At 25.4% G+C, this 114,890-nt stretch overlaps 4 protein-coding genes across 4 annotated transcripts in view; 1 reads left to right on the top strand and 3 right to left on the bottom strand.

The window, feature by feature from the left end:
* Positions 1–18,640: 18,640 nt before the first annotated feature.
* Positions 18,641–26,347, bottom strand: LOC145829794 (co-chaperone protein HGH1 homolog). Its single transcript, XM_082937661.1, has 7 exons — positions 26,134–26,347; positions 24,861–25,031; positions 23,712–23,867; positions 23,363–23,491; positions 22,599–22,807; positions 20,523–20,660; positions 18,641–18,975 (listed from the first exon to the last, which is right to left on the bottom strand). Exons 1-7 carry the CDS (start codon positions 26,330–26,332, stop codon positions 18,886–18,888), a joined length of 1,092 nt encoding a protein of 363 aa, XP_082793787.1. The 5' UTR covers positions 26,333–26,347; the 3' UTR covers positions 18,641–18,885.
* Positions 26,348–27,079: 732 nt separating this feature from the next.
* LOC145829667 (integrator complex subunit 13-like) lies at positions 27,080–50,482 on the bottom strand. Its single transcript, XM_082937521.1, has 14 exons — positions 50,335–50,482; positions 44,867–45,067; positions 43,413–43,588; positions 41,993–42,070; positions 36,196–36,430; positions 35,560–35,719; positions 35,044–35,133; positions 33,647–33,870; positions 33,235–33,423; positions 32,550–32,674; positions 32,253–32,441; positions 28,343–28,437; positions 27,829–27,994; positions 27,080–27,611 (listed from the first exon to the last, which is right to left on the bottom strand). The coding sequence occupies exons 1-14, from the start codon at positions 50,419–50,421 to the stop codon at positions 27,365–27,367; spliced, it is 2,262 nt and encodes a 753-aa protein (XP_082793647.1). The 5' UTR covers positions 50,422–50,482; the 3' UTR covers positions 27,080–27,364.
* Positions 50,483–69,222: 18,740 nt separating this feature from the next.
* Positions 69,223–87,789, top strand: LOC145829398 (dnaJ homolog subfamily C member 16-like). The gene is made up of 14 exons (XM_082937176.1): positions 69,223–69,459; positions 70,333–70,405; positions 73,974–74,147; positions 77,584–77,771; positions 79,561–79,696; positions 81,069–81,154; positions 81,468–81,595; positions 82,789–82,981; positions 83,254–83,439; positions 83,649–83,758; positions 85,234–85,290; positions 85,385–85,537; positions 86,602–86,711; positions 86,950–87,789. The coding sequence occupies exons 1-14, from the start codon at positions 69,244–69,246 to the stop codon at positions 87,123–87,125; spliced, it is 1,986 nt and encodes a 661-aa protein (XP_082793302.1). The 5' UTR covers positions 69,223–69,243; the 3' UTR covers positions 87,126–87,789.
* Positions 87,790–114,512: 26,723 nt separating this feature from the next.
* Positions 114,513–114,890, bottom strand: part of LOC145849702 (cleavage and polyadenylation specificity factor subunit 5-like) — a 1,296-nt gene continuing 918 nt past the window's right edge. Inside the window, exon 1 of the mRNA XM_082954729.1 lies at positions 114,513–114,890. This exon is cut by the window's right edge and continues 918 nt beyond it. The gene's annotated coding sequence lies outside the window, so the exon portion shown is untranslated.

Below are 114,890 nucleotides of genomic sequence, written 5' to 3'. Positions count from 1 at the left end.
AATAAGCTTGTTAATAACTTTAAAAAAATGCTTTTAAGTTAGTTTGTAAGCAGTTTAATTAAAGGTAGTTTTTTGATTAAGTAACACAGTCTATCCTAAAAAATCAATAAGAATTAGACTCAACAAAGTATGGTTAACAAACCCAAGGTAAAGAAAAACCTTTCGGTCAACGACAGGGTACACGACCGGTAAGATAAGTTTTTTTTTGGCAATGTTGGTAAAATTCTAGTTAAAATGCTTGAAATTTATAAGTCATTGAACGAAGTTTTTATTATTTTTCTTTAAACACACTATTGCATTTTAAATTTTCATTTTGTTTAAGGGAACATTGGCAAATATAACTTTCATTACAAATGCTTGAAAATTTCTGGGATTCTTAAAGAAAGTTAAGAGTAATTTGTTTTTTGAAAAGGCTAAAAAATTGTAAGTTTCTTTCTTTATAAGCAGATTAGTTTTATTTTATAGCACTCTTTCAGAATTTTAATTTGGTATTTAAATATGTTTTTTGGCGATTACTGAAGATCGGGAAATTTAAACTTTTATGAACAATAATGTTAATGCTATAAACTCTATAAAATTTCTAATATTGTTATGTACAGACAATGTTAGTTTTTTTCTAAGTTTAGACTAAATTGACTTTTTTTAAGCTTATTTTACTCAAACGTAATGAATAAGTAATAGTTATTAGTTTGAGATTTAATAGAAATAATAATTAAATTAATATTTAACTAGTCACATTTTTTTTAAATCATATTGTTGTAAACATGGGAAAAAATTCAATAATTTTTACACTATTTACTTATTTAAATATATTAGTTTTCTTATATTTTACCAAAACTGTAAGGTTTAAAATTAGTTAGTCATATTTTATTTCAGTATATTTTTTTACTTATTTATGTCAGCTTTTAACAATTAATAAAAAAATTTATTTTAAAAATTCTGTAAGTTTGTTTTCATCTTTAAAGTTTATAGTACTTTCGAGAATGTTACTCTCATTGTAACTAAACTTGGAATCTGTTTTAAAAGTTATTAAGAGTTTAACAATTTGTTAAAAAAACAAAATTTATTAATAGATGTAAACTAAATGTATATTTTAATCTTAATAATAATTAGCTTTGTAATAAAAAAATGGAAAAGTAGTAGTTTAAAATAAGTAAATCATGAATACATGTTACTAAGCAAAAGTTTAAAAACAATTCTTAATTAAAGACTTTAACATATTCAAAAACTATCTAAAAAAATTATATATATAGAACTTCTATAAAAAGTTATGTTTGGAAATTCAACCTTAATAGTTAGCTGTAAACTTTCAAAAACAAAAAATATCTAAAGTAGTAAGTTAACTATTCTGATTGTCGGAAGGGGTTTTGTTGTATTTAAGTACCATTCTATACTTAAAATCACTATATTTTTCGTTTTTATAAGTATATTTATTACTTAAAACTTTTGAATTATACTAAAATATTTTTTTTTAATTTAAATGAAATGTAGTACTGATTTGAAAAATGCTAACATTTATATTGATTATAATCTAATTATACAACTATATTTAAAGCAATCTATTTAAACTAAAGTCATAAATAGAATTAAGTTGAAACATTGTCAATATAGCTATCTTATTTCGATTAGCATCGATTCTAAGCTGTATGTTCACCTAAAGCACACGTTTTTAGAACTTTGAAGTTATTCTCAATGTTTGAGTTTTGACACGGTATATTTTCATGCAAGTGATCGAAAATACCACTGTTTTGTGTCAACTTGAAAGGGGAATAAATTTGAAAGATACCTTGGACTAAGTTCGGACTTAAGAATTAAGATTAATCCTTGCATAACCCACTTTGAAAGTTTAGAAAGTTTTATTGCTTTTAAAATGTTAAATTTCGACGCAAAATCAGTAACAGATCTAGGCAACAACTAACTAGCACTCTTTTATACTCACATTAGATATGTAATCTCAGCTATTTTTTGACGATTTCGAGTTTAGAGTTTTAGCACCAGTTGCCTGTTCTTTTCTACCGAAGAGCTTTCATTTTAAGTTTCAAACAGTTTATCCAATCAACAAAGTCTACACCTGAAATTGATTCAACGTTTTAAACTTTAACTGTAAGTGAAGTCTATTGTTTTGTTCAGTTACGCACAAAGTAAGTTGCTTCTTAGGTTTTTTTCCCTTTTTTAAAGTTAGATAATCGTTTTTCACAATTTTAATAAGATAATAAGCCTCACGTTTTTGGTAAGTATGTATTTAGATTAATGTGTTGTTTTATCGTCATTTGTAAATAGTTAATATTACATATTAGGGTTTGTTGTATTATTAGGTATATACTTAAGTAGCAATATTTAAATGGCGACTACTAGAAAAAAAAACTGTAACTGGATTAACAGACGATATATCACGTAAGTTCATAGGTAAAAAATTACTATAACACTCAAATAACTATAGTTACTTTTTATAATTACTTCACCTATATTGAAATCATTTAAACAAGAATAACTTTTTAATTTACTATTTACTGTTTTCAAATTTTAGCCTATTTTACATTATTGAAATTTAAACTGTACTAAACAAAAGATTATACGTCAAGCGTTGTCAATATTTAGTTTAAGTTTGTTGTCTACAAGCAACTGTTTAAAGTTCTAAATTAAGATTAGTAATTTTAGGTAAACTTTTTTTTTCTAGCTTGAACGAAATAGTGAGACTTCTATAAAACTTTGAACTATAATAATTTTGAAAATCAATTATACGTATTTATCAATAAATATCTGAAAATTGAAGCTTTGTGGCACACTAAAATCTACGTTTTATCAGGTTGGGATACAACCTAACAAATTTTTAAACTATTTTTAATCTAGAAATGATTTAAATACGAACGAAATTATACTCTTTTACCAAGCAACCTATTTTGTTAAGCAAAAAACCCTTTGTCTATAATATTAAAAGCTATACTAGTACTATATATATAAAAACCATACATATCATTTAATTTTAAAATTACAGATAAGTATTTTTAATTTTTTTATTAGTTTTATTTTGGCTATCTTCAGCAAATCTAAGATGTTACGAAACCATATAATAAGCATTAGACTGCACCGCTCGACCATCAACAACGATCCATGTGACAATCTGCGACCTAGTTCCGTCTTTTAAAAACAAAATCTCTAAATATATATTCTTATAGACTGGTACTATTTCATTTGTTTTACATTAGAATTTTTTTTTTTGTAAATAAGTAGGTTTTTATAATTATACATTTAGAAACTTTAGACAGTCTCTTATTGTTTATTAAACAATAAAAAAAGCGCTCAAAAAGTTTGGTCTAAGAACCTGGTGTACAAAGGAACCTTTCGGTTATCGAGTCGTACGGCACAGTTTAAAAGTTGATTAAAAATTGATTGTAAGTCTTAAATTAAATTCTATAGTCAAGTTTCTTTTTTATTTTCTTAGATACTATTTTGTAACTTATCAGAATTTTTTATGAAAATAGGTAATTTATAAAATATTTGCTAGCTTCAAAACGCTTATAAAACATGCAACAACTGCAAATACAGATTTGCGATTTTGTAATTGTTTAACAATTTATTACAATAAAAAATGTTTATTAATTCTGTTTAGGTGAAATTCATACAAAGCAAATATAAAGTAGCACAAAAATAAACTTCTCTTGAAACAACTGTTTCTTCGTTCAACACGCGTCCATTTTATTCAATTAAAGGCAAGCTTCTAAGTACAGTAATGAAATTATAAAAATTATATATTACGTTATAATAGAATAATTAACTAGTGCATTTTCAACAACATTAATAACACAGTCTTTATATACATTGTTTTCGGTAATGTAAACAACCAGTTTGCACTTCATTTCTTTTGTTTAGAGATTCTGATTTTTTAATGTTTAAAATTTATATTTTTTCCGCTTTGCATAATTTACATCCATTTTTTAAACAAAAGGGTTGATCATGCCAATTCGATCATCAGACCACAAGTTTCGGTAGACTGATTTTTTTTTAAACTGTATTTGATTTTCGTTTTGTTAATATTTCCTAGTAAATTTTAAAGTCAACTCTGCTATTTTTGAGTTTCCAAATATACTGTGATAAACTTGTCGCATTTCCATGTTTTTCATGTTTAAAGCTGTGCCTGTGTTTTGTGTAGCGATATTTGATCGTTAGTCCAGTACAGCCAATATAAAACTTTTTTTGTTTTCAGTTTTCATTGTCGCTATATAAATCAGATTTTACGTTAGACATTTACCATTAACCAGACATTATTCCTTTCTTCAGTCACACATTCGCTTCTCTTTTTCTTGCTAGTCTAACATCTTTCGATTGTGTGCCGTTATTAGTTGCCTCATGTTTTGCATACAGAAAATAAGACACTTTTAGTGTCTTCCTGTCAAAAACTTAACGATATGGATAGTCTTCAGTAAAGTTTTTATCCACAATCTCTAGGAAGCGTTTCCCTACCCGTGTTGCTACACTTTTGCAGAATTGAGCATTAAAGTATAGTATATTTCCTCTCCCTCTTTTTTAGGTTATTACTCTTCTCGTATTTTTGGCCATAGGCTAACTCCTGATCATATCCACTTGCTCTTATAGCTTTCTGGCAGTCTTAAGTTGTTTCCTTAAATATACTTTGATTGCTAGAAATCTTTTGAAGGCGGTTATTTACCGCGACCATAATATGTATTAACACACACTCTGGATGGTTTGACTTGCTATTCACATAAACCGAATGCATATTTCGTTTTCTATACGGCTTAAGCTTTCGTTTTGTAGATCTAAAGTTATATCTAGGAAGTCTGTTACAAACAAATTGGCTTTAATGGTAATATCAAAGCCAATATTCAAAAAACTTTTCTTAGTTGTTTAAACCAACCTAAGTTTATTAAAAGTTTAAAAAGTCAAAAACTTGATTTAAAGAAATAAAAGCTTAAATACCTAGCTAAAATATTAACATAATAAAAAAGTACATGTATATATATATATATATATATATATTGTTTTGTTTTAGAAACAAATTTAAAACAATTATCTTTAAAAAAATAAAACGTAAATGTGCAAATGAATTCCAAAAATCACTGTGACTAAAAATATAAACTAACTTTAAGTTTCTAAACTAGAGTTTTAAAGGCTAAAATTGAATGAATCAATAAAGTTGGCCTATTTTTTCAAAAATAATAGCACTTTATTATAAATATTCATTTTTAAAATTATTTAAGTTTTTATTTAATTTCTTTAGCACGTTTAAGGTTGAAATATTTAGAAAACTATAAAATGTAAAGTTTCTTTGGAAGTGCAAAAAAGTAGTAGTATTAAATAAAAAGATTTTAAATTATGAACTTGTTGTTTTGAAAACTTCAAAAGTTATTTATTTTTTATCAAATATTTTTAAAAACAAATTAAATTAAAATTATTCCCAATTTGTCTTTTTTAGTATTTAGCAGCCTCTTATTGCTAATATTTTAATGACAAACATTAATACATATATAATACTTATCAGTTGCTTGTTTTTAATGACATTCGTAAAAAATTAATTTAATGTCATCTGTATCTATTGGCTAAGTTCTTCAGACAAGTTGGCTAGTAGTTTATGTTAAAAATCGAGCAATTTAACAAGCTACAATCAATATGATTAAAAATAATATTTATAGTCCTCCAAAAGTAAAATGCTCTACAAAAATATTACTCAATTCATAAGAAAATATACCAATAAAAAGTATAATAACTTTTTTGATAAACTTCATTATAATACTGAATATCAATAAGTGTTAACTTCATTCTTTTTAGAAACATAACTATCACTTAATTTAAAGAGTGGTTAGTTGCTGAAATATTATAAGTTTTATTTGATTTTTTTGTTTATTTATTATTTTTTGATTGATATATAGGTTAATAGTTATTAAAGAGGTAAGTTAAAATACTTTAAAAAAATTTTTACATACTTGACTCGGGCATAATGTTTATATTTGAAGATGTGGTGATAGTTTTAACTTAAGATATTTTCTATAATTTTAAAATTATCAATGTGTACTATTTAAACTTAATTTTGCAGTACACGTTTAAAAAAAAAGAGTTTAGGCTATGGAAATTGATTAGCCAACAACTTGTTAACTGAACTTCTTTAAAATTTAATAAAAAAGTATTTTTTTATTTCTTGAATTTTTTTTTGCAAAAAATATTTACACAAACTTCTTGCTTAACTATCCATTTCAAAAAAGTACAAAACTTCATTTTTGTTGCCAACTACTTAACTGATACTGCGTAACATTAAAAAGTAGCTTTCATAAATATCGAAATGGGTAGGTGTCACTTTTGCACGGCGATATTTTTGCACGAACGTCACTTTAGGACCAAGGGGATCTTTTGCATTTTTATTTTCCCGTTTTTTTTGATCAATAAATTTTGTTAGATATTTTTTTTTAACTATCACTGTTACCTCTTACCCTCGCTCGGTAACTTTTTTTTTATTGTTTTCTCATTAGTTATTTTTTATTTTTTTTCTAGATTTTTATATGTTTTTGTTCTTTTCTCATTTTGTTTTTTCTATCACTGTTACCACTAACCCTTACCCTCGGTCGGTAATTTTTTTTTTATTAATCTTTTGTATTTTTTTCTTGTTTTTTTTACCATTTATTTTTTTTGCTTTATGTATTTTTTTACTCTCGAACAAAAATGATTCTTCGTGCACAAGTGACGCTCTTGCAAAATCGATTGCAAAATGTTCCCATCGAAATAGCCTAAAATTCAAAAAATCTTTAGATTTACTATAAAAGAAACAATAGAGTAAAAAAAAAAAACTTTTGTAGCTTTTTAACTTACGAATATGCAATATGGGAACTGTTCAGTTCCAACCCGCGTACAATTCCCACCCGATCAATTGCCATTCGATCAGTTCCCATCCGAACAATTCCCAACCAAACCAATTCCCACCCGATCAGTTCCCACCCGAATCAATTCCCACCCAATAAATTATGCACGTCAATTTTACACAACATCACTTTTGCACGAAGAGTTATTTTTGTAGAGTGTCAGTTTTGCATAGGTGTCACTTTTTCTCGAGTTATCACTTTTTTATGACTGCACTTAACACGATACGAGGCAAACAGCTATAAACTGCAATTTAAAACTATTTTTTAGACTAAACTTTACTTTTATGCTAAAATACTAACGTACACTAATAGTTTAAGATTAATTCTAAAAAAGTTGTAAAGTGATTAACATACAAGTATAGGCAAATTTTGAAAATGTAATGATAAGTTTAACACTTAAAAATAAGATTATTAAAACTTCTATACTGTTATGCTTTCAACCTCTTGTTTTACTTTACCAAAAAAAAAATCAATTAAAAAAGTTTTTTAAAGACTCTTGACATTTGTACAATTAAACTTTAAAGAATATAATTTAACATCATTGTAAATTCTCGTTCTTGTTTTTGTGCGTCTATGTATTTTATGCTGTATTTTTGACTTTAAACCAAGTCAAAGTCATTTTTAAGTTTATTTCTTTTACAATAATTTAAAAATAAACAAGTAAAGTTTTTTCGTGTATACGTCCAAATACTTTGAGCCTTTTTTTGTCGTTCAATAAACAATGTTAATACATAGAACTTCATAAAGTATTTAATGAAATTAGCAAAAATAATAAACATTTAGCTGTGGTACTTTATTTACGATAATTTTTTAGAATTTAGTAGATAAACAACATAAAACCTTTTATTAAGGTATAAGCTTGAATACAGAGTTGCAACTAGCTTTTGAGAAAATTCTTCTAGGTTTTTAAAATCATACGTTTTTGAGTCTATTATTACTAGTTTAAATACTGTGTAAAGTAGTATAACAACATTGGAATTTATCAAAAATAATTACTGCTTAACATATAAAAACTGTTTAAAATTGTAAGTTTTTGAAGTAGTTTTTCAAAAATTCTTGAATGCCAGGTTTCTTTAGCCTAGGTTGTAAAGTTTCAGATTTTTCCAGGTTTAGTGGCCACTGAAAAAATTGGAAAACATATTATTTTCTGTAAAGATAAATTTCTAATTGATCCAGTACCTTTTGAAAAAAAAATCAATGTTTGGTTTGCCGACTAAAGAATTTGTGCTTCTTCTTCCAGGGTGGCCACTGAACTTTAAGCAACTTCTTCCAGGTTTTATAAAACTTCAATTTTTATTTTTCTTTGTTGTATAAAAAACTTAAGGTAAAACTAAGTCTTTAATATTGTAAAATTAAAAGAATATACTTTTTTATATATTGTATATAATACATATTTTTATCTATCAAAAAAATTTATTTCATATTTAAAAACCATCAAAGTTCTAGGTATTTTCAAAGAGTATAAGTTAGAAGTTTTTTTTTTGCTTAGATTTTCAAATTCAATGTGTAATAGCCGGGAGCCGATCATTTCTAACCCGCTATCATTTCTAACCTGATCATTTCTAACCTAATCGTTTCTAACGCGATCATTTCTAACCCGATCACTTCTAACCCGATCGTTTCTAACGCGATCATTTCTAACCCGATCATTTCTAACCCGATCCTTTCTAACCCGACCACTTCTAACACGATCGTTTCTAACTCGATCACTTCAAACCCGATCATTTCTAACCCGATCACTTCTAACTTGATCACTTCTAACTCGATCACTTCTAACCCAATCACTTCTAACCCGATCATTTCTAACCCGATCATTTCTAACCCGATCATTTCTAACCCGATTTAACCCAATCATTTCTAACCCGATAATTTCTAACCCGATCATTTCTAACCCGATAATTTCTAACCCGATCATTTCTAACCCGATCGTTTCTAACCCATTCTATTTGTTTATTTTATTTTTATTTTTTAATCTGGATTTTATGCAAAAACAAACTAGTCTTAATAAAGTTATTAAAATATTTTTTTCTAATTTTTATTTACTTTAGTTTCTTTAAAACATAATGATTTTAATGTGCTATTAGTATAAATTTTAATTTTAGCATTAACTTAACATAAGTTTAATCTACTTTTGTTACCTCATTTTTTGATATTTCATACTACACATAAATTCAATTTTTTTTCATTATTTCATATTTTTTGTTCTTTCAACCTACTTTAACAGACGTTTTTCGTTAATCATATACAATTCACTAAATCGTTTACTTTACAGTATTTTAAACAATTCTTTGTAGAATTTTAAAGTAAGCAGATATAACTATATTTAAGTTGGACCTTATATTAATTCACGTGACTAAATAATTTTAACATAAGTTAATTTTAAAAAGTAAACCTTTACAATTGTAATATTCAGATACAAAAACCTTTATATTACAATCTAAAACTACATTGTAAGTCTTTTGTAAATGTTGTATTATTGCTGACTAATGTATTAACGTTTTATAGTAGGTTAGTTTTAAGTTTCATTTTAATAACTTTTACAAGTTGTTATACAACTTGCATAGGCTTAATAAGATAATGGAACTCAAACAAACACTAAGAGAAATTAAATACTTTTGTTATATTAAGTGAAAAAGCATGATTTTTAGGTATAAACAGATATAAACATTAAACAGATATTAAAACAGCTATGTCATATAACAAACCGGAAAAGTATGTTACGTCGAGTGACCGTCTTGATTTCACATAAATAATAAATTCCTACTTAGCCCTAGAGCAAAAAAAGTTAGTAATAATTGAACAGACATGTTTATTTGTAAAACAAGTCCGAGGTTAATCAAATCTCGCCCAGGTAATCTTTTTTAATACCTTCACTTAAGTCTATATAATATACAAAATGTTTTAACTAACGACTTAAGTTACTTTAGTTGACAAAAAATTATTTAACATTACTTTATTAGGAACAGTTGAAATAACGTAAGTAAAAACGAAATAAGTACTGAACAAACATTTTGAAATAGAATAGTAAATTAATTAAAGTTAAATTAAGTATAAATATATTGAATAAGGTTATATTTAAGTAAATTAATATGTCTGAATTGGAAATAAAAAGTATCATTGAAAACTGCAAAGTTAGTAAAGCAACAAAGGAAAGTTTGCTACAACTAGGAAGAAAAAATGATGCCAAATTTCAGTCAATGAAAAAAGAAATCCATAACTTGAAAAGTCAGTATGAAACTAAAATCAAGGAACTTGAAATCAGTATCCAGAATACACAAAAAACTCATGAGTAGGTCTACAAGAAACAAACTACAGAAAAGTCTCTTGATCACAAAATCAGTTCACTAAATAAAAGTTTTATGAAATTTAAAACAGAGTTCTGCAAAAAGTTTGATAATTTTGAAAAGAAACTTTCAATGTATGCAGAAGCATCAACAAACTCCTTTCAAAAACAACCAGACTTTATCAGTAACATTGACAGTAAATTGTCACTAGTAACACATCAAATAAATGCTGAAACTGAAAAGAAATTGAAAGAAAAAAAAACTTTAAATGTCATAGTATTTACTATTCCCGAAAACATTAGCAATACATCAGTTTATACGGTAGAAAATGCAAAAAATGACCTCAATAAAATACAAAGTTCTCTAGGTTCCAACAAGATAGCTGAAACTGAATTAAATACATTATACCGTATTGGTAAATACAGCTGCAATAAAACGAGACCAATAATTTTGAAGCTACTGACAAAATCTAGCAGAAAACGATTATTGAGTCTAAGAAACTTTAAAATATAGCATCTGGGAAAACAAATTAGTATCTACATTAATATTGATCGAACAAAATCAGAGATGGAACATTTTAGAAAATTGAGATTTGAACTAAAACAAAAACAAGCAGAAGCTGAAAGTAAAAACTTGAACATAAGATACGTTATAAAACAAAACAAAATAGTTGAAAGTACTCAACTGCCCTTTCGATTTAACGCCAAGGATCTCTGGGCCTAAAAAGTCAAGCTTCAACACTGACATGCACCTTAAATCATCTAGTTTAATCTTTAATGGATCTAATACTAAGGCCTCAGGCACTGATTTTTCTAATAGTTTAACCTCTAGTAGAGATTTATTTTTAAATGTTTCATATACTAATATAAGATCTATTTTAAACAAGATAAGCTTCATTGAATGTTATATGTCTACACAAAATTTAGATTTATTTGTTTTAACTGAAACATGGTTAAATTCAAATGTTATTGATTCAAATTTTTGTCCTCTTGGGTATAATATAATCCGTAATGACAGAATAGGCAGGGGAGGAGGCGTTGCTGTTATATTTAAAAACTTTTTAAAATTAATTGAAGTAAAAACTAATTTTGTTTCATCTGATGGTTTTGAATTTTTATGTTTTGATTTGATTCTTAAAGGACTCAAATTGAGATTTTTATGTGTCTACATCCCTCCAAGTTCCTTTAAATCTCTAGCTGTTGTTTCAAACATGATTGACTTAATCAGAAACCTTATTCCAAAACAGTCTCCTTTTTACATCTTAGGTGACTTTAATTTACCAAATATAGACTAGAATATCCCAAGCACAACCTACAATGACTGTCACAAATGTTTTATAAAATTTTGTTTAGATAATCTCCTTACACAACTTATTGACTCACCTACCCATAAGAACGGTAATATCCTCGATTTACTGCTTTGTAATTATATGGCATTAGATAGAGTTAAGTTTCATTTGGTTGATTCACCTTTAACAAATATAAATGATCACAATGTTATTTTGTTTGGGATAAGTGTTCACAAAAGTAAAAAACCATCTCCTAAATCACTCTATCCAGATTTTCGTAGAGCAAATTTTGAGAATATTAATAAATTTTTATCAGAAATAAATTGGAAAGTTCTTTTTAACAACTCAAAAAATCTACAAATGTTTTATTATAAATTTATCAAAACAATAAAGTTTTCAATCAAACAATTTGTGCCTTTGATTAAACAAGACAGAAAAATGAAAACATATCCTTCTGATTTAAAAAAGCTGTTAAGAGAAAAACTAAAACTCTACAAACAATGTAAGTTAGATAAGCAGATGATACAAAAATACAATGTATCAAAAAAAATATGAAAAATCAGTGAAAGTGTTCAACATAGAACATGAAAAACGTTTTTGCCAAAACACAAACTCAAGAAAATTCTACAGCTATGTAAAATCAAAGCTCAAGTTAACACCTTCTTTACCTGTATTAATTAATGAAAATAATTTTCCAATAATATCAAAACTTGATAAAGCCTCTTTTTTTAACAGATCCTTTCAAAAGGTATTTATTAAAGATTGTGATGACAAAAGTTTTAAACTTGTTAGCAAAAAGTGTTTGGAAATGAAAAACTTCTTCATAAGCAATGATGAAATAATTAAGTCTGTTAATCATTTAAAAGATAAAATAATCAGAACGCCTGAAAACATTCCTTCATATTTTATTAAACGTACTATTTATTCCCTAATTCCTCCAATTTCACTAATTTTTAATTGTTCACTAGCTACATCCTCTGTACCAAACCAGTTGAAAGTCTCATATGTCAAACCAGTGCACAAAAATGGTAGTAAGTACAACCCTTTAAACTACAGACCCATTTCTTTGACAAGCAGTTTTTGTAGAATTTTCGAACATATAATTTCTCTAAAAATACTTGATCACTTTTTTTTAAATAAGCTAATTTCACATAAACAGTTTGGTTTTCTACCTAATCGATCATCTAGTTATCAACTGTTGAATTGCTTACTTTCATGGTTGGTTTCATTTCTAAGCAATAAGTCAACTAAAGTTATTTACACAGACATTCAAAAGGCTTTTGACTCTGTATCCCATTTTAAACTAATAAAGACTTTAACTCAATACAAAATTCATAAAAGTTTACTTAGCTGGTTCAAAAAGTTTCTTGATAACAGAACCCAAAAAGTAGTTATTGGTAACACTTTTTCAGAGTCTTTACCTGTTTTCAGTGGAGTGCCTCAAGAAGGGGTTATTTGCCCACTTTTATTTATAATTTATATCAATGATATAGCTTTAGAAGTAGATGTTGATATCAAAATAAATCTCTTTGCAGACGATACAAAAATTTTTAGCCATTCTAACACAATTCTACAAAAATCTTTGGATAAAATTTATCATTGGCTAAAAGAAAGAAAACTAGTTTTAAATCCTAGTAAATGTCAGGTTCTAAACATTCAAAAAAATACATCTAGTATCACTTCTGAATTTAGAATAAACAACATAAGGTTACCTTTAACTAAAGTGTTTAAAGATCTGGGAATTTTTATGGCTGAAAACCTAAAATAGAACTAACATATCAATTACGTTTATCAAATTGCATCAACTATTTCTTTTCAAGTTTTAAAGAGTTTTAAATCTACAGATATAAACATTCTAAAAAAAAATTATCTCGTTTACATTCGTCCTAAGTTAGAATACAACACACCAATTTGGTCTCCGTACTTGAAGAAAGATATTAACCATCTTGAATCCATTCAAAGAAAATATACAAGAATAGTCTTCAACCGTTGCAACATCTCATACACATCTTATTTTGATAGACTCTCAAAACTTGGTATTAAGTCTTTAGAGTATAGAAGGATTGAGTTTGACTTAATTACTTTTTTCAAACTAATTGATAGTGAAACTACAATTAATTTACAGTCTATTTTTGAACCTCATAAATGTACTTATTTACTGAGAGGTAACAACAGAAAATTTACATGCATACATAATTTCAATAATAATGTTTGGCATAATACTTTTTTTTATCGTTCAGTTGAATTATGGAACAAGCTTCCAAACGAATTAGTTTCTTGTAAAAAAGTTGAGCATTTTCGGTTAAGGTTAAAAAAGTTTGATTTAAATAATTATTTTGTCAGCAAAGTTCATAAGTTTTTTTTTTTTGTTATTTCATCATTAACCACTGGTTGTATTTGTCTAATTTGGTTTAACCTATAGCTTTACTTTATTAGCGGCGCCTTTCCTCTGTGTATAACAAAACCTGTTCCCTAATACATAGTTAATTGGCCTGTTAAAGTGCTTGGGGCCTTGGGTTCTTAAGTTTTGTTTATAGTCAGTGTTCTCAACATTTATCAGCTACTACGAAAGTCCAACAAACGCTGAGTTATCTGAGTATTAAAGATTTGAAAGTAAATGTGAAGCAGGCTCTCCTAACAAAAGTGAAACACGTTGTTCAGATAAAAGCAGTTCTAGTTATACGAATAAAAGTGAAACAAGTTGTATGGATAAAAGTTAAACCAGTTACTCAAATGAAGGCTGAACCAGTTGTTGAAATAATGTGAAGCCAGTTGTTCGAATGAAAGTGAAACCAGTTTTGGAGTGAAACCATTTGTTCGGGTCAAGTTGAAGTAGGATATTGTTGTTCTCTTTCCGGAAGCACCGGAATTATAAATTTTGTGTTATAATTTTTGTGTTTTTATGTTAATTTTTAAACTTTAAACAGTTAAACTCAGTTTTTTTCATTTTTAATGTACAATTTTGGTTTATTTTTGTCTTTTTGTTGTATGTCTTTCTGTATAAGTGGCCTAGGTTTTGATGCCTGGGTCCTTCGTATGACAATAAACTTACAATAATAAGAATAATAACTAGGAGCAGAAGTTTATAAAAAACTCCATCAAGTTCTTTTTTTTCCTTTAATAAACTATTTTTTCAAACGATTATCACACGCAACATATTTACTTTTTATTCATTACTGTAAATCCAGCTTGAAGTCTATTGACTTTTAACTTGGTCTTTTTTTGCACCTCTAATATAAACTTAAACTTATATTAGAGTTTCACAATACAAACAATTTTTATTGTTTTATTACAAGTTTTTAAGTTATATAAATAAATCAAATAACTTAAACTTATATTTCATATTTAATTATCGCTAATAGTCTAATTTTTTTGTGTTTTTCTGAAACCTGTGAAATAATAACTTTTAAAAGATTACAAGAAATTTCTTAAAGTAGTTTCTACTATTTATCGTGAGAAACTATTTTTGCAATTTTAAATTTTGAAAACTTTTTAATTTTCATGATAAATGTAAATTAATTTTGCTCTATTTATATACATCATATTTTGAAATAAAAAAAAGCAAAATAATAAGTTTTCGACACTTAACTTTTATAGTTAAGTTTATTATATAATATATCTTATTCAATCTTTAAATATAATTTACCATTGGCTAAAAGAAAGAAAATGAATTAAACTTTTAGTAAGTGACAGATTCTTGATATTAAAAAAATGTCTACCTCTACCTTTGACTTATTAAACAGTATACACTTTCGTTTTAAGAACTTAGAAATTAATAATGATAATTTTAAATGTAACCACCACATTAATTACGATTACTGAATTTTATTAACTGTAATATTTTTAGTTTCATATATACTGATATTAATATTGTTAAAAAGTTTTATTTCATATAAACTTGCCCTAAATTTGAGTGCAACTTGCCAATCTGGTCTCCTTACTTGAAAAACATATATTAACCAAATAAAATCTTTTCAAAGAGAAGTACGGGGTAGTCTTTAACGACTGCAACACTCATTATATTTCTTTTATTGACGACTACCAAAACTTAATATTTAATCTTTAGAGTTTAAAAGACTTATACTTTTCCTAATGCTTTTAAAAACTAGTTGTCTACAATTTATTTACAATCAATTTATTTACAACCTTATTAAAATAATTAACTACCACGATAATAAATCGAAAAATTCATGCAGTCATAGCTATTTTTCAGTTTAAATGAGAAATTAGCTTTCAAAAAAAAACAAATTTTTGCAAAAAAATTGAACATCTTTGATTTAAGTTTACTTGATTAAGATAAAATACTTTATAGTAGAAACTATCAGTAATTTAACAAGTTTTTAAATTTATAAACTATTGATTTTAATGTAGAATTTGGTTCATTCTATAGTTTTATTTTATTAGCAGCGCCTTTCCTCTAGAAATAATAAGCCGTTTTTCAACATTTTCAATAGATATTTGTTTGACCTGTGTTATTAATGTGTTTTAGACTTTAAATTTAGTTGTTAGTCAAGGTACTAAAATGTTTGATATTTTTGTCTGTACCTTAATTCCAATAATGTTTATTTTAATTGTATCGATTATGCTTTGGCAAAGCAACAAAAATAATTGATAACAAACAATGAAATACCAAACGGTTGCACAAATGTACAGAACCTAACTCTAAAAGTCAGGATGTGTATATCCGGCTGATTTTTGAAAAAGAAAAAGTTTAATTCATGAACTTGTGTAGTTTGTTTGAATTCTGACATTCTAGTACTTTCTAAATGAATTTTACAAAAATAACCATGAACCTTATTTTAACGAAGAAGTGCGCAATTCAGACTATTTTGCTGATTGCTGCACTAAAATCATTGAAATAATTTAATAAATCGTCTCAATATGTGTTGCTGAATTTTTAAGAGAAGGTCTTCTATTGAAAAGAAATCGGAAGTTAATTATAACTTGAAAGATTGTGCAGCTGTGTTTGGTTTTATTGGAACTCACTTATCGATGAAAGAACTGATATTAAACTGGCTTATTAGGGAGTTAAAACTAAATTTGTTAAAACTCTTCTCTTTCAAATCATATGTAAGACAATTAGTATTATACTAAAGTGTTGATTTCTTTTGCCGTTAACCTATAAATATTAGATATAACTGTAGTTTTTGATTTTAAATATATAAATTTTCGTCTCTTTGTTAAGTGTCATTCAGTTTAAGTAGCCCAGATTTGATGCCTGGGTCTAGCATAGGATATCAAATTTTCAATAGCAATAAACATCAAAAACCAAATTTTAACAAAAGCTATAAGAAAATTAAGTTTTATTTTAAACAAAACAAACTAAATTCCATTAAATAAGCAACTTTGTTGAGATTATTTTGTTTTTAAAACAAACCTTTATTTTAGAACAATAATAAACAAACATATTAATACAGATCGGGTTAATAATTGTCGGATTAGATATGCTCGAGTAAGAAATGATTGGGTTATATCGGGTTAGAAATGATCGGGCTAGAAGTGATCTTGTTAGAAATGATCGGGTTATAAGTGATCGGGTTAGAAATGATCGGATTGGAAGTGATCGGGTTAGAAGTTATCGGGTTAGAAGTGATCGGGTTAGAAATGATAGCGAGTTAGAAATGATAGTAAACTGTAAAAGCCACCTTACTCTTATGATACGAAAGTTAGTAAAAAAATAAATCCTAGAAAAATTTGAAAGTTAGATTTTTTGAGAAAACAGTAATAGTCTGGTTTAAAAAGACAATGAATCTTTTAACATTATCTAATTAGTGTACCATGTTAAATTTTGTTTGTTGTTCACTACTGCAAGTATATTTATAATAATTTTAGTTCCGAAAAATAGTTGTAGTTACAACAGCTGTCGTTAAACCTGATTGTCGTAAATAGCGTATTGAATGAATATTGAAATAAGTATCAAGGATTTTTCCAAGTATTTTTTTTTAACTTTATAAAAACTGAAGCAACTTTATAAACAAAACTAAATTAGTTTAAACATTTCTATTTAAGCTATCTAAACTTAATTTTTTCAGCATTTAATAAAGTTAACTTTTCAGTTTATTCTTGAATGTAATAAAGTGCGAGAGCTGCAAAGTTGAGAAAGTAAAAATTAATTGACCACTTTGCGATGCTAGGGTATTTTATTGATTTAACAATTAAATTTGATTTGTAAGTTTATATAAAATTAGTTTTTTACAAACTATTCATTTTTTCGTTAAAACTGTTCATTTTAGTATAGTATATAATATTACATTAACTGCTAATCTAATTTCTGAAACTAATTTTAGTTAGTAGTGCACACTGTTCGTTAAGCACATTCTTAACAGTAGTTTATAAACTAAGAGGACAAAACTGTAAACATTTTTATTCGAGTATTAACTCAGAGGACAAGACTAATAATTTCATATGAGAGATCGGAAATGTAGCATTAAGTTCTGACTAAAAGTAGGCTAAATTGTCATCATCAAAAAAAATCTGACTTATACGTTTTCTACAAACTAAATAAACTAAAACAAAAAATTTCTAAACAATTATAATGAGTAAACTTGTTAAAAAGCAACCATTAGATCATTAATAGTTCAGGATAAAATTATTTTTTTTTAACCATGTCCCTTCACGAATATATATTAAAAATCACTAGCTCTAACTTAGTTAAAAATGCTGTATACAACTATATTAAGTAAATAGGTTATGATAATAAAGTTATTCTTCAGTGTCTTAAAACTTACATCTAAGAAATAACTATTCAAAATATAAATTTAAGTGTTGGTTAATATGAGATCCTAGTGAAACAAGTTCTCTGGAATATACAATAAAAACAAACTATACAGTACTTCTTTTATTATACCGACATATGTTTTTCGAGTATTAACGGATTAACACACTTCAACTGGTTTATGAATGAAAGAAGTACTGTATAATTTGTTTTTATTATATATTCCAGTGAACTTGTTTCATTAGGATCTTTTATTAACAAGCACTTAAATGTATGTTTTGAATAGTTATTTCCTAGATGTAAATTTTTTTGTTTTAAATGTACTAAATGTTTTAATATAAATTAAAATAAGAACTATTATAAAAATATAATAAACTGAAGCCTTACTTGTGAAAATGTATTAATCATTTTTTTATATTAAAACATTTAGTTTAATCAGTATCAATTTATATTTATATTTAAATTTACATCAGAACATTATTTTACACGAGTTGATAAAACAACTCTAGACATGTAAAAAAGTAATTTTCTAAATTTTTTAAAAAAATGCTGTTTAAAAGCTAAAATATCTTTAAAATATTTAGTCGAGAGCAGTTAACTTTTCTATAAAGTCAAACTTAAAAACACATCTCAGAAAAACACACTCGCTTATAAGTTTTGTATAAAAATTTAATCAATACACTTTTTACTTGATAATATTTTTTTTTTTAATTTCCTAACAACTACATTATTCTATTCAGTTTTATCCTCACTGCTTTTATTTTTATCTGTTTCTAGTTCCATCAAGTTATCTATGCCATCTGTTTCTTGTGACACTAGAATCTGTGTATCATATATATATAAATTATGCACTTTTAAAATAAGCACAATTAGTTAAAAACTTCAGGGTTCGTGCGACAATTTTTTTTTTATTTAGCCTGACTAAGGCCAATTTAGCCTGACATTTTTTCAACGTAAGGAAAATTCCCTTTAGAAGTTAATTTAGGTATTTGAGGGTCTTGATTAGTACTATTGTAGTCTCCGGCTTCAACCAGCTTTATCTCAAAAATATTTTGAGCTTTAAAAATCTGCAAAAAGCAACTCATAGCTTAGTTACAACTTAATAAAATAAGACTAAATTGTGAAAAAGGTGATTTACTTACACTTAAATTAAAAAAAAAAACCTTTAATGTTTTGTTTTATGTAAAGAAAAGTGAATTGTACCTAAAATCTATACTCCTACAAAACTTGGTACTTATATATTAAAGCCAAGTTTTAGTGTTGTGAATATCTTTAATAATTTTAAACAAATAGTAAAATATATGAATAAACTGCTAAGAGTTTTAATCTAAAAGGTATTTGGTATAAAGCCTTTAAATTAGAAATTAGAACAGTGCAACCCACTAAGCTCTGAAAAACATAGCTGATGTAAACAGATCAAACAAACAGCATAACTAAGTTGTTGAACTAAACTGTAATGTTAAAACTGTATTTTTTTTATGAATTTTCTTAACTATGACGTGTATAATCTACTCAAAACAAAATAAGAAAGATTCTGATAAATTTTTTAGAGATTCAACAAAAGGTTTTAAGCATTTATTTTTACAAATACTGACTGATTTTGTCTTTAATAACTAAATCTTTATTTAGAAATAAATTCACATCTCAATTTGATCTTAAAAAGTTTTCTCAATTTTTTGTAATCAAACATTTTCTAGCATTTGAACTGAGAAAAACTGAGATTCTCAAATTTTTAAATAAAAAAACTGATTTAGCCGGACAATTTTCAAATTAAAAAAAAAACTGATTTAGCCTGACGCGCACGAACCCTGAAAACTATTAAATATTAAAAAAGTTTTATTTAAAAAATACTTAATCAGAAAAAAGTTAGCTAAAACTATACATACTGAAAAAATCGAATTTGTTTAAACATAATTGAAGTGAACATATATTTTTGATTTTTTTAATACGAAATAATACAATTTAATAAAAGCTTTTATGGCTTTTTTGAAGCTAGTTTTTTAATTGAGTAAAAAGAGTATTTATGAATTTCAAAATTTATTTATTTAAACAAATTTTGTCAGTTATGTAATTTATGATGTTAAATTAAAACAAACTTAAGCATTTTCTATAGCTAAAGCTATACATATTTAAATTAAACTAATCAAATTATCTTTTTGACCACAATTTTAATTTATTAAGTTATAAAATTTTAAAATATAGTGTTAGCCTTTTAGTTCTTTTAACATTCACTTTAAATAAGATACTTTTTAAATTATTTTTTTAGTTATTAGTAATGCTCGATTGATTTATAAAAAAGATTTTTTATGGTATAGACTTTGTTTAGTAGAGAAAAGTATAAATAAATATATTGTCAATTATAAACTAACCTCAAGACAATTTTCTGCTTCTTTAACAACTTGATAACATCCTTCACTGCAACTTTTCTCCCAGTTTATCAAATTATCAATAATAAGATGGACATTTTGCTGCCTCATTAGCTCACGTCCAGCCTTTTCAGTACACAACTGTTGAATTGAAACTTTATATCACAATTCTATTTTATAAAATATATTAGACTTTAATATGATATGAATTTATAATAACTATACTTCATTGTGAAAAATAACAAACTTACGATCGAGTTTGAATTTTGAACAACCAATGAATGTCTTCAAGATAAATGGAGAGTTTAATGCAAAAGGATAGTTGATAAAAAATTTACAAGCATTATTACTTAGCAGATAAATTGAAAACAATATTTAGTTAGTTAGCTAAGTTTCTAAAAATAATAAACTCTGAATTGTTTTTTAAGCATTGAGAATTGTAAACCAAATTTTAACGTTATAAACAATAATAATTTTATCTCTTCCAGGTAAAGCTTTTGAACGTACGAGAACGAAAATATTTGTAGTCCACAGAAAATAAGATGTAAAACTAAATCTATAAGGTTTTTCACGTTTGTTGTATTAATTTATTATTAATAGAAGTTAACAAACAATTAAATCTGAATATAGTATTATGTCAAACAATTTTTTTTTTTGAAAAATAAAACATTAAATATCAGAATTTAAGGTTTTAAATTTTCTAAAATGTTTTATCAAAAAAAAAGCTTTTGATGTAGTTTAAATAAATGTTTTTATACTTATGTTGCGTGAATATTTTCTCTGAAAACGTTTTAGAATAACAAAAATAATATTATTATTATATTATTTATTGTGCAATGTTGGACTCAGGCATAAAAACCTGAGCCACTTAGATAGGACAGACGAGAAAAAAAAACCTCATGTTCAAAAAGTTAGAAAAAGTTAATATAATAAACATTAACAAAATAAATATTAATTTTAAAAAAAGTAAAGCTACTTTAATAAAAGTTTTAGCAGCTACTGTCAGGGTGGCCACTAGTTCTTAAGAAAAAAAAATCAGATTTTAGAAAGTACACGTTTTTGGGTTTATTTGAAGTTTAAAGTTAAGTTTAAGGTAAAAAACTTTGTTAGTAGTACAGCAACATTGAAAAGAATGTGTTTAGCTACTTTAAATGTGTTTTTTAATCAAAAAGTTTTGATGATGACAAAAAATTGTTATCTTTAAGATAGATCTTTTGTGTCATATCTAAATTTTACTACTTAACATGTAAAAATTGTTTTAAATTTCAGGTTTTATTCAATTTTTTTCAAATTCAGGTTTTTCCGAGATTTTAGCCTAAATTGTTAAACTCCAGGTTTTTCTAGGATTCTAGGTTTAGTGGTAACCCTGTACTGTATATTTTTTTATTTAGGCTTTGTTATTTAAAATTGTAGCTAAATGCAAGAATATAACTATTTAGTATATCAAGAGAAGATCAATTATTCCAACATACTTTTCATCTAATATAAAAATAAATATTGGGAATATTGGTACTATTGTAATTCTATTGGCACTTTCGCAGTCGAAAATGGCTTTCTTTCTTTCTTTTCCCTCAAAATTACTTTAAATTTTGAGCTACGCTCGAAAGCGGGAGAGATGGTTGGTTAGTTGCTGAGCTCTTTAGTCGCTTACGTTTTGAGTTATTGTAGCTTGGCACTAACGGCCAATTTGTTTATAAAGAATGATGTTTTTCACTTTGGGTTTTGAGCCAAAGTAGTTTATTTGGTGTTTCTTTTAGCAGTTTGTTGTATTTTGTTTTGTCTTACTTTTATTTGTAAATTTTGTTTCTGAGACTCGATTTCTATATAAGTAGTTTAGGAATTCTAACAATCTTACTACTTAAATAGGCTAAGTTTATTTAATTTAATGATAGTATAAGTTAAAGTTGCGTTTGATAAATCGACTTAGCTAAGTTATTTAAACATTAGCTTAAGTAACCGTCACCGATATTGTTATAAGCGCGTTAAGTCAGTTAATTGCCAGGTCCGCGTAAACATAAGTAACAACCTTGGTTGACCGGTTCACTACAACTATAAATAGTTTTTATGTTTTTAACTAACCATTGTTACACACTCAACTAAAATTTTTCTTATATCAGGGTCTGATTCACGTTTTTTGTCCTCATCTAAATACTGCAAGTCGATAGGAAGTTTTTCCATTTCCTCATCAGAGAACTCATCACTGCCAGCTAGCGGAAGTAACAAATGAGTGATAAGTCCGACACCACCATCACTCTCATCTGCTAGCAGCCATTTGTGCGCATCGTTACCTGCGTGCGAGTTCATAGAATAACTATACAGATGTAGTAAAAGGTTTTAAAAACAAAATTCCTAGCTACTTTTTTCTTCACTTGAGTCAAAAAAAAACAACTGACAACACATTTATTTATTTCTATAAGTTAGTATGTAAACACAAGCGTTTATTGTACTCTTAGATTACTATTGTTTGAATCTTATGCTCAATCTCACTTTAATACCTGTTGACATAAGAGATAAAATTTCTAATGATTTGGAAAACAATCAAAAACTTAAATGACAAAGTAAGTGATAGTATAAACAATTTAGGCTTTAGCTTACATACAGAGAAATTTACAATAAACTAAATATTGTGGTTTGAATTTGATATAATTAATTACAAAATATTTTCTTAAAACTAAGTTATATTTAATAATTTTGTTTTTTTATTTAGTTCAAAATGAGTTAACCAGTAAAAGTTGATGAATTTTATTTATTGCTTGTGTTTAGTACAAAAGTTAGAACTAGTTCTATAAAGATTTTTTTTTAAATATACTACACATTAATGATTTATTTTCTAACAAAATTACCGTAATGAAAGCAGGAGTTTTTAAGAAGCATAGCAACACCTCCCCTTCTCATTTGATCATATTCAGGACTGAGAAACACCACTAACTTTTTCAAGTAAGATTTGTTTTGGTCCAGAATCATTTTTCGAGCTGTTAAAAATTACGTACGGTAAAGAGTATATAAAATTTTGTTGCTTTTTTTTATTGAAGTAAAACCTATATGGTATATTTCTTAAGTAAAATAAAGTATTAGTTCTTAAACTTTTAAAAGTGTTAGTTTAAATTTTTATAATATGAACAATATATAATAGTTGTTTTTAAACTAATTCAAATTGCTTTACAAATCTAAAGCTTTTGAAAGCAGTAAAACCTTTTGAAAGTTGCAACAGGTTTGAAATAAAAGCAGCAAGGTAGTTGAGAGTACACTTGTGTACATTGTAATCTGCAGTACAAAAAGCATTCAGTAGCTTTTGAAAACATTCTTCATCAAAATCAAGCATATCTGAAAAAACTGAAGCTGCAGCACCTGTAAAAGTATAACATTTTGTAAGAAACAATTCCTGAAAATTTGAGGTAAACTTGTATAAAATTGTATAAAGATATATATTTATAGTACTTTAATTTTCAATTCCGAGAAAATCAGTCTTTGTTTTTTTCGGACATATATTTAAAAACTTTTCACAAAACGGATTATATCTTAAAAAAATGTGAAAATATTCTTATGACCAAATAAAGACCAATTTTTAAGCTAAATTATTTCACAATTAGTTTTCACTTTGTTGTTTTTATGGTTACATGACTATTCAATTTCTGACAATTTAAATTATTAGAAAATATTCTTAAGGGCCACACCTCAAAAATTACCTAAACTTTTAAAAAAAATTAAACAATCATGTAAGTCTAATTAATAAAATTAAAATAGTTTGAAAAATGTTTATCAAAAGATATAACAAAAAAAAAATAAAAGTTATTAGAATTTTAATTGTCAGATGTCATGCACCATTTTTTTCCCCGATATATTACTTATTTAACATTTCTGTTTAAATTTGATTATTGATTTCCAAGTATCTCTTATTTCTGTCTATTAAAGAAAGTCTATGTAGTGAGTTTATTTTTCATAAGTAAGTTTGTATCCAACACTCTTTAATTATTTTCTGTTTGTTGAGAAAATAACTAGATATTGTAGAATTTTTAATATTTAACATTTTTGTTTGTATCTACTGTTTTTCTAGTGTGTATGTTTATGTTGATTCAGTTTATATCGTAGAGCTACTTTAACCTAGTTTGCCTTACTTCGTCTTTTTATTTTATTAAGTAAGTTTCACAAAAATAAAACATTTATTATGGAATGGTAGAAGCGAAAGTGAAAAACATCGATTTCTCTAATTTGTCCTATTTTTTCATTGAGCAAAAAATACCTTTTTAAACTTATAATATACAATACAACAAAAACAATTTTACTACAGTTTTCATAAACATATTTAAAATAAAGAAATATGCTAGAAAGCACGGTATATACCTGGTTGTCTCGTCATGTTGCACAGCAGCATGCAAGCCTTGTCACAGTTTATACACTCCTTGTCCAGCACATGATTGACTATGATAGGCACTAATTCGTATTTTTTTATCATTCTAGTCGCAAATGTGTCACTTTTTGCAACACAGTTCACCAAAACTGTATATGCTTTGCCTGATTAAAAAATATTATATAAGTTATTAACTACTTGCTGTATATAAGTGAAACATTTTTTTTTAATAAAAACGTCATGGTTATTTAAGAAACTTTTTTTCATTTACAGATAATCAAAAAAAATATTTATCAGCTGTTACATAACATATAAAATGAAATTTGAAAATAAATTTAGTCTTACTATGTATACAATTACATAAAATTATTAATTGTCTACAAAGTTTCACCTGAATTTTGGACTAAATTTCTGAACTAAGAACATAGTCAACCGTCTAGTATAAAACAATTTGGTTTGTCATTAAAATTATAATTATTTTTACTTTATTTTCACAAGACTATATGTTTATACAAATTTATGCTGCAACACTTAAGTATTTAAAAATTTTATTAAGAAGTATTTCATAAAATAACAAAAAAAACTAATGCTAAGTAATTAGCTTTAAGTTATCTAATAGTTCTAATACTTTCACCACTAATAACAAAACAACTCTACAGAACTTTGAAAAAACAAAAAGATCTTGCTTAAGTTTATATGTGAAATATATCGTTCTGAGAAAGAAAGACTTATTGCTTTTTAAACAGATTAAAATTATAAACCTGTTCGAGATTTACAAAAAATATAAATGAAGTGCAACAGTAACAAAAATTTTCAAGATGTTTCATTTCTAAGAGGCAGAACTTATAAAACAAAGATTACAGTTCTTTAAAATCACGCAATAAAATAAAAAAAAACTTATGAAGGCAAATCTAAACTATTGTTACCTGAAGATACTTCTAAAAACATTCCCTTAAGTAAAGATCCTTATAAACAGTAATGAATGTTGGCTAGATTAAAAATTAGCTTACATGAAATATCTTAAGTAATTAAATCTATGCAGATTTAGATTCGAAACTGTGTAACTATATTTAACATTATTTATCAATTACTTAGAACAACAAAACTTTCTTTAAATTTTCAATTAAACTTCTTTTTATTTTTTACTATTGAGTTATTTTAGTCATAAAAAAATTTTACACAAGTTCTCACAAAAACTACTTCAGTTTCTCTTACTAAGAACTTAACTTACTAGCAACCATACCAAAACTATTTCAACCATTTAACCTGCAACAACGTCGTAGCTATCCTTCAAAGACCTAACAACAGAATCGATTATTCTTTCGTCATTTTCAGCAGTCACTAGTTTGAATCCGTCATTTGAAGCAGTGAGTTCAGCGACAACATTGACTGCATTCAAACGCATCATGTCGTTCTGATCTTGGTGCATAAAGTTAACGAGCTCGCTGATTTCGTTTGCCGACATTTTACGTTTAAAATATTAGCTGCGAGTAAATACAAATTGAAATTAACTTTTTATGAAAAAAAAAGGATAATTTAAAAAATAACTAAACAAAGTTTCTTGTGTCCAAAAACTATCTAAAAGCTTTTCGCGCTGTAATAAAGTAAAAAAAAAGTTTTCTAGCTGTAAAAACTTAACTGTAAAACGTTTTACCATGTTTTTAAATTTGACCAAAAAAAAGCAACCAATGAATCATTTACTAAGACTTACGTTATAAATTTGGAGAAAAATTGTTAAATCAAATAAAAAACAATACGAAATGTAAAAAACTAGACAAACTTTACTCAAACTTGCATGAAACAATTTATGAAGTAAGCGTTTACTCTAATATTGAAGCAAAAAAAAAACAATACGAGTAAATATTCTGTTAAATTTTTACTCGATATGTAAAAACATTAACTTAAGTAAAGCTACTTTACAGGATTGCCATTCTTTAAAGCCAAGCATGAAATTATAAGTTTAAAATATTTAGGCTTAGGTCATGTTATTTAATTCCAAATTAATTATTTTTTCATAAGCTACTAAATGTAGGAGTTTTAGTATCAATCAAACTCAAAATGATCAAGTTATCAAATCAATTGATAAGTAACAAATGAGATCTATCGAAAAAAAAGTTATTAACTTTAAAAGGCATGATAGATAAAACATTTGTTTTAAACTAGTTAACTACTAAGTAAGAAACTAAAATTATTGTTGGTTTACAATATCATAGAGAAGCAAAAACTAGATTATTAAACTCTAATGAATTAATAAAGATAACATAAGTTTTAAGAAAAGGCATGCTATATAAACTAGTTTTAATTAAAAAAGCTAAAAGAGGTTTTGAAAAAAAATCGACAACTCTAATAGATTAGCAACCCTGCAAAACAGAAAAAAAAAACTTAACTATACAACATTCAAACAACATTATAACCAACAAATCAGATGTTCTAATGTAAAATGTTACGAAAATAATTTTAATATTTTAATTAACTAATTTAAAAAATGCACAGTCTCTTAATCTTGATGCATTGCTGAATGTTTGTTTAGCACTGGATTCTTTTTAGGTGGCATGGTAAAGCTGATAGTTGATTTTCTTCCGCCACTTTGATGAGCTGATGCATTAACGTTGACTACCATGTTCTGTCTCTGATTACTGCCATGTATATTTCTGTGCTGGTGGTTGTTCCTATTTGCATTACATCGATTTTTGTGGCTATTGTTTCTGTTTTGTTGCCCACCGCTTGAAGCTCGACCACCATGTCTGTGTGGTTTATTTAAGTTTAACACTAAAGAATTTTTTTAAATATGAATTTAAATATATCTCATTCAAGTAAAAGAAAAAACACAGCAAAAATAACTCTTAAGTTATTAAACATTTTAAGAAAACTTTCAAGCTCATAATAATAAAATTAGCTATAATCTTCAAACTAACGTTTTTAGATTAAATTATTAACTAATAGAAATAATAAAATTAGCACCTATTGCTGCCATTCCTTTCATCGGATTTCACAGGTTTTTCCTGGTCGATGTTAGGATATAACTGGCACCTGACAGGATCAACAAGCCTGCCATGGAACTCAACATGCAAATGCAACGCTTGCAACTCTTGCTTTTCACACATTATTTGCAATATAGACTTTGTATCTGAAACGTAAATTTACTATAAAACTATAGGCAAAAGTAGTCAGGATTTTAACTTAGGCTTTAAAAATAAAATTTGATACACTTATATTATTTATCAGTATTAATTTAAAAGAATCAACTTTTAAAACTGTTTTCAAATATTTCAAACTTTCCTTTTTTTTTTCTTTATAAACGTATTTTAAACATTTTTCAACTGAGATTAGTTTTTGTTTATAACTTTTTTAAAATATTTAATACCATAAAATTTTCCATTCTAGTTTGATAAACAAATAGAAAATACAACTACTCACAAAATAAAAAGTTCAAAAACTATTTAGATATCAATACATATTATACTACTTTATTTACTTGTAACAGCATTGTTTTCTGTTTTAATCATTTTTTGCAGTGGGCTTGATGGGGGTGACTCAGGAGACTCATCTACTCCAATGTGAACAATCGGACTGATAAAAAATTTAAAATTACAAAAGCATAAACTTTGAAAAATGTTGTACTCAGACTTAACTTATTTTTGGCGGTTTTACAGAAATAAGGTTATATTAAATTGTCAAAAGTTAAACAAAAAAAATTTGGTGTTTTTTTTTTCACTATTTGTCTCATTTAACCACTGAAGGTTCACAAGTTTAGCAGAAATTTAAAAAATATATATAATTAAGTAATACATTTTATAATATCAAAAAACATAAGATAAAAAAGAATAAGTATATAACAGTAAACTAACTTACAAAATATTTTATAGAATACATTTTAAAAATGAAACTGAATTAGTAGAGTGTTTTAAATTGGAAAATAGTAATGTATACTAGTTTATGTATCATATTCTATATTAACAATAATAACTTTTTATAAAAAAAATTAAGGATGTTGATTGTATAAGTATCAGTGTTGCCACTTTTTAAGTCAAAAAATTTTCCTGAGTGACTTTAAACTGTGCTGAGTTATTTTGAGTTTTTTCATTCCTCGTAAAAAGTTTATAGACTTTTCAAAACCAATAAATTCAAGCTCTTCAACATAACTGGTTAAAAAAACTAAATACTGAAACTAAATAAGATTTTCAAAAAACCTTAAATTTAATCTGAGTTTTTTATAAAATAGCTCAATTGGCCTGAGTCATCATGAGTTTAAAATAAAAAATTTCAACTACATTAGCATACCGAAATTTTCAAAAATTCAAACTGTCTTGAGTTATCCTGAGCAGAGTTGTCAAAATGATAATAGTTGTTATGCCGGTTGAGCACTGAAGCTTATAAACTTCTGTTTGTTTTAAGTTAATAGTTTCACACTCGAGTAAAGAAAGCAATGCCTTTTGATAAATTTAATCCTGAGTATCCTGAGTGCATGGCAACACTTAATACCCCTACAAGGCTTTTATATCTAAGTGTTTGGTAGAAGCAAAATAACAAAATAATTTAGAGTTTATTTTTACCTAAGCTTTTAAAAATAATTATAGTAACCAAACTAGCCTGAGTCGGTCTGACTCTATGATAAACATGAAAAATAAGCAGTAAAAACCAAAAACTGAAAAAATACTGTTTTTAAGGTTGATTATTTAATATTTAGAAAATCTTATAAAATTAAAGAAAAAGTATACTTTAAAACTACAAACCAGCTTGACATTATGGAAAAAATCCAAACTAGTTTTGCAATGAATACTAGAAACGAACCCGAGTTTAAAGTTTCAAAGTAAGCTAAAAATACAGACATTCAACTTATATTCCCCATATAAATTACAAAAATGTTTATCTTTTTTTAATTTAAAACTACCAAGGCAAAAATTCAACTGCTAAAAATTAAAAGTATAATGTATGATGTCGACGTACTTTTTATATATTTACATTTGACACTAGTTTTTTATATAGAAACAGGTAGTGAAGGGTATAAAAATTGTGAAAAATATATGACAATAATGACAATTAAATATATTAATGATGCCTATCAGTTACAAATAGTAGTACTGTTAACTTTCATTCTACCATTCTAACCTCATAAAATTAACATTAAGATTCACTATAACCACTTATTGAGACTTATCATACTTGGTTTTATAAATTAATTTTCTTTTAAATCAATCTTACAACCTAAGCTGTTACTTCTAACTGACTTTGTCGGGTTTATTTTGATAAAACACAGTAAAATTTTCAGTGTACTCCTAATTAAAGCTCCTAATTAGTCTCATTTAAAGAATAACCGAAAACACTAAATAATGCCTAACAATTTAATATTGTTTTTCAAATTTTTTAAAGTTTATATTCGTTGAAGGAAAAAGGGTTGCCAATGTTTTTTTAGGGTTGCCAATGTTTTTTTGAAAAAATTTCCAGGCTGTTTAAATTTCTTTCAGGTTTTTAAAAGTGCAAGTGTTTTTGACAATTTTTACTATCAAATAAAGTTAAAGTAAAAAAACTGTCTTAAATAGCATAAAAATATTGAAAAAATACTGTAATGCTACTTTAAAAGAATTCCAAAAGATACAAAAAAAATTCATTAACAAAATTACAAAGGTATACCAAGTATTTTCCTATATATAACAACACTTCTTTTAAAATTAAGGGCAGTGAAAAAACCATGTAGTTTTATATTAGCTATAAAATAACTATTGAGATATAAGGGTTCAATAGGTTTCCTACAGAAGCACAAACTCAAATGAAAAAAATACAGTTCGACTAAAAATTCATTTTATCCCTCATTTTCAACCAACTTTTTTTTTACTTTCACAGTAAATCCATTACTAATTGTTTATTCTTTTAACAAAAAAAATTTTCGATCACCTTTTTTTTTATAAGTTTTGTTTTGTAAAATTTATTAAATTTTAACACTAAAAATCTTTTAAACTATATAAGGAATATTTTCTGAATAGATAAAATATATATATTACAAGTAGATAAATTTTTTGTGATATTTTGAATTTCTGAGAGAATTGACAGTAAAAAAATTACAGTCTACCAGAAAAACTTAAAATAACACAATTTATAGTTGTACTTATGGCTTTTATATAAAAGAGAACACTAAGTTTTGTAAATAATTCTTACTCTGCTTTATGTATTTTTAATAATTTCTTTTTATATATTGCATTATTGCTACCAACAAACTAAATACAGACTACTTTTTATCAGATCTTTTTTTCACTCCGGTCTAATTTTCCAGACCCAATATAAATTTTATAACGTCAATACATTAAATAGATGCCATTCAAAAAGGTTGCCACTCTATGAATCAAAAAAAACTGTTCTGATTGACCTGAAACTGTCGTGAGTCATCCTGGGTTTTCAAATGCTTAAAAAAAAATGCCCCACTTATAAAAATTAACAAATATAATTTTTTTCAACAAAATTATTAAAAAGTAACAAAATTTTGCAACTTAATCACATACAGAATCTATAAAAATAACTGTCCTGAGGTTTTTATTAAACCTTAAAACTATCCTCCTGAGTCGGCCTCAGTTCTTAAAAAATATCAAAAAATATTGAGTCTTCCTGAGATTTTTAAAAACTTCAAAATATTCTGAGTGTCCTGAGTGTGTGGCATTCCTGTAGTAGGTACTTTCAATTCTGAAAGTGATTTTTTTAAAAGATCGCTTTAAATTAAAAAAACAACAGATAAATGAAAACATATTTCGGCTAGCCCTTATCAATTCCAAATGTTTTCAAAGAAATAAAAATAAATTGTGAGCAAGCATACAATTAAAATTATGTTATAAATACATATCTAATTACTACCAGAAAAGGTTTTGTATAAAACGACAAACAAATCATCCTCTTTTGCAAATTGTTGAATAACTTGAGTGTTTTAAAAATTATAATAATCACTTTTTCCATTTTCTTAAGCATGTAAATTTTATCAATTAGGTGTTTTAAAATTTTTATTTACAAAAACGTTAATTATGTAAACGACAGTTTGTTTATAAACTTATCTTTATAAGTAATTACAATTTTTTTTTGTTTAAAATAACTTTGAAAATTTTGCTACAGTCAAATTCTAAACTATTGTAACTGATTGTTAATTTTTATCTAGATGGTTGTGATATATATAATAGAAATAAAATTACTAAGTTTTTAATTAATTAATTAATTAATTAAATCAATTTGTTTTAAGAATTGAATATCACATACATAAATATACTATATTACGTAATTTGAAGTATCTGTTTAGCGAATACTTGTTTTACAATAATAAAACAGTATTTTTATAATAACTACTATAAATACTTTAAAATATGTATTTAGTGGTCAACGTTTTTATATTTTTTCAAAAAAAAACTAACTTGTCAGCAAGTTTTTTTCTTTTCCTGGAATTTTCAAAACTTGTATTTTTGAAGTTCACTTCATCCTTGTTTTTAATTCTAAAGAGTATTTTTAAAAGTTCTTCATGTTTAGACGAAACTGATGCGTGAGCTTGAAACAAAATTTCAAGTTCTTCCCACAATTCTTTACAGTTGTATTCTTTATATTGTCTGAAAATAATAATCAGTTTTAGATCTTTATCCCTTTCTAACGTTGTACTTTAAGTTAAGTTTTTGAAAAGCATTTTATTTAAACCAAAGTAAATTCAAAATGTTTACCTTTTACCTCTACCCATTCCATGACCACTTACTTGGACTTGAAATACCTCATTACGATCAAGTTTTCTTTGGAAACCTAATAAAGTTTTAATGACAGAATTCGCATCATCTTCATTCAGGTCACGCTTTTAAAATTATGTACTTTTAATAATACTTTTAATAATATGTGATATTTTTAATACTTTGATTTTTTGATTGTGTAGAATTCATAAGAAGTTAAACAATAAATTTAGTTTGAAGTCAATTATTTTGTTAAAAGTAAACATAAAATTATACAACTAAAACCGCAATATTCTAATATAAACTAAGACTAGGGAAAAGTTCTACTTACAGTTTTTTTAGTTTACAGTATAACAAAAATTTACAGATAACTTTCTGATAATTGAGTCTTAAATGAATTTGGTAGTAACAAAAACAATATTATTTTAAAAGTAGTAAACTCTTAATTAAATAGTAGTATTTATTTGAAATCGCAGCTCTTACTTAATCTATTTTTAAAAACTATAAACTATAATTTAGATATAAATATAAGTTTTTGTTTTGCTATGTATGTTTAAACTGATTGATTTTGAAATTTAAACGAGTTTTAAAAATCAATTACAACTTTATGTTATCAATGAATAGTTAACTAAATAAGCAACGAAATAAGAAAAAAGAATAAATATATCACACATGAATCACTTACTTTACTAATAATATTTTTCAGATCCGGAGCAAGATGCTGAATACAGCATTTCGACTGATAAAGTGGCCAATACCTAGTATCGTGAGCGACCATTGAATACGCTTCTTGCAAATTGCTGATTGAATGAGAAATACTTCTGATGCCGCCTAACGGATGAAGTGTTAAGCGTCGAATCATTGAATCAAATTCCTGAGAGATAAAATTAAGAAAATTTTGGTCGTTTTGGTAACGCCAAAACTAATATACATAAACTTTTTAAATGTTCATATTGTTTTGAATAAAACATCAACTGTACTGCTTTGAGAAATCTAACTAAAAAATTTTTGTTTTAATTATAAGTGTTTTTTTTTTATATTAATTTTAGTTTATAATTTCTTTGCTACCAGTTTACAAATATGACTAAAACTATTACTTTTGTGCGTAAATCTGACATCGTTTTGTTGCTTTGAAGATGACAAATATTGTTTATAAGAGATGTAGGTTTGTTAAACTTAAAGAGATCTTTGTGTTTTCTATCGAACAAGGCGTGAAGGTAAATACTTCCGCCTCTACTACTTATGATATGTGTGTGGCTCCATTCACCGTCTTTATTGTTAGTTGACTTCCCACTTACTTGCTCCAGCATGACACATCTTCCTGTAAAGTACTTTTTTTTTTATAGGAAAGTTATAAGGAAGTCACTTTTGTAATTAAAATCACTAGTATTGGTTTAACTACTACAACATCGTAATTTAAATTATAAGCCAAACAAACACTGTGGTGTTAAAGAACACTTCTTGACCTTTACAAATCAAAACATTGCCAATACCCTGTCATTCAATGCTGAACTAATGCAAAACGCACCTCAACTCATTTAGCCAAGAATTGACCGGGGGATCGTTAAAAAGATATAGCTTGCCATAATTCGCACGAGGGAGTCATTAAATATTTGTTACAACATAAACAACCATGAATTCAAGCATGCAGCTAATGTAAAATTCACAGGAAAAACTTGGCTGTTTTATGTTAGCGAATGACCCTAGAGTCTAGACTGATGATTAAGTCCGGAGGATATGTTGCTACACTAATGGAGTCAGTAGCAGTAATATGAGTCACAATTGGTCAAAAACTAGCGGAACTTATGACGATGAACCGTTTAAAATGTTTGTTTTAACGTGTTCGCAGCAAATAGAAACTTGTAATTTCAATACAGTCAGTGAGTATCTGTGGAAACGAAATGTGACAAACTATACAAATAAAGAAATTAAGTAATGCTTTCTAGGAGTAATATATTAAATAAGTAGTAAAGATTGTTGTACTTAAAAAGTTTCTTATGATGATTTTATCACATACTAATACATCTATTATATACAGTTGTTTGTATTTTGCTTTGTAAAAAACCTACCGCTAAGGAAAAATTTCTTCTGTCTGAAAGACTAATGTAATTTTATACTAGGGTTTCAAATTATAAAGCTAAACTAAGTAAATGAATACTTTTTTCAACTCTAACAAAAAATAGTTAGACTAAACTTTGTAGTTTGTATTAATTGCAATAACTTATTTGTGTTTTAAGCTTTACTTTTTTTTTTCGACTAAAGCCATCTTGATATATAACAAAAGCATTGTTTAATTTAATACAACTAGACATTATATTGTTAAAATATCATAGAACAATAGAAAAAATAACTATTCAAGTTATCAAAATACTTAAGGACTAAATTTAAATGTTTTTGTTAATCAAAATAAACATAAACATTTTAGTAGTACTCAAACTAAAATATAATGATGCGAACAGTTTAAGAATAAGCATTCAACATTTAATTTAACTACCTGTTAACAAAAAGTTCACTAGGCATACTGTAGGCCTGCTGACAACTTCAACTGGACTGATTGCTGCAGCACCAATACAATCATACAAATCTTAAAATAACAAAAAATTAATTATTCGTCCAATGGTAAAAGAAGAACTAATAGAATCATGCATAATAACAAAAATTGTAAGTTTTAAATATAATTTTAATTTATTAAATACTCCTTGAGCATTATTTAAAACAAGAAATATAACAGAAAGCTTTCCAAAAATAGAACAATAAATAAAAACTTAAAATCTTTTAATTGAAACTCAGACCGAGTATACTTAAAAGTCAGCCTGATTTCAATTTTGCTGACTCAGCAAATGTACAAATCATACTGGACCTTTAAGTATACTTTACGAAACTCAGTAATAGTTCGGATATTGCAATACTTAAGTTAAACAAACCTTTATTTGATGGTCAGTATTTACTAAAAAACTAAATTTATTGAATTCATTTAGAAAAGCAAAATGTACATATTAAAAAAACGAACAATCATAGCTGACTTTAGGTGATCTCCATCTCAATGTAATAGTCTTTTCCAGCTCATCATCAGCTTTTTCCCAATTAAATGGAATATTTGGGATTCCAGGTAATATTTTGTGCAGCAACACAACGTCATAATTCAACGATGAAGATGCATTTTGTTCCTCCTGAATTTCGCTGATTATGACTGCGGACTTATTGAAAAAAAATACAAAAAACATTACAGTAATTTTAATTTAATTATTGAAGTTTTTTTAATTTTTCAAAAAACGCTTAGTATTTTTGTCAATTAAAAAGTAGGAAAGTAGGTTTTTATAAAACAATAATATGTATAAATGCTAAGTAATACACTCATACACTACGACTAATAAATATTATAAATAAATTTTAGTTTTATGTTTCAATTCCAACTGTTAAAAATTGTTATCCCTGAGTTAAGATATTTATTTCAGCAAACACAAGTTTTTTTTTTATTCAGTACATGTAAAATTTTACAATCTCTAAGTATGAAAAAAAAAATTGGTTATGACAATGTAACTAACAATTAAACTGAAAAAATAATAAAACTTTCAGATATTTGTACCTTTTTTTTTATTTTACTATTTCTATATATAACAAAAATAAAAGTTTTTGTTTCAAATACCTTCATAGGAATTCCAGTAATACTAGTGGCCGACAAATCATAGTTACTCCTTACAAGATTCAGCATCCTGTTACAGATGCTGATACCATGCTTAAAAGCCTTCACATCGTGAACTTCAACTTGAAGAACATCAGAGTTGGCAGCTTTATGCATCGGCTGTTCCTGCACAACTGAACTCATTTTGTCTGATTTCACGTGAATAAACAAAAGCTCGACTGAGTCCAATCCCAAAGTTCTGTTACAATAAATTCATGTTCAAGTTTTTAGTATAATTATAAAGTCCAAATAACTTACTTTTGACCAAAATTTAGATGAACATTTAAAAACACTGGTAGTTTATATTTCAAACATCCGAAAACGGGTAGCTGACAAATTTGCAAGAGCGTACAAAATTCCACGAGTGCACAAAGATACTTTTGCACAAGGGGATAAAATTGCACAAAGACACTTTAGCACGAAGGGTCACTTTTACACGGGTTGATTTTTTTTTACTATCACTGTTACCCCTAACCCTTACCCTCGGTAAGTTTTTTTTATTAGTTTTTTTATTATTATCACTGTTACCCCTAACCTTTACCCTTGGTCAGTAGTTTTTTTTTTTTTTAATTTATTTGTTTTTTTTTCTTATTTTTACTATCACTGTTAACCCTAACCCTTACCCTTGGTCAGTAACTTTTTTTTTTATAAAATTATTTTTTAGTTTTTTTTTCAGTTTTTTTTTACTCTCATGCAAAAATGTAACTCGTGCAAAATCGACCCTTGGTGCAAAATCATCTTCGTACAATTTTGTTCCCTCGTGCAAATTTGGCTTTGTGCGATTTTGTGCTCTAGTGTAATCTAGTCCTCTCGTGCAATTTAGTAACCTCATGCAATTTTGTCTTTGTGCAATTTAGACCCGTTCCTTCCGAAAACACCTTTCAATAAGTTGTAGATTTTAGTCAGAGCCTTTAAATACTTTTTTAATTTGTAAAATTTAAAGTATATATTTGGCACCACAATTTTTTTTTGAAAATTTACTCACTATGCAAAAAATAAATGTGCTTTTCAAGTTTATATATAAAATTTACTATCTAAAAAACTTTGCTTTACTCATGTTTTCAGTGACTGCAGTTTCATTATTTTATCTTATAAGTTTCATTTTATTACTAATTTATTAGTTTTATTGATACTTGCATAGGCACTTAATGTCACAAACTTTTAAAGCTTGATTTGACAGTTTGACAGCTTTGACAGAAAATAAATAGTTTTTGTGATTATATTTTTTGTAATTAAATCTAAACTTCCTTAACTTAAATGCAAAAACTGCTTAAAATTATAGGTTTGTTAGTGACTTTGGTTCAAAATTATAGGTTTTTTCAAAAATTCTCATATTCCAAGGTTCTATTCTCTTTGGCAACCCTGAAATATTAAAACGAAGTAACAAATGAAAGCTTTGTAAATCATAGTTCTTTATAAACAGGGTAGGTTTTGAAATTTTTTTCAAAATTTTCTTAACTTCTTCAAGGTATTGAAATGACATCTTTCATGACTATTTATTTAAAAGTTACCTTAAGTCAAAAAGGTATTTTTTGATAGAACTAAATGACTTAAAAATGATGCATTGGTATCTAAATCTAAATCATTTTGTGCAAAAATAGAATAAGGACAAGAAATAAGATGGGCTTTATATGTTGCTTGGTGTACTATTTTGTTTGTTAATAAAAAACATTATTTCTTGTGATTATAGAGCCAAAAATTAATTCAAGTTCTATAATAAGCTATTTAATTTTACCTTGTAGATTCTGTGTGTCGACTATGTATAAATAGGTTTATTAAACTATGTGTCACATATAAGTGAAGTTTCTTATTATATAAGGAACCCACTACACAGAGCTGGTCTTTCCGCAGCTTGTCCTAGACAAGACGTTAAAAGGTATTAAGTGGTGTGCAACCTGATAACTGAAAAGTTTTCTCATGCACCAGGTCTTAGGACCAAATTTTTTGAGCTCTTTTAATTTTGTCGTTCAATAAACAATAGTAATATTGGTGATTATTTGTGCAAGCCGTAAAACATCAGTTTACTATCTAATAGTTCTTATAAAAACAATCAGTGTAACAACTGTTTAACAAAAGATAGTTGAGATTTTAGTTTATTTTAATAATTAGTTGTTGTGTTTTAACTTTATAGAGTTATGTGTTAGTTATACATAATTTGCTTCAAGTATTTAATTTAGATATAACAAGTACAGGTTATTTAAATCTTACTCAAAGCGTTTTCTAAAATATATTTTTTTATTTTGAGAGGTTATATACTACAAAACCAAAAAAGTCAAAAAATGAAGACTCTCATTTTCCAGTACTTTTCCACTCACAAATAAAATCAATAAAACTGTAAGATGTGGATGTTGGTTTACTTAATTTATTGATAATACTCAACGTAATTAAATACTTACGTACTTTGTCTACTTTATATAAACTAGACAGTACAAATTGAGGTTACAACTTATGAACCTATTCTAAAAAATGAACAACAATAAAATAATATAAGCACTACATTTCAAAAATAAAACTTACTTTTAAGACTATTATAAATCATTTGGAAAAAGTTCAAGTTGAATAACAAGTATTAGTACAGTAAACTATAAAGCACTTAACGAACTATCAAACACTTTATCTAACTCAAAAGACTTAAAATAATTAACTATAGTTTAAATAAACACTTTTAGTGAGCAATAAACATGGTTGCCACTGATCAAGCTGAGAAAAATTTCCTGACTTTTTCTGACTTTTTACCAAAATTTTCCTGACTTTTCTAAATCAAACTCTTAAATTAAACTTATTCTAAAATACATAATCTAACACTTGAAACTATACAAAGCTTTCAATATATTCTTAATACAGGTTAAAAACAACAGTCATCAAACTATTAGTACATCACTTGAACCATATGTGTATGATTGATTTTTGTAATAAACAGCTCTATCAGCAAAATACTTGTATTATTACCTTATAAACACAGCTTGTCTGAAAAAAAGACACAATTTATTAGTATTTCCTAGCATAAATATATCTAGATAAACAAACGTTCTGCTCCGGAGACTTTCAACGGCATTTATAACAAATACTCTACATTCTTTATCAAAATTTAAGATCTTTTGATCCTCAACTAGGTCTTTTTTCCTCAAATTTGAAAGCAAATTGGTTGCTGCACAACCAAGATCAAGGGCAGGTTTCAGGGAAGCTTGATCATTCAATCCAATCTTGAATAACTTGGGAAGGCTGAGGTTCAAAACTATCCCGTCTTTCATAAATATACACAGCAATTTAATCACCAAGCACAATATGTCCTCATGCATAAAGGCAACAATAGGCTGAGTACTCTGGTATAGTGTCAAAAAAGGTTGCATGAGAGATGCTACATAACTAAAGAAATGCATCTTCACTGAGACAAGATAATCAGCCACTGCATCCCTTACGGCTCCGTAACACCTGCTGTCAGGAAATTTACTCTTTGGACCTAACTTCCAAACATGAAAAAAAAAAATAATGTTTGGTCAATTTTCGATGGCACGATCAGCCACTAATACCTCTCTTATAACTTATTTTATAAATCTAAATAACTTTGAAAAAATTATAAAGAGGTAAAGTATTCACATTCACTTGTTACATAAAGTACTAAACTAACTGCTTAGTTATAAAGAACTCAATTATTTACTTAAACAAAAAACACTTTGATTCTAAAATTATGCTAGATAAACTTTTGTGTATATATCACCGTTTCACTATAGAAGTGTCCTTGCTATAGATCATCAATACTAAAAAGCTTACAAAATCAGCCTGTTTAAGTAGGGTACTTGTTCAATATGTTAATAAAAAAATTTTGCAGTTTTATAAAGGATATTCTACTAAATTATACCAGATGAAGGCATTGGGAATGAAGTTAATATTTTTGTAAGTTTCCAAAAAAATTTTGGAATTTTTTTCAGACTTTAAAGGACTTTTAATTAATTTTTACTATTTGAAGGCTTTGGAAAAAAAGGAATTTTGTAAATTTAAACTGACAAAATCTGACTTTTTTTTTTTTATTTTATCAAATTTCCTGACTTTTCCTGACTTTTTTTCAAAATCCCTATTTTTTCCTGACTTTTGTCATTTTTTTTTACTTTTCCTGACCGAGTGGCAACCCTGAATAAACTATAGAAGGCTTAATACAGTATTAAACATTTAAATCTAACTCAAAAGATTTAAATCAGTTAAATATACAGTTTAAATATTAACTCTATATTTAAACACTATTATTGTTTATTGAACGACAAAAAAAGTACGCTCAAAAGGTTTGGTCTGAGGACCTGGTGTTTAAAAAATCTTTCGGTTATCGAGTCATACACCAGAACATTTTAACGCCATGCCAAGGACACTACCAAAATAATACCAAAAAATTAACATACAATAAATACAGTTCTAGATATGTAACTTTTTCAGTAGGTACTTTACACAGCAACACAATAACAAACTGAGTTTAAAAAAGTCTATTATTCAATGTTATGCTTGATAGCACTTCCATATATGCTTATCTTAATAGTTACTTCCATATATACTTATTTTGATGTCTGACTCTACATACTCAACATTAAAAGTAATGAAAAATGCAAGTAAATGCAGCACTTTCATTAGAAATTCTTAATTCTCAAATATTGCTGTTGCCATAACAACAAAAACATTTCTAAATTCAATTTCAAGTCTTAGACTGCTAAAACTTACTATTATATCAAAAATTGTTGAATCAACCTAAAAATATTTAAGAGTTTCCATGATTTTTGTACAAAGTTCAATGATTTTCAAGGTTTTTTTTTCAGGTTTTAATTTTTTTTTGTACTAAAATTTTTAAATTCTAGGTTTTCTTAAGTTTTATGGCAACTCTGTGTATAACTATATATTCCTTCAAAATATGATAAGTGGTTTAAGTCACCACTTAAAAAAGGTAGTTATTTTTAAACACAGTCTCTTAATTTTAATTTCTTTAAAGCATATATTTAAACCTGAACTCTTTAAACTGTTTATCATCGTCTGGCCTAATTCATGTAATTTTATAACACTTAATATAATACTTTTTAGTTGCTTATAATAATAAGACTTCAAAAAAACATCAGAATGCTCTTAAGATATAAAGATGTTGAAAATATAACAAAACACTTTTTTAAAACAAATTTATTATAAAAATGTTTTTCCTTTTCCGCCATGTTGCATTAAAAATATAAAATATTTCTAACTTTATTATGAAACTAAATAATTATTTTCAAAATTAGTTAAGCATTGGGTATTGCTCAAAATACATTTTAATGAGAAAATTGTTGAAGCTTGAAACAGATATTTCCTTTATCTGATTAGATATCTTGTGTAATTTATCAAATACTTTTCATATTATAAATTAATAAAATATTTTTTTTCAATGGTTTATTTTTAATTTTAATACGTTAAAATATTTTTTTTAATTTAAAACTTTCGTCGATACAGTACTTGTAAATGCAAGATAAATAAAATTATTATTAAAACATAGTAAACATGTGTTGTTACATGTGAAAGTAATTAAAAGAATAATATTATATCTTACCATTATAAATTCAAAATAACATGTTTGACCATACAACTTTGATATGAGATCACAAGGTTTCAGTAGACTGAGACATGGGTTTATTTTTTTATTTAAACTCGCCATTAGTGGCAACCAAAAAACGATTTTATAAATTGTAAGACATACAAAACTGTCAAAAAACAATATAAGCATTTTCTATTTTTGTTTAAATTAAAGTAAACCCACCGTTCGTCTTTAGACTCGTTGTTTAGGTTGTTAATAACATTGCTTACTTGCTTCACTAAACTTTGTTGTGACATTTCACTGTAATAAATAATAAACAGTTATTTAAGTCTACATTTTAAAACTATTAAATATAACATTTTAAAAGAAAAAACTACGAACAAACAACACCTAAACAGAGTTATGTTTGTTGTTAATGTTAAACAATTTACTACTTATGTAGAAAATACAAAAAGTGAAAGAGCATCTTGGTATTTTTAAAGATATTTGCAATTATATTCTAAAAACATATATTCTTATTACTTTTAACCTACAACAAAAAAATATACTTACAAAATTACAAAACAGATACTATGTTTTTATTAATTGCAATTATTAAGTGAAAAAAGTATTCAAGATAAATCAGCAATTAACTTAATTGATTGAGTTGTTAATTTTGTACACCTTTTTTGTTTTAATCAGTTATAGTTTTATTACAAAAAGAAAGGTATTCATAAATAAAATATACGATAAAAATGGTTTAATTTTTGATAACATTATTTTTGTATACAACTTTAACTTATTTTATTAAAGTAAAATTTATTTTGATGCTATAAATCCTAGACTAACAAGTTAAAAAAAAATATCAGTTTTACTAAGTTAGAACAACAATTTACAAAATGGAGGACTTTCTTTAAAAGCAGTAAAAATTATACTCTAGTAAAAGTTGTTGTATTTCTAAAGTTTATAAAAAAACATTTCATGATTGATTTAAAACATAAAAAATAAAGAAAATTTAAAGGAAAAAACTTTACAGTTATAAAAATGTTTACTCCTTTCAAAACACTCAAACTTATAATCATTTAATCATTTTTCAACAATTTTTTAAGTTATTTATTTATAGCTTAGATTAGGTATATGACTTTTTTTCTTAAATTATAATACATGTGTTATATAAAAATACTTTTTTTACAATTACATATAAAATAAACCTTAGGTTAATTTTTTGTTTTGTGTTTTTTAGCTTTGAGTTAGGAATAATAAACAATGAACTTCAACACACATCCAACAACAACAACAACATCTGAGACAACCCCAGACCGTTTTTGTTATTTTAAGAACTTATCAGGCAGGCATTGTCGCAAGAAACTGCTGTTGAAATCTTACTTAGTGGGATTAAAAGTACATATGTACTGAAGTGGCCGTAGGCAGGCAACATAGAAATTAAGTAAGTATTAACAAAAATTAGGTGTCTTTTTAAAAAGTCAAAAAACAAAATGTTATAAGTTGCTGATAAAGTTACCAAAACATATATTCTAAATGCTTTATAAGAGCATTTGATCTAACTAAAAACTTTGTTACATAAATACACTAAGCAACAAACATTCATTTAGCTTTAAGAAAATTCAAGCAATTATTAAAGTTATGTACACAATTTAACTACTTTTCAATGTGAGTAACAACAATTATTCTTCCTTTATTTTTGTAGCCTTTTTTAAGCTCTTTTTGCTGTAAAGTTGGCTGCTGAAGTAACTGAACAGCTTCAAGTATTCCTTGTAAAATACTTCCACTTTTACTATCAACTTTAGGTGCTTTCAATGTAGCTAATTCTTTCATCAACTGTTTTAATTAATTAGTCTTTATACTTAGTTTTTAGTTTATAAATTAAAATATTAGAAAAATATGAAGGTTATCATACCTAAGTATGTTTGCTTTTACACATACAAACTAACCGTTATTATTTACAGTAACTCAAAGTTAAAACTTTAGCAATTATTTTATCTAAACTATAATCATTGCAAAAAATATTTCATTGTTTAATAATAAAATTTCATAGCATACAAAGGGTTGCCATTGTTTCAAGTAAAAATTTAGCAGTAGACACTAAATTGAAGTATTCTTTTGTGAATACACTCCTAAGTGGCTCAATTAAACTGAGTAAGTGGCAAATCTGTAATCAGTATACATATAGTACATAAAAATGTTTTATCTAAAATAATCATTAAACATAAATAAAAATAAAAAGACTAATTAGTAGTTTTTAAATAATGTTTTACTCAGAAATAAATAAAAATATTAATGATAGTAAAATGAGTTTTAAGGCAAGTAACAGGGTTACCACTCTTTAAGTCAAAAAAATGCTCTGAGTGACCTTAAACTGCCTTGAGTGATCTGAGTTTTTTTCATATCTTTAAAAAAAAATTGCATCTTGCGCAAACTACTTATACCTTATGTTAATTTTTCTACTTAATAATTAGAATGATGGTTGTAAATGCTTCTGCATAAAATATTCATTAAACTTTTGAGAAATACTGTTTTGAACGGTTAAGTGCAAATCAAATGAGATTTTTTAAAAAATTGTGTGTAATTTTATGCAACCATATTAGTTGACTTTATTTATAATATACAAAAGTTAGTTTAATATATAAAACTATAATTGACTAACTTTAATCTTAGCACATAAACTACTCACAATGTTATTTCTTAGAATAGTGAATAATTAGTCGCAAGGCTTAAAAAATTAATTAAGCATTTCAAAATCAATAAAAATCATGCTTTTGAACAAATTTGTGTATATATCAATAACAAAATATGGTACTGCATCAACTAAATCTTATTCTAGATCAAGAAAACAGCCTGCTTTAACATATTAAAATAATCTTAAACTATCCTGAAATTTTTTATAAAACAAAAGTATCCGAAGTCAGCCTGAATTTTAAAAAATTCAAAATATCCTGAGTTACTGAGTACCTGTAGTATGTGGCTAGGCTACCCTGAAGTAAGATTTTACATTTAATTTTTAAGATTAAGAGTACATTCAAACAAACTATATCAAAGAAAAATTGTAATTAAATAAATATATAATAATAACTAAGTGAAAAAACAAATAATACCTACTTTTACTAAATTTTGTTCTTTTGAGTCCCAAGATATGTTCAAAGTTTTACACTCTTCACCACTTGCAATAAACCTAAATAGTTTGGGATTGTGTGTTTCACACTGGAAAATATCCCATACAAGTCGGCAATATTCACTAACTGCTTCTAATGAAACTGTCCATAACGACTTTGAGAATGATTTAGTTGAAACTTTTTTATCCTGATAAGAAATTAAAATAAAGTTTTTAAAATGTTACAAATTTTAACAAATACAGCTTGCTTTCTTGTATAAGTATGTTTTTTATCATTGAAACTTTAAGTTTTTTTTAATAATAAACTAATACATTATTAAAAAAAAAAGGAAGTATTAACTAATGATAGTTTCAAAACACTAAGCTGTGTTTTGTTTTAAATAAGTTAAACAATTATTTATAAATTTATAGAATGTTTTGTGCTTAGTATTTGAGCTTTAATTCAGTTAATTGTATGATGTCAAAAACATTTTATTTATGATGACAAAAGTCTACTTGTTAACTGACATTTGTACTGTTATAGTAGTAAATAAATACCAGGTTAGCCACTAGTAAAGTCTAGAACTATCCTAAGTGACCAAATACTGTCCTGAATTAAACTGTCTTAAATCATCTTGAGTTTTCAAAAATATTAAAAACATCTTAAACATATATTAAAAATATACAAATAAGCATTTCGTAATCAATAAAAATAAAGTTTTTGAACAAAATTGGTCATCAAATATCAAAATGTTGAAACTGGAACAACTCATGTGTATATCTCATGCAAGATAATTCAAAAAGCTGAAATCAGGATATTTTTAAGATTTTTTTAAAAATGGCCTGAGTTATCCTGAAATTTAAATAAAATTCAAACTGGTTTGAGTTATCCTCACTATTCTGAGTATGTGGCAACCCTGATATATGGTAAAAATTTATTCTTATCAGTTAGATAAAAATTGAAAGCTTTATATATTTTATTTTTTTATACTTTTTTAAACTTGTTTTGTTTAACATAGTTTTCTGAGTTTGTTTAATTTCAATATATAGCTTTATAATGTATAAAAAAATAAGTTTTCTTTAAAGTGTTGCAAAACAATTATATTAGGTTGCTAGTGTTTATTAGTAGTTTGGCTATAATCTTTTAAAAGCAACCTTATCTGATTTTTAAAGTTGGATAATTTTAATTTTTGCTTTCAAACTAAAAGTACTGAACAAAATATTTTTTTAAATTTTTTCAGACAACTTCATAATAATTCAAAATATAAAATTGATATACATAGAAACTTGTGGTTTTCTACATAGTAAATTAAATTATCAAACCAAATTAACTAAAATATTTCATAAAGTTCATAAAATTTTGAATTATATTTTTTAAATTAACAAAGAGCCAAAGCCACGCAGTAAGTTATAAAAAAATATTTATTAAATTAAAATATATGTTATATTTTTTGCCTGGTTTGCATTGAAAATGAACTATTTTTATTTGTAATGAATTATATTTCTTAGATTTAACACCCTTTTCAACTGACAAAACTAGTGATTTTTTAACCAATATAAAGTTTTAAGAAAACTTATTTTAAAATTTGTCGGTATCACAGAAAATCATATAAGAAAGTTTTATAAAACTATAACCAGGCTTGCCACTTTCTGATCAAAAAAATGTCTTGGGTCATCTTGAGTTTTTTTCAAATCCCTTATTTAAAAACACAAAAAACTCAAAAAAATCAAGTTCTTTAACAAATTTGGTTATAAAATATCTGATTATTAAAAAATATAAATAATAAATCTCACTCAAAATCTATAAAAAAAACTAGCTTTAGACTTTCAGAAATTTAAAACTATCTTGAATTTACATAAAAAACAAAACTATACAGTGTCAGCCTGAGTTTGTAAAACAAATTCAAAATATCCTCAGTTATCCTGATTTTATATGGAGTCTTCTTGCAATTTTCAATAACTTCAAAATATCTTGAGTTATCTTGAGTGTCCTCAGTAGAGTATGTTACAACCCTGTTGTTAAGATTTTCATTTGTTGTAACAGAACTTGAGTATAAAATAAATAATTAAACATAATTTTATCATCATATACATTTTAACTTCATTGAAATAAAAATAAAAACTATAAATCATTTAAGTCTTTGAGTAAGAGCTTTTTAAATTTTCTTGGTAAATTATCTGATAATCTTCACTGCTATTCAAATTAAATAGAAACTAAAATAATTGTTATGGGGTCACAGATATGAAGTATTTTCAATATAAAAGAATCACTTGATTGCAATGATTCATACACAAGTATTGGTAATAAATAAGATTTTTTTTTTACTTATTTTGAAGTAGAAACTGGAGATTTTGATGCTGATCTGCGTAACTGTTGAAGGAGAAAAGAATAAAACAAATGATTTATGTACTATTTTATATATACATAAACAGACTATATTTAATCAACATTAAAGGCTTACATCTAAAAAATATTGCTTTCTTGTTTAGGCCATTCAACACTTTTTATTAATTTTTTAAGTAAGAATATAAAAGATAAATATGAGCTAATTAATAACATTATCATATCAGTAAATGGTATCTTTAATTGTATATATATACATTTAAAACTTAAACAATATACATTAGTTACTTTTGGTACATTTACAAAATTAGGTATTACGTAATAATAGAATGGCTAGTTGATTTTAGACAAAATTATTAACAGAGTTTTTAGATAAATTGTTGCCGATAATGTATACTGCCAGTTTGTAATTTGTTTCTTTTGTTTAGAGATTAAGATTTTTTAACTTTTAAGATTTTAATTTTTTCCGCATTGCACAATTTACATTCGTTTTCTAAAGTGTATTTATTTTTCATTCTTGTTGATATTTCCCACTGAATGTTAAAATTAAATATGTTATTTTTTAGTTTCCAAATGTACTGCAAAAAAATTGTTTTTAATTCTAGTTTTGTTTCTAATCTAGGAAACTTAATATATTCAAAAACAAATTACAAAACTTTTTTAACGCCATTGATATTAAACACTTTTGATATTTAAAATTTTGTTTATTACCATATTTCTACACAAATGTTGGTAAACAACAGAATTTATCTTTGTTTACCTTTTTTGAAGTGGGAAGGAGAATTTGAAGCAGATCTAAGCTAAATAGTCAAAAAATATTAATTCACTAAAATATGTTCTTTTTCTAAATTTTGAGACTTAATCAGTCAAATATTTACAATTTTAAAAGTATCAGATGGATGATTAAACTTTTAACTTAAAAAAAAACAAAAGGTATACTTTTTGTCATAATACTCTTATTTAGTTAAAACTTACTCAGTTAATTTTTTAAATGTTAAAAGGACATTCATAAACAACTTAAGGCAAAAGGGGTAGAGCACTATCTTACATGTTGATCTTATTTTAAGATCTTTAACTTAGCTTCTTTTTATTGCTTTGTAAAATTCAATTTAGTTTTTTAGAAATGAGGATACAAAGTAGGAGAGCTCAATAAATTCCTAATTGAATGACCAAAATTAACCCTAGCTTAATAATAAACATTTCTATCATAGGATTTTCCTTTATTTTGAGTAATTTTTTAATTGTCTTTTTTTTTTAATTTCTAAATTTTATAGAATTTTTTCTATTAATGCATGGAAAATTTCCTGAAAATTTTAGATCTATTGACCATAAAATGAAAAAGATAGATTTCTAGTTAATTTTTCAAAATTCCAAGAAAATTAGCAATGAAAAATTTATTCTCCATACTCAGTATAATACTGTATCAGAAACTTTTCACACAACCGACAATATAACAAAATTTATTTAACATTTCATTATTTTGTGAATAGTATCTTATAGTAAACAACTATAGCTTTTATATAAGGTCTAATGTTAGTTTTTGTAAAAAAATATTCAAACCCCCTAATGTATTTGTTTGTTATTCCAACTCAGTGTTAACTTTTTTTTATTGATATGTAAAATGTATTTGTAAATTTGAAATATATGTAAGTACTACATGGGATAAATTTTTGAAATTTTTCAATTTTATCTAGAATTAAAAATTAGTTATAAAAAATTTAACAATTTTACAACCACAACATTTATATTGTTCTAATTTATTAACAATATTTTAATGCTTTAATGACAATTTTAACTGTATAAATTAGGATTAGACTAATATTAAAATTATTAGTTGAAACAATGTGATCAGTTTTTTATTGAACATATAATGATCATAGTCCAAAGAAATATTTAAAAATATAGTTTTAAAAAACAAAAATCCAGCACATTTGGCCAAAAGACATAAATCATATTTTTGTATCAAATTATTTTTTGCTCATCTTTTTTGATAATTTATTTTACTTTTATTAGTTTTAATATACATATTAGTTTTTATCTTTTTTCAATATTTATACATAATACATTTACTTAAAATCTAGTGTGCACATATTTTTTTTTAACTATGTACTTTGTACAGACTTTTAAGAATTGGATAATTATTGACATGTCATTCTTTCAACTATTTTTAATAGTAGTTTATCACTTTAAATTATACTTTGATTGTCATAGATTTAAAGTTTATTTTTTTAGAATAAATTTCATTTATAAACAGTTTCTGTGAACATAGAGTATATCAATATAATAAGTTAGATATTATAGGCCTTCTCATTGTTTCAAAAGGTTAATCTCATTTTTAGTCATTTAATAACTTATTTTAGTTGTTAATAAGCTTAACACCAACATACTTTGTTAAAAAATGAAGCAATTTTGTAATAAAAAATTCTTTATATAGTTTAAGATATGGTCAAGCATTGTGCAAAAAAAAAGTAAAATCCAAAAGTCCATTAATTTTTCAATTTCATCAAGGTGTTATTTTTTAATTCTTATAACCCAAAGAAATCTAGTACAGTTTGAGCCCTGAAGAATACCTTGAAGTTTTAAGTACAATACTTAATATAACCATCAAGCTGAGAAGTTTATGTAAATCTCTTGAAAAATGCCAAACTTTTCTTATCTAAACTATGATTATTTTTATGAGTAACTACTTTAATTAAAAATTATTCAAATATACTCTCAATTACGGACTTTTTAAAATAATTAATATTAAAAACTTGTTTTTCTTTTATTTTATTTTATAAATTTTAAAAATTTCAAATCAAAGTTTTGAGACTTTTTTAATTTACTATAAAATGTTTCCAAAAATTTAAGTTTCTTAAGTTCCATAAAAATTAGCTTCAGTTTTAGAAATATTTTTAAACTACATAAGTTTTATTTAATATTTGAATTACAGACTTCAAGGTCCTTGAAAATCTAATGATATACTTTTTTTTTAATTATTTTCAAGTAAAAATCATAAAAGAGTTAAAATCATACTGAAAGTACTCAATTTTTAATCTTAACAGTTCATTGATAAAACCGCAATATATTTACGAAAAAAAAAGATTGTTTTTTACATATATAGAATTTTTAAAAAAATACTAAAAAACTTACTGCTATACTGAATGCTTTCTGCTTTTCATTCTGTCTTGTTTTTAGCAACTCTTGAGTCTTTATTTCATAATTTGAACAGGCTGCCATTGCTGGACCATGGTCAAATACAAATACAGTTTTATGATTAAGTGGGAGATAAGGTTTTTTATACATGTCTACTAGCATAAATTACCTTTTAATATTGACAAATCTCTACTAAATGTAAGATGAATTAAGTTATGTTTTTCATTTCAGATAGTTTAGATTTTGATTCAACAAAATGGCTTTTTACATTACTGTCATAAATTTTAATCCATTAAAAAAAAGTTAAATCTTTCAAAAAAAAACCTAAGTTTTAAAATTAGTCATAATAGTTTATGTTTCCACTTTTTAAATGAAATAATAACTTTTAATGTATTAACTTATTTGTATTAAATATCATTGAACGTTAAAAACTAGGGAAGTATTGTGTTAAACTGTAGTATTTTTTCATAGAGAAGAAAATGTGAGATTATAACTATAAAAACTATAATCGGCAGGGCATATGCAGAAAAGTTTTCAATTCATGTAAACTAATAAATCATCGATTTAATTTCGACAAAATATTAGTTCTACAAAATCTTTTTTACTGTAGTTAATGTAAGTTTTAAACTTTACATAGACCCTTCACTTCACCCTACCAAAGACTTTTTTGGTCTTTATTTCAAATCCAATAATGTATAGAGTAGTTTTTAAAATTCGGTTTAGCAGGTCAGATTTTACATGCTCGTGGGCCGTAGTTTTATCTTTCACAGGCCGAATTTCAATAAAAATTTGTAAACTTTGGCTAGTGAGCACTAGTCATTTTCACTACACGGCCTATCTCAAGTAAAAATAATTTACAACTTTTAAAAAGTATTTTTACAATAGTAACAAAAAACATTTACTATTTTATGTTTATTATACTAACTTAGTATTACTAAGGTTAAGTAGTGTTAGCTTTGTTTTACAAAAATATTAGTTCACAAATTATTCACAAAAGATTACTTCATTTTATTAATCAACAAGAAAAACAAGATTTTTAGTTACAATTAGTGATCTACCGGATCCAAGATCCATACCGGCCATTTTTGTTTGGATTCGGATTCGGCCAGATCCTAAACTTAAAAAAGATCCGGTTAGATCCTAGCTGAGATTTGGCCGAATCCAGATCCAGTTAGTTTGGAAAGACTTTGTTTCCCGCGATCAGCTTCTTTCAGTTTTATATATCATTATGTTTTGAATATTTAATACATATATATAAAATCAGTCAAGCGAAACAGATTAATTAAAGTTTAATTAATTCAATTACTTGTGGTAAACATACAGGTAGATACGTCCGTTAGAGTAAAAATAGTAAATTTTTAATTTAAAGTTTCTTGAAGATTAGATTCTTCTACTGACTCTGTAATTTAACTCTACTTATAAACTTAAAATATTTTATTTTGCTAATATAAAGTATATATATATATTATTTTGATGTATTTAAATTTGTTAAAAGTCTTTAAAATTTTTATTTAACTATTTTTTCTCTTAAATTATATTAAGTAATGTAAAAACTTTACAATTACAGTTCATTTAATACTTGGTTACTATAATTTTAAAAGGCAGCAATAGTTTAACAAAATTTTCTGCGCGACAATGCATTTAACATAAAGACTAGTATGTTGTTCTTAAAAATCCTCTTCAGTGCCCTGTTTCATTCACGCATTTCAACTGATAGTTAAAAGTCCACTGTTTTCAGAAAATAAAACAAATGTCTTAATAGCCAAGGCCCGTCAAACTGTTAGCCACTTTAATCATTCTTCTACACATGCGAGAAACTAAAAAAATCTAGGTCATTTTAGGTGCATCAGTGTCAATGCAAAAACCCTTGCTACTTGTGCAGGATGTTGAAACAAGGTGGAACTAAACTTACATTATGCTGAAAAGACTAGAAAATATAAAAACAAGTGTCCAGAACTAGCTAAGAACAAATTTAAACCCGAAAATAATCTTACAGCTGGTAAATGGAAACTAGTTAGCCTCCTTAATGAACTGCTCGAACCTTTTTACAAAGTAACGTAGCATTGTAGTAAAAACAACGCATTGCTGTCAAGTGTAATCCCGCAAGCAACAGTACTAAAAAAATAATCATTAAGCTTCTAGTCCAAAGTAATTCTACGACCTTAGCAACCTCGGCAGAAAGTATAAAAGAGGCATTTGAAATAAGATTTTATACTATTTATAACAGCAAACGAATAAACATTTATGACAAAGACTTGTTTTTACTCACAGCAACCGTTGATCTTGGTGATAACTTGACTTTTCCCTGCTAATATCAAACAGAAGTTTGTAAGGCTACTGAAATCAGAAGTAAAAAAAATATTTGTTGTGAGACTGGTCAAAGTGGTTAAGTTCCTCTAGTACTGCCTAATAAACCTAAGCTCAAACTACCTAAAACAGATATTACCAAAAACTTTTTTTCGTTCTATTCTACATTTAAATCGGAAACAAGTGTAAACACTCACGAAAGTGAGTAACAAGGTTTAATTGATCAAGAGATTAAGACAGAATATTTTTTTTTTGTGAAAAAAATTATCTGCTGAAGATGTTAAAGAAGCTGAAGTCTTGTCATGGTAGAACTCAAACAAAAAAATACACAAATCTTCCAAGGTTTGGAAAAAGGTATATTTTGTCACCTGCATCATGTGTTTATTCTGAAAGGTTATTTTCAGAATCTGGTGATTTGTACGAACAAAAGCGAAATCGATTGCTTCAAAAAACTGGCGAAAATTTTTATACATTCATAAACAAGAATAGGTTTCTTTGTGACTTGATTGCGTTGATATGAGTAAATGTTGTTAACTAAACTACTTACTTTTATATGTGTAAACACAAACAGTTGCTAAAGAAGTTACTGTTCATTTTATAGTTCGAACTTTTATAAACAAAAGTATAATGTAAAGTTAAACATATCTTAAATTAATAGAGTTCGTAATTTTTTAAAGCATTGTGACATTTTTCTTCTTTTCTGTCATGCAAGGTACAAAACTCAAGTTTAGTCGTATAAGTAGCTTGAAATTTAACATTTAAACTGAGATTTCATATAAGTAGGTTTATTTTTGTACAACGTTCTTTTTCGTAGTGTTTAAATACAATAATTAGACAAAAAAATTTGTTTTTTTTCAAACAAAATATTTGTATTAAATAATTTTTACTAATTGATGGTATTCTAATTATTAAATTTTATAAGTTTGTTCTACATTGAAACTACTTGACAGCTGCAGTAATTGTATTTTATTCAAATATAGAAACCTAGCAGAAATATATAGATTAATAAATAAAAACAACTATATTATGAATTTGTTCTTTTAAGAATTTATTTTACAAACTAAGTTTCGGTCAAAGACCCCGTCAGTGCTTAAATAAATCTAAAAAGATATGTAACAGTCATGGAAAATAGCATTTAAACAATTAAATTAAAATAAAAACAAATTTTTAATCATAATTTTTTACTTAAAAAACTAATCAAATTTAATTTTAATATTAAGATTGAATTTAGGGTAAAGTTTGAATTTTAGTTTAGTTTTAAAATCAATATAACAACAATAGTAATAATAAGAGCTGTATGTAGCTTTCTTTTTTCTTCTAGATAATTTTTAAAGTAAACATTGCTAAAGCAAAAATGTAATTAATAATGTGAGTTTAAAGTTGAGATGCATTTTAATCTATTTTTATTGTGACCTAAATATTGAAAAATTAAGTAATTTTGTACTTGTAATAGTTACGAAAATTTGAAATTTTGCTCAAGTGAATTTAACAAAATAACTTTTAGTTTCAAGAAAATAATAGCTACACAAAAATTACTTAAGACCATGCATAAAATCTGGATTACGGGCAACTTAAGTTTTGAAGTGGAGTTTTTGGAAGTGCGGGCAGGAATAAAAGAGCTCGTACCGTTTATTTAGGTTGAACCTTCTGTCGGCTTTGGCGATCGCGACCTTTTCTAATATGCAAGTACTGCAAATGCATCGTGGGTTTTTGGCTTTGCCAATATGGTGGATTATTATATATTATATTACAATTGATAAGGTGGGTTTTATTACTTTAGGTATTTTAATGTTTTTAATGCAGTTTAATAAAATATTAAAGAAATTGTATTTAAATTTCGACTCAGTAATAGTTAATATTTGACTGTTTAAAATCGAAAAACTTAAAATAATGTTTTTGTTTATATATATTTTTTTCGTTTATTTTAGTTTACAAGTTTGAATGTATATTTTGTTAAGACACAGCATGTTTTTTATAGTTACTATGATTGTCACATAAGATAGATGGTAAGATACATCAAAAAGTTTAGTTTAATTCAAGCCATTGTTTGCAGACGTTTGAGTACTTTTCTTACAGTTTTGTCGATTTTGATTAAATTAAAGAAATACTCATTTGTAAAAGAGCTATCTTCTTATGATAAATAAATAAACCATATTAGTTTTTTGTTTTCGATAAAAATTTAGTCAAAAAAGTTTCTAAAATGGCATCAATTGTTTTTTTATTATTTCTTCAATTCTGTATCCTTTTTATTTTTCTTTCATTCGTGTTAGACGCAAAGAAGTAATAAAATTACAAAAAAAAAGTCCAAAAAATATATCTAATAAATACTTAGTGCAAACTCTCACTAAATAGCAATAAACTGGATTTCTTGTTTTAAACGTATAACTTAACATAAAGTTTAAAAATATGTTTATATTATTCTGCAAACAATGTTTCGCTCGTAGAGTATGGTTCTTTTCCTTTTAAAAGTAGAGTTTCCCTAATTAACTTTATAGATATATATATTTTTTTAATTAATAAATTAGTATAAAAATTAAAATAAAGTATTTTGATTTTCTGTCACACAGGTTAAACCTGTACTTAGTAATATTTTTTATAAGTATACTATTATTATTATTGAAGTTTATTGTCAAACGAAGGACCTAGGCATTAACACCTAATCCACTTAAACTGAAAGACACTAACATAAAAAAAAACAAATTACAGTGTTAAAACAAACATAAAACCCCTACAAGGCCCAAACTGAATAAACTAAAACTTTCACAACCAAAATATTCAACGATTCCAAAGTCACCAATCTCCAATTATACATTCCAAAACAACAAATCTTTGAAACAAGCATCTCTTGTCAAAACTCTTCAGAACCTGGCTCGAAATTCTAGGAACCATCTTGAAGACCATTCTTCAACAAACAAGAACTTTTAAAACGGCATATCCAGAAAGTTTTTAATTAAATTTTTAACTATGTATTAAAAGGCTTTTAATACTAATTAGAAGTTGTAGTATCTAGTCTCTAGATAGCTAAAGTTAACAACATAATTAAAGCAAAGTGATAATTAAGGTAAACTACTAAAATCCCTGTAGTAAAGGTTTTCCCAAAATTATTTTAATTTTTGCCTCTCAGCTAAAAGCTTTCTGCCTTTGTAGTTTTAGCTACAACCTTACCTTTTACTCGATTCCTCAGTCTTTGTTTATTTTTCTAAATAGTCATTAAAAACCATAGAACATCTACTGTAAATTTTAAATCTTTCGTCAACTACATCTCAAACTTACTCTTATTATTCTTATAAGAATAAGTAGGTTATTACTTTTTTTTTTTTGCCGCTTACTAGTAGGTGAATATTTAATGGTTAAATACTAAAATCAAGCTAAACAATGAAAAAATTATATGACTGTTGAGAACTTAAAAATCGTACCACTTTCACCTATTCCTGGTTAATGCCTATTACTTATAAAAATCGCCCAAATAAGAGCGATATCACTTCCATTTATGAAAACCTGATGTTTAATGTATTTTCGTAGTTAAACTTAACAGCTTAAGAGTACTTATCATCCCATAATAGCGCTAATCACAACTACATGTTGTAGCTGGTAAAAAAGTGTTTATATTTAGGATTTATAAAAAGTAAGTAGGTGTCAGAAATGCACAAAGGGTCACTTTTGCACAAAGAAACTTTTTCGCGATGTCACTTTTGCACTATGGGTCATTTTTGCACAACGTCAGCTTTGCACATGATTTTAAGTAGCTATATTAAGAATTTAATTACATATTTTTTTATATTGCAATCAAATCACTTTACTATGATACAAGTTAAATTCTAACTTGAATTTACTTTTTTTTTTAATATCATTATCATCTATGATGCTATAAGCTAAGGTTTTAGAATAAAGAAACCACTGATCTTTTCCTGTAAAACTACAAATTTTCTTGTTTTTACATTAAACCTTTCAATTAAATTTGTCTTTTTTACTACCTATGACGAAAAAAAAATATGTACCATATCTCGAATAAAATATCTTCTAATTTTTTTTGGTTAATTTAATCTGAGATCTACGATTAGTACATTAAACAGTTTATTTTATTGTAAAAAAAACACCAGTCTTACTTTTCCCTCTACAACTTTTAACGCTTTTTGAAGGTCAAGAAAGTGAGTCAGTTCAGGTGTAATTCTACCAATCTCTTTAAAAATTATATTACACTAACTAAAAACAAAAACTATCTATTTTAACCGCAAAAAATCTTTAAAGACATGTCATTCCGGCCCGAATCGGAACGTATAGATTTTAAACTGCTTACTATACAAGCTCAACCATAATTATAATTTTTATTTTACTACTTTAGTAAAAAAAGTTTGAACAATTTTTTTACGTGTTAATAAGTCCATTTTTATTTAAAAAATACTATAATTCAAAAACGAACAAAAATATACATCCGCTAAGAATTAAAAAACATAAATCAAACTACATACACAAGATCTCAATTTAACTTTTTTGTTACGATTACAGACTAAGTTAACGAACAACTTGTATTTTTACATTTGTACGCTGTAACAAAAATAAATTAATGTTAATTTTTATAACTGCTCAAAATTAAAATTGAATATAAATAAACTGCATTTCTAACATTTTTTACTGAAATATCCTTTTAGAAGTAATTTCCAATTATTTTCTTTATAGTAATACCAAATATAAAAACTAATACAAAATTTGAAATTTCTAAAGTTCTGAAATAATATAAAAAATAATTTGTTTAACAAATAACATTCTTTTTTATTTGTATGTAGTTGTAAAATTTGTTTTTATGTCATATATGCAGAACAAAAAAGTATATCACGAAACAGCACATCATAAATTTTCAAAATTTATAACTTTACGAACCAATCTCTAAAATGGTTTGTTTTCAACTAATAAGAATCTTTAGAGCTTTAAACACTTTTATAGTACTCTAACCAGTAAAATAAATAAAATATTCTACTGTATCTATGTTCTATAACAATAAGATTTGAATCTCAATTTCAAACCAGGATCCGTATCTAAAAAGACAACACTTGGCCGGGTCCCACTCTTCTATCCGATAAATCACAGATAAGAAAAAATACAACAACAAATCTTTCATCACCAAATAACCTCGACATCAGAGTCACCTAACTGTACATATAAAATTTAGTGTACATAACATGTAGAAAAATTCAGCACATATAAAGCATCCATTCAAATTTACTTATCTTAGTGATTGAAAAAAAAAACTCTTTTTTAAAATGTCTTCTTAATATTTATTATATAATGTACTTCTTATAATATAAATAATAAATAATGATTTTTTGTTTGTTTTTTATTTCAACCTGATTATTTTTTTAGTTTGTACTTACTCTACTGTGTAACTTTCTGTGTCAATCACTTATAAAAAACTACTCAGTTTTTTGGTAACACGTGCCTTAAAGGTTTGATAAATTTTCTAATCTGGGAAAGTCCAACCAATTGTTTTGTTCTTAGGCATTACTAGAAGCTTACTACAGAGCTTGAACTTAGCTTGAGAGTTTTTTAGAAATTTTATAAACATTTCCAAACCTTATGCCCAATTATTTTCCTTATCTTAGTAGCTAATTATAGTTTTTTTTATTCTAGAGGACGGTCATTTGTCTTTAATTAAAAAAAAATCCATTGGATTGGGGTTTGACTTTTTGAGTGGGGCCCTTTTGAAAATTTTGAGTTTTTTTCTATTTTTTATTTATACAAGCTTTTCTCCGAAAATAATATTAAAAAAGTTTTTTTTTATACCATAAGTAGGGTAGGGAGTACAAAACATTTTTTTGGTCATGTTGTAAAATTTATATCACTCATTTTGATTTAGATCTGTTTTAGCATTATTAAAAAGAATATAATAATAAATAACAAAAATTGTAAAAAAAAATTCCTGCTCAAAAAATTATTTTGACCCTAAAAATCATATATTTCTATGATTTTTGACTTAAATTGTAATAAAGTCACTTATACATGTCTTGTGCTTATAATTTTTATCTTAAGAAAGAAAGATAGAAAAAAGTGAACGCTCACAACTGTGGTCAATGGATTGGTGTGGAGAAAGACCTTTTGGTCATCAAGCCTCACACCATATATGTATAAATAACTTTGATAAGCTTTATTTAAAACTTTGATAAAATCTAATTTTAAGTTAAATGTATGATTTTTCTTTTAACTTAAACTAATTAAAGAAATTAATTCTTAAAGGAAAAAAAAATGGTATGCACTCTTTTTTAAACCCATTACTGCCAATATTAACCATGAAAATCATAGTCTACCATGGGCACCACACCGTCTCCTCCCAAAGATTTCAATTTTTATGATCATGTATGTTCACATTTTTCTTGTTGCCCTCTCTACAAGAGCAACCCTGAAAAGTGCAATAAAAAAGTCAATAATAGAACAAAAAAGGAGAAGTTGTGAAAATGCTATAACTAACATATTTTCTTTTTCTTAAACTAAATGTGTTTAAAAAAGAAAACAAAAAATAAGAAAAAAAAACTTAACAACTACTTAAGTAAATAAAAAAATAATTAATAAATCTCACTTAGAAATAAAAATAAACTAAGTAAGTTTTAACTACATCTGTTCAAAAACCCTGTTACTCTAAAACAAACTCAACAATTATTTAAAAAAATTAAAAAAATCATAATAAATGAATAAAAATTGTAATCATACTTAATTATAAACTCACATAAAAAAAAGAAAAAACATTAAGTTAGTAAATAAAAACTGCTTGTTCAGAAACTATACCCAAGACCAAATCAACTCTGCTCACACCCAGCCAACACAGCTGCCATTGATTTTTCTCAAAAAAAAAAAAAATAAATGGAGAGTAAAACCTAATAACTAAGAAATAATTTTATGAGATACTATTTAAAACTGAAAATTAAGATTGACTTTTGTCTGATTGATTTCTGAGCATTACATTTTTCAGTCCAGCTTGAAATGCTATAAGATAATTTTGTTCTTTTAAGCTTTTTGGAATTTCTCCCATACCTTACATCCAAGATATGACAAGGACTTAGAACCGTAAAGACTATTTACTCGAGGAAAAAAGTAATTTGTCCCTGAAAATCTCGTTGAATGGTTGTGAATCTTGTTTATACTTGTAAAGTAAGGATTGAAATTAACAAGCAACATGCTTTTTTTGAATTTGTACATAAAGACTCCTAACTCATGCCGAAACATGTTTTCAACATCTAAATTTTTTTTTGATATTTTTATACTACTAATATTTTCATTCCAACTTTTAAAATGTATGCACCTTACAGCTCTATTTACAAGTTTATTGATCTCAGAAATTTTGGTTCTGCTTGCTCTACCCCAACAAAGTAATCCATATCTAACATGACTCATAAGAAGTGAGTTAGAAATGTAATACAAAGAGTTTTGATTTAAATAGTACCGTTTTTTGTATAAAATACCTATTGTCGTTAATAATTTTGTTTTTAATGTTTCAATATGGTTAGACCAATTAAGATTACTATCAATTGTAACACCCAAATATTTATAATTATTTACCTTTGATATAGTTGAATTACCAATTTTTATATCTAAGTTTATGTTTTTCCAAATATCAATCTTGCCGGAGTGGAAGAGCATGTATCTTGTTTTATTTACATTTAGTCTAAGCCTGTTGTCCATTAACCATCTTGATACGTTTTTTAATTGGGAGTTCAAGTATTCATTATCTTTTTTATATGTGTTTTTCTTAAATGTTGTATATAATAAAGTATCATCAGCGAAGTTTATGATTTTTAGTGTTGTATTATTCTGTAAGTTATTGATGTACACCAGAAAGAACAAGAGTCCTAAAACCGAGCCTTGTGGCGCTCCTGCTTTGATACTTTCACAAGTTGATGTGTGACCTGCAAAATATACAAATTGTTTTCTTTTAGTGAGATACAATTCTAAAAATTTAAGCATTTTCCCCCTAACTCCATAATATTCCAACTTGTTTAATAAAATTTCTCTGTCTACACAGTCAAATGCCTTACTTAGATCTAACAACACTCCACAAACAGCATTACCTTTATCAAAAGAAGTTAGTGTAAACTCCACAAACTCTGATAAGGCTAGAGTTGTAGAATGTCCTTCTCCGAAACCAAACTGGGAGCTATTAAGTATACTATATTTACTAAAAAAACTATACAGACGACTATATATAGCCTTTTCAATGATCTTATTGATATTTGATAGGAGTGAAATAGGTCTGTAATTACCTGGAACTGTTTTTGAACCTGATTTAAATATTGGTAATACTTTAGCCAATTTTAAACAACTAGGATATACACCTTCTTCAAATGCCAAATTTATTAGTTTACTAATTATTGGAGCTATATGAGAGTTCATCAGTTTTATCATTTTAATAGAGATATTGTCAGCACCATTTGTTTTATTTGAATCTAAACTTTTAATTATATCAGATATTTCTTTTTCATGAATCTTAAACCAGACAAAACTCTTATAGTAACTTTTTGGGCCATTTATAGAAAATGTTTGGTTGTTTATAGAATTTAGACAAGTTTGTTTTCCAATATTTGAAAAATATAGGTTTAAATTATTTACAATCTGAACTGGGTTAGATAAAGATTTATCATTAATTTCAAGTTTGTGGGGAAATTCATAGCTTTTCTGTTGTCTGTTAGTAATTTCATTAATAACCTTCCAAGTATCTGCTGAACTTTTATTACAGTTTTGTAATCTTTTTTCAAAGTATTTTTTTTTGAAATAGTTTTAATTTTAGTTAATTTGTTTCTATATGTTTTGTACTCTTTTTCTTTCTGTGTATTACTAAAATTATGCTTTCACAGCATTTTATACAGTCTATTTTTATACCTAATAGATTTCAATATACCTTTAGTTATCCAGGGTTTCAACATTAATTTTTGTTTGGATTTTGACAGCTTTTTTGTAGGAATATTTTTTTCAATTATTTCCTTAAGTTTTTCTAACAAACGTTCAAACTTAAAGTCTATAGAAACCTTGGAGTTAATTATCTTATATATTTGGAATTTATTAAGAATATTAGAACTATTAGTTGAGAGTTTGTTATTGTTAATTTTAGAATAGTTCTGGTAAAGTTGAGTTTTAACATTTTTTGAGATTTTGAAAAGTTACAATTTTTAAGTCTTACATATAATGGAAAATGGTCAGAAATATCAGATAAAAAACTTGAAATCTAAAGAAATCTACCTGTGAACTCAAAATATTATAATCCTCTTTCATACCTTTTAACTGGTTTTTTACCACTTTATTTTCATCAACCAACTTGCTAACTTTGTCAGTTAGTTTTTTAATTTGGTTCACAACAGTTTCGAATTTTGCATTCATAAATTGAATTGTATTATCTAAATCTGCAAATTCCTTTTTTATTTCAACTGCAAATTCTTTTTTTATTTCAGCTACCAATTCCTTCTTCAGCATTTTCTTCATCTCAACCATCAAAGCATCCTTCATTGTTTGAAGTTCTTCTTTAAAAACTTGAGCGTGTCTTGTTTCCATTTTATTCATATTATTTAAATAAAACTCACCTTATTCAAATAGAATATTAAATTAAAGTTTACAGTTATAAGCAACCATTTAAAGACATTTCAACTGTTTTTGTTACTTTATGACGTCATAATAACACATATATGCACATTTTGTCAATAAAATTGTGCTTTTTAGAAATTTAAAAAGCATAGCTTGTTAATAACTCTAATTAAAAGCTTTTATTGTTATAGAAAACATTTACTTTTAAATTTTTAACAAACTTCTTTCTTACCTTAAAAGTTTTAAATGATGAGGTACTGGTATGTATATTAGCGTGATGTTTAATGTCATAATTCATTTAGTCATAATTGTTTAAAAAACACTTAGATAATTATTCAATTAGCATAACAAAAAATAAATAACAAAATATTAAAAAATTATGATTTATTATAATTTATTATAGGCAAGATAATTTTTTATGGCATCTTTAAGTTAATGATCGCAAAATAAACGCACTAATCCATAACGATTATTGCTAATGATAGTACTTCTACCATCATTTGAACTTTAAAATGAAGGTTCAGCATCAATTTCCAAAATGTATGACTCCTCACACATGTCTTGCTTCATTATTAATCATAGCTACTTGTGCTAATTCCAACCCAGTTTGCTTTTCAGTTACATATTTCAAATCAACATCCCTACTTATACGGCCACAACGGGAACTTAGTTGATCAGTATAAAAACATGCCTCATCTCCAGTAAGAGTATCCATGTTTTTGTCTATGTCAAACAAATTGTCAACAATTAGAGATACATTCTTATGTCTACCTATAAATATAGTAGATAGTCTCCATTCTTTGTTGAGCTGCCTCAAACTCTTTTTGACACCTTTGTGTTTTGATTTCTTTCAGGTCTGCTCCTTATACACTTTACTAAAGTAATCATTTACTACTGTTAACAACTTTTCTTTTACTTGTCTTATTTTTAGAACATATTCTTCACCAAATTCTTTGGTCCACTATAAAATGAGGGCTGTTGCATACCCATGAACACAATTTTTCATCTTTTGTGACTTTGGCGTACAACAAATGTTAAAAATGTTAATAGCAACATCATAATTTGTTGGTAGGCGATCTCCCAGAATTATGCTAAAATTACTACTATTATTCATCTGTAAAAAATTGACAAAAACTGTTTTTTTTTTAAAATCTTTAACAGTATAGTGAACTTTATAAATCTTTAGTAAAAAAACAACTAAGAAGTAAGTAGCCAAGTTTTTGTGAGTAAACTATAAAACATTTAAAGATCTTGTAGATATCTAATATTTTCCAAACCAAACAATAAACTAAAAATTAAATGAATTTCTATCTAGTGAGTAATAAAACTATAAAAGATTTAATAACTATTAAACTTTTAAATTAAATAAATTAAAGCAGTAAACATCCAATTTAACTTTAACTTTTTATATAAAACTCAAAATTCATATATTGATGAGTTGTTGCACCAGCCATTTTAACTGCATTGATAAAAAGTTGCATCATTGAATTAAAATTTATTTCTCATAACTACAGCAAGCTCTAAATATTCTCTTGAGTTCAACAATGAATGATACAAGCATCAGTTCATTACAATAATGTAAAAGCACAACAACAGAATAAATTAGCTCTTTTTATTAAAATGTACCCTTACAGTCAAAATTTGCATATTTTGTGTGATTATGACGTCATAATGTAACAAAAAAGGTTGAAATGTCTTTAAAGTTTGCCTATAACTGTTAACTTTAATTTAAGATAAAAATTATAAGTATAGGACATGTATAAGTGACTTTATTACTATTTAAGTCAAAAATCATGAAAATGTGTGATTTTTGGGGTCAAAATCATTTTTTGGGCAGGGAATTTTTTTTTGGCAATTTTTATTTTTAAATATAAAATTCTTCTCAATACTGCTCAGACACATCTAAATCAAAATGAGTGAAAAGTCAAGCAAACATCACCCAAGTACTCCCTACCCCTACCATAAGCCTAAATAAATTTTTCAGAAAAATTCTAATTTTGTACAATTTTTAGAATTACAACCTTTGTTGCAAAAATAAAATACTTTTTAATAGTTTTTAAATTTAACATACTTGTATAGTTAAGTTTCATGATGTAATTATATTTTTTCCCAATTATTTATTGTTTTTCAAATATATGACCCATATAAGTTTTACCTAAACTCTTAGCACTTGAGCAAGAAATCCCTTAAATAACGTTGCTAAGAATTTAGGTAAAACTTGTGTGGGTCATATATTTGAAAAACAATAATAAATTGGGAAAAATATAATTACATCACGAAACTTAACAATACAAATATGTTAAATATAACTTGTTGGTTATTAAAAAAATTGATTTTAAAGTTTGGTTAAAAAAAATTAAAAAATGCTATTCAATTCAAGTTCACCCTTGTGCTTTCTACTACATTACTAAAAATCATACAAAATGTTAATGTCACTGTCATAGTCTGGTGGCACTAGGTGTCTCAAATTTGCATGAAGAGTAAATTTTTTCACAGACTGACGTTTTTGCACAGCTTTAAACTTTTTTTTTATTATTTTTTTTTACTATCATTGTTATCCCTTACCCATACCAGGGCTAAGTCAGTTTTTTATGTCAAAATAGCAAAATGTCTGAATTTTTCAGTTCTATTTAACAAAATTCCTCAATTCTAAAAGTCTTAAAATGGTATAAAGTTAAGAAAAAATACTTTGAAGTCAGACTAAAATTGTAAATTTTCCTAGAAACTTACTTGCAAAATCATTAAATTCCGAAGTCTTCAAACAGTAAAATTTAAAAAAAAATTGTTGATAAAGTCAGGTAATGAAATAAGTTTTGAAGAAGGTATCAAAATAATTAATGTTTTTTCACGTTTTTTAACCAATGTTTAGTTATAATTTTGTTTAAAGCTTGATTTTCTTTGTATACATTATATTTTTTACTGTTATTGGTTTACAGTTCATACTTTTTAAATTGATTTTATAACATTCACACTCTTAACTGTTTCTTAGTTAGAGTTTTATTTTTTATCAATTATGAAATCATAAATAATACATTATTTTAAAATTTATATTTAAAAAAAGTTTTGTGAGCAGGAAGTTATTACAAAATTACAAATTCAATATTGAGAAACTCTAGGAAAAAAATTCTTGCTTACAAAGTATTTAAAAAGAGCCTCACGCTTGTTTGTTAGTTATAGTTACTTCTTAGTTACATGTGTTGTTTTCTTTAGTTTCGTTTGTTTTGTAAAGTTTATTTAAGTATTTATGCAAGATATTGGCTAATTTATTTATTATTTGTCATGATATAATTGAAAAAAGTTTTAACAAAGTTAATTATAAATGTTTAAATTTCAATACAATTTTTGGTTTTGCAGAATTAATAATGATTTATTTTGAGTATTTTATTTAAAAATTCTTTGCTAGTAATTTAGTTCACATTTGTGACATTTAGACATTATTTGTAAAGAGGTAAGCAGTGAGAAAAAGTATTTCAGTGCAAAGTTTTTAATTAATTAAGTTTACATTTTTTGTTTTTACATTCCAACAACTTATTATTACAGTTATCTTTTGCTGAAGTATACATTCTTAACACAGCAGCTACTCAATAGAAAGTTTGTATCTAAGAATTACTAGTCTGAATAAAAACGAAACCTGACAGAAAGTTTTCATTATGGTTCAAAAATGTGTATTGAATAAGAAGTGCGTACTTGTCAAAATATGTGTACTCCAAATGTGTATTTAACTGGAAGAGCGTACTTAATACACGTGGCAACCCTACTATACTCTTGGACAGTTATTTTCTTCCAGCTGTTTTTTGCTTTTTATTTACTATTTATTTTATGTCTTTTACTATTTCTGTTATCCTTTACCCTTAGTATGTATTTTTTTTGTTGTTTTTTGTTCTATTTGATTATTTAACTCCTGTGCAAAAATGACCTTTTGTGAAACGTGTTTCTGTTCGTATTTGACCTTGCTGTGGGGGAAATGTAATGTAGAAGAACATAAAACACACTTAGTAAAAGGCATTGCTTTATTTACTCAAACGTAAGATTGTTAACATAAAAATATCAAAAGTCTATGCAACTGATAGCATTTTACCAGCCCTGAAATAAAGTAAAATATCTAAGCTTTAGAAACAAAGTTTAAACACAAGATTATTCATTAAGAATTAAAGTTTTCAAAGATTCAATAAATCAAAGGCTAAAAAAATGTGTTGCATGATTGTGTATTTTTATGGTATGTATATGTGTTGACCACTGTGTTTTGATCTTGCAACGTTTAACTAAGAGAGTTTTAAATGTAGTCATTAGGACCCCACGCCATCAGGCCACGCATTATGTTCTGGAAATGATGTCAACTGTATCCAAGTGGTGTAGAAATTGTTAACCAAAAGGTTTTTTTTTGTACACCAGGTCCTAGGACCAAGTGTTTTAAGATTTTTTTTGTGGTTTTTTGATAATTAATGACTGCCTTAAAAACTCTGATCTTAGTTTTGCATTATGCAAAACCCATTGATCAACACAATATACAAAAAAAAGCTTATCTTATTTTTTAAATAATTCCATTTTATTAAAAATATGACTCTAGCTAGGATCCAAGATCCAGTAGATTGCTTATTTTCAGTAACTTTATAAAAGTTTAGTTAAGTATTGTTTTTTTTATATATTATACAGTGTGCATTTCAAACTTACTTTTTTTTTTGTATATTGGGTTGCCACACACTGAGGGTACTCAGGATATTTTGAAATTCTAGAAAATCTCAAGGAGACTCAGGATAACTTAAAATGTTTTGACTTTTATATAAAATTGGGATGACTCAGAGCAGTTTTGATTTTTTATAAAAATATCAGGATAGTTATAAGATTTTTGAAAATATCAGGGCATATTTTTTCTAGATCTAGAATGAGATTTATTTATTCCAGTTTCAATATTTTTTTATTTAATATACCCAATTTTGTTCATTAACATAGTTGTTATTGATTTTGAAATTTAATTTTTTTTTAGCCTTGCACTAAATAAGTTCTTCACTATTCTAAGAAATAGCAGTGTACATTTTGTTTTAAATCTAAAATTAATAGTTATCATGATTTGATTTTATATTAAATTGTTTAATAAAAATTTAAGTTAATATTAAAGTTAATAAATATGCATTCAAGTGATTACTTCTTGTCGTTAGATTAAAGTTAGTCAACTAAAAATGTCAAAAAAAACAATCAATTTTTTATTATATATAAAGAATTATGGTTACATAATAACACACTAATAACATATTAACACACTAATATAGTAGCATAAAATTATTCACAAATTTTGTTTTTCTATCTAAATTGATCTAACATTTTAACATTGATTTTTCAAAAATTAATTAATTTAAAAGTTTAGTGAACATTTAATACAGAAGCATACACATACAAACTTCCTTTTAATTATTAAGAAGAAAAATGAGCATGTAGGAAAAAGTAGTTTTTGGCAATAGATAATTTTTTTTAAGGATTTGGTAAAAACTCCAGGTGATTCAGGGCAGTTTAAGGTTACTCAGGGCAGGTTTTGGTCACTCAAGGCAGTTTTATTGACTCAAAGAGTGGCAACCCTGATACGTGTTGACTACTGGGTTTCAATCTTGCAATATTTAACTTAAAGAGTTTTCAACTCTTCCATTACGACCTCTACCATATCAGGCCACACATTTTTTACTGTCATCAGGATCCAAAAACCCTAACACCACGTGAAATATTAATCTTACACTTTATGAAACATAAAAGTTTTATTGCTGTCTATGATGAAAGTAAATACAAATTTGTTAGCGTGTATTTTAGCTGTACTCATAAAATTAAGCAGACTCAAAAATATTTTGCTTTGCTCTGTTATTATAACTTAATAATTTGAAATAAAAAATTCAAAACTATATAATCTGTTGGTCAAGTTTTCAATTGTTTTTTAGTAGATGTTTGATAATACCTACCATTGTGTTTTAGTTATTTTAGTTTTAGAATATATATATTCCAATTTTCTTGAATTACCAACAAACAAGTGCTTCAGTGCAAAAGTTCTTAAGCATGTTTGATGATTGATACATCAGTTCATTGTGACCATGTCTACCTTATGAATTCAAATGAGAATTATAAATGGTACCACATGCCCTTGTAATGGTCAACAGAGTATACATAGCTACAATTTTTTACCAAAATCAACCAAAAAGTGTATAGGCTACACAGGATTGTCCTTAAAGACAGTATTCAATCAACACAAACAAATCCATACAAACAGTTACATTCAAATCCATTTAATTCTAACAAATCCTTACAAAAAGAGTTGTCTGCATACATAAAAAAGAACAAACTGAATAACAGCAATATTACAGGTTTTTTTATGCAAAAAAAAAAAATTAATCCACTAAAAAATAATAATGTGCACCATATGCACATAGAAAAGAATGAACATTAAATTTAAGAACTATGCTTGCAGCGATTTTCACCCATTTCAATTTCTCTTTTGTTAAAGTTTAGTTTATTGTAATGTAAATTTTGTTGTTTTTTTTTTTACTTTTTTTGTTGTGTATGCTTAATTTAGTTTATTACAATTTTCTTCTACATGTTTATTACTTTGTTTGCTACAATATTATAAAAATAATTATTGTCTTACAACTATTTTAAAGTTACAAACATTTTTTATTTAAATTAGTTACTAATAATAACACTTGATAACTTTAATGATTTGTCTATCTTTAGTTAAACATGTTTATTACTGTTTTTTTTTTTATATAAAGTTTTTTTGATCATTGTTTGTTTAATTTATATCTGATGATTTTGTTTTTAGTGTTAAATATTCTTGTACATAAATAAACTTTGCAGAACATTATTATTACTTTAAGCTCACTTTATATTAGAGCACTCTAAATTTTTCAACTTAGTTTTTAAGTCTATAAAGTATTTACAAAATTAAAATATATAATTAGTCATTAAATCGAGCATAAATTATTTTGGTCAGCATATCACAGTTGAATAAAAGAAAAGCATTATAAAAAATATTTTTTTAGAAGTACAAAATAAGTAATAAAAACTATGAGATTTCTCTGTCGAATACTTTTACTTTTAACTATAGTATCTTTAAGTTTTGAAAGTTCAAGAAATCCGTATGATGTTCTTGAGGTGTCACCATTAGCTACAAAAGCTCAAATAAAAAAGGCATGGAGAGAAAAAGCAAAGTTATGGCATCCAGATAAAAACAAGTCTCCTGATGCTTCTCAAAAGTATTCTGAGTTTAGAGAAGCGTATGAAGTAAGTTAAATAAAAAAGTATATTGAACTTATTTAATGTTTAAAGTTTAGAAAAGTTTAAAAAAAACTTCATATTTGATAACTTACTACCTTGTTTTTTACAAGTTGATTTTATTTTAGAGATATTTTTCTCAACTACTCTGTTTTTTTTTGTTTAAAAAGAATTGCAGTTTTTGATTTATAAGAGATCAAAGTTTGAGAGTTCAATAGATCCCTCTTAGAACAAACAAATTATAAAAAAATTAAGACTACTTGACTAAAAGTATGTCTTCTTAAACAATTTTAAACCAATCGTATAAATGTATTTCAGTGTGATCATTATTAAATTAGTAAAAAAGTTATAGATTGTTTCAAAAATAAAAAAACAAGTTTAGAAAACCTATTTTACTCAAATATTTTTAAATCACTTTTAGAACAGTTTTTAAAAACTTGAGCTCTTTTCATATAAAAAATAAGCAGACAGTTACTTTTAAGTTAAAAAATTGTTTTAAAGAAGGTTTGAAATTTTGCTTGCATAGAAATTTTATAAACTTTTATTTGTTCTCAAAATTTAATTGGATATTTTGTGTTTGAAAATATGTTCTTTATAGTTTTTACTTACTTAAAACTTTTATATATTATAGATTTCTTTAGTAAAATATACAATAAACTAATAATATTATTCTTCCGGCTTCATTTATGTTAAGGATAACAATTATGTTTGGTGCTATAAGTAAAAATAAATAATCAAATACATTGTTATAAACCAAACTAAAATCAACGTGTTAACTTTTTTATGTTTTTTATTATTTCAATGTTTTTTTTTATAGATTTGAAAATTATTAAAAGTTGTTTTAGTTTTAGCAATAAAAATTAAAAAAATATATACTTGAAGAAACTCACTAAGGAAGAAAGTGATGATTGGAAGGGTGGTGAAGGAAGACAAGATTATGGATTTAGTCAATTTGGTAAATAAATAAATAGTCTTATAATGCTTTTTTTATAATGAAGATTTATTTAAGAAATATTTATGAATAGATTAAGGTGAAAAATAGTTTTAGGTACTACTATTACATATTAAGTAATTAAGTATGGCCTGCAGGCCATATCTGGTCCTTGAACAAAAATATTTGGTCTGTGATCTACATTTTAGATTGAGAGCATTTTTTCACTATAAAAATAATGCTTGAAGTTTTTACAAAAAGTCTTTTGAAATGTGCTCTTGATTTTAATTTTTATAAAAACTCTTAAAATTTACTCTTCCGTTTTTTCACATATTGATCTTATTTTGAAGAATTTAAACTTAGCATTTTACTTTTTTTTATAATTAAAACTAGTTTTTGAGATCCAAGTTTACAAGGATGTAGAGTTTGTACCCCTCTGTAGCTGAAGTAATTCATCTTATTTCTTTCCTTATCTTCTCTCAAACTTCCTATTAAAAGTTATGAACTCGTTGAGAAGGGCTTTTTTATTTTTCACTTTTGCAGTTAACTATAAGCCATCGCGCAGTAGGCTTACTAGTGTACGAGTGTGAACTTAGCTTGAGAGCGTTTTTTAGGAATTTTATAAAAATGTCCAAACTTAAGACCCAATTATGTCCTTATCTTAATAGCTAATTAAAAACTTTTTTTTTTATTCTAAAGAACGGTACTATGTCTTTAATAAAAAAAAAACCAGTGAATTGGGGTTTTACTTTTTGAATGGGCCCCTTTAAATTTATTTTATTTTTTTATTTGTACAACCTTTTCTTAAAAAATAATTATTTTTTTCAAAACTATTTTCTTAAACATACTTATTAAAATGAGTTTAATGATGTTGTAAATTTTTTTTCAATTTTTTTTTGTATACCATAAGCCTGAATAAACTTTTCAGAAAAGTTCCAATTTTGCACGATTTTCGTTTTTCAGATATACAACCTTTTATGCAAAAATAAAATATTTTTTTGGTAATTTTTGTTTTTAACAGACTTGTATAGTTATGTTTTATAATGATGTGATGTTTTTTTCCCAGTTTATTATTGCTTTTATAATATGTGACCCATACAAGTTTTACCTAAACTCTTAGAACTTGAGCAAGAAATCCCTCAAATAGTGTTAAAGTTGTTAAATAGTGTTAAAGTTGCTAAGAATTTAGGTAAAACTTGTATGGGTCATATTTTTTAAAAGCAATAATAAACTGGGAAAAAAATATCACAACACCATAAAACATAACTATAAAAGTCTGCTAGAAATAAAAATTACAAAAATAATATTTTATCATAAAAGGTTGTAAATCTGAAAAAAGAAAATCGTGCAAAATTGGTATTTTTCTGAAAAGTTTATTCAGGCTTATGGTAAAAAAAATTTGAAAAAAAAAATTACAACATCATTAAACTCATTTTAATAAGTGTGTTTAAGAAAATAATTTTGAAAAAAAAAAAATTAAGAAAAGGTTGTACAATAAAAAAATAAAATAAGTAAAAAAATTTTTAAAGGGGCCTTATTCAAAAAGTCAAACCCCAATTCAATGGATTTTTTTTGATTAAAGACAAAGGACCGTTCTTTAGAAAAAAAAATAATTAGCTAATAAGATAAGGATATCTTAAGTTTAGACATTTTTATAAATTCCTAAAAAACGCTCTTAAGCTAAGTTCACACTCGTTACTAGTGTTTCGACTTCGCCTTCATTTTAGCTTTGTTATTTTCTTTTAAAAGTTATGTGTTGCCATCTTACTAGCGTAACGATGTCGATTGTTTCTAACATTAGCTTTTAAGTCAAAATATTTTATTTTCTATTAGTTATTTAGTATAGTTTGTTATATTTTGTCGCACTTATTCATTATAAATATAGTCTAACCTTATTGACTCGATTTCATTATACAAGTATTTTAAGTTTCTAAGAATCTTACTACTTCAATAAATAATAGTATAATTAATCTAACTGCTCGTAAACCTGTTTTAATAAACAGCAGCTTAGGTCCAATCAATACTTATAATCTATTAGAATAATAGTATAAGTGCAATTTACACTTTATAATCATACTTTATTAACTAACAAGATTAGTCTAAAAAGTAGCGTAGAACAGGGGCGTGTCTCTGAGTTGAAAATTTAAAAAATTCAAGAATCATTTTTGTGGCTAACAGATATACAAAAATAAAACAACTTAAATAAAAATTGAAATTTCACTAAAGAAATGTTTAGACTTGTACAATTAAATTAAATAATCTTTAAATTATAATTAAATGTTTGTCTGATGGTGCAGGGATTCTAATGATGATTTTGAAAACTCTCTGAATTGAACTTTTCAAGGTTTAAAAGCTTACACAACATTATTATATACAATCAACTAAGTAAAATAAAACTTTAGTGATTATATTGGAAATTTTTTAAGTAAAATTGTACTTACTAGTTGAAAAACAATACTTAATCATAAGTAATTCACACTAAATAAAAATTTATAATGGGAACTTAAAGCATATTAGTAAAAAAGTTTCCCAGGAAAGAATGCTACTTAAAACTTTTACTTATTACACGTCACAATTAAAATTTTATTTGAAATCTATTTCAGCTCAGCAAAAACGAGCATTTTTTGTTACGGAAACTTATAATCTTTTAGTGTTATAAATTCAACATTCATTATTCAAAGTTTATCAAATAACCAAAACAAAGTCAATAAACAACGTTTTTAGTGATATTCTAAGAATCTTTTTTTTTTTTTTTTTTTTTCAGGGGTTCACAGGAAACAGGAAACCAGTCAAAACACGCCCCTGGCGTAGAACTATCTAGGGATATCATTACAATAGCGAGTTATAGTCAGTTTTAGTAACTATCAGGCCCGCGTTATACAATCAAGCATACTCTTAGACAGTTTAAGTTCAATGGGTTCTCCAATGAAAGTTGAAAAAGTATTACAAAAATCTAAATGTATAAAAATTTCTCATTCTCTTCAATTAAGCAATTATTTTCAAACTTTTTCAATCTAATCTTGAATTTGTAGTAAGCAATTGTGTTGTAAGAGTTTTAAAATTTAAAGTAAGAATTTTTTTAAAATATTTTCTTGTTTTGGTCATAGAATTCTTTTTTATTTTTTTAAATTAAAATATTACAATATGACTATTTATAATAATGCAAGGAGTTTGCTTTAAAAATTATGAAAATAAAAATAAAATAGTGAGTTTTTAAATTTTAAAGAAAAGAAATTGTGTCCCAAATTTTTGTATTAGAAACTTTTTACAAAGCCAAGTGTATCTCTAAAATTAATTATGTTATAAACACTAGTTTATATTTTATAATTTAAGTTTTCATATGAAAGCTAATGTTAACTTTTTAAAAAAAATATTTACCTCATGTGCTCTAAATTTATTGTTTCATTGCTATTTTACTTTTCAAAACTTTTTGAACTTTTTGTTGTATATTTTTTTTAATCATGATAAATCTGTCTTGACTAGACAAGTTGCCTACCCCTTTGCTATGTACACCTTCTTAGATTTTTATATAGACTTGTGCAGTTACTGTATTAACCTTACTTATTAAGAATCTAATAGATTTATTGCACAGACCATATGAAGTATGATGAAGAATTTTCGTTTAATGCCTTTGACCATGTTTTAAAGACTGCTTCACACAATAAGCCTTATGTTTTTCTTGTGCTTGACCATCCAATGCTATTACATGGAGCAGAACAGTGGAAAGAAAAATGGCAAAAACTTGCTACTGCTTTTGATGAACAAGGTATATTTAAATGTTACTTGAATATTTATATACTTATTGTTTATTAATTTCATAAAAAGTAAACTAATTTTCTCTATGCTAAAATAATAACATACTAGTCCTAAGTACTTTCAATTTAGTTATAAAGAAATAATTATTTTACAGTCTCTGATAAAAATGTGTTTAACTGTTATTAATTTTACAGAGAGAAATGATGTACTTAATATTGTGTTACCAGGGTTTCCAAATAACCTGAAATCCTGAAAAAATCTGAACAATTTAGGCAAAAAAATCTTCGAACATCCAAAATTTTTGATAAATTTTTGAAAAAAAAGTCTGCAATTTTATACAAAAATCCTTAAAAAACCTGGAAAAAATAGAATTTAAAACAAATTTTAATATAAATTGATGAATTTTTGATAAGGTACGAAAAATCTATCATATGAAATACTTTTTTGTATAATTTAAAGTATATTTATTATAAACACGTTTAAAGTAGTATTGCAGCATCTTTTCAATTTTTTTATACTATTTAAGGTAGTTTTTTACCTTAAAATTAATTTTATATTAAAAATGAACAAAAAACTTGTACTTTCAAAAACCTGGAAAAAATTAGAAATCCTATAAAAGATTCTCAAAAAACCTTTGGCAACCCTGTGTTACCCTAAACTTTTTACATCAGCTCTTTTGTTTTTTGCATATTTAATATATTATATTTTTTAAAAGTTTGCATTAATAGAGTTGCCACCAGTCAGAGAATTACAGTTATAAATTTTGTTACAATGAATCACTTTATGGTTACAGAAAAAGCAAATACTTTCAACCTACAAAAAAAAACATTTTTTAGTGATTGTTTTATAAATTGTTTTTTTTATTTTTGTTGTTTGAAAAATGTTGGTAGCAGTTTTACTTAAAACTATAACATAGAAACTTTTAGTTTTTATACTTAGATAAAATGAAATAAATAATTTTTAAAACTAATAATTGTGCTAAATAAAGATTTTAAAGCTTTGTACCATATACATTCCCTAAAAATTATTTGCTACAAATATTAAGTGCAAAATAAAAAAATATTATTCAGGTCTGCTGAAAACATTGTATCTTTCATCAAAATTAAAAAACATATAGTATTTAAGTAATAAAGATGTATTAGTTTAACTATAAACAAAAACGTATTTATTTTTTTATTTTGCGTATTAAATATATAGGAAATTCAACAAGCATTCCCACAAAATTATAGGCAATAATGAGTTAATTTCTGTGAAAAAATGTAAAATTTGAGTTATTTTGTTATAGAAAAAAATTGTTTGCTTATATACTGAAAAAATTTAATGTTCATGTCTAGCAATAGTCCAAGCAAACATAAAAAGATGTTAAGTGTAGTCAATGTACTATAACAGTAAAGTTACCACAATGTGTAAAATAGTCAACGAATTGTTGCACATGTTTATAATTTTTTTTAATAATTATCATTTTTTAATATATTCAAAGATTCATATTCAAAGATGTATTTAAAAAGGTTAGTTGGCTTCTTTTATAGAGATAACAACAATTTTTAAGTATAATTGCTTTTTAAAGACTTTTTTTAAACTAGCTCATGCAAGTGAATCTAAATGTTTAATTGTTGATTAAGACTATATTTGCTCTTTAACTAAAAACTTATAAGTTATCTTACTTTTTCGTCTGATAAATAGTATAGATCAAAAATTTAAGTATTAGCTTTCCAATATCTTTTTCAAAAAAGACTGACTATGTACTATACAGGGTTGCCACAAAGTCAGGAAAGTCAGGAAAAACTAAAAAAATGACAAAAATCTGGAAAAGTCAGGAAAAAATGGGGATTTTTGAAAAAAAAGTCTAGAAATTTGATAAAATTAGAAAAAAACATCAGATTTCTTCAGTTCAATTTTACAAAATTCCTTATTTTTCAAAGCCTTCAAAAGGTAAATAATTCATTAAAAATCCTTGAAGTCAGACTAAAATTGCAAAATTTTCCTTGAAATTTAAAAATTATCTATTTTCCAATGCTTTTATCTGGTAAAAATTGATATGTTATCCTTTATAAAACTGCAACATTTTTCTATTAACATATTGAACAACTTACTTGAACAAGCAGTTTTTGTATGCATTTTAGTATTTATAATCTGTGGCCAGGACACTTCCATGTGTTTATAAGTTAGAAAATACTAGTAATTTGCTTAAAGAGCTTTTTATTGCAAATACATCAATCATACACATTTAGAATTTAGATGATTGAATTCAGCAAAAAAAAACTGTTGTTTTAAGCTGTATAAAAATAAGATTGAAAGCTTTATGTAGTTTCAAGTGTCTAATTATGTATTTTAGAATAAGTTTAAATTAAGAATTTGATTTAGAAAAGTCAGGAAAAGTCACGAAAATTTTCTCAGCTTGATCTGTGGCAACCCTAACTATACCTATTCTATTATTTTAGTAGTAGTTTTTATAAACAATAAAATTCTTTGTCTACTTACTACTAGTAGTCTAATTTATGTCAAAGAAAGAAATAGTTAAGGCTACAAGCAGTAAGAATTAAAAAATAACTGAATTCAGACAATTCAATTTACAAAAGGTAATTGCTATTTACTTATTTTTACCCAATAATTGAAATTTTGAACATTTTAGAATTTAATTTTTTTTTAACTATTTAATGATTAGTTCTTAAAACTTATATTTAATTATTAATTTCTATTTTTGAATATATTGGTTAGCATATTTTTGTAATACCTAATCAAAATAAAATTAAAAAAGTATTTTAAGTGTCATTATATAGTTTAGCTGTATCATTGTATTAAAATATATTTCAAGTTTTGTTATGCAACTTATCTATTTTATTTTATTAAAAATATTTGGTTCAAAGAAAATTTAGGAAAGTTTTAGTTCAAATATTAAAGTACTTAATTTTAATAATAAATGTTAAAAGTCTATATTTTATTATCTTGATAAATATATTAAACTCTATCAAAGGTAAAACTTTAAGAAATAAATGGTTTTTGAGACAATTGTTTTTGTTTAATCAAAATACATTTTATAAATTAAAATCGTAAACAAATTTTTTCTGTTGCTTTATTTATGTTTTAAAACTAAAATAACAAAGATTAATGCGAAAACAATAGTTATTTCTTATTTATGGAAAAATTGTTAATTTTTTAGATAATCTATAGTAGATATAATATAACAATTTTTTATTCTCGAAATTCTCTAATTCAATGAATTTTTTCAACCATTGTAACGTAAGTATAAAAATAACTTAAAATTTTTACATCAATAGAATCTTATTTTTTTACGTGTTTCTAAAACAAACCTTTCGGCAAACTCTGTTTGTATATATAACTAAAATCGTTATGCTTTTTGTTGTAATTTGCGAAAAACATATACTTAAAAAATTTTCAAAGTTTTACCTGGCTTCACTAAAACAAAAAGTATGTTTTTCTTTTAGAAATTAATCATGGCTGGATTAACTGGCAACGCGGTTGGTGGTTGAGAGAGTTGTCTATACACGTTCTAAATAGACCTTCTTTGATCGTTGTTTTCGAAGGTAAACACAAAATAATGGCTCTCGAACGTTGGACTTTTGAAAATGTTTTAAACTTGCTTTCAGAATGGAGTAAATCCCATCTTAAAAAAGTTGGTAACACTTTAATATTTACTTTATACCTAGATCATATCAGATTGTTTTCTAACTTTTCGATTTTTAAACATTTAAAGTTATTGTTTTTCAACCTGTTCTCACACTTAATGACAACTTAGAATTAAAAAAAGGTATTAGTTGAAATATTTTGATCTTTTTGTACATAAAACTACTGGAAAAAGTATTTTAAGATTAATTTTAAATAGAAATGACTAAGCTATGTCTTAATGTGTGACGTAATCCTAATAAAGTGACTTAAAATTTGCTTATTACTCGGAAAAATTCTTAATAACAGTTTTAATCATTTTTTCCTAAATGGAAAAATATTTGTCAAACAAGTGAAAAATAATGAATTCATATGCTAGTAAAAATTACTAGTTTTCCAAAGTGGACGATATTGTCCTCTAATTCCCCCAAGGTTGATGCAACGTCTCGTATAATAACTGGCCAGATGCAATCTGTTGGGCACGATTATGCAGTGCATTGATGTCATTCCTAAATGCGCTTAATGTAGCTAATTTAAAAAGCAAGACTTTTAACTGGCGTGAACTACTACTATTTTTACCTGCAGTACAATGAATCACCATATCTAAAATTCGCTTACAAGGACTCATGACGTTTCAAGCTTTATTCTTCCTCATTTGTCGTTATGTGTCTCTAATACAATTTCCTCCCACGTTATTGAAATTTAACGCCGTACTTCATCAATTAATAAAACTATTTAAAGACTATCGTGAGATCAGCATCATGCAACTTAACTTTGTTGGTCAAAGTTGGGTATCAGGATCCAGCATCTACCAGTATATTATTCTTACAAGGTAATACACTTCGAAAAACCATGGCATTGTGTTCAGTTCAGGTTAAGCCTAAAAGTACGCGTGTTATTGATTGGGTTTAAGGCGCGATCACCAAAGATCCTTTCCAGTGGTTTATGATCTTTTACAACAATAAGGTCTTTGCAGCCCTTATGAAATATTTTGTCTCTTCAAGCGACTAAGCAATACCTTCTATGGCAGCATGATTATTTTCTGCTCATTTCTAAACCATTTTTTACAATTTTATTTTGTAGAGTTTTAACTAAACTACAAACTGCTTTTTACAGATTTTTAATAATCAATCTTAATTTTTGAAATATAGCTCGTTAAAGTCGGAGAGTACAATTTATTTTTTTTATGGGAGACGCAAGTTAGGAAAAAGAAAATCGACTATTTCATTAAAAATATATCTTCTCCCACGTTTTTTGAGATTATTACCTCAAATTTTGAGGAAATGTTCATTGCAATATTGCAAATTTCTAGGAAGGATTTTAAAATTTTTTGATTAAATTTTTTTTTCTGAAATTAATGAAATAGTAGACTTTTTTTTGTTATAACATTTTGGGTTTTATATATAGAAAATGGTACTACAGATTATTTTAAATAGTGCAAGGAATAATTTGTAAAAGTTTTTGTTATTTTTTCAAAAATTGCTGAAGGAGATAGATTTTTAGTGATTTCTATTTATTCACTGTTTTAGTTTTTTCATCCATTAAAAACCTATTGTACTCTTCAACTGTAACCGGCTATATCTTAAAAATTAGTTTGAATATCTAAGTATGTAAGCTGCAACCTGAAGCTTTATCAAAACTTTACAAAATAAGGTCAAGTTGTAAGAAGAAAGCTGTTGTTTTACTCCCAATGGCCTTAAGTTTATAAAACTAGTAAATTCTATCAATTACTTTCAATCTTTGTTAACTGTTTTTGAGAGCTACACCGATTACTATAGTGACTAACTGTTTTTTTACAGTTAAATAACCGCGATGAAATTAATAAGTTTGTTGAAGGTTCACAAATAAAAGGAAAGCCTAGAGTTATTTTTTATGCGAAAGATGAAAAAATTCCATTTTGGTTCAGTTTGCTAGCAAAAAATAGTCAATTTCAAAGTTGGTAAATTTTTTATTCTTGGTTACTTTTATTTTAAACTTAAATAAAATTTTTATAAGTTTTCATCTACATAAGTAGTTTGTATAGTTCAATTCATGACTATTTTGAAACTTGTAAACTTGTTTTATTTTATTTTAAGGTTTAAGAATTGCGTAATTTATACTTTAAAGGTGGCAATTAAAGTTCTCAATTTAGATAAACTATAAGGAGATTGATCAATATTAAACAAAACAATGTTTCACTCGTTTTAAGACGAGATCTTCAATTGTTTAAAATCTTATTCAAATAGAAATAGAACTTATTTCTTCTATTTGAATAAGATTTTAAACAACTGAAGATCTCGTCTTAAAACGAGTGAAACATTGTTTTGTTTAATAAAATTGAAAATTTATTATTAAAGGTTTAAAAATACTTGTTTATTTTATTTCTGACATAAAAAATAGCTTTCCGTTAACTAACCGAAAAACGTAAACGTATATTATCAAATATTTTTTTGACAGCTTGTTTACTTTACTGTTTTCTATTTATTTTGGGAGTAAGATATATAATTTGGTAACAAATAAAACTTTATTAAGCTTATCAAAATTGTTAGGAAGACTATTGTAATTTTTGTCAAACAACTATCTTTGTTGGTACCTAATGTGATCATAAATTATATTGGTTTACAAAATCTTTTTGTAAGCATTAATAAAAAATTAAGTGTAATAAAGTTACAACCATTGATACTCTAAAAGGGAAAACTACATAAAAGTTGATAGTTTATATTAGCTTATTATATGTTGAAGTTTTAGAGTTAAGCTTTTTAAATAAATTACTTTTTATTATTTGCGCATGAAATATTAAGGTTTTCAAAATACAAACAAAATAATTATTTTAACTGCATTACTTTTAATTTCTATCAAGTTGTAAAAAAATACTACATCAGTAATTTGTTTTAAAAGTTTAAGTACACATAACACAGGGATAGACAGCCGTTTTTAAGTCGCAGCAATTTTCCTAAAAGAAAGTTGCTCGCGGGCCGCACTGTATAAAAGAATGTCTTCCGTGGGCAGTAATTATTTTAAAGTAGTTGTAATAATTAATATTAAAATAATATTTTAAAACAAAAAATACATAAAATTAACCATAAAAGAGCATTAGTAGACATTAAATATCAAATTAAGAGCCTAGTTGTAGTTATTTTTCACACAATATTTTTTAATTTTTTTAATTAAGTTTTTCTTTTCTATTAAAAGTACCTCACAATTGCAGATTTTTGCTTTTTGGGCCGCAGTTTGCCGACCTCTGACTTAACATTTTTGTGAAAAACTTAGGCATAAAACCTTTAAATTACAAATTACTAAGTACACTTAATTTTTTTTGGTTTTATAGATTTTGCTTACTTTATACAAAACGATCTTTACGAATTTGTCTCAGTATTTAAAGATGGAATCAAAAAACCTGTTCGTCGGATAAAAGTAGGAAATAAGTTTGTATTATTATTTATGAAAGTTTTATTAAATTATATTAGAATCAAAATAAAAGTAAGTCTACTTTTAATTTTTCCAATTGAATGAAAAAATAACTTGTTTCTAAGTTTTATTCAATTTTTAAAGTATTTAAGTTGAAATCAGGTTAAATGATAACATATGCAATGCTTTATAACATTTGGTTATTTTCTGCTTTATTAGAAACGAATTTATACAAATTTTGATCAAGCTGTATTTAAAGGTAAATATAATTACTTATTTGATCTTTTAAACAGTACTTATGAAGTTTTCATGTTAATAGATTACGAAAAACAGCAATTATCACGAGATAGAAAAAGTTCTTCACTCCTTTAAATTTAATTCTTTACCACGTGTTTATTCACAGTTGAGATTCGATCAGTTGTGCCCAGATGATTTATCTCCTAATAGGTTACAATCTTAATATATTTAAAACAATTGAATAATGGTCACATAATTATACAATTACTAAACACTACTTTAAGGTTTAAAATAACAACAACTAATGTTTACTTCATATATATTTAATAGCAAAATTTATTTAAAAACAATATGTTTAATAACTCCTCTACATATAATTAAATTGATTAAAATAAAACTTTTTCTTAATGTAGTTCTAATGTATTTAAGAAAATTGGATAGGTATCAAATATGCACGAATGATCACTTTTGCACGAAGGGTCACATTTTAACGGGTTGAAGTTTTTATTATAGTTATTAATATTTTTGTTATTTATTTTTGTTTTTTATTATCACTGTTACCCCTAACCCTCACCCTTGGTCAGTAACTTTGTTTTATTAATTTATTTATTTGTCTATTCAGGGTTGCCACTTTACCTGGAAAAACCTGGAACTAGACAATTTAGGCAAAAAAACCTGGAATTTTGAACAAAATCACTAAAAAAACCTGCAAAAACCTGGAATTTTAACAAATTTCACATGTTCAATAGTAAAATTTCGATTCGACTCAAAATACTATCATATAAATAAGTTTTTTTTATCATCATCAAAAAAATTTATTATTAAAATACATATTTAAAGTAGCTTTACAGTATCTTTTCAATGTTTTTATACTATTTAACACAGTTTCATATCTTAAACTTAACTTTAAGCTAAAAATAGACCCAAACATGTTTACTTTTAAAAACATGGAAGAAATTTGGAAAACCTGGAAAAAAAATTGTAAAAAACCAGTGGCAACCCTGTCTATTTTATTTATATTCTAACTATTATAATTTTTATTGTTTTACTATCACTGTTACCCCTAAGCCTTACCCCTGGTTGGTATTTTTTTTGTTATTAGTATTTTTCTGATTTGATTTTTTTCTTAAACTATGTATTGTTTTACTATTACTTTTACCCCTTACCCTTGGTCAGTAGTTAATTAAAATTAATATTTTTATTAAGTTTTTTTTTCTTTTTGTTATTTTTTTACACTCGTGCAAAATTAACCCTTCGTGCAAAAGTGACTCTTCGCATTTTTTTCTTGCATATTTGACCTGTCCTCAACAAAATTATAGTAACCTAAGTTAATTATGAACATATATTCTTAAATAACTTTAAAAGCTATGGAATTAAGTTCAAGTACTTTTTTTTAATTTCAGTGTTTGTGCCGTTTTTGTTATTGATCACGAGAATTCAAATGTGTATCATCAAATTAAAACTCACTTGCACAAGAAAAATGATGAAATATTTAAAAGTCCAATACATTTTATGTATGTTGATTCAAAATATCAAAAAGAGTTTATTCAGTCTTTTACTACAGTTAATAGTGATAAAGCTCTAAACATTTCTGAGGTATGATACATACTTTATTAATTCACACGTAACTTTACAAGTTGAAAAAAAAACTAAAATGTCTTGTATAATTCTGTAAGATCAATTATTTTAACTAATAGACTCATAGTTGTCATAAAAGATTATATATTGTATGTTAAAACTGCACATAAAACTTTAATAATTTTACTACTTTAAAACAAAGAGACGCTAACTGGTGCCTGTAAAAGAGTTAGTAACGATCGTAATGTGTTTACTTTAAAGACTTTTGTGACCTATTCTAACTATTCCAGCCTTTTTTTGTTCTATTACGAAGAAATTCAAGAATAAATCGAGCAACTTTCACACTTAACAATTACACATACGACACAGAGGATTCTGTATATGACTACGTGTACGATACTTACGTTACCAAATTTATTAAGAATATTGAAATTCAAAAAGGACCGCTTGCTGAAATTTTCAATGAATTAGGGCCTGTTAGTGTTTAGACGTATAACATAAATTTAATTATTTGTTGTTTAAAGTTAAAATTTTAATTGTATAGTTTACTTGTTTATTGTTGTTTATTTTTTAATTGTGTTCAGTTGTTAAGTTTTACTTGTTGTTCATTTGCTATTAGTTTTGTCCTCAGTTCAAGACAAATTAGTAAATTTTGTTTATACCTAAAAATTTGTTATACTTGTAGAACCTTATTCAACGGTGCTGGATTAGAATCAAAACTCAACTTAAAAGATTTGATTTTTCAATTGCTTTTTTCGGGATCATTTTACTATTTTTGTTTACCAAAAACCAACAGTGAGTTTAAAAAGTTTGTTTTTACTAACAGGGTTGCCACTTTATCTGGAAAAACCTGGGATTCGACAATTTAGGCAAAAATAACCTGGAAAACCTGGAATTTGAGAAATTTTGAAAAAAACCTGGAAAAACCTGAAATTTTCATCAAAAAACCTGGAAAAACCTGGAACTTTTGATAATTTTAAATTTTTCAGTAGTAAAATTTCGATTTGACACAAAAAATCTATCATATAAACGAGATTTTTTTGTCATCATCAACATTTTTTTTATTAAAAAACATATTTAAAGTAACTTAACAGTATCTTTTCAATGTTTTTATACTTTTCAACACAGTTTCTTATATAGAAATTAACTTTAAACTAAAAATAGACCTAAAAATGTGTATATTTTAGAACCTGGATGAAAATTGGAAAACCTGGAAAAAATTAAAAAAAACGAGTGGCAACCCTGAACTAAGTGCTATTTTTATCTATTATTTAACATGAACATCTACTTCTCTTAAATTTTTACCTGAAATTGATATTTACTACAAAAGAATTTATTGAAACGCATCAATAAACAAAAATGTAAAAGTTAAACGAAGTTTATAGTTCTCGTTAAGAAAAATTTTATAGTGAGATGGTATATTTTAAACAAATTTTTACTAATTTTAACTATAAAAATATTTTTAGTACGCCAAAGAAATTATAATATTGTAAAAAAAAAAAAAAATAACAAAATATGGTGTTAGAGTATTTATGTTTTACCTAAAATTTAATGGTTTTTAAAATTATATATACATAGTTTACAACTTATACGATATTATATTAAACTTGGAAAAAATGTTTTTTGAAACATAGAAGTAACAGGATAAAAAGTTAAATATTAAAAATATTAAGTTAATTTTTTAAACTATAAGATATTGTACCCTAACGGATGCAATTAAGGTAGAGTTTTTATATGGAAGCTTCACTATATGTCTCAACTAAATACTAGTTTTTTACTATGTAAATTCTATATTTTGATTAATAAACTTGTTAAGTTATTATTGTGTATCTTTTGTACTCTATATTTTGTTTTGAGGAGAAAATTAAATGAAAGTAAAAGAAACAACCCTCTTAAATTGTTCTGATTTTACTAAGTTTTAATTTTGTAACAATTACTCAAAAAAGTTGTGATTTATTTAATGCATATTTTTTAAACTTAACACAAAATGTTTTAGAAAAATTATTATAGTATAACTTTGTTTAATGTACGTTTATCTTTGTTTTTTCGTAATTCTAATTTTAATGGTTCATTTTTTAATTTTCGTGAAACTTCTATAAATTTAATTCTTTATGTTTAATTGCTTCTAATTACTAAAATTTAACATTTATTTTAAATAGTTTTTTCATAATATCAGCCTTGGTTATAAAACTAGTTAATGCTGAAGCAAAATTTTTTTTTTATTAAAGTTTTAATTAAATATAATTAGTTTCTAAATAAATTTTTATTAGGAATAAAAGTAGCAAGGACGTATCTAACTCTTATTCAACTTCTGGACAGATAATTACGTAAGTTATTTAGTTTTTGTTTACTTGTTGTTTTTTGATTAAAATATTTTTTGTAATATCTTCTAAAAAGTTTTACCACGTATAATAAAAACAGATATACAAATGGTTTGCTTTTCAATCAGTTATTAGAAAAAAGAAAAACTATAAAAGATGGGACTCCAGGTTCTCTAAGAATCATACTTTTGTCTGATGATTCAAAAAACTCTTACTCTCAAGATTTTAAGAGCGTTATGGATTACTTTGCAAAGTAGTTTTTAGTAAACTTTTCTACTAAAATTAACAAACTAAGTTTTGGTATATACTCTAGTATTTTTAAATGTACTATTTTTTTCTCAGAACTTGCAATTATATATGATATATACCTGGTAACCAAGTTTATTAAAGAAACACAAAAGTTAAAAACTTAATTTTTTCTTAGTACTTGGCTCAAATAGTAAACTTGGTAAAAATAAAGAAACCATAGTGTAAAATGTATTCCTAAAGTCTAAGCGAAACAAGATAAGAACATTTAATGAACGCCATTTTAGTTTATTTTACATATTTGATAGTAATGTCTTAGATATTCTACATATCAACTTAATTTATTGCACACATAAAGTTGAAATGCTACTTAAAATTTGTATTAATTTTAAATCTATTTAAATAAAATAACTTGCAAAAAAAGAAAATTATAGTTCAGATTTTATTTATGACTTTTACTTTTTACTACATACACTATCAATTTGATTTTTGCGAATATGAATGTAAGATAGTACTGAACATGTATATGAAGTTTAAAACGAAACAAAATATTAAATTTAGCAAAAGTTATGAATCTTCGCAGCTTTGATTATTTCTTCATAAATATTGAATACACAATTACACACAAAGACATGTCTCTAGATATTACCGTTATTATTAAGTGTACTACTTTTAATAAACAAAAACTTAAAAAATCTTTTTTAATCAATATTAGTGAATTTTTTTATCGTTGTTATTTTAATAGGATTTTTTGGGTTATAACATGCGTATTTTTGGTCATGAATAACAACATGCCTAGGGATATTGTTTTAATAAAAACGTCCTAAAAATTTTAAATAATTTGAGTGAATAATTTTTTGTGTGGATACTTGAAAATACCCACAGTTTTATAAGTTTTTTATCTTAAATGGGGTTACTAGATGCAAATTTAAAAGTGCTTATTTCTTATGTTAAAAAGCGACTATACTTAAGAATAAGAAACAAAAGAAACAAATGTTTCTTTTTACCTAAAAAGTTTTAAATACATTAATGCAAATATTTACATAACGATTTAAGTGAATATATGTTTAGTGACAGAAAATTAAAGCCTGAAATAGTAAATTGGACAAAAAACAGTAGAATTCGGCAACTAGTTCATGCAGCCCACGACAAAGAAAATACCAGTGATGATGAATATTTTAGTTAGTTTCGAAATTGTATCTATTTTCTCCTTATTATAATGTATAAATAACTTTCTTACATACATATATTTTGAAATAACATTTTAGATTTAGAAGTGAAACTAATAATTTTCATTCATTGTATTAAATAAAGTTTTTAAAAAAGTATACTTTTTTTACTAAACTTTTTGTTTTGTTTTTTATGAGATTCAAACATATTGTGGAAATGTTAAATAGACTGTTGATTTTTTCGAACCAGATGATGATGATTTGAATGGTACCGTTGTTGTCATTAAGGATCCAACTGCAGATTGGTTTTGTTTGTTTAAACCGTCTAATCACTCTAGTGATGATCGTTGTTATAGCGATAAGCTCCAGTTTTTCATTGAACGTGTAGTTGAAGGTCAGGAAAAAAGACATGTCATTCAAAGATAATGTTTGGATATTTTTATCTATGTTGCTATGATACGTTAACGGTCATTGATCAATATGATCATGAAACTATGGATTTTTGTTATAGCAAAAGTTGTACATATTTTTATCTAAAAAAAAAGTTATTATATTGCCCTTACTATGTTTTTTAAACTTTTAAGTTATGCACCGAAAAAATGTTGTTTAAATTTAGACAAAAAAGTATAACGTAAAATTAAGAAAGAGTTGATACTGCCTATTGTTTGTATATACGATATTGAAATGCTTTAAGATTGTATTTGGGTAGTAGTTTTTTATTTTTTATAACTTAGTTTCTAAATATTTGCAGTATTTCATATTTTTTTATAAATTTATTTTGTTTAACCTACTCAAAAAGAATTTTAGTAAGCAAAAATGTAAAACCTTTCAGAGTAGTCTTATTACTATGCAAATGTTCTATTTATTAAAAAAAGCAATACAACTAAAATGTATGTTACTTAAAACTCTGTTTTGATGTAATAAATAATTGTTTTTCTTTAAAGGAACTTAATAATACTTAATAAGGCCGTATTTAAAGTTGTTAGTTTATACAAACTCAATATTCATAGTGTCTAAATTTATATATTGTACGAATTACACCAGGCATGTTAGAAATAAATTGTGCCATCTAAAGATGTTTCTGTTTTAAATATTTTTTATTAATCAGTTAAAATATTATGTTGCATTTTTTTGTAAATCTTAAACATAATAAGTAATTTTGCGCTTGATATTAACACAAAGTGTAAGTTTTTTGATTATAACTTGTTGCAAATAAATTATAAATAGATTGATGATAATGATTTTAGCAAATATAAAGTCTTCTTTATACTATTGATGCGTATCAAATTTAAACTATATAGAAGTCATATTTCTTTTTTAATATATTTGCAAATTGTTAATTTCCTTAAATTAATGTAATAATATTATATAAAAATTTAACCAGTATAAGTTTTATCAAATTTACAGAACAACTATTGCTAAACTTCTACTTCGTAAAACAAGTTTAATAAGTCTTATAATAACTAGGTTCTTCAGTTTATTATAAATGATGAGCTCTTGTTTAAGAAGCTTTAAGCTGTTTAGTATCCCTATTTGTCATCTTTACTACAGTTAAGACTAGAAGACTGAAGCTTATTTTAGCTTCACTTTTAATCTTGTATTTATGGCGGGATTTTGGCTTAAATTTTTTTTACTGTTCATTTTTTACCAAGAGATGTGTAAAGTCGGTGAATGTATTAGCTCTTATAAGCTAAATAATAAGTTTTTGTTAAGACTTTACCTTATAGTATGAGGGAGCGGGTCAGAATGACACAGCGACAAAATGACACGGTCGTCAAATAGACACGGTGCGTCACTTTGGCACAGCGACAAAATGACACGGTGCGTCACTTTGGCACGAAAGGTCACTTTGGCACAGCGACAAAACGACACGGTGCGTCACTTTGGCACGGAGGGTCACTTTGTCACAGCGACAAAACGACACGGTGCGTCACTTTGGCACGGAGGGTCACTTTTGCACAGCGACAAAACGACACGGTGCGTCACTTTGGCACGGAGGGTCACTTTGTCACAGCGACAAAACGACATGGTGCGTCACTTTGGCACGGAGGGTCACTTTGGCGCAGCGACAAAATGACACGGAGGGTCACTTTAGCACAGCGACAAAACGACACGGTGATTAATAAGGGAGGGAACGATTTGTTGTGAAACTTCAATCTTCATTGGTATGGACAACGATCTTGTTTTTCTAGGAAACTTTTCGGTTTCCTGTCTTCTAACCGGCTTTGTAGAATCAGCAACAATCACATTGATTAACTTTAAAAACAAAGACCGCAGGAATTTTTGATTGTGACTTCATAAAATAAAGTGAAACACGTAATTTTTATACCTTCTATTGTCCATCGTTGTACTTATAAACAACATACTCATTTTTAAGCAGTAGCAAGGTGTAAGGTGTGCTTAAAAGCTGTGCTTAATAAACGACAAATAATTATTTGTATCAAACAAAGATGCAAAAGCAGCAATTTTTTAACCAAATACGACTGCCAAAATTAAAAGGAATTTATTTTTGATTTCTTTCGAATGGAAAAACTTAAACACAGTTTTGTACTAGAACTTGAAACGAGTATTAAAAATTAAAAAATGACTTGCCATTTTACGACTAGAAAGATAAAAACTCCTATTAACATATTTTTTAAACTTCAACAACATTCTGATTTAAAAAATACAATCTACATTTTAGATCAATCATTAAGCACATCAAAACAATAAACTAGTAGCTGTAAACACAGAGGAAAATTTGTTTTATAAACTAAAACTCAGACGTTATCGAAAACAACTTTTCTGCTGTTGTAATTCTAAATTCTAATGCGGTTATTATTTTACGTTTTTATGCTAAAATAAGTAATACTTGCGCTCTTTTGGCGACTTAGTAGGTTGCAATTTTGAACTAAAATACTGCGTACCCTGACGATTCACGTTAGTAGCAACATCTTCAAAAAATCATTATGCACTTGACTTAAAAGATCGAAATGTTGCGCCTCTTTGCGACTTATTTTAGTTGCAACATATATCGTGCACTTAGAAGTAGAAATATTATGCTCTATGATATTCAGATTGGAATGAGCCCCGAATGCCTTTTTTCTAGGTAACACCCCCAATGCCAATAAATGTCAATTAAATAACACATCAACTGATATTTTATATAAAAAATATAACTTGAATGTACTTATTTAAAGTTTACAAAAACTTTGTGAACCACCCTTAAACTTATTAATATAATGATGAAAAAACAGAGATAGTAAAAAACATTTTAAATTTTGAATAAAATCAAAAACAATAAAATAATCATTAAATAAAACTTTAAGCATAGAAAATCAGTTAGTTGTATACAAATTGTACAACAATGCATATTTAAATATTTTCTACAACAGTTCTACCCTCTAGCTCATATTAATTCCATAAAGTTTTACCTAACATTTTCTTAACATAATAACTAGACTTACCAGAAAGGATTAACAATAGAATACAAAAGTAAGTTATAAAACAGTGGATTACTATTTTGTAATATTTTTTTTCAATTTTAGAATAGGAATTTTTTTAATAAAAGAAACTTAAATTGCTACTACAACTAATTTTTAATTTTGTTTTTTTAAATTTATTATAAAACTATGGTGTTATATTCATAACATAATCTATTACCAAAACCTTTTTGTTCAAGACTACCTAAATTGATAAACTTATTTTAAATAATCACTGGATTGTACTTAATGCTATTTTATACAAACTAGGCTTTATAATGAGTGATAGGTACATTTTACTTTACAATATATTTTGAATGTTTTAAAACCCTTAAAACACAGTTTAATACTCAGAGAAAGCTATTTTAGAACATTTATATTTAAAGGTGTTCAACTACTTAGAAATAAAATCAAAACATAAAAAGTATTAATGAGTGATTAAAAAAGACTTAGAATAGATCAATAAACAAACACAATTTCAAAAACATGTTGATTCTAGGCTGCAGCAGCAATGTTGTAGGTATAACCTCTAGTGCTTAATTTTCTTAAAAGTGTTAAATGTATAAATGCGCATGAATGGTTGCATCAGACTCTTAACTTTCTCTCAACTGTTCATAATACTATTTTTAACTTTTTCATAAATTTAGGCTCCAGGACCGTTTATTTTGATTATTTGCTTTTAGACAAATTTATTATACATTTTCAATACAGAGTTTTAAGTAAACATTCTAACTTATTAGCTTTTGTTGAATATTTTTTTGTATATTTTTGGAAATTTAGGACTTTACATCAAAAAATATTATTTTTAACTGCTCGTAATAGATTGTTAAAACATGTGATTTACGACTCGATAACTGAAATGTTCTTTTGTATAACTTTTCGAGCGATAACCTTTTGTCGTTTAAAAAACAGTAATAAAAAAACTTTTGTATTTAAACAAACTACTAGGTTAAAATATTAAACATATTTAATATAACTGGCTACTTACTACAAAAGCAGCTTAACTCTGTATTTTAAAAAACTAGAGTTAAAACACGCATGACTTATTATTACAACAAAATAACTCTGTATTAAATTAAACCTTAGTTATTTTTTATAACAATTCCTGATAATAACTAATTAAACGTTTAACAAAAAGTACTAAATTTTATTCATTACATAAATATTAAAAGTCGTGAAACGTAAAAAGTAAAACTTAAGAATATTTTTGTTTTTATATTATGACTTAAATTTTAAAGCATTGTATCATGGGTACACGACTATTCAAATTCGGATAATTCAAATTCGTACAATTCAAAATCTTGAAAAAACATTGGAACAGCCACAAATAAAAAAGTAATGTATATTTGTTATAAATGAAAAATACATATGTAGCTTATATTAATATCTACAAGCAATTTTATCTTTTGGCAAAACATTTAATGTTTTTTAAGATATGGCTTAGATAAAGTTAAAAACATTGTTATTTTAATTAATTTTAAAGTATCTTGAATTTTTTTTATTAATTTTACAAAATAGAAAAAAGTGGCTCGTAGATATTAATAAGATCTACATATGTATATTTTATTTTTTTTAAACTTGTATTACTTATTGAGATAAAGTCTTTTAAATATTTTTTTAAGAATTTAAATTGTCGGAATTTGAGTTGTCCGAATTTGAATTGTCATGTAACCTTGTATCATATATAGTTTCAATGTATCAAGCTACTATAGTTTGGAAAAAATATAACAAATCTTTTGTTTAAGTAAATACTATCAAAATTTTACAATTAAAAGTTATATTACTGAAGGAGTTTAGTTTTGCTTATAAGTTTGTTAATCCATGCTATAGTGACGCACCGTATGATTTTGTCGCTGTGCCAAAGTGACCCTCCGTGCCAAAGTGACGCACCGTGTCGTTTTGTCGCTGTGCCAAAGTGACGCACCGTGTCATTTTGTCGCTGTGCCAAAGTGACGCACCGTGTCATTTTTTCGCCGTGCCAAAGTGACCCTCTGTGCCAAATTGACGCACCGTACCAGAGTGACCCACCGTGTCATTTTGTCGCTTTGCCAAAGTGACGCACCGTGTCATTTTGTCGCCGTGCCAAAGTGACCCTCCGTGTCAAAGTGACGCACCGTGCCAAAGTGACGCACCGTGTCATTTTGTCGCTGTGTTATTCTGACACCCACCCATAGTATAAGGCTTATACTATGAATTTTTTTTTCCTGTTAGATTGAAATAATTTGTTCTATATTTTTGATTATACGGCTAAAAAAAAACTAACTACAAAAGTTTTAACTGCTTAGTATCTAAAATACAATAACTATCAAGTTAACTTTAATTCTTTTTAAAAGCCTTTGTAATAAGGCTTAAATTTAACTTGGAAACACTAAAACTTAAATCCAAACTAATACTAAAATTTAACAGTCGATTATTTTCTGATTTATTATTTGTTAAGTATAACTTTAGAATACAATGAAGAAGTTCAAGATTGAAGCCTTTTTTTTTCTAAAAAGTTGTTTTGATAAATATTAAATGGCTTTAAAGTTATAGCTAATTTAAAAAACTTGAACCTCCTAATTTTGTTAATACACTCAATAATATACTATTAATTAACTTATACCTATTATTAAACTTGGGACTTCAAGTAAAGTCTATATCAGTAACAAAATAAAGGAACTCATATGAAAATTACTGTTTTTATACACATTAATGATTTACAAAACAATATTAGATTAAGGGTTATCAATTTTCAAGATGATACCTTATTACTATAAAAAAAACTTACAAGATGTGACAACCTTATTTTTGAAATTGAATAAGTTAATAATAAACTAAAATGAAATATTGATAAAGTTTTAAGTATGTTGTTTATTTACTTAAAATAAATTTATAGGGAAAATATGAACTTTGATGCCGAAATAAAAAAAAAAAGGTAAATAGTTTTAAATGTTTAGGAGAACCTAACATTAATAATCTTAAAGTGAGAATTTGCAGAAGCTGTACAAACAGAATTGTTAAAAATTATCGGTGCTATATATATAAAACAAGTTATATTATATGTTTTGGTTTTAAGAAAACAATTAAAGAGATCTCAAGTACTGGAGGAGAAATAATGAATTTATATTTTTATGAATTTATTTTACAAAGTAAGTTTAGGTCAAAGACCTCGTCAGTGCTTAAATAAATCTAAAAAGATATAGAACAGTCATGGAAAATAGCATTTAACCAACTAAATTTAAATGAAAACAAATTTTTACTCAAAATTTTTTACTTAAAAAAAAAACTTTCAAAAAAAGACGGTACAAACATATTAGTGACTTAAAAGACTATAAAGAAAACGGAACAGAAATATCGAAGTATATATGGAAGCTTAACAATAACAACATTTACTACAAAATAGACTGGGAAATAATCCACCGCATTGCCAAAGCCAAAAACCCACAAAGCATTTGCAATACTTGCATATTAGAAAAGGTTGCGATCGCCAAAGCTGACAGAAGGGACAATGTAATAAACGTTACGAGTTCTTTTATTCCTACCCGCACTTCCGAAAACTCAACTTCAAAACTTAAGTTGCCCGTAGTACAGGTTTATGCATGCTCTTAATAAATTTTTGTGTAGCTATTATTTTCTTGAAACTAAAAGTTTTTTTATAAAAATCATTCAAGCAAAATTTTAAATTTTCGTAACTATTAAAAGTACAAAATTACTTAAATTTTCAATAGTTAAGTCACAATAAAAATTAGCTTGATTAAAATGCATCTTAACTTAAGCTCACTTTATTAACTACATTTTTGCTTAAGCAATGTTTACTTTATAAATTAACTAGAAGAAAAAAGAAAGCTACATACAGCTTTTATTTTTATTATTGTTGTTATATTGATTATAAAACTTGACTAAAATTTTAACTCTACCTTAAATTCAATCTTAATATTAAAATTTAATTTGTTAAGTATTTTAAGTAAAAGTTTTGAGTAGAAATTTGTTTTTATTTTAATTTAATTGTTTAAATGCTATTATCTATGACTGTTACATATCTTTTTAGATTTATTTAAGCACTGACGAGGTCTTTGACCGAAAGTTAATTTGTAAAATAAATTCTTGAAAGAATAAATTTATAAAACAAGTTATTTAATCTATTCTTTTTATTTAACTACTTTCAAAAGTCACATTAGATACGGTTTGTTGGCTAGGATAATATAAACAAAACAAATAAAAAGTAAAATTTTAATTTTTTAAATATTTTAGGTGTGTATACCTTAGAAAATATGAGCAGTAAAAAAAGTAAAAATAATTAATTTTGAATATTTGTTTTAACTTAAATTTGATATTTTCATGTATATATTTAAGAATATTTTTTACAACAAATTTCTAAGACTATTTTAAACTATAGATATTGTTCATACCCTTCTAAAAAGTTCTTTTAATTTAACAAAACTTAAGAACAAAACCAGAACAAGTGGTTTATTAAACAAAAACAAAAAAAATGCTCAAACATTTTTGGTTCAAGGACCTGGATACGCAAAATATAACCTAGTTATCATAAATCAATAGGTTATCAAGGTAGTAAAATATCGATAGAACTACCTATTAATTTAAAACACCTAAACTAATTGTGCGAAATTGTCTTCGTGCCCTCGTGCAAATTTGTCTTCGTTCAAAAGTATCTTCGTGCAATTTTGACCCGATCCCATTATTAGTATATTAATAGTTAAGATAAATCTGAAAACAGTCATTTTTAAGTTTATTAATTAAGTTTTGATGGCGTATGTTCTTTTAAATTGCAGCAATTCGTTTTATGTTTTTACTATAAATTGCTAATTAATAAATTCATTTAGAAGTTAATATTTATTATGTGCAAATAAAATTTTAAGCTTCTAAATAAAGTTGTTGTCATAAAAATTTAAAAGTTAAATTATTAACGTTACATGTTCGTCTTAAGTAAAGTAAAACAATCCAATTTGGTTCTCTTATCTTTCAAAAATATCAACAGAATTGAGAATATCGAAAAAAAATTTAACTCGTGTAATTTTTACTTTTGGCAGTATTTTCAACTCACCATATCAAAAAAGTTAACTAAACTTGGCTTAGAGACTCTGGAGTATAGAAGATGAAAATTTGACTCAATAACTCTTTTTAAAATTGTAAATGATACACAGAACCGAGTTGAAGTGTGTTGATTCGTTGTCACACAGAAACATATGTTGGTACAATAAAGGAAGATTACTGTATAATTTGTTTTTATTAAATGATACACATAGATACTCTTTAATCATTTTTAAACATTATTGTCAAAAGAACTATGTATTAAGAGGAAACAATAATAATATAAAATGGAAATTTTATTTTACAAATAGCCTACGGAAAAATTTTCTCTTCCACAGAACAATGACTTTGTGGATTGAGTTACTACACGATGTAGTTTGATGCTAAAGAGCAGAGAATTTTCAATCAACATTTAAAAAATTTGATTTAAACAAAATAGTTGTCAGTAATGTTCAATAAATACACTCAGTATTCAAGGAACTTGACTTTTTTTTAATATTTACTACTAATGACTGCAAATAAAATTATTTTCTTCATGCCTACACCTAAAGATGTTTAAATGTTTTATTAACTGTGAAAGTTCGTATTTAAAGAAAAAAGCTTCTGACTACTCAACTAGAAAGATTGTGTTGTGATTTATACTTATACTTTATTGTCCTTTTTATAAATATTAAATTGTCTTATATTGTGATTTTATTTAAAATGCTGTTCTTTTTTTTATGTACCATTTTTTTGAGTTATTTTCTTTATTTGTTTAACTTTGTTTTCAATATATTTATAAATTAAAATGCTGTATGTTTTTTTAGTATTTGCTTTTCATTTTTACTCTTCGTGTGTCTTCTGTTTAAGCAGCTCAGGTTTTGATGCCTGAGTCCAACGTTAAACAATAAACAAAAAAATTCAAACAGTACGCTGAAATTACTAATGAAAACTAAAGTTTGTAATAATTAAACTTTATTTTATGTTTTTGTAATGAAACTAATGGGAACGGGTCAAATATGCAAAAAGACAATTTTGCACGAAGACACTTATGCACAAATGGTCAGTTTTGCACGACGGGTTATTTTTGCAAGAGAGTAAAAAAAAAAAACATTAACAAAAAAAGTTACCAACCTATAGTAAGCGTTAGGGGTAACAGTGATAGTAAAAATAACGATAAAAAGGATTATTAAGAGATAATATTATTATTTAAAAAAAAATAAATATAAACAAACAAAAATAAAGTATTAAAAAAATAGGAAATAAATGTTACCGACCGAGGGTAAGGGTTAGAGGTCACAGTGATAGTAAAAACAAAAAAATGAATAGTTTAAATTGTTAAAATAATAAAATGAATAAATAAATTTAAAAAAAACATTATAAAAAAAGTTCAACCCGTGCAAAAGTGTCTTCGTGCAAAAGCGTCTTCGTGTAAAAGTGTCCTTTTGTGCATAATTGACGCCTACCCGATACTAATATTGCATTTTTTTTTTTTTGGTTATTTAAATTGTTTAAAAATTTGTTCATAGTTGTAAAAATTGTTAGTTTTAGAAAGTATTATAATACTATTTGTAATCAATGGTTTTTACTGTTATAACTTTAATTATATATATATAATTAATTTAAAACAAGTTTATAAAATCTAAATTTATTAAGTATGTTTTGTTTACTACTTACCTATAATTTAATTCATTATTAACACAAAATAATGTTTCACACTAGATTCTCTAGGTTTAAAGGTCGTCGATTATAAATTAAGTCTGAAAAAAGTATTTAAACAAATAAGTGGAACATATTGTAAATATATTTTTTTTATGGTAAAAAACATCAGTCTCAAACTCTACCCCTTGCAACGATAAACGTTTTCTGGGGACAAACAAAACAATAAGATAAATAAACAAAACATAAGACTAAAAGTCTTAATATTGTGGGTTTAATACTACAAGTTTAATACTACTTATGTTGGTTAAAATCTAAAATTTTTATACGTAAATAATGCTAATATAAATTGAGAATACTATAGTGTATTGTATACAAATCTAATATTATTATAAAGTATATACAACTTGTATATACTATAATTTACTATTTTCTCAGTTTATATTATCGTCATTAACTTACAACAATTTTGAATAAAGATATTAACAAATTTAACTATTTTTAAAACACTTTTTAAATAGTAAATATCTACTTATTATTCACAAAAGTGCGACTTACTCTAGTTTATTACGGAGTAACTACATGGTCAAAAAATAAATGTGCAGTGCATTAGTCATTCTAAGATCATGTTTTTCTTATTTAACTTCAATCATTTAGCAAAATTACCACAAAAATTTATTAAAAAAAGTTTTCAAAGTTTATTGTGTACCTTAAGCGGGTGCGTACCTCTAAAATTGAGCAGTACTGTATCGATATCACTTTTAGATTTTGTTGTTCTACTTAAGAGATATTTGTATACATTTTAAGTTTTTTTTATGTTTGATAATATTGTTTGTTTCGTTGGAAGATAAATTTTAAGTTCTAGATATATACTGACGGTTAAAACATTTGACACATCAAAATTAAATTATAAAAAATATTTTTTTCAAGCGTTTGAGAACATAAAATGAAGTATAATTAACTTTAATTTCCCAGCAAAATAAAAATTTTTAACAAAATTAGGAACATAACACTTAAACTTAGAAACAAACTTATTGAAAATAAACCATCAATGTAAGAACATTTTCAACCAAAATACAACAAAAATATCAAACAGCTGCACAAGCAATTTCACCAGAACAATAGAATATTAGATAAACAACAGTGCCAATACAATTAAAAAGTTATGCAACAGCCGATAGGAAATATGCCTGCTAAATACCCAATGTCTACAATGAAATCTCGTCTATAAAGACGATGTAAAAACTAAAAACACAACACAGTTTTACATATAGTCGACAGAAATACGTTTAAATAAATCTACCGAGATAGATCTAAATTCACTAACAAAAAAAAGACACGCAACAGAACTATCTAATTACATATAGAACTTGGAAGATTATAGCATAAATTGCAATTCAAAATTAAATATTAAACACAAACAAAATTCAATTCGTATAACGGCTGTAAATGTAAACTAGAAAGTTAGAAATAGTTGACAAGTCTAAATTCTTAAATAAACGATCAGAAAGACAAAAAATATGCATCTACTTCCAAAAATTGTTTTTCAAATAAAATGTATCTACATAAATTTTTTAATTTAGCTAGCCTAAAAGTTTAACATATAATTGATTCGTAGATACTTTAATTTTAGGTTTAATTACACACTCATTTAAAGACTTAATTGTTTAAAGAACACAATTTTTTTACTAGATAAATAGCCTAATAAATAACTTAACTTAATAACAATTTTTTTTTTCATAGCTGAGAATAGTAAAAGTGAATGAGTAGTGTGTAACTCGAAGACCTAATTTTTTAAACCCTAGGTCTATTGGTAATTTTTTTGACAATCTTTTTTTTTGTGTTTAATACTAAAACAGCTAAATATTTATTTGTTCATCAGAAATCTGAAATTTTGTTCCTTTTACTAAACTTTTTATATTCACCATCGTTTTTATCACTAGGTAAAATAATTAACTTGAATATTAACAAAAATGTTACTTTAATCTAATTACTTGTACTTATTATAAAAAAAATTAAATATGTTTTTTTCAAGTTGTCTGAAAAAACTGATTCATAAAAAAAAACAATATAAAAAAAATAAACGTTTACAACCAGTAAGCACGTTTAAACAAGAAATCACTAAATGATTGTAAATTGACAAAAAATACTTAAATCAAGAACTAAATTATTATAGTATATAAAAAATTAAGTATTTGTTTGTTTAGATCAGGTTTTCAAAAACTTATTTTAATAATCGCCCACTATGAGATAATTATAAAAAGGCTCATTTACTAATCATACCTTTGATTTTTTTGCCCCGTTAAAACAAAGCTGTCGAATACTTGTTATTGCCCCCTGGTAGCCGAAACCGCCTTCAAAAAGGTACCGCTCATTTTAAAAGACCTTATTTAGATTTTGAGAACATAAGCTATCTAGCTTCTGTCAATAATTAAACCTAATACTTACTACTCAAAATGTTCCATTTACTTATACTAGTTAATTAAAGCTTGAAATATTTTTAAAATAATATATACGCTAAACACTTAAAAACATGTATTTGAGTTTTTCTGTACTGTACTGACATTTAAGTATAAAATTAGAGTTTTGTTAAACATTTATGTAAGTTTACCAACAAACTTGGTGTGTTTTTAACGAAAACTTGCCTTAATATAATTAACTTATAAAACTTTAAAAAACAGGTACTGGTAGCATTTGTTGTTAAATCCTTAAGTCTTTATAGCTTTATATGCTTCTTTTATTAATTTTTCCCAATAATAAAAAAATATTAGTTTTGATACTAAAATAATTTTTATACTTTATGTATGTGTTGACTAGCGGATGTCGATTTTACAACGTTTAGCTGTTACAACGTAAATGCCGATATTATGAATCTTATGCCACCGAGTCTCACAACCTATTAAAAGCCATAAAAGTTTATTTTGTCTTTTTTTATTTTGTTAAAAATTACAGATACTTTTGGTAGTTAGTTTAGTTGCAGATTTTTTTAAATCTAAAAATAAAAGTAATACAGTTCTTATGAATACATTCGCACATAAGTTTATAACTTTAGAACATTCCATCGAGAGCTTTAGAGGAGCCTGGTGTAGAGCCCAAGTATGCGCTAAACATTGTTTTGAGTTTACTTCTTTTGCTCTCAGTCCACGTTTCATAGCGATGCAAGTTCATATTCATTAATTTATCGCTTGTTAAGTCATAATCTCTTATAAACTTCACACTATCACGACGATTCATTATCTTTTTAACATTTTTTCTGTAAAAAAAAAAACAGAATAATTTTATTTGTTTAGTTTAGTTAAGTACAGTTTTTATTTTATTATTATCTAGTATTATACAGTTTTAAAAGTACTTACTTAAATCGTAGTTCAAATTTTAATTAAAATAAATATGTAATCGTTCTTTAACTAGTGGTTGACTAAAATAAAATTACAAATAATGAACTTTACGACAGGACCATCAACAACAGTATCCGAGACAACCTACGACCGGTTTCGACCTAATGTTTCGGATGCTGTTGTTGATGGTCGTGTTGTAAATTTCATTACTTATTATTGATGGCACGAAACACCTCAACTATGTTGATGATGATGGTTAAAATAAAACAATTAAGGTATTGTAACTAACTTAAGCAAACTATATATTTAAGTAACGAAAGTAGTACTGCTAGAAGTCTTATTACAAGCAGAGATTACTACATTATAATTTAAAAATGAAAAACTTTTAAGTGTTATTATACTGAGATTTAAGCATTATTTTTTAAGAATGAAAATATTTCACCAAAACTTATAGATATAATAGCAAGTTTTAAATTTTTAATTTATTCATAAAGTCGTTCTAAAAAATGCTTTTCCCATGCTTGCCTCAACTGCTTTATAAAATATAGAGTTGTCATAAATTTTTTGAACTGGTCCAAATTCAGCCAGATTAAACACTATGCATTTGATTTATTATTAGCTATTAAATTAAAATATTTTTTGTTATTTTCGTTATCTCCTTAAATGTAAGCGATTTTTAGTAGTTTTAGTTTTAGTTTATTAATATGTAAAACTTTATGACATCAAATTTTACAATTTTGAGTTAGGCTATAAAAAGTACAATAAGTTTTTTATAATTTGTTCTAGATTTTACTTAAAAGCGTAAAACTTAAACAAAATTTATTTATGCATAACTTAAACATTTAAAATAGATAAAAACTAATGCATAGTCTCGCGAAAAGACTTGTGTTCAAAAGGTACAAGCCAAGATTTTTATCATCATCTGTTTTGAAATATAAAATCTGACCAAAGATTTGTTTCTTTCGAGGTAATTGAGATTAAAGACCTCAAATTCTAAAATTAATTTCAAAATAGTTTAAATATGATTCATTACAAAGTTTAAATAATAATAGTAGTTGAACACGAAAACTAAAAAATAATTTAAAACAACTATTTTAGAGTTTTAACTGCTAAAAAAACTGGCTTAGATAATGATTAAAAAAGATCAGTTTATGAAAAAGCAAGGTATTTTAATGCCTCAATCAGTTTTTTTTTTGTACTTATGCTAAAGAAAACTTAAAAATTATTAAAAAAATAGTGTTGTACTTTTGGAAAGTAGATTATTATATTTTTAAGGTTCATTGGCAATTTACTGAGCCACTTCATTAAAAAAATATTGAGATTTTATTGTTTAATCAATGAACAGTTTGTTGTAGTTCGTTTTAAGTATACTTTAAAATTGGGAGCTTTATTAGCTTCTATGTTCATCTACATATCGTTTTGCATCTTTCGTATTTCTAGCTTGAAGTTTTTGATTACTTTTTAAACTTTATTTGCTTGATTAGAATTATGAGACTTCCTCAAAACCATCTAGCTCACTTTTTAATTAGTAAAAATATTTTTTTTAGTTTATTTTTTACAGCTAGCGATACTATTTAAAATTTTGTTTGAATAAAGATATTTTAAATCTGATTCGCAAGCAAAAATTCCTACCTTATCAACTAATTACATTTTATACTCATTTCTACTGCTTACTAGAACTACCTTTATTGAGTATTTACACTTAAATTTTGCCATTAGTATTTGTGATAGCTTTAAAAACTTTATTTTTAATCTTGAAAAAATACAATAATGAAAATCATAAATAAAATTAGTTATGTTATCTTAGAACAAAAGAATACTGTGAAGTTTATAAAAATTCACTTTAATATGTTCTACTTACAAAAATTTAATAAACAGAAAATTTGAAGAAATTATATTTCAAATTAAAGTTTTTTCTCTTACTTTATCTTAGGTATGTCGTTATACGTCAATTTTTCTTTAGAATTTTTTGGTTTGAAGCGTGATGTAGACAAGCATCTACTAACATAATCAGTTTTACTTTTAGTTGTGTTTGTAAAAATTCTTTTTGGGTTACTAGTTTGCATCTTTTCGCTCGGAGAATATTTTATTTGATTTCTAAAAAAAATAATACAATCTAGTTTCGTATCACTTTTAGTCATGTATATTGTTTATCTAACGACAAAAAAGCGCTCAAAATACTTGTTCCAAAGACCTAGTGTACAAAGGAACCTTTCGGTTGCCAATTCGTACACCACTTGGATACAGTTTAAAGTCATTGTCCATTATACTTTTTGATTTGTACAGTTTAGATTTATAAAGCCAATTTATCCTAATACAGTTAACTTTATAAAAGTTTAAATCAAAGGCTCTTTTGACATAATAAAGAATGATATATTTCTTTTAGCAAAAAACAAAGCCAAAACCTGTGCAATTACTAAACTGTACAAAAACTATTAAGACATTTCAGTGACAATAATGCTGATAAAGTTTTTAAAGCGTAGACATACTTCTTACTTTAACTTATCGAAAATTCTACTATAAAATCTGATAAACTATTACCTAAGTATTAATTTATTAAAAAAAACCTGTTTTGATTTGTAAAACAAAAATAATTATACAGCAGTATTACTTTTTTTTAAATTTTATATAAGTTAAGTAAGTTAGAAACAATAAAACTAAAAAACTTGTATAAATAAATATACACTTTAAAAAACTTTCTGCAATTAAAGAACCATTGCATATATTTAAAAATAAAAGTATTTGTCTAATTTCTGTTATAGTTATAATTTGGTTCAGAAAAAAAATGATTAAAACAAACTAACAAAATGACTAAAAACATTTCTAATAGTAAGATTTATGTAAAATTTTACAGAACGAGTATAAAATAAATATAAGCTACTCAGTACAGTAGTACTTCTGAGTCAGTATAATAGTCAAACTTTAAAATTAAACTAGTGTAAATTAAAAGTTAAGAAAATGTTTATACAAATAACTTAAATGATACTTTGAAAAATTAAAGATAAATAATATGTTGCAGTAGATAATGTCTAACTTATTTTATTTTACTCATAAATATTTTGATAACGATTTTTTATCAAAATAGTTTTGAGTCGATTATTTTGCCACCGTAAGTTTGTTTGAATAAAAAAAAAGCATTAAATGTAAACTAAGAGAACAAATTTAAGGATATTATTTGTTTCATACTTAAATATATGCTAAAAATTAAAAATTAAACTTTCGATATAGTTTTTTTCAAAACAACTAAAAGTTTATTATGTATTTGAGTTTCTTAGAAATTTAAGTTTTTAAAAACTAAGTATTGATAATAAAGTTTAACTTATTTTTACTTTAAATTATCAAGTTTAAAAAATTATTGGGAATCTGTTTTTCAAATATAAATCTAACACATTAGCTCTTGAGAGTTGTGGTTTTGTTGTATTTCCATAACGAACAGTTTGTAAAATTTCAGCTGCATCTTGGTGCACTCTTCGAGTATTATCAACAGTTGTTTTACTTTCAATCTTTGAATTTTTTAAAACTTTGTTACAAATATCTTCTGGTAATGGAGGCAACCTGAACGTTACAAAAATTAACAACTCTGAGGATTTAATCGTATATTAAAGCTATATCATAATAAACAAATTCAAGTACCAAAAAAATTAAAGCTTCAGTATTAGTTTGTTATTTACAGCTTCCAGAAGCTAAAACAGCAGTATTTTATATTGCAAATTATACTTTTTACATGATTTTAAAAATTATTTTTCGGCTTTAAACTATTTTTATAGTTATAGTTCCTTTGGATAAATAAAAAGCAAAATAGTCTTATTCAAAAATCTAACTAAGCATATCAAGCTATGGTAAAATATTTAAGTGTAACTGAAATTAAATCAAACAAAAGTTTTTTTAATGTTATTCATCAATGTTCTTTTGGTTATTATTAGTACATGATTATTTAAAACTTTTATACCTTAAGTTACTTTGCGTCTTTAGTTGGTTCGCAATAATCCGAATTGACTAAATATAATTAATTTGTTTGAAAGAATTTTTAAAAATCACAAAAAAATTTTAAATTTTTTGATATTATCTAACAAAAGCTACTGTTATACATAATAATCGAATGTTTACCAATATAGCGCACAGTCAAATTAGTTAAAAAGTATAGTACACTTAAACATCTCTAAAAAAGAAGTGGTAGTAAAAATTAATATTTAATAATTTTAAATCTAACACCTTTTTTTAAGCTACAAACTTTATTAACGCTTATCATTAAGATGAGAGTTTTATTAGTTTCAAGTAAAATACCAAAGACAAAAACAAAATTCTTATTTGAATTTTTTATTGAAATAATACTTCACTTATTTACAATAGTCTTACTACAGCTAAAAAAATTCAAGTGTAGTGATATAATAACTTTATCTCATATAAAACTTAAATCTTTTTTTGTTTTATTACTTATCGCACAAATGCAAAAGATTTTTAATTAACTAGCTATAACAATACAGCTTATAGAAAAATTCCTTAGAAATTCTACCTACTTCTGATAAACACAGCAAAACTGTTAATATTAAGAAGTTAAATACTCGATGACAACAACTAGATAAAATAGTCATTGTTGAAGTTGTACAATAAAGAATAGTTTTGTAATTTATTTAAATTTATTGTAGATAAATAACTAGTTATCAGAAACCTCGAATAATATTACTAAATAACGTATTGAAAAACACTAAAAAAAATTTAAATTTTTAATGAACAAACAAATATTTAAAAAGTCAGAATAAAACTATTTTTTGTTCAACGCTGATGAGTTATTGAAAAAAAAAAACAATTTTTGGCTGATAAACACAGACAGCTTGCATTGAGTCATATCATACTGTTTGACAGTACATTATCTTTATTGTTAATTTTGTAATAAGCTGTTGTTCAAAAAAAAAGTTAAGTTTTAACTACAATATAAAACTGAAATAAAAGCTTTGTAAGATAACTAATCAAAAAATAAAAGGTTAAGGTACTTTAATGACAAAATTAATTTTTTATTATACTTCTTCTAAATGAAGACTAATTAAGTTTTAACCTTATTATCAAAGTAACATATTAGATAACCTTTAACTATTTTTTTACAGTAAACTGTTGAATAAATAATAATTTTAGTAAAAATACTAAATCATTACATAACTTTAGTAAGCATATATAACATAAAAAAAACGCAAACATTTTAAACTATTAACTCATAAAATTGTTTTGAAAGGTTTTATACAGATTATTTAAACAAGTTTCAAAAGTAGGTAAGTATAAAAACAATTTAAGCTAACTTCTTCCTGTAGTTAACTTTTTTATTTATTAGTTTTTGTGCTTGACTACTTTTGCCTCTTGGAAATTGTCGACTACTATCGTTTTTGTTGTTAGCTCTCAGAGCATCTGTTTAAATAGTAACATTAAAGTTACAAGCTTAATTTAGCTTTTGTTTAATACAATCAAAACTTTTTTGCCTAAAATTGTAATTTTATTCTATACCTATAAACTAGTATACAATGATTTTAAATAAATACAACGGTTAAAGTAAATTTCATTGTAATTATTTTGATAAATAAACTTACATAATTTGCACTGCACAAGTAGTAAACGTTTATAAATTTACAAATTTAGTTTACGCATAAAAATGGTCAATTTTTAGCATCTTTGTAGCATAGGGTTTTTTAATATTTATACATCTATACTTTCAGAATATGATATTAAAAAAATGTGAGTCTAAAAAATTTTTAATACATTTTTCTGTTTAGTAACAACAAAGTTTCATTTTTTTCATAAAAGTATTCAATCTTAATTGAAAAAATTATGCCTTAGTCGCTATGTAATTTAAAGCATCACTGAGTTTAAAAACTATAAAAAAAGCTTTCATCATATATGTAAAACTTAGTGTTGTAGTTTATATTAAGCACGTTCGTATATAATAGCACTTACTTTGTAACCAACCATCCAATCCATCATCATGCTGTAAACTTGAATCAGTAAAACGTCTAAAAAAGTTATTAACAAAAAATATTTATTAAAGTGTAAACAATATACACTCTTAATACTTTTTATATAGCCTTGAAAAACTTGAACAAATGTTCCTACTTTATTTCATATCGTAATACTTTAGAAAAAACTTTAAAAAAAATCTTAATTTAAGGGCTGAGCTTTTTATAGCCTTGTATATACTTGAAATATCATAACTTTATTTGACATATTTATTTAATATATATAATACAATGTTTATTCTAGGTTATTTAGAGATCGTCTAAACTTGAAAAAGTATTTAAAGAAACAACTGGAAGATATTATAAAACAAGAATAAAACAAAAATTTTAAAAACGTTAATATTGTGGGTTGAAACAAATTTAAAAATACTTTAATTGATTCGTGTCTAATATCTCAATTTTTATAAATTAATGAAACTAATATAAAGTGAGATTTTACTAAAGTATACACAAATTAAATTATGTCTAACTTTTGTATACTAGTGTCTTTGATTTAACTTATCTTTTATTAGAATATTTATTTTCAATATTTTTTCACTTATTAATCAAAACAAGTAGCAATAAACTAAAAAATAAATAAACAACCGGTTATAACTATAAGTTAATTTTAATTTATCAAATATTCTTAAATAAAACATTTTTTATTTTACTTATAAATTATGGTTTTAAATGTATCAAATTTATTTTAAATACATTTAAACTAGTTTGAAGTATAAGTTCATGGTCATTTAAAAAAAATGAAATAGTCTTTAATTCAACAATTCTAAATAACTTATTTATTATTTTTACTTTGCTATTATAACAAGCTACAGATGTCAACTTCTTACTTATCTATATGAATAAATACTATGTTTCGTAAAAACAATTTTAAAAACTGTCTCAATTCTGTTCACAACATTTAAAATATCTTTAGTTAAATTAGATTAAAATTACCAACCATGCTGAAATAAGAACTTGTTATTATTGATAGAATTATGACACAGTTATAATTTAGATGTGGCGTACAAGCACTAAAACGAAAAGTCTAACTTAATGGATGATTACCTCATACTTATGACCCAATTATAATTAAAAAGTAAGTTAAGGTTTAATTTAAGTTTAACTTAAGTCATTTAAGTGTTTCTTGGTCTATTTGTTCAGTACTTTCAATTTTCGTGTTTAAACATGCAATTTTGTGTGCTAAGAAACAGTTAACTATAGACTTTTTTGTGAAAACAAAAAATTTGATCGTTCCGTTAAATTCTCCTTATATTATAGCAGTTGTTAGAAGAAGCTATTTTGCTAAAATAACTTTCATTTGTAAAAAAAGAAATTAATAAAGTTAAGTTTTAATATTCGTCTCAGTTTATACAAACAGTGTTACAGCAAAACTTATAAATATAGTTTGTACTTTTACATGAGGTTTGAAACTCTTATAATCGGTCTTTAAAGTTTAAAAATGCTAAAGTTTTATTTTCAAATATATGATTATTTTTAAAGAATACTAATAGAATTATCTATGAAGTATCCTGTAATTAATTTTATTGTTATATGAGTTAATAATACTAACTAATTTAGAGTTCTATTTATCATCACGTTGTTTAATGACAAAATTAATGATAATATACTAAAATGCATTTTGTTTAAAATAACTACAGCTTTAAGTTTACTAAAACTAATTTAAAATATAGTTTTATATATTTTATTATTTTTTAACTACTTAGCTAAAAATAACTTTTTATGTAATCTACAATATATAAAATAGTATCTTACCTCATAACGTTGTTATACATTTCAATTTTTCTAAGCTTATGATTTTCCGTATAAAATTTATTTAAATTAGATTGCTTTTTTCTATGTTTGATTTTTTTACAAGTATTTTGCATATGTGCTTGATATGAGACTTATTGTTACGTAATATAATGACAAAGCGAATTAGTTTTGAAAACTTATAAAATAACAAACATAAAGTTTTTCTTAATTAAAAAATCAGTTAAAGGTACGCTATTAAACACGCTAAAAGCATTTTAATCTCAAATACAACATGCTATTACAATTGACCATTTTAGCAGGTTCAAATTAAGTTAAATATATCATAGTACGATATTAGTGAAAATATATTTAAGTTACTGTGGTTTTAAATAATTAAGGTATATTGAGAAAAAACAAGTTTTTATTGTTTTAGAAACTTTTTTGTTTATTAGTAAACATTTTTATAGTATAAGACAACAAAAGTAGCAAAAAACAAAAAGATAGAATTTAATGCTTATATATAAAAGTGATTTTAGAATATAATTTTTTTTATAGAAGGTAATAAAAAAGTTGCTTTTAAAAATATCACTGCCTTACTTAAATTACATAACAAGGGTCGGCAGTCTTTTATATTCAAATGTTCGTATTTCATAAATAAAATAAATTGTGAGCCGCTGTGTTTGTGTAAATTTAAAAAGTTTGAAACAAAGTTCATCTTTCATGTATTAAACAAATAATCATGAAACAAACAATATAGTTTAAAAATGTTAACTTACAATTTATTTGGAAGCTTAAGAATAAAAAAAAACTTGAGGCTGTTTTTAACTAAAATATAAATTGCAAAATAAGTTGCCGACTCTGTAATACATACTTATAGTTTTTTAAGCTTTTTATAATAAACATTTGTTAAAACAACTTTCAGTTTAAACAAGACATATGCACAATGCAAATAATGTCATATCAAGGTTGTCTACAACTTTAAAAGCGTAGTACATCAGATATTATTATGGTTTAGTTGGTGATAAAACAAATAAAATTCTCAAGTTTTGTGGAGAAAAATAAGTGTTGATATTTTTTCAAAATTTATTACATATACGCAGTGTTTTGTTTAATTAGCTTATCAGTATAAACTATGGACAGCTCTACAGTTTAAGATGTCCTATGTTTGGTATATAAGTTTAATAATAACATTATAATACAGTAAAAACTTAAAAGCATATTGATATTAACAGAACATAATAATTTTAGCACTCTACATGCTGTAAGTAATGATTTTTTTAGATTGAAATCACAAGAACAAAGATATCTTAGCCTACTTCTACATTTTTATTAAAATTAATTAATATTTTGTTTTAGGGTATGTTTTCCGATTTTTTTCTAATTATACGATATCAAAGTTTGGTTTAAATAAAAACCCTTCAAATGTTCTCTTGTCAATATACTTAACAGTCCTGGACAAGACATTAAAAGGTATCCGTGGTGTGCGACTCGATAACCGAAAGGTTCTTCGTGCGAACTTTTTGAGCACTTTTTTGTCGTTCAATAAACTATAACTATACAACCTCAGTTATAGACGGAGTTTTTAACTTAAAACTCTACTAGACTTGAATTGACAGATTTAGTTGCATTTATAAAAACTATAATTCTATATTTATAACCAAAACACTATTTTATGTAGTTTTTAAGAAATCATAATTCCGACATAAATACGCTCCGTGGATAAGTTATTGTACACTGTGAAAGTATCAAATAGTATCTTACATAACTAAATTTGGTCAAAAATTTATTTGAAAGTTTAGCCAATTTTTTCTTTAAAACTTAAGTCAAAATTAAAAAATAATCGTCTCTGGTTTTTTTACATACATAAAAAATCTATTTTTGTGTGACATGTCCTCTAAATCAGGGTTTCCTCATTTCCTTTATTTAAACGCCCTTTTTTCAGAAAACTTAACAATGATCGCCCAAACTACTCAAATACTTTTTTGTTGCTCTTTAACACAAACCCCATAATATCTTTTGTTAGCTTCAAATTCCTCGTAAATTCCTTTGTAGATGGTCATATGAGCCACTTTGGGAAACCCTGATCTAGTTAAAGGTGGCATGAAAATTAAAAACATATATCGTGCAATGTGTGTAAATTAAGTGTAATGTATACAGAACTAAACGTAATTCACAAACTTTTCTTAAAGTCAACCTTAGTGTTGTAAAATGTTGTTGGAATTTTAAAGTAACCGGTCAAATTTAACGGAAGAACTATTACTTATGTCATAATGTTTTTATATACTTTAATTCAAAAAAAAATTAATGTTCAAAAGCTTATTTTTAAAGTATAGTTTTTTTATTTACTAAAATATAAATTGTAGACTGGAGAATTTTGCTTTGCAGACTTGCAAGGTTTTTTTTTTGCAGACTACTACTTCTATAGATACTTTATATCAAAACATACTTTTTTTTCAGCGAATCAGTAATTATGAAAATTAAACTTTACTTCAACTTTATAACCTAGACCAGTGGTCGGCACGGTGTACACTGGTACACAATAGAGTACATGAAATTTCTTTTAGGGTGCACGAGATTTTTGGGGTGCATGAAACTTATTTAGGGGTACATGAATTTTTTTTTCGTGCAGAAACTAAATTAAAGTATTTTTTTTTATCTTTCTACATTTAAGACATATTCAACCTTGATATCTAATTGACCATTTTGTTGTTAATAAAACGACCATTTTTGTACTTTCCTAGTTCTATTCTGTTACATTATGTGAAAATTCTTCCACCCTTAGCCTCCAAAAAAAAAAACCGAAGTGAGCAAATCTCATAGATTCTTTAACAAAATAAAACGTTTAGTATTCTATCAATGTTTAATTTTATTAACTCTTATTGTTTAAAAGCGTTTGGCTACATTAAAAATCACTATATTAATCAGCGTAACCAACTGATATTTGACTAAAATTTAGTTAGGCCTCATCGATATTAAAAGTTTATTGAAATTGATAGGGTAAACTGGTAAATTTAAAGTTAGCGTGTAAAAATTAACTGGGTGTTACCGAATTATTAGTAAAAAACGATTAAAAGTGTTTACATATTCTTAAACACTAGCGGCGCTAATGAATGCAAATTGGGGTGCACAGAATTTTAAATTTGTGATTTAGGGTTCACGGATTCGAAGTAGCGTGCCGACCACTGAACTAGACTATCTGTTTATGACTAAAATTTTTAGAGATGTAATAGATTGATATATTGGTACAAGCTATCTTTTTTTTTTATACTGCAACTGTATCCTATGTGACTTAAACAAATAATTTTATTTTACAAAAATATATAATAATGCGACAATGTTCAAACACATTGGAATTAATTAGACTTGAAGCTATTTTAATACATTTAAATAAGCCAAGTTTATGTAAATAGGAAGAATTTGACTACACCTTAGCCTTATTTAGTTAAGACCATTTTGTGTTGATTTTAAAAGTTTTTGTTGATTACATTTACGTTTACTTAATCAATTAGTTAATTAATTTGTAAATTTTTTTGTACATATACTTGTTGTGTTTTATTGTACCGTTTCAACTGTAATTTCCTTGAAGAGAATTTGACGAAAAATATTGGAAAGAAAAAATTTGAGTGTTCATCTCAACATTAAAAGTTATAAAAATATAAATGTTGAAAGGGTTAACAAAGATTTTTTTAAACAAAAATCCAGGTTTTCTGAATATCTTCTAGGGTATCTAACAAACAAGTTATTTGGTCTACTTTTATTACAAAATTAAATTTACGGTAAAGACCTGACTTAGAGAGTATTACAACATTAAAAAGGTCTTGTAGAACTATTTTAAATGTGTTTTTAAGAAAAAAAACTTAAGATAGCAAAAAATTTCTATCTATATGATAGATTTTTTGTATCTAATTGAAATTTCATTACTTTACATATAGCAATAGTTTTTTTTTTCCTCAATTGTCAAATTCCAGGTTTTTTGGCAACCCTGTATTTATGTGAAAACAATGAGCTTTCTTAAAACTTAAATGACAACAAGTAATTACAATATGCTTTTATTATTTGTTTTCCAGATTAATTTTAGGTAAAGTTATAAAATTATTTTTAACTCTTAAAATAGTAGTAAAGGTTGTAAGTTATACGGATTTTAATGATACAGTATTAAAAGATTTTTATAAAGCTTAGGGTTGAAGATGAAATAATTTGAATATAAACAAATAAAGATTTTTGAGAGGTGGAAAATTAATTGATTATTGATAACTAAACAAGTGAAAAAGTAATTCACGTACAAAAAACGTAAAACTATAAAAAAAAAATTATTAGTATGTCAAGTAGAGTAAAGTTATATTTAAATAAGTTCTTATCCAGTAAATTGAGCAACATTTTTAAAGTCATTAAAGCTGAGAATTATAAAATTTAATACGTAATTTTTAACAAATTAAGACAAGTAAAATGTTTATACTTAACAAAAACATAAGCAAATTATACTTAAAATAAATTCATTTAAGTTAAAATTTTCATGTGTATAGTTAGTTAAATGCTTTAAACTGATTAGACTTACTACATTTTTACTACTACGTAATAACTGAAATAGCTTATAACTAACAAACGATTTAGCTAGCACATACTGTGCTAAAATTCCAGTATAAATTTGTAATCTTTTTCTCAACTGTAAATTATATTTCCACATATGGAAGCCTAAAATCATTATACAAAAATTATGTTTTGTTAGACTAAGTAGGGAAGGAAACTAAATTAATTTTTAATTACTAGTATATTCTTTAAGCAAATATACTTAATGGTTTTCAGATAAGATTTTAAGTTTTGTTCTGTTTTATTTAAAGAATTTACTTGAGCTAAAACACACACAGTGGGCACAAATCGCGTTCAACTGGAAATAGGGAGTGAATTTTCTTAAAAAATCAGTATTTGTAAATATTTAAAAAATACTTGATTTTAATGTAGTCTAAGGTTGTATCTGTTAAATTTTCAAAACTAAATTTAAAAAATTCTAATGGAATAAAAGTTTTTGGACTTTAAATAGTAGACTTCATAAAATGTTTTTGCCCTATGCATTTTTTATTATTATAAACATCCCTGTTTTAAAAATAAAATCAAACTTATATATTATAGTTTTTTATTTAACCGTTAGTTTTATACTTTTTATGACATCAAAATTTGAACTAATCAAAAAACCTTGCAAAACGCCTCGCGCCAACTGACATAACATTGTTACAGATGGAACTTTTTAGTTTAGTTTGACGCACTAAGTGCGCTAGAATCTTGGCTGGCTTTCTACTTACAAAATGTCATCAAAAATTTCTTCTTTTTTTTTTTTTGCTATTTTTAGTTGCTGGCCAACGGTGATACATACATTTATCATAAAATATAACTAGATTTAAGGTAAACTTATTATGAAAAAATACAATCCAAAATGAAACTTAAGAAAAATTAAACTACCATCAAGTAAATAAATTTTTAAGTTTTAGAAAAATTCTTAAATCTTATTTTTAACTATATATATTCTGTGACAAACAATATCACTAAATCATTTAGTGATCCAAGAAAAATCATTAATGAAAATAAAAATGAAGTAAAAGATATAATTCAACACTATATTGTTTAAACACAATATGACATTATAAATTGAAAAAAATTAAAGTTATTAAATAAAAACTAATAAAAGCTATGTTGAACAACTTGATTTAAAACTTTTATGGTTAGTTCACATCAGGGTTTCCCAGTGGGTGTTATTGTATCCCCATTACGATGATTTTAACTATCAAGGGAATTAATTGTGATGGAAGCGAAAAAGTATATGTTTAATTTAGCTTGTAAAGGGGCGATAAAGGGTAGGACTATTTTTTAAATAAATAAATTTAAATTTCTGCCAAGTTGGTGATTATGAAAACGATTTTAAGAAACCTTAGTCTATTTTTAGTGTAAAATATATATGTTAAAACACTAACTATAATCTTGCACTCAATAGAGAAATTAAAACTCACATAAAAAATCTTTAGTATTGTAAAAGTATTTTATATGTTTGTCTTTACTCTATTAAAATATAAAATCTGTTTAAGATAAACATTTTAATCAAAAAAGTTAAATAAAAGCTTTTTATATTACAATTCTTGTTAAGTCTTAAATACAATTATAATACTAATTAGTTAACAAATACAGCTAACATCTAAATTAAATGTGTATAATACTTAAATTTTAAAACTGAACTAGCTTTACTACAATTTTTAAACCTTACATTGACAATAGGATAAGTATGAAATGCTAGTAACAAAGTACAACTTAAACATAATTTGTAAATTAAGAATTTCTTCATTAATAATTGAAATGATTCCTAGTTTCAACAAACTCCTTAAACCTAGTAACAGCAGTAAAGAAATCTTAGTTTTATTAAAAATTTAATTTTTTTATTAAAACATTGGATGTACAGTACAAACAAACTAAAAATTTGTGCTAAATATTCAGCTGATTGTTCTTAAATTTTATAAAATTTAGTATTGTTGGAGCCAAAAAAAAATTAACAGAATATTGTTTCAAAAAAAAAAACAATTGCACATACAAGTAAAGATTTATTCAATGTCACAAAAGTTTAACTAAAAACTAGCATGATAAAAAAATGCAAACTAGCTTGAAACCTTTTGAGTTATTAAACATTAACACTTAGCATATATTAGTAAGGGTTGCTAATCTTCGAAAGAAAAAAATCAGACTTAGTTATATGAAACAAGCCTGAGTTAATGAAAATTCTTTTTAAAAAGATAAGAGTCAGAGCTGAAAAAATTACTGTTAATAAAACTTAAATATCTAATAAAACCAAAATATTAACAAAATATTTTAAATAAAATCATACATTTTAAAAATAAAATACTAAAATTTGTAAAGATTAGGAAAATATCCAAACTAGTCTAAATCAGCCTGATAAAAAAACACTAGCCAGAATTTTCCTGAGTGGCAACCTGCATGGTGAACACTAATTATTTTAAACAA

Source organism: Thalia democratica, chromosome 2 (assembly GCF_965202585.1).
Source record: "Thalia democratica chromosome 2, ktThaDemo2.hap1.1, whole genome shotgun sequence".
NCBI classification, from domain to species: Eukaryota; Metazoa; Chordata; class Thaliacea; order Salpida; family Salpidae; genus Thalia; species Thalia democratica.
The sequence above is the reverse complement of the archived record's forward strand: the minus strand, read 5'-3'. Positions and strand labels throughout refer to the sequence as shown.

Excerpts from the sequence above, each read along its gene's own strand:
- LOC145829398 (XM_082937176.1), top strand. The coding sequence starts at position 69,244 with ATGAGATTTCTCTGTCGAATACTTTTACTTTTAACTATAGTATCTTTA. Across the intron at positions 79,697-81,068 it reads AAAAAATAGTCAATTTCAAA|ATTTTGCTTACTTTATACAA; the intron begins GTTGGTAAATTT and ends TTGGTTTTATAG. Across the intron at positions 86,712-86,949 it reads CAGTGATGATGAATATTTTA|ATGATGATGATTTGAATGGT; the intron begins GTTAGTTTCGAA and ends TTTTCGAACCAG.
- LOC145829667 (XM_082937521.1), bottom strand. The coding sequence starts at position 50,421 with ATGGCAGCCTGTTCAAATTATGAAATAAAGACTCAAGAGTTGCTAAAA. Across the intron at positions 35,720-36,195 it reads TTACTGGAATTCCTATGAAG|GAGGAACAAAATGCATCTTC; the intron begins GTATTTGAAACA and ends AGCGAAATTCAG. Across the intron at positions 33,871-35,043 it reads AGTGAACTTTTTGTTAACAG|GAAGATGTGTCATGCTGGAG; the intron begins GTAGTTAAATTA and ends AGTACTTTACAG.
- LOC145829794 (XM_082937661.1), bottom strand. The coding sequence starts at position 26,332 with ATGTCGGCAAACGAAATCAGCGAGCTCGTTAACTTTATGCACCAAGAT. Across the intron at positions 25,032-26,133 it reads TAGCTACGACGTTGTTGCAG|GCAAAGCATATACAGTTTTG; the intron begins GTTAAATGGTTG and ends TTTTTTAATCAG. Across the intron at positions 18,976-20,522 it reads AAGCAGAAAATTGTCTTGAG|ATTCTAGTGTCACAAGAAAC; the intron begins GTTAGTTTATAA and ends TATGATACACAG.